This window comes from Notamacropus eugenii, chromosome 4 (assembly GCF_028372415.1).
Source record: "Notamacropus eugenii isolate mMacEug1 chromosome 4, mMacEug1.pri_v2, whole genome shotgun sequence".
Lineage (NCBI taxonomy): Eukaryota > Metazoa > Chordata > Mammalia > Diprotodontia > Macropodidae > Notamacropus > Notamacropus eugenii.
The window spans coordinates 147439661-147583839 of NC_092875.1; the positions used below are offsets into that span (position 1 = coordinate 147439661).

General features: G+C 39.6%; 1 protein-coding gene across 2 annotated transcripts; it reads right to left on the reverse strand.

The window, feature by feature from the left end:
* Positions 1–15290: 15290 nt before the first annotated feature.
* On the reverse strand, positions 15291–110751 carry BAALC (BAALC binder of MAP3K1 and KLF4). Of its 2 annotated transcripts, XM_072603332.1 has the most exons (3): positions 110298–110751; positions 73655–73728; positions 15291–17008 (listed from the first exon to the last, which is right to left on the reverse strand). In XM_072603332.1, exons 1-2 carry the CDS (start codon positions 110500–110502, stop codon positions 73670–73672), a joined length of 264 nt encoding a protein of 87 aa, XP_072459433.1. In that variant the 5' UTR covers positions 110503–110751; the 3' UTR covers positions 15291–17008; positions 73655–73669. The 2 variants fall into 2 exon arrangements, with proteins under 2 accessions (XP_072459433.1, XP_072459432.1); XM_072603331.1 differs by lacking the exon at positions 73655–73728.
* Positions 110752–144179: the final 33428 nt, after the last annotated feature.

Sequence of the window (144179 nt, forward strand, 5' to 3'; positions counted from 1 at the left end):
GTTGGAAAGGATTTAGGAGAGAATGGGTCTTTGCTTTGAGCTTCTAATGGGGAGGGAAGAAGAGGGGGGCAAGTGGAGAGATCAGTGATCAGAAGCAACCCCGGAGTTATCTTTGAAGAGACAGCAAAGCCTTTGCATAGGCTGTCTACTCCTTCCCCACCAGCCCCAACCCTCCCAGCCTGGAATGCTCTCTCTCCTCACTTTGGTCTCACAGAATCTCTAGATTTCTTCAAAGTTCACATCTAATATGATCTCCTCCAAGAAGCCAGTCCTGATTCCCCCTACCACCCAATCTCAGTTGTTAATGCCCTTCCCTCCAGAAATGATCTTGTACTTATTTGAGATTAGCTTTCTGGTTTTTAATTTATCTATTCTCTCCCTCTGAGAGCAAGACTTGGTTTATTTTGTGTGTTTGCATCCCAACACCTAGGATAATGCCTTGCATATAATAAATACTTAATAAGTGATTGCTAAATGAAGAAATGGATGGATGAATTGTGACAGGACAAGGGAGGAAGGATTGCTTTGTGGAGGAAAGAGGTAAGATGAATGAATTGATAAGAGCGTCTTCTGTAATAGACATAGGATATCAATATGCAAATTAGGAGCCTTTCTCTGAAATTGGCCTATTTGCCTAAGCCTGTCTTTCCCACTACAGAAAAGACATTAGGACCATTGAAACCCTTCATTTTTGGCTCCAGCTTCCAGCAGGAGACTCAATTCAGACTTCTTGCTTTCTTAAAGACAAGTTCTCCGCCTCTGAGCTGTCTGTCTCACAAATGGATTCTAATGAGTTTCATTGTCAGGTTTACTGAACTTATCACAATGGCAGGTAACTTCATAGCTGCCTGACAATAGACCCTTCTGAATCATGGCTTTGAATGGCACCAAATGATTTTTCCAGCTTGGCTGGGCAGATGAGGTAATTAACAAGCACACCTATCTACAGTTTCCATTTAAAATCCTTAATGGCCCTGATAAGTTAACAACTAAAAAAGTAGGCTCTTTCTCTTTTTAAAAATATTTAAGTTATTGGATAGGGACCAATGGCTCTCCATATTCAAGGAATCTTTTCTGGAAACTGCCTTGTTGACCAAGGAATCTTTAGGCTGGAAGGGGCTTGGTAGAGTGACCCAGCTGGTCCTCTTTCCTGTAGATAATGTCATACTTTTCATTCTTTCTGTCTGTACTTTACAGATTCCTTTTCACAAGCAATTTGTGTATGTAGAGCAGGTTTAGACACTGAAGAAGAAAAGACTCTTGGCAGAAATGTGAGCTGTCCTGAAAAGGAAAGCATGCCCTCTCAGAAGGGGCTCACTTGGCATGTTTCCATGCCATGTATTAATCACTCATGACAGAAAAAAGGGAATGCTAATAATAGCTAATATTTATATAACACTTTGGGGTTTGCAAGGTACTTTACAGACTGACCACAATTCCAATGAGATAATGATGAAACAAGCTATCCACCTTCAGATAGAAAACTAATGGACTCAGAGTTCAAATTGAAACATTTTTTATTCTTTTTCTTGCCAATTTTTTGGGAGGGGCAGGAGGAACATGTCTAATGCAGGAATTCGTTTTGTATGACTGTACACATTTGAATGAGTAGTGTTTTTCTTGTCATCTCAATGGGTAGGGGAGAAGTGGGATGAGAGAGAATTTGGAACTGAAAATAAAATAAAATTGAATTTTAAATGAGCTTTACGTATACAATCTTCTTTGATTCTCAGAATGTCACTGTGATGCAGGTACATCCCCATTTTGAGGAAAAAGCAGGATGGACTTGCCCAGGGTCATTTAACTAGTGAGTGCCTGAAATAAGATTTGAAGTCAGGGCTTCCTGATTCCACTTTCTAAGAAGTACTGTATTTATTATAACTATGTAGAGGCTGTGGTACACTGGATATAGGCCTGGAGATGAAAAGACCTGAGTTCAAAAGCATCCTCAGATACTAACTATGTGACGCTAAGCAAATCACTTAACCATTCTAGTCTCAGTTCCCTCAGCTATTAAGTGGGATAGAACTGTTTCCTTTTTTGTCTTTGCATTACTAATATTTAGTACAATAACTTATATAGAGTAGATGCTTAATAAATGTTCATTGAGTTGACATGAAAATGGTTAAGAGAGAATTGAAATCAAAGGTAAGTCAAGAGAGCACCTGGATGCTTGCCATCCATCCATCCATCCATCTATCCATCCATCCATCATCACACATTTTATTAAGTGTCAAATTAATTAAGTGGCCAATCATGTGGCCCAGATGGATTTCATCCCAAAATACTATCGAGGGAAACAAGGACTTAATGCCTATACTAGCTGAAAGAATACTCGTTAGATCCCGGACCACTTCCAGTACTGGTGTCAGTGTGTAGATTTAAACTCAGGATATATGATTGAGACCTGTAAGAGACCTTAGCGATAATCTAGGCCAGCACCCTTATTTTACAGATGATAACTGAGGCACAAAGGGATTAAATGAATTTCCTAAAAGCACACAGCTAATAAATGGTAGAACCAGAATTTTAACCCAGGACTTTATTCTTAAAGAAATTTTCAGTTTTAGTTAAGGTATTCATTGAGATTCACAGAGATACCCAAAATTCTTTGGTAGAGGGAGGAAGATAGGGAAACTGTGAGACCAGATTTAATATGAGACATTCAATTGTTCCCTTGAAAAGTACTGGAAAATACTGTACCTAAAATAGAAATATTCTCTGCATTCTGAGAAATGTATGACATTTAAAATGATATTAAGTGAACTAGTAAAGCTAAAACTCCTGCTGTGTTGAATCTATTCCTGGTTATAGAGTAGATGGCAGAAAAATTGACTCATAAAAGGTAATAGATTTCAAAAAACTGGCCCTTTTACTTGGAGGGAAATTTGTAGTGCCTCTCTGGCTGGCTGTGATTATAGATTCATGCTAAGTAATGTTGGTAGGGACATAGGATTCATGGGCAATTTTTGAAAAATTTTTATTTCTTTTATTTTTCATTTTTAACACAGTTCATATCACATAAAACAATTCCAGCTTTTGGTCAGGTGATATTTCTTTTAAAGCGTTTACAATATAGACCACAAACAAATTTTTTTTTAACATTAACCAACTGATAACACAAATAATAACCATGTATGCTAACTTCACAAACCCTTGAGCTTATTGTCTCTACACTATTACTAAGAATTAAAGGACTCTAACTTATTGTTGTTGCTCTGGAGTCCTAAGTCTAATAGCTTAATTTTAGACTTAACTTCTGATGTTCCCCTACCAACAATCTATAATTTAATGAATCTGGTATTAAGCTTACAAACCTTTTGACTCTAGGAAATTGCCACTAAGAGTAGGGACACTGCAGGGAAATAATATCTCCCCAACTTCATGTCAGTTCCAGGCAGGAGTAGATTGTCAACTTGCATGCATTCAGGCTTAAAGTCTACCAGGTGTTAGTGGGAAAATTGAGTCAGGAGAATCCTACCTCAGCCCAGGATGAACAGTCACTCTCCCACCCTTCCCATGAGATCACCTTTTTCAGTTCATACCAGCATCTCACAGGCTTACTGGCATCATGAAATGGAGGCTCAGACTGCCTTTCTTGCTATCCATACCTGGAGTTAGACTCAGAAGAACAGTCAGTTAATAGTTCCATAGCATCGTAAAATAGCAAGTTCCAATAACCAGGTTTCAGATATGACTATAATTTCACATTGGCTAAGGAACATCTTTTGAGGCAAGTCTTAAGTGACTTATATGCCTTTGTATACATGTTCTAGTTCCTGATTAAATAGCAATCATAAAATCAAATTTACCATTAAAACTTTAACTTTTGTATCAGTGCCAAATTTTATCTGAAGTTACCTGCCTCTAGAAAGCTTAGACTAAAATTCTTTCCCCCCAAAATAAGATGTCTCTGATTTAGTCTCAGTAATTAATTCAGTCAATTGTTTTAATACTAATTGCTTTTGCATCACTTTGTAACATGTCTAATTTTTCTCCCCGTCTCTCCCCTCTCCCCACCCCCTAATACCTTGCTTCAGATTACCCCTTCCCTTAATGAGCTCTCCCTTCTATCACACCCCACCCTTCCCTCATCCCTATCTTCTCTCTTGTAGGGCAAGATAAATTTCTATACCCCATTACCTGTGTTTCTTATTTCCCAGTTATATGCAATAATAATTCTCTACATTCATTTCTAATACTTTGAATTCCAACTTCTCTCCCTCCCTCCCTCCCTACCCATCCCCCCTGAGAAGGCAAGCAATTCAATACAGACTAAATATGTATCATTTTGCAAAAGACTTCCATAATAATCATGTTATGTAATACTAACTATATTGCCCTCTATCCTACTCTATTCTCCCTCATTAGACCTTGTTCCTTCCCAAAAGTGTTTATTTCTAGTTAATTCCTTCTCCCATTTGCCCTCCCTTCTCTCATTCCCCTCACTCCACTTGTCGCCTCCTCTCTTACTTTCCTGTAGTGTAAGATAGATTTTCATATCAAATGTAGTGAGCATGCTATTCCTTCCTTAAGCCATATGTGGAGATAGTAGCTTCACTTTTCCCCTCTCCCCTTCTCCCTTTTCTCCTCCATTGAACAAGATTTTTCTTATCTCTTTTATGAGTTATAGCCTGCCTCATTCCATTTCTCCCTTTCTCCTCCCAGTATTTTCCTTTCTTACTCCTTAATTTTTATTTTATTTTATTTTTTGTGGATATCATCTCTTCTGATTCAACACCACCTGTACTCTCTCTATATATAAGTGTGTGTGTGTACAATCCCTCCACCTGCCCAAACACTGAGAAAAGTCTCAAGAGTTACAAATATTTTCTTTCCATGTAGGAATGTAAACAGTTCAGCCTGAGAAAGCCTTTTATGATTTCTCTTTTCTGTTTACCTTTTCATGCTTCTCTTGATTCCTGTGTTTGAAAGTCAAATTTTCTCTTCAGTTATGGTATTTTCATCATAAATGCTTGAAAGTCCTCTATATCATTGAGGTGATTCTTGGTTTTAATCCCAGTTCCTTTGACTTCTGGAATATCCTATTCCAAGTCCTTCAATTCCTTAATGTTAAAGCTGCCAGATCCTGTGTTAACCTGATTGTATTTCCACAATACTCAAATTGTTTCTTTTTAGCTGCTTGTAGTATTTTCTCCTTGACCTGGGAACTCTGAAATTTGGCTAGTCCTAGGAAATAGTCATAGGAGTTTCTCTTTTCAGGTCTCTTTCAGGAGGTGATCTGTGGATTCTTTCAAGATTTATTTGGCTCTCTGGTTCTAAAATATCAAGACAGTTTTCCTTGATAATTTCATGGAAGATAATGTCTAGGCTCTTTTTTTGATCATGGCTTTCAGGTAGTCCCATAATTTTTAAATTGTCTCTCCTGAATCTATTTTCCAGGTCAGTTGTTTTTCCAATTATATATTTCACATTATCTTCTACTTTTTCAAACTACTGTTTTCAAACTTTTCATTTGTTTTCTAACTGCTTGATTTATCTCATAATCAATCATTTCCCTGAACTCAGTTCTCCCTTTCAAAGAACTATTTTGTTCAGTGAGCTTTTGAACCTTCTCTTCCATTTGGTTAATTCTGCTTTTTAAAGCCTCTTTCTCCTCATTGGCTTTTTGGACCTCTTTTTCCAATTGAGTTAGCCTATTTTTAAAGGTGTTATTTTCCTCAGCATTTTTTTGGTTCTCCTTTAGTAAGCTGATAACTTGCTTTTCAAGTTCTTCTATTGCCCGAGCCTAGCTTAAGTTCCCTTTGGAGGCCCTGGAGGCAGGGGCCTTGACTTCTTGTGACAGTATGCCTTGTTCTTCCTCATCTGAAAGGATGGGGGGAGAAACCTGTTCACCAAGAAAGTAACCTTCTATGGTCTTATTTTTTTTTCCTTTTTGGGGGCATTTTCCTAGCCAGTTACTTGACTTATGAATCCTTTGTCAAGAGGATGGTCCTATTGCCCCTCTCCACAGTTTCAGGTTTAAGGCTGAAATTTGACTCAGCTGCTCAATTCCCTGGGGCTTTGGGTATGGGTGGGGCTGTCACTCAGGGCTGAGGTTTAGATAAACTGCTCCCTACCACCAGAGGCTTTAAGCTGAGTTGCCTGGACTACGGACCCAGGTTGCTTCCCAAAGCTACTGTAGCTTCCTGCAGTCTGCTGCTGCTGCTGTTGCCGTTGCCTGGGACTATTGCTGGAGGAACCCCCTTCCCCTCTCACCCAGCTAGAAAAGCCTTCCCACACTGACCTTTGGAAATTTCTTTGTCACTTGTGGGTTGAGGTATCTGGGACCCTCCCTCCTGTGAACTTTGTTTCACAGAGTTCTGTGAAGGTCTGTTCAGATCCTGTTCCTCCCAGGGCCTCATGGCCAGGGCTGGGCTCCGCTCCACTCAGCCCTGTGTGATAGACTTTTCCTGTCAGCCTTCCAGGTTACTTTTGGCTGGAAACCTCTTTTTCTCTATTGTTCTATGGCTTCTGCTGCTCTAGTATTTGTTGAGAGTCATTTTTTTACAGATATTTTGTGAGCTGTGGGAGAAGCACTAGAGTATATGTGTCTTTCTACTCTGCCATCTTGGCTCCACCTCAATCATGGGCAATTTTTTAAAAAATTATTTTTAGAAGAAGAGATGCCCTAAATGCCTTTTTTAAAGAGACATAAAATGAATCTGGAAGTTTCTGAGAACTATACGGAATAAGAAGTATTTTGATGCTCAAGCTAGCTCTTCTTTCTCCCACCAAGCTGTTGAATGCCTACCGATCTTGTCATTGATTCTAAATAAATTCATTAAATATTTGTTATATACCAGGTACCATTCTGGGTGCCAAGAATACAGAAACAAAAAATAATAATAGCATTTGTACAGTGCTTGGGTTTGCAAAGTGCCTTAAAAAAATTTTTTTTAATCCTCACAACAACCCTTGGAGGTAGATGCTATACTTAGTTCCATTTTGCAGATGAAGAAACTGAGTGAGGCAGAAGTCAAGTGACTTACCCAAGGTCACAGAGGTAGTAAATGCCTGAGGGTGAATTTGAACCCAGATTATCCTGATTCCAAATTTAGCATCCTAGTCACTGTGACATCTAACTGCCTAAAGACACTCCCTGCCTTCAAGGGAATAACCTAATAATATGTTACAGTGGAACGAACTCTGGCTCTGAATTCAGAGAATGTTAGTTCAAATCTCAGTTCTGTTACCTGTTACCAGTGTGATCTTGGAGAAGTAACAATTCTGAGCCTCAGTTCCCTTAACTGAAAAATGTGCAGAGTGGACTAAATAGCTTCTGAGATCTCTTCCAGATCTCATGGCATTCTACAGGGTGATATAACACATCCCCTGATAAATTAATACAAGGTAATTTAAGGAAGGAGAAGGAGGAAGAAATACTAATAAGTAGGGGAAATCAGGAAAGGCTTCCCATGGGAAGTGAACTGGGAAGGATGTTAAGACATCTAAGAGGAGTCAAAGAGGGAATGCATTCCAGGTCAGAGGGAACGGACAGTGAGAAAGCACAGAGATGGGAGATGACAAATGCTGAGTTTAGGGAACAGATTGGAGTAGATGCAGGTGTGAAATATGGTTGGAAACGGATGCTAGAGATTGTCTGGAAAGGCATCAAGCCTTGAATGCTAGGCTGAGGATTTCCTGTTTTATCCTAGAAGATGGAAGGAACTATTGAGGATTTGGGGGCAAGAAAATGGCCTGGTCAGATCTGTGTTTTAAGAAAATGATTTTGGCAGTTGTGTGGAGAGGTTGGATTAGAAAATGAAGATTAAAAGTTGAATGGCCAATTAATAACCTTTTGCATGTAGACCAGAGGAGAGGTGGAGGGGGGTTCGATTTAGTCTAGTGGCTTTGGAAGTGAAAAAAAAGGGAGAGAGAGAATTTGGAAGCCTCAAAATCTAATGGGATAGGGGTAGGGAGTGGGAAGGTGCAAACTAGGAAAGAGTCAAGGATCCTTTTGAGCTTGTGAGCCTCTATGACTGGAAGATAGTAACCTGCTTAAGAGAAATAGGAAAGTTTGAAGGACAAAAGGGTTTCTTAATTTTGTTTGTGTCATGCATTCATTCCCTTGGAAGTCTACAAAGCCTATGGACCCCCTTCTCAGAATAGCACTTTTTTTTTGTTTTGAAATTTTATTTTATTTTTCATTCCAAGTTCTCTTCCTCCTACATGCCACCCATTGAGAAGGCAAGAAATATGTTATCTATTATACACATGAAGCCATACAAAACATATTTCTACTGCTTTAGCTATGTTCCGGGGACAAGGAGAGCAAGGAAATAAAGGGAAAATGTGCTTTTTTCTCTCTTCTGAGACCACCAGTTCTCCATCTCAAGATACATAGTATTTTATATCATGAGTCCGTTAGAGTTGTAATGAATCATTGTATTGAACAGAGTTACTAAGTCTTTCACAGCTGACTTTCTTTAAAATATTGCTATTACAGTGTCGATTGTTCATGTGGTTCTTCTCACTTCCCTTTGCATCAGTCCATATAAATTTTCTTAGTTTTTTTAAACCAACTCCTTTATCATTTCTTACAGCACAATAACATTCCATCAGTAAGAAGGCAGATGATATTCAGTTTTAAACTGATAGTAACAATCCAAAATGCTTTTATGATTCCCTGAAAGATATTTATGGACCGAAAACATATGGTGTATCTCAACTACTCATTGCTGGTGGAGCCACATTGATTAGTAACAAGGACATGCTCCTGCAGAGATGGGATGAACACTTCCATAGTGTTCTCAACAGGCTGTCATTAATCAATGCTGAAGTCATTGACTACCTCAGGTTGAAGTCAGTCCCTCTCTCTAGCCAACTTTTCAACTGAAGGAGAGGTTTTGAATGCCATTAGGCTCTTCTCCTGTGTCAAAGCACCCAGTGCTGATTCTGTTCCAAATGAGATATACATGATGTAGTGGTGGGGAGTCCATTGCTCATACAAAAGCTGACTGAAATTTTCCGGGTTACATGGCAAGAAGAGCTTATCCCCCAGTTCAATGGATTGTCCATATCTATAAAGGTAACGGAAATAGATTGTCCTGGGACAATCACAGCGGGTTCACTCAGTCATTACTGGCAAGATTCTTGCCAGAGTCCAGTTAATTCTTCACCTGGAAGGTGGTCATCTACCTGAGAGCCAGTGTGGCTTCAGAAAGGGTAAAAAAACTAGCCACATTGTTTAAATGCCTAATGTATGCTTTCCTAAAAGATTATTTTATACAGAACTCACACAAAGAGGGCATTCACATAGTGGTCAGAAGATGCATTGCAAGGCCATTCTCAATAATTACTTTGATTTCATCTTCATTGTTTGTGCCTTCACCTTTTGCTTTTTTGATATGGCCATTTGATTTTCCTCTTTATTTTTTATATCAATTTAACAAGTATCTTGTCTGTTTTATTGATTTTTTTCATAAAACCAGCTCCTAGTTTTATTCATTGGTTAAATAGTTTTTTAACTTTTAAATTTATCAAATCTCTCCTTTAATTTTCAGAATTTTTATTTTGGTATTTAATTGATGATACTTAATTTTTCTAGTTGTTTTTTAGTTGCATGCCCAGTTCATTGATCTTATCTTTCTCTCTTTTACTGACTTAATTTTCCCCTAAATATTTAGTAATAAACATAAATTTTCCCCTAAGCACTGATTTGGTTATACACTGCAATTTTGTGTATTATCTTCTTGTTGCCATTATCTTTAATTAAATTACTGATTTTTTCTATGATTTGTTTTTTGAGCCACTCATTCTTTAGTATTAGATTATTTTCCAATTACTTTAAAGCTAAGTTTCTAAGACCCCTTATTGAATGTAGATTTTATTGGATTATGGTCTGCAAAGGGTGCATTTAATATTTCTGCTTTTCTGTATTTGTTTGTGAGGTTTTTATGCCCTAATACATACTCAGTTTTTGCAAAGGTATCATATCCAGCTGAGAATATACTCCTTTTCATTCCCATTCAATGTTCTTCAGAGATCTATCATATCTAACTTTTCAAAAATTCTATTTATCTGGGAGAAGCCATGGGACAAGGCAGAACATGGTACAGAAGAAAATGGTCTGTTTCTATCTGCGATCCAGTTCCATGGTTGTTTCTCTGGATATGGAGGGTGTTTTGCCTTGAGAGTCATTGGAGATTTTTTGAGTCCATGCATTGCAGTGGGGTGCTGGGTCTGCCAGAGAAATTCCTCCCACACTGTGATTGTTCTCCTGGTTCTGTTCCTTTCACTCAGCATCAGGTCATATAAGTCTTTCCAGGTGTGCGCATTTTTGTGGCCCTTTGGGCATGGTTCCAAATTGCTCTCCAGAGTGGTTGGATCAGCTCATAGCTCCACCAACAATGAAGTGGTGTTCCAGCTCTCCCACATCTTCTCCACCATTTATTATCTTCCTGTTTTTCAGGTTGGCCAATCTGATAGGTGTGATGTGGTAGAGTTCAGTGACTTTAGAAAAACATGGAAAGACATACATTAAATAATAAAGAGTGAGATGAGCAGAGCCATGAGAACATTGTATATACATACATATATATATGTATAATAACAGTACTATTTTAACAACTACTTTGGGCAAATAAGTTATTTTGTCTATTATAAATACTCAAATTAACTATAAAGGACCTATGAAGAAGGCACAATCAGCATCCAGAGAAAAAACTGATAAATAGAAGTATATATGGAATAATTATACACACACACACACACACACACACACACACACGCCTGTTTATGTCTAATGGTAGCATCGCTAGGGTGGGGGGGAAAGGGAAGAAAAAAGAAATGTACATGGTAATTTCATACCTTTGAGAGGAGTAATTGCAAGTTGTGCCTAGTAGATTTATAATTTCATGTACAATCATCTTTTTTACTTTACTGTGTTATGGAAATGATTGTTCTATGAATTAAAGTAAAATAAAAATAAAAAACAAAAACAAAAATTCTTCTTCTCTCCTTAATTTTTTTCTTCTTTATTTTATACTTAGATTTATTTATGTCTAAGAGGGGCAAATTGAGGTTCCCCACTATGATGGTATAGTTATACTATCTTCTTAATATTACTTTATTGTATATTTCTACCTTTATAATACTGTTTTATGATTTCATCCTGTAACTCATTTAACTTTTCCTTCAAGAGTTTGGGTGCTATGCCATTTGATGCATATATTTAGTCTTGATATTATTTCATTGTCTATTATATCTTTTAGAAAAATGCAGTTTCCCTGATTATCTTTTTAAATTTGATCTATTCTTTGTTTTTGCTTTACCTGAAATCATTGACTACCCCCGTCTTTTTTTTTTACTAGTTAAAGCATGATAAGTTCTTCTCTAGCCTTTATTTTAACTCTGTGCGTATCTTTCTGTTTCAAGCACATCTCTTGTAAACAACATATTGTTAGATTCTGGTTTCTAGTCTATTCTGCTATCTGCTTTCATTTTATGGGTGAGTTCATCACATTCACATTCCCAGTTATGATTACTAACTGTATATTTGCCTTCATCCTATTCTCTTCATTTATCCCTCTTTTTCCACACTGTCCTCCTCCAGTGTTTGTGCTTCTGACCTTTTCTTCTTTAATCTGTCCTCCTTCTTATTATTGTCCCTTCCCCCTTTCTTTTATTCCCTCGCCCTCTACATCCTTTTTGGCTAAGATGAATATGTATGTGTGAGAGTGTGTGTGTGTGTGTGTGTGTGTGTGTGTATTCTTCTCTTTTTGAACTAGTTCAGATGAGAATCAGATTCAAACATTGCCTACTCCCTCCATTTCCCCCTCCACTGTAAAACCTCTTCTTTCTATGCCTCTTTTATTTGGGATAATTTTCCCCATTCTTCCTTTTCATCTGCCTTTCTCCCAGTATAGCTCTCTTTTTCACCCTTCCATTTTTCTTTTGAGATTATCTCAACATAATTGACTCATACCTATGGTCTCTAAGTAGATTCTTTCTAACTGCTCTAATGATGATAAAGTTCTTAGTGGTTAACATGTATCATCTTCTCATTTGGGAATATAAACAGCTTAACCTTATTAAGTTCCTTATGATTTCTCACTCATATTTACCTTTTCATACTTCTCTTGAGTCTGTGTTTGAATGTTAAATTTTCTATCTAGTTCTGATCTTTTCAACAGGAATGCTTCGAAGGCCTCTGTTTAATTGAATGCTCATCCCTTCTCCCCAACGTCAATTAGGACTTGACTTATTTTTGCTAGATAGGCTAACTCTTGGTTATAATCCTAGCTCCTTTGCCTTCCAAAATATCATATTCTAAGCCCCCCTCTCCTTTCTAGTGGTAATTACTAAATCTTGTGTGATACTGAGTATGACTCTACAACATTTGAATGATTTTTATTGCTAATTTCAGTAATTTCTCCTTTACCTCAGAGCTCTGGAATTTGGCCATAACATTCCTGGGAGCTTTCATTTTGGCATCTCTTTCAGAGGATGATTAGTGGGTTCTTTCAATTTCTAAGTTGTTCTCTGGTTCTTAGATACCTGGGCAATTTTCCTGTATAATTTTTTGAAATGTGATTGTGAGACTCTTTTTTTAATCATGGTTTTCAGGTAATCCAATCATTCTTAAATTACCTTTCCTCTATCTGCTTTCCAGGTCAGTTGTTTTTCCTTTAATATATTTCACATTTTCTTCTATTTTTTCAGTCTTTTGACTTTGACTATTTCTTGATGTTTCATGGAGTCATTAGCTTCCACTTAAACAATTCAAATTTTTAAGGAGTTATTTTCTTCAGTGAGGTTTTGTATCTCTTTTACCAATTAATTAATTTTAATTTTAAGGAGTTTTCAGTAATCTTTGCACCTCTTTTAAGATTTGGTGAGTTCTGACTTTTAAGGAGTTATTTTATTCAGTATTTTTGTGCCCCATTTACACTCTTTTTCATCATTTTCTTGCATTATTCTCATTTCTTTTTCCCAATTATTCTCTATGGCTCTTATTTGATTTTAAAAATATTTCCCACTTTTTTATTTCTTTCTTTACATCTTCTAAGACTTCTTGTTGGGCATGTGTCCAATATGCATTTTTTTAAAGCTTACATGTAGATATTTTCAGGTCATGATCTGAGTTTATGTGTTAAGTTTTCTTGTCACCATAGCAGATTTTTATGAACATGTTCTTTGTTGTGGTTTGTTCATTTTTTCAATCTATTTATTGACTTTGGATTTTATATTAGAGTGGGTTTCCATTCATCTCTGGCAGGGAATGACTGGTCTATGCTTGTCTCTTATATATTCTTGTGCAGTTTTCACAGCTATGCATGGAGACCTGTAAGTTTTCAATGTTTCCAAAGTTGTATGTTCTGGGGAGAAGTCCAATTATTGTACTCCTGGTCTGTACTTTAATGCTTACCCATGTATGACCCCTGCACTCTCACAACAATAACTGTTCCTCTGTGCCTTGGAACTACAATCCATACCCAGGTAGGGCTCTTGTTGCTTTGTGACCACAACTGTTCCTTTCCACCCTGGATCTGTAATCCAAAACTGGATAACAGGCTGAGAAACTGCCAAACTGTGTCCATTGCTGGGGTAAAAGATGAATTCTCTTTTGGATGTGTTGAGTTTGAAAAGCCCACAAGATTTCCAATTGGAACTGTCTAACAGAGAGTTGATAATGTCAGACTAGATTGCAGGAGGGAAGAAGTCCATACATGTAGATTTTAGAGTAATTTGTGAAGAGATGATCACTGAATACATAGTTGCTAATGAGGTCACCAAGAAGGAAACTTTAGAGAGAGAAGAGGGTCTAGGACAAAGCATTGGGGGCGTATCCCATTATGGGGCAGGTGATGTATGATAATTCAGTTCAATCCTACAATTATTATTGTGCAGCTAATGTATGTGTAAGGCACTGTGTTAGGGATACAAAAATAAACTGAACAATAGATGCTGACCTCAAGGGTAAAAAAAAGTGAAGGAGACTGAGAAGCATTCAGATTGGTAGGAGAACCAGGAAAACAGTTTCACAGTTGGTGGAAACAGTTTCTTAGAGGCAGTGATATTTTCCAGTGTCAAAAGCTACAGAGAGGTCAATAAAGTTTATTACAAAAAGTTGTCAGAGTTAATAGCTAAGAGATCATTAGCAACCTTGGAGAGTTTTGTCAAGCATTGGAGTTGGAAGACAGGTGGCAAGGGGTTAAAAAGTGACTGAGTGGTGAAGTGAAAAATGAAGACAAGAGAATTACTTGCTTTTTTTAGGAGTTTGTCTGAGAAATAGATACAGTGTCAAGATTGGTAACTGAGCTTCCACATTTTTTAAAGTATAAAAGTCGTGCTGGACATGTTTGTAGGCAGCAAGGAAGGAACCACTAGATAAGGAGAGTGAGAGGGACTGATTGGAAGGGCAAGCTCCTGGAAGAAACTGGCAGGGCACAATTATAGGGGCTGGTCACAGCAGGGAAAAGAGCCACGTTTTTATGACAGACTAAATTAAAGGAGGAGAGTATGGAAGATAAAGAAGAAGGATTTAGGGCAACTAAACCCAAGTACACTACCCTTCAGGAAGCTTTTCCTGAAGGCTTTCGTCTCTCAAATAGCAATGACCTTCAGCTTACTCCATCAGGCATTCATGTAACACTTTTTACCTCCTCTATGTACTTATTATGTGTTTTCTCTATCTGTATGTATGTGTGCATATGTATACATACACATACATATGTGTGTATATGTATATAATGTCTCCTATACCAGACGGGGAGCTTTGGGAGGGAAGAGATATCATCCAATCTAAGGTTGGCATTTCACCCTGCCTATCACAGGAGTCTAAAAACAGTAGGCCCTTAATATAATTAAGATCTGGGTCTGGAGTTTAAGGCACAGATTTAATTAATACAGGAAATTTAGTTACAAGTCCTAGAACCAGTTCATTTTGTGCCATGGGTCAGTGTAGTATGGAATGGTAGAAGGAACCTTGGGTCAGGAATCAGAGGCACTGGGTTCAAATTCTGGATCAAATGACTTACTTGGTGACCTTCAACAAGTTGTTTCACTTTTCTGGGTCTCTGCTTCCTCATCCATAAAGTGAGGGGGCAGGGACTGGACTAACTCATCTAGAAGGTAGGTCCCTCATGAAGTCTTGGGATTTATGTACCTGGAATCGGAATCAGTCTTCTCAGCACTAAGAGCAAAATGAGTTTGTGGCTTCAGTCTGCACCTGGCTTCAGTGGAGGCCTACCAGGGCAATGAATTGACAGGCAAATTGGCTAACAGCATTTTCACCTGCATGGGTTTGTTCTCTGGGTTAGGTTACATAAACACACACCACCAGATTGCCTAGTTCAGCTAAAAATTGAGTTTATTTAAACAGCAGCTGATGAAAGAACCCTTATTCTCCCTTAGGAAGATCCCAGGTGTGTTACACAGCTTAGAGAAGCATGTAATGTTATTGGTGGGGAAAAAATGCTTTCAGCTAAACATATACATTCTCCATCATTTTAGAGGACTGCTAGAAAAAAGTTGTCTACCAAAAGGGTTTTTTTTTTAAACTGTATAAACTTTCTAAGAAGAGTAAATGCATATTATTCTAATAGTTTCTTAGTATGATGACTTCCCAGGTCCCAAGATGACATAATCCTTGGGATCTGCTTTAGGTTATTTACCTAGAAGGCAGTAGGGGGAGGGGGCAGGGGAATCAATTTGTGCCACTGAAATGTTCCTTAGTTTCTTACTTCATGTGAGTGAGAATCACCTTTGATTAGTCATTTTTAATGATGTCATATAATTGTCCTGAGAACCTTTGTTCTCAGGAGACAGAATGCTGGGTGTGGAGAGTTAGGGGACCTGGGTTCCAGTCCAAGCCCTCCCCTTCTTAACCTGTGTGATTATGAGCAAGTCACTCACATCTCTAGGCTTCTATTTCCTTGCCTACAGAGTAAGCAGGCTGGATATAATTGACCAATAAGATCTTTTCCAGCTCTAGATGAACATATGTTCATAGATTTAGAGCTGGAAAGGACCATATATACCATTTCATCCAACTCTCTCATTTACAGATGAGAAAGCCTAAGGCTCAGAGATTACTTGCCCAAGGTCACATAGGTAAAACGTGTTAGAGGTGGAATTTGAAGCAGATCTTCTGGCTCCAAACCCAGTGTTCTTTCTACTCTTCTGACCCTATGAAAAAATACAGACTTAGCAAACAGGAAATATGAGTTCTGTCATACCAAGTCATCCAAGATGGCTCTGCAGACTGACTAGGTGGGCCTCATACTCTGCAGTTACTCCTTGGGGCCAACATAGTACCTCTTGTAGGAGAATGGTGGAAAGCCTACAATTGTCTAGACTTTGTTTGATGTTGGAGTCATGACACTGGAAATGTCTTCCCTCCCCTTACCAAAAGCTGGCTTCCTACTTCTTGGGTTCTCTCTTTGGGGAATTGAAGGAAAGCCAGCTTTGGAGCCAACTGAAATGCTGAAAGTATTGGGACACAGGTATAAAAACACCACTGGTATGATGGACCAGAAACATTCAATGACTCCCCCTCTGAAGCACTGTAAAACTCTTTCCCTGCCATTTTCCTTTTCAAAAAGTGGTCTGTGGCTGCAGCAGTCCACTGCAATTCCAGAATCTCATACCCAGGGAAGAATGCTTGACAGAACATGGAGAGAGGGGGAGAAAACCAAACGGCCCATTAGCAGTTTATTGTCCTGTAGGAGTACTCTGCCATCCCATTAGAAACCCACAGCTCAGTGAATGTCCAAATGTGGATGGCAGCTGCTTCCTGCCAGGTAAGAGATGTAGAGTAACCCAAGGCTCTCAGCAATTTGGCCTGTTCAGTTAGGAGCATCATCCATGTTTCCTTAAGTTCCCTTGAGAGATCAGCAAAGTACTGCCAAATGACATTAGTGTCCATGCTCCCTTTGATTTGGAAGTACGGTTAATTCCCTCAGTTCTTCATAATTCTTCTATATCTGTCCATTTGTTGGATGCTTTGGGTAACACTGATGGTGACTTCTCTTGCTGGCATCTGCTTGTGTTCTTTTTTCACCTGTTAAAAAAAGGTTTACAACATTAAGTTATACCTCTACTGGGTAACAGCCAAAGATCCTTCCTTCTTTAATACTTTGTAGGGGTGCGTGCGTGTGAAACAGATTAAGCCGCAAGCAGCAAGCAATGTTCTCAACCTAGGATTCAGTATCTGGAAGTAATTCCACCTCTGTAACTTCTCAGAAAAAATACATTGACTCAGTCCAGAGTCAGTCAGTTAATGACATGGAGAAAAGAGCATTAGGTTTACCCAAACAACATTTCTTTCCAGACCCTCTCCTCAGCGAGTCTCATTGGACCAGGATAGCTATTAATAGAAAACAAAACAACAAACAACACTCCATGGTACAGGGAAGAGACAAATCAGTTTCTTTAAAATAAGATTGGCTGATGACAACATTCACACAAAATTGTCTAAGCTGGACTGGTTGACTGGTTTTCAGCTGTTAAACTTTCAAAGCTCAGAATCAGCTAATTGCATTCTTGAGAGCACCTGGCGAAATTCCCCTGGAAAGCAAAAATTATACCTATTGAAAACTGGCTCGAGTGATTGGCAGTGTGGCAAAACTCATGTGACTGTATCACTGAAATGTTAGTGCCTAATCTCCAAGCTTGCTTAAAGTTTGCAGTATTTTCTCCTGTTTGTTTTTTTCTGTATTCACTCAAATTGCGATTCAGAGTCAATAAGGAACCAAGAGAAAACTACACAGTCTTGAAGTACCATGAACAGGAAAAAGATTATAATTGCACTGTCCCCATATGTACACAAAATATATCAATTTCAGTTCCTTTCACAAAAATGCTCAGTAAACATATACTTTCTCATTTTATGAAAAATGCATTAAAAGTTCCTGTTAAATATATCCTTCTTAGTGGAGAATTTTTTAAAAGTATAAAATCTTTATCTGAGCTACAGTTTTCTTACTCTAGGAGTTACCAAGAGGCTTTCTGGATTTGTAAACCACTGTGTTTCTTTGTTAAACAAGGAATCTGCTTAAAACCAGAGTCTTCAAGGTAAGAGGGAGATCAGGATCCATTTAGTAAAGTTCATGCCTAAGAATGAGTCCCTGCCTCCCCACCCCCATACATCTTTGAAAAATGGTTTCCTATGTTTTTCTCGTTTTCCTGAGAGGGATGCTACTACATGGCAAGGCAATCCATTCAGCTATGGATTATTTAGAACGGCTAGGAAATTTAGCTTTACACTTAACCCAAATTTGGCTCCTTGTAACTTCCACCAACTCCAAGACTTAAAGATTTAAATTTTCCATCAGTTGATAGTACAACGACAATGAAACCTGCCAAAGAACGTCAGAAACAAGTTCTGCAAATAGCAAATCTGCTTTGGATTGTCTCAGCTGCTACATCTCTCATCTACTTGGATAGGAATGAGGGCAGTACTCAAACATTTTTCTGAGACTGGCCCTGAAATTCTTCATTTCAACAAGCATTGTGGTGCAGGCTCTGGAGATGTGAAGAAAAAAATGTCCCTGCCCTCAAAGAATGTATTGGGGCGGGGCAGGGGGGTGGTAATGAGGGAGAGATATATAGATAAACATTAGACTATAGCTCACATCTAACATTCAGGGTAACCGTGTTACACTGAATACAGGGCAGGCTTTATTTCATAGATTCAGATAGAAACTAGAAAGGACTCATACCTAGGCTTACAAAAGATCAGCTTAACTTTCCTTTCTCTGGCAAACCCCATCTCCCCCAGGCGGTCTTCCAGACAAATAGGACTAGCCCATGGTTGGGATCCTCCGAAAGATTAGGAATAATAAAGAATTAGGAATAATAAAGAATTGACCCCTTCCTCCACTACTGACACAGTGTGTATAATTCACAGGAGTACGTGAAGGCAAAGACTGGTTTTTCTTCTTTATGTCATGGCTTTGTCCCTTGTTTCCCTTTGGCTCTGGTCACAGAGCTCCTCTGTTTGATCAGAAACTTGATGTTGCTCTTTGACTGCCGGCAGCCATTGTCAGTTCTGTGGCCTTATGGCTCCTCTTCTCCTAAGAAGAACTACTAATTCTTCTCTCCTGAGCTCATTTAAGTTCCCCAAAAGAACATGCAACATACAACATACATAGGCTTCTGTTCCAGGGAACTAAGTCTGAATTCTGTAGCCTTTCTACTATTTGTGTATGTACTCTATAGTCTGTCTCTCTGCCTCTTTCTGTCTCTTTCTCTGTCTCTCTCTCTCCCTCTCCTTTACTTTCTCTCTTAATAGTGTGTCTGTTATCCTTTTTAAGGAACGAGGCTAAAGATATAGCTCAAATTTGTGCTTAGTAGATATTTGTTGAATTGAATTAAGCAATGTTACAGAATTGTTATGTGGATTGTAAAAGCATTTAAGAGCTTTCTGTGTGCCAAGCTCTGGGCTAAGCATTAAGGACATAAGTAGAAGAGATTGACCATCCCTGTTGTCAAGGAGTTCACATTCTAAACAGAGGAGACGACATATATAGGAGACTGAGGCTATGGAGCTAGATGGGTTGGCAGTGATTCTTAGAATGCAGCATAGCAGTGCATGCCCAAGTCCATATGAACCTGGAGGGCAAAGCAGCAGGACATTGATGGTAAAGCAGTGTATGTCCTTTCCTTGGTACTTCCATCCTGACTGACTCAAATCTTCACTGCTCCCACAATTATATTGTTATTCAGTCATTTCAATCATGTCCCACTCTATATGACCCCATTTGGGGTTTTCTTGACAAGATACTGGAGTGGTTGGTCTTCTTCGAAAATGAAGGACAAACACAACAACTGGAGTGGTTTACCATTTCTCTCTCCAGCTCCTTTTATGGATGAGGAAACTGAGGCAAACAGTGAAATGACTTGCCCAGGGTCGCACAGCTAGTAAGTGTCTGAGGCTAGATTTTAATGCAGGAAGAAGAGTCTTCCTGACCCAAGCCTGGCACTTTATCCACTCTGCTACCAACATTTACATTATCCCAACAATTATATCATGTTTAATGTTGCAGACCAGACCCTGTAATATCATTAATAAAGGGAACTCTTAAGAAGGAAAAATCTCTCCACTAATGCAGATGATTCATTTTAGAGGCTTGTCCAGGACTACAAGCCACTTACATGTAGAACAAAAGGCAGGATCTGAACATTGCCATGTTCTCCCTAAATTCAACTCTGTGCACTACTCCAAGGTCTCTCCCTCTTAGGGTTGTTTTGAAGCTTGGGAAACTTTTAAGGGGTCTGTAAGGTATTCTTTTCCTATCTTAGCAATCTATAGATGGGTGTAACCCCCAGTCCCAAAGTCCATTGGTATGAGAATCTCTCCTTATTGGAGGAAATCAAGACCCTGGGACTGCCAGAAGGATAGACAGGCCAGATTTAGTGAGCTCTCCACCAGTAAGGAGAAGTCCCATATCAATGGTTTTGGGGACTGGTGGTTACATGGAAGGAAGCTAATTGAGTTGTTTTACTTCAACAGAAATCAATTGTATAATTTCAAGTACAAAGCTGGAGCAGGAGGAAAAGCTGCAGGACCCTAGTGTACATGCAGGTCACTTCTTTAAAAAATGCTTTCAGAGTTCTTGAGGTAATGAAAAGTACCCTGGGCTTCTAAGAGCTAAAGGTTCTGGGTAAATACATAACTTCATCAAGTGCCTAAGGCATTTGAGTCATGCAGGTATTTTCCTTTCTGGTGTGGTTTCCCAGCAGCAGTTGAACCTTCTAATTTAGTGATTTATTTTCTTTAATGAAAGCCAAGGAAAAAGTGTTACTTCATTGAAATTACTGGCTCTTCCTCTGTCTTGTGGCTCCATTGCAGAGATCAGTGAGGCCTCTTCCATACCTTTCTCTCTTTTGAGGTTGTTTTAACTATCCCAAAGTTCCATGATCTTAGTAGAATGCCTCTAGAAGGTCATGGTGCACCATCTTTCTTTGAGTGGCCTTCCTTTTCCTGATGTTTGCCTTATTACTTTTATAGCTTTCCTGCCCCAGGAATCTGCAGTTTCTAGTACTTTTAGTGGAACTTTTTCATTAAAAATGATTCTCCAGTCATTCTTTCACTAGAGAGGCCAAATTGGAAACAATAACTCCCTGGCAGTACCAAATGTATATGGGCTTGTTTCTCCCATGGTTCAGAGGCCAATTGCCCAGCTTATTAAATTCCAGAGAAAATTTTTTCTTAACTGCTTAGTGTAGGCTTGGACTCAGTCAGGGCACTTAGCAGAATATTGAACTGGAAGTCAAGAAAGCTGGTTTTTAGTTTTAGCTCAACAACTGAGTGATCTGATAAGATCAAATGGATGTTACCATCCCTGGAAAGGGCGCACTAGCAAGTCCCCTTTAGTCCACTCACCATCCCAGTGACCTCTCAGTCACTAGACACCTCTCCCTAGACACAATTTGCCCATATATTATCTTCTGTCAGAATGGGCAAACCCCATATTTTCTTTTGTATTTCATCCCCAGCATTCAACATGGTGCCTATATTAGTAAAGGCTTAATACATTTTTTATAACTCATTTATTCTGAGTCTGTTTCCTCCCCATAAAATAAGAGGAGTGCAGTTGTACTAGATGATTTCTCATATGCTTTCAAAATTCTGATTCAGGACTTCAGGCAAAAACCCTTTGGTCTCTTTAATTTTCTCCTCAACAAATGGAAATCCAGATGCTATCAGCCTTATCCAGACTCCACAGATTCCACCACACCCAAATGATGGATTTTGCTACCCCTTGGGTTCTTTGAATGCCAGGTTCAGGACTTTGGAATGTATATTCTAGGCAGTAAGGAGACATTGGAAAAATTTTAGGTGGGGTATGAAGTGATTATAGCAATGTTTTAGTTAAGATTAACTTAATCTGTGAATTTAAGATGTAAGATAGCAAAGGGGTAGGGAATCAAGAATATCTGAAGTTTGATGGTAGAGAGCAGACTTTAGGAAGCTGGCATTTGCATTTCTAGAACTGACCTCACAGACAGAAGGACAGAGACTACATTAATACTTTAGCAGCCTTCTAACTGTAAATCAAATATATAGTATCATATTATGCTAAAGAGTGGAGAAAATCCTGGAAAAAAGTAAAGCCTGCTTTGGATACTCAAGTGTCCTTAATAACAGAGCCTCTAGTTTAGCTCATTGAATAGGTATGGAAGTTAGCTGAGAGTTTATTGCATAGAGCTGGTCCAAAGACTAAGAAAAATAGGAAGTTCTCCTGCATTGCCTTAAAACTCTGTGTGTGTGTGTGTGTGTGTGTGTATCTCCATCTCCCTGTCTCTGTCTGTATCAATCTCAGTCTCTCTTTTTTCTCTCTCTTCATTTCATTCTCCACACAGCTGCCAAGGTGATTTTCCTAAAGCCTATTTGAACCAGATCATGTCATCCCCTTACTTAGTAAGACCAAATGGCTAGACTTCTTGTACTGGAGATAGACCACTCAGAAATCACATATTCACCAGGAACCCTGAGGTTTACACCAGACCAAATAATGATCAATAAATCAATGAGAAACTTCACTGAAATTTTCCACACAAGAACTGCACAAGAGGACAACTGGAGACTCCCAATAGCAAAACCACCTCTAGCACAGTTGTAGTCTCCCAGGGACATTTGTATCCTGTGGTGGTCTGTGTCCAGAGGTAACAAGAATGGAAGATTCACCTGAGAAAACCACAAGATCATCAGAAAGCTCCTTAGCTGCAGAAGTGGAAAAGCAGGCAGAAACCAGCATGGTGGTCCAACCAACATGGTACCACAGCACTCAGACATCAACAGAGCAGGTGCGCTGGCCCTGGGGCCACTAATGTTCACATCCTAGATGCCAATGAGGGCCCTGAAGCACTCTGAACACCAAAGATCCAAAGGGGTAAAAGTTAGTCCAAGAATCCAGGGAACCAGGTTAAGGCCAAGCAGGGCTGGTCATCTCACTCAAAAGTATAGCAGGGGCCAGAACCTGATCCTGGTACTAAACCCTAAATCATGGGAAAAAGCTGAAGACTTGAATAAATCAAAGAAAACATCATCAGATATCAAAAATATTACAAATCTAACTCCATAACAACTGTTAGCAGAGATATAGGAAAAAGATGAATTTCCCACAAGGACTATCCAGAGGAATATCCAGAGGAATACATGAATTCTTACAAGAAATGAAATGAGATTTTTAAAAAGTTAAATAAAATCTCTTGAACAAAGAATTGGAAAGATAATTTTAGTTCAGAATAAAAAGAAAATTTAAAATAAGAAAATCCAGTGTTTCCCTTGTTTCCTCTAGGATCAAAACACAAACTTCCACTTGTCATTCAAAATTCTTCACAACTTGTCATTCAAAATTCTTCACAGCTTGGTCTTTTCCTGTTGTCACAGTCTTTCCAGGCTATCTTCCTGTGACCTTAGCCTACTGCTCATCTAGCTAGGTCCCAGGTGACACAAGTAACTGCACATTTGTCCACTGATTGACTGTCCTATGCACCAAGAAGCTTCTATGTACCTAATATAGGTTTAGTAAGATACATTGAGTCAAGGGATGCAAAGTTCTACTTATCATATTTAGCTTAATAAACCATCATAATCCCTGTATACAAGGTTAGCACACTTTCCTAATCACAACACCCTTGTCAAGGTCAATAAGGGAGAGGAGAGAGTTTGGAGTCCAGATCACCCACTGATTGACTGCCCCTAAGGTGTCCTTCCTACTCATTTCCCTGTGAATCTGCTCAGCAACAAGAATCAGATATAAGAGCAGAGACCTGGGCTCTCCATTGGAGTGTACTCCTGCAATACTGCTGCATCACTGCCTTTCTGCCTGTAGGCCCCTAGGATTGGGGAGCCACACACTTGTAGGCCTGTCAGTAATAAACTACTTGACTTGTGAAACTTTGAGGAGCTGTGTTCCTTCTTGATAACCCACCCATAATCTCCCTCATACTTTTCCAACTGGTCAATGAAAGGTTTGTGGTGGGTCCATAGAGCTGTCCAAAAGTGAAATTAGTTGCCCCCTCAGGAAACGAGTTTCCTATTCCCAAAGGTCTTCAAGTGGAAGTTGGCTGACCAGTCACTAGAGATATGATAAAAGAAATTTCTTTAGAGGCATGGACTTGCCTAAATGATCTCTGAGATTCCTTTAAACTCTGAGTTTTTGTCAGTCTTTTACTCACAGTTCTTAGTTCCTATTGAAAGTGAACCTGAAGATGAGACTTTTTTGAGGAAAAAAAGTTAATTTGCGAATAGTACCTGTTGGCATTGCTCTGTCTAAGTGTCCTAAGAGCTTTGGAGATAGTGTTTCAATTATGTTCAGGATTGACCCATTATCTCAAGCTCCCTGTGAGAAAGGTAGAAGGTATTAGGCTACTTTCAGTCAAGGTCACAAAAGCTAAAGCAATTTGACAAAGCATCTGCCAGAATCACAATGAACCAAGACCAGACCCACAGACTAATCATTAGTTTCCTGCTTGCTATGGGAACCCCGTCTGCCTTTCCCACTGTGCTATCCAAGTTCATGTGAAAGACACAATCCCAGTGCTAATCAGACAGGGTTTTTCTTCTTATTCAAATGACTACAAGGCAAACCTTCAAAAGCTTGTTCATTCAAACTCTACGTCATTTTACCCCATTTTTCTAGTCCCATTCAAGGGAGTCAGACATTTAACAAACCTCAGATTTCTCTTGGGCTCCACTAATCTTTTTGCCACTGTTCCATGGATTTTCAAGGCATTAACCTAGAGTCAACGAGGAATATTTGATCTTAGCAACTCAAACAAGAGTCAGCCTTATTTGCGTCATTAGGCAGTGTGTAGACACTACTAAAGGCCAAGATGGAAAGAATTCTGGGAGCCATCAACAAATCCAGCACAGGAAGCAGACGGCCAAGGGACTGCCTTGATTCAGCACAACTTGGAAATTATCATGCACAAAAATTGTGTAAAGACAGAATAATGAACACTTGGAACTTTAGTCTTAAATATGCAACTGATGATTTTATTCTGGGAGGTCTGTAAGATGGAGATGCCCTGGGATTTACACTCCAAAATATACTTCTGGCTTTACAGGAGTTGGGGGAGGTGGTTTCCTAGTCTAGTTCCATTTATTCAGTATCAGTAACTGATTCCATGTGGAATACTATGCACTGAGGGGGATAAAAAGAAATTGGAGTAAGCTCCTTGAAGGCAAGGACTGTTGCTTGTTTTGTTTTGATTTGTTTTCTTTGCATCCTAGCACGGTGACAAGAACATTAGTTGATGTTTGTTCTGTTAGAAGAAATCTAATTTTAGATGCCTTTGATCTTTCAATCTAGGTTTTTTTTCTGAAGACAAGGCTAATGTGTATGAATCTCACACACACACACACACACACACTCACACACACACACACGCTCCTAGGATGTGGATCCTAAAATCATGGGTTGAGCTGCTAAGTTTCTTCTCTCCATTGCCAACCCTCCCCACTCCCACCCCCCCCACCCCCACCCCCACCCCCACCTCCACCCCTACACACTCAGAGGGAGTTCCAAGTCATTTTCATGTATCTTTACAGCAAAATGCCTTTTCTGAAAAGAAGTTCTCAAATGCAAGTGTTGAGTCCTTTCAGTTGTGTCCAACTCTTAGTGACCCCATTTGGGGTTTCCTTGACGATATTCTAGAGTGGTTTATCATTTTTACAGATGAGGAAACAGATAAACAGAGTTAAGTGACTTGTCCAGGGTCACATAGCTAGTAAGCATCTGAGACTTGATTTGAACTTATGAAGATGAGTCTTCCTACATCCTAGCTCTATCCCCTGTACCACCTAGCTATCCTCAAATTCTCGTATCTCTATGTTAATCGAAGTATACTAACTGTTAATAAGACCAACATTTTGTTCCTTAGTGAGGCTTATTCTTTTGTTTCTTCCTTCTCTTTCTGTTAGCCTCTTCGGAAACCATAGCTGGGTACAATGGGCAGAATACTGAATAAATTGTTTGGTTCATACTTTCAGCTCCATCAGTTATAGCTGGTTGAGATTAATGTGAGCTGAGTGCTGCAAAATTTGATTTAGTATGATTACAAAATGATACCAAGCTGCATTTAAGGTGGGTCAAAATTCTATTAATGTGATGTTTTTTGATCAGGGTTTTAATCTGAATTTGCCTCTCATGAAAGGTGAATATAATGTACTGCAGCATACCACATTACTAACAGTTGCATTGATTTTTAAGAACCTTTAACAAAATGGCCAAAAGAAAAAATACTTGATGTGGAAGCATGGAAGAAGAAAAAGATGAAGATGAGGGAAAAGAGGGAGAAGGAGAAGGAGGAGGAGGAGAACAAGAGGTTTTTCAGAATACTAGAACAAAAATTTAGTGTATGGTATAAATGTGGTCATAGTAACTCAAAAGAACAAGTTATCTGAAGGCTGAATCCATGACCCATAATATTGTAAGATACACAGGAGAAATAAGAGAAAAAGGCAAAAGTGTATCAGCTTTTTGTGATTTACAAACAATTACAAGCAATAGAAGTGTTACAATGGTAGAGATGGAGTGTCTTTTAGCTATAAGGATTAAAGATTGTAATGAAAACCACATTCCCCTTAGCAGAGCTGCCATTAGACAGAAGCTTCAAATCTATTTAGGACAGTGAAAGGAACTGGAAATGAAATGGATGGTGAAGAAACTTGCACTGCAAATGCTGGTTGACTCCAATACTTTAAAAATTGAGTTCAATATCATAATGTTAAAATTACCACAGAACTAACCAGTGCAGATGAGGATGTGGCAGCTAAACATTCTGATGTTTTGAAGAAAATAATCGAATAAGAAGATAAATGCATTGATCAATAAATTTTAAACATAGATAAAATAGACTATTCTGGAAAGAGATGCTTTCCAGAATTTATATTTCTAAGAAATAAATAAAAAAAACTCATCCTGAATTGAAAGTATCTAGGGATTGGCTAACACTTTTATTGGGAGATAATACAAAAGGGGTTTTTTAATTAAAACCAATATTTGTTTATTGGTCCCAAAATTCTTGAGCTCTGAATGGCTCTGAAACCATTGATCTCTTTCATTTCTTTGGCAATCAAGTGAGAAAGCTTGAGTGTCTAAAGTTGTTTTTGAAGACTAATTTTCAAGTTATTCAGCCCAGATGTTGAAAAATATTGCAACAAAAATATTATCACATTTAAAGCATTAGTGATTTTAGATAGAGCCTTATATCATCCAATGGTACTTGGCTTATAGTGTAAGAACATGAGCAAGCGAATTCACTGAGATGAGGATAAAAGCTTTTCATCTATTAGCATATGTATAGAGATTTAGAAAAAGGAAAGGGGTTTTCACCATATCAAAAAGTGTAGGCTTATCTTTAGGTATGTATTTTGTAGTTTTTAAAAATTTTGCTTTCTATAACTACTCTCTCACTTTGTAAGAAAATTGATTCAGAAATACATTTTTCTTATATCCTCTGCTGTTATGTTAATAAACAACTTATTTTAAAGTTTTTTCTTTGCATACTTCTATTGGGCTGGAACCAATTACCATATTTAACATATAATTATAGCTTCATGTAGTTAAAATTTGAATAATGAAATGAATACATAATGAAAATTTGAATGATTTGTCATTTGAATAATAATCCCACTTCATGGAATTCATTATTTGCACTGATCGGGATCTAGCTGTACTGTCTCTGTGCCCTTGGGGAAATCATTTAACCTTTCTGGCTTCAGTATGCTCATTTGTTAAATTAGGTCGTTGAAATTAGATGACTGACTCTTTTTTTATTTAAAGTTTACTTTCAATTAGTAACCATTAAGTTTTCTTCCTTCCCACTTCCTCAAACTCATTGAAGAGAAAGAAAAAGAAAAAAGAATCCCTGTTTCTCATAAGCACAAATATGTAAAACAAATTTTCACATTGTTCATGTCCAAAAATGCATTTCTTACTCTGTATCCATTATGTCCTATCATGAGGCAGGCTGCATTCTTCTTTACCAACCTCTAGAATCATAGTCACAATCATCTAGTTAATCAGGGTTCTTAAATATTCCAGATTTTTCATTTTTTATAATACTGATTTAAACATGGTATACACACTGTTCTCTGGTTCTGCTCAGTTCACTCTGCGTCAGTTGTTGCAAGTGTCCCATGCCACTTTGAAACCGTCTGCTTCTTCATATCGCATGGCACAATAGCACATTCAGAATACAACAGTTTGTTCAGACATTCCTCAATTAGCAGACATGCCTTGAGTTTCCAGTTTTTGTCACCACAAAAAGAGCTGCTATAAATATTGTATACATATAATTGTACATAGAGCTAGAAAAATAATGACAAAATATATGTGGAGACATAAAAGGTCTTTCGAATATACAGCAATAGTATAGCTGGGTCAAAGAGCAGGCAATGTTTAGTAGCTTTTTGTGCATGGTCCTAAATTGCTTTCTAGAATGGTTGTACCTACTCACAAACCCAAATCAATGGACCTGTTTTCCGGCATACCCTCCAGCATACGTCATTTTCTCTTTTTTTCTTCATCTTTGCCAGCCTGATATATGAGGTAGAACCTCAGAATTGCTTTAAATTGTATTTCTCTATTTGTTAATAATATGAATCATTTTTCACATAAGAATGGTTAGTTTGTATTTGTTACTTGGAAAATGACCTTTTAATATCTTTGGATTTTATATCTGTTGGAGAATGGCTCTTATAGAATTTGAACAGGATTCCCCACACACACACCATAATTGTTTCCCTTCGAATCTTAGCTGTATTGGATGTGTTTGTGCAAAACTTTTTAAAATTTGATGCACTCAAAATTATTCATTTTATCTTTTGCAATTCTTTCTATCTCTTGTCTGATCATGAACTCCCCTCACACACACACACACACACACACACACACACACACACATCTGATAGGTAATTTCTTTCTTGTTTCTCTAATTTGTGATCTGTTATATCCTTTTGGAACTTCTCTTGGTATGAGTTGTGAGGGGTTGGTCTAAACCTATTTTCCATACCGATATGCAAAATTCCGAGCAGCAGTAACATAGGGTGAGGAGTCAAAAAGTGACTCCTTAACCTATTAGCTGAGGTCTTTTGTGTTTATTGAAAATTGAATTCCTAGGTTTCTTTGCTTCTTTATTTGTCCCCAATTTGTTCTATTGCTCTAGCTCTATTTTTAGCCAGTACTATACTGTTGTGAGAATGACTGTTTTGTAGTATGGTTTGAAATCTGGTACTTTGAAACCCCCTTCATTCTTACTCCTTTTTCATTATTTCCCTTGTGACTGTTGACCTTTTATGTCTCCAGATATATTTTGTTATTATTTTTCTAGCTCTATAAAGTAATCATAGTTAGATTAAATAATTAGATTAGCATGGCATTAAATAAATGATTTTAGCTATAAATGTCATTTTATTATAGTTCTGCCTATCCACAAGCAATTAATATTTCTCCAATCATTTAAGTAAGTTTTTATTTCTTCAAAGAATGTTTTATAGCTGTATTTATATAGTTCTTATGTATATCTTTGGAGGTAGTCTAACAAGCATTCTATATATTCTGTAGTTATTTTAAATGGAATTTCTCTTTCTATCTCTCCAGCTGGGTTTCTTGGCATTATATGAAAATGCCAGTGATTTGTGGGGATTTAATTTATATCCTGCAACTTTTCTGCAGTTATTCCTTGCTAAGGTCCTTTCCAACTGGAGAGCTATGATTGTGTGACTGAATTCCTTTCATTTTGTCTCTCTCCCTCCCCTTTTTGCTTTCACCCTTTCTTCACTCCCATTCTAAGTTTACTTGCTACTCTTTAGCAAATGCAGCTATGCAACTTTTCTCTCTACTTTCTCAGGGACTCTCTTGTCTCAACTTGCCCATCTCTTCTCATCGATAGTTTCTTCTGTGACTATGAAGCTCAGTTTATGAAAGCCCACTTAAATCATCAACATTCTTCCTATCAATTAGCACTCTTGTCATCTAGCAGTGAGCAGGAATAGGATATAGGGAGGAAAGGTTTGATAAGGTAAGAGACGGAGAAAAAACAGGCACACGGGGATCTTGCCCATGACCTTTAATATAGTGTATAAATATATGATTCATATCCTCAAATAAGAATATTGTAGTATGGGATTTGAGTTCTTGCTATATGGAGGTAAATAGAATCTGGGTGGCCTGGTGATGTCAGGGGTGAACAGAATCATGGACTTCTAAAGGACTCTTTGGATAATAGTTGGACTGGATTATTCTATGATTCTAAAGAAAAATAGCTTAGCTAGGAAAAAGAGAAAACAGTCACCAGCTAAGGAAGCAGCATGACGCAATGGTGAAAAGCCCAGATTTGGAATCAGAGGACTTGGTTCCAAATCCTTACTCTTCCACTAACTCTGCTTTCTTTATGGCCTTGAGGGAGTAATTTAATCTTTCTAGACCCCACTTTCCTTATCTGTAAAATGAAGGAGTTAATCTTAAGTCCTTTCTACCTTTAAATCTATGATACTAAGATTGTCTTGGAGGTTTAAACCTATAGTTCTGGGGGGCTAGAGAATAGTCTGGGTTCAGGAGGGAAAAAGAGAATGAAGAGAAGGCGTGATTCTAAGGGCCTCAGATGGGAGGACACCAGTTGAGTGATTGACAAAGATGGCTACTATTGATCCCAGAACAGAAGTCTGAAAGATGTACCTGAGGAAATGACCAGAGCCTCAAAAACAGGTGAATGGCATTAGCTCAAACTGCAACTAGAAGATGGCAAAAGGATTCAAAAGAACAATGACAGGACTGAGCAGAGTAGATCCATCTTGAATGGATTGTTTACTGCTTTTAACCTGCTCAATCTGAGTCTTAAATAAGACTGTATTTGTCTTTCAATCAGTCAATCAACAAGCATTTCAAAGTGCCAGGCATTGTGTTAATGTGTCAGGGATACAAAGAAAGGTTAAAACCAGCTGAAATTTATTTCAACTGTCTACAATTTATTTGCTGAAATCCCTTGACAATTCACTACTTGAAATGTGTATTGTATAAGCGATACTGCCTCTAGAGAAGGATTATAGCATCACAAAGGCAGCCAGCTGGTGCAGTTGAAAGAATGCTGGATCTGAAGTCAGAAAAACCTGAGTTCAAATGTTGCCTCAGACACTTACTAGCTGTGTGGCTCTGGATAAGTTACTTAAGCTTTTCTGTGCCTCGGTTTCCTCATATGTAAGATGAAGATAATAATATCACCTACCTCCTGGGGCTGTTTTGGGGATCAAATGAAATGACATTTGTAAAGGACTTTGTCTACCTCAAAATGCTATATAAATGCTAGCAATCATTACCTTCTAGAGCTGCAAGGGACCCTGAAGTTTTCCTATTTTGGTTATTGTCTATAATGTTCCTAGGAGTTTCTCTTTTTGGATCTCTTTCAGGAGGTGATCGGTGGATCCTTTCAATATTTATTTTGCCCTCTGTTTCTAGAATCTCAGGGCAGTTTTCCTTGATAATTTCATGAAAGATGATGTCTAGGCTCTTTTTTTTGATCATGGCTTTCAGGTACTCCCATAACTTTTACACTGTCTCTCCTGGATCTATTCTCCAGGACAGTTGTTTTTCCAATGAGATATTTCACATTATCTTCTGTTTTTTCATTCTTTTGGTTTTGTTTTGTGATTTCTTGGTTTCTCATAAAGTCATTGGCCTCCATCTGTTCCATTCTAATTTTCAAAGAACTGTTTTCTTCAGCGAGCTTTTGAACTTTTCTATTTGGCTAATTCTGCTGTTTAAAGCATTCTTCCCCTCATTGGCTTTTTGGACCTCTTTTGCCAATTGAGTTAGCCTATTTGTAAAGGTGTTATTTTCTTCAGCATTTTTTGGGGGGTTTCCTTTAACAAGTTGTTGACCTGCTTTTCATGATTTTTTTGCATCTCTCTCATTTCTCTTTCCAATTTTTCCTCCACCTCTCTTACTTGATTTTCAAAATCCTTTTTGAGCTCTTCCATGGCCTGAGACTGTTGAATATTTATTTTGGATGTTTGGGATACTGAAGCCTTGACTTTTATGTCTTTCCCTGATGGTAAGCATTGTTCTTCCTCATCCAAAAGGATAGGAGACGATATCTGTTCACCAAGAAAGTAACCTTCTATAGTCTTATTTTTTTCCCTTTTTTGGGCGTTTTCCCAACCAGTTACTTGACTTTTGGATCCTTTGTCAAGAGTAGGGTATACTCGGGATCTGTAAGATCTCAGTTCCTCCAAGGTGGCATGATCAAGCATGTACACTGGTCTGGGAGCAAGCAGAGATTTTTGTGTCCAGAATCTTAGTAGAGTTTCTTACTCACAACCACCTCGCCTCTAGTTCCACCAAGCCAGCACTAGGGGCTGAGATTCAGATAAGCTGCAGGGGCAGGGCCACCATTCAGTGTGAGATAAAGATCAGCTGCTGCAGGGCCTCTACACAAGGCTGAGGTAAGAATCAGCTGCTCAGTACCCTCAGGGGCTTTACGATCCAACAATGGATGTGGGCTGCTGTAGGGGCTGCTGTGGGAACTGCTGCTGCCTTCCGGATGTGGCCTCTGCCTGAGGCCAGAGGTATGGAAAAGCCCTTCTCCCTTCCTGGTCAGCTGAAAAAACCCTGTCACTGACCTTTCGCGCCTGTGGGTTGAGGGATCTGTGAACTGCTGCTACTAGGACTGGGGATTCCACCCCCAATGTCTGCTCGTGTCCTCCTCCCAGAGCCTTACTGCAAGGCCAATGCTGGGCTGGGCTCTGCTCCACGTCCGGTGCGACAGACGTTTCCCATCGGCCTTTCAGGTCACCCTGGGCTGGAAATCTCCTCCACTCTGTTGTTCTCCACTTCTGCTGCTCCAAAATTTGTTGAGAGTCTTTCTTTACAGGTATTTTATGGGCTGTGTGGGAAGAGCTAGTATATGTACATCTTTCTACTCCACCACCTTGGCTCCACCCTCCTAATTTGGTGATTGCTATGGTTGTTCAGTCATTTCAGTATCCCACTGGGGGTTTCTTGGCAGAGATACTGGAGTGGTTTGCCATTTCCTTCTCCAGCTCATTTGACAGATGAGAAACTGAAGCAAACAGGGTTAAGTGGCTTGTCCAGGGAGACACAGGTAGTAAGTGTGAGGCCAGATTTAACCTCAGGAAGATTAGTCTTCCTGATTCTAGGCCCAGTTGTCTATGCCTGGCACTCCCTAACTTCTTTATTTTGCTGAGGCACAAGAAAGTTAAGTGACTTGCACAAGTTCACAGGTAACAGGTATCACAGGGGAGAGTCAGACCTCTGTCATCTGATTTCCCTAGCTAGTACATTTCCCTGAATCCCAGCATCTCAGTATCTCAGAGTTGTAAAGAATCATAGAGTTCATGTAATCCAAACCCTCCCTAAGGAGTAATAGAATAGAATCCTTGACAATATCCACTCAATAGAATCCCTGACAAATGACCATTAAGCTTCTGCTTAAAAACATCTACACCCTCCTAAAGCTTCCAGTTTTGGATGGCTATAATCTAAGAAGTTTTGTCCTTACATCAAGCCAAAATTTGCCTTTTGACAACTTCCACCCACTTTTCCTAATTCTGCCCTGTGGGGCCAAGCAGAACAAGTTTCTCTCTTCCACATGACTCTCTTCAAATATATGAAGAAAGGAACTTGGGCAAGCATATGTACCATAGGGAGAAGTGGGGAAGTGGAGAGTGGGAGAAATGCCAATGGGTACAGCAAGACACAGAATGAAAAGTTCAGAGAATCACCTTTATCTGCTTCATTATTCTGCTGAGAGCCTCATAAAGAGAAAGAAAGTTGTGTGTCACTTAGTGATCCTTCCCCCTTTCAGAGTTTAGAAAAGGCAGGTGTTGACAGAGGAGCTGCTCTTTGTACCAAAGTGACCTCATCTAGCACTATTGCAGATTCCTGTGACAGCCCTGGAATCACCGAAATAACATCCTTACAGGTACCCACTACACCCTTCACTCTCAGTCCTTCTAAATCTATCCCTTAAACCACTGTCTGCTTTATCTTCTTCATAGTATAGACCTGGCCATATCATTCCACTGCTCCAAATTCTTCAGTAACTTTCTATTTTAGGGTTGAGAATGCTGATAGAAAGCAAATAGCAATACAAGACAGGTGTAACACTCAAGCCCCTGCACACAAATATTATTGCTGGAATTTTTTATTTGGCATGGTAGTACAAGATCCAGCCTTAGGATGTGGTTGGGACGGAGGTTGGCCAGGAGTTGGTTTGAGCAATTATATGGAAGTGGAGCTTTAATTTCTCTTACATTGTTTGACACATATTTGATATACCTATCATATGAATTATTTTACAATTTGGTTATCTGCATGTGGGCTGTACTCACTTAATAGACTACAATCTTCATAAAGGCAGAGGCTTCTATCAAAATGTTGTGTCTCTCCCAGTACTCAAACAGTGCTCTGTATATTATCAGCTCTTAATAGATAGTTAGAGAAGTAGATGAGTGGATGGATGAATGGATAAATGGATGAATGGATGGGTGGATGGATGGATGGATGGATGGATGGATGGATGGATGGATGGATAGATAGTACACTTACTATATGCTAAGCACTGTGTAAGGCACTGGGAATACAAATATAAGCAAAAAACCCAAAACACCCTGCCCTCAAGAACTTACCTTCTAATGTGTGAAGACAACACATATAAGGAGTTGAGGAGTAAGAGACAGGAGGAAGAGGAAGCAAGTAATCTTGAGCTAATCTAGGTTTGAAATGAGTATCACTGGTGTGGGCACTATTTAATCCATAAAATGTTTGTTAAATTGAATCAAATTAGAGTTAGATCCAGATTAGTTTGGAATCAGATCCAAAAGACCAGAATCCATGCCCTTCCAAATGGGTAACTATGTCACTGTAGGCAATTGTCTCTGAGTCACATTTTCCTCATATACATGTTACATGAGTATGATAACTCTTGCGTTCCCTACCTCATCCAGTGGGAAGAAAATACTTTGTAAACTATAAGCTAAGAGGTAAATGTGTTATTGCTATCATGCGCTGAAGCTACATCAGGCAACTAGGTGGTGCAGTAGATAGAGAGTCAGGCTTGGAATCAATGAAGACTCATCTTCCTGAGCTCAAATCCAGCCTCAGATATGTATTAGCTGTGTGACCCTGGATAAATCACTTAATGTTGTTTGCCTCAGTTTCCTCATCTGTAAAATAAACGAAAGAAGGAGATGACAAGCCACTCCATTATCTTTGCCAAGAAAACCCCAAATGGGTCATGAAAAGTTGGAGACAACTGAAAACAGCCGAACAACAATGAGGCTATGTCACTTTCTTTGGGATATGGAATCCTAGGAAATAAGTTGACTGGTTGAGGCTTTCACATGCATGATTGGCTTGATGTAAAGCTGGGAAACAGAAAGTGTTTAGCTTTGATGTTCTGGGATGCAGTGTCAGCAATAGAGTTGTCTTTTTTTATCCCCAGAAACTATCTAATCCAATCCCTTCATTTTACAGATGAAGGAATGGAAGCTCATGGAGGTTAAATGACTTAGCCAAAGTCTCACACAGATAGTGTCAAAGGCAGGATTTTAACCCAGATTCTCTGACTCCAGAGGCTGTGGAACTCTTTCCACTATATAAAGCTACCTCCTGAATAGTGGCTTGTTCAGCAAGAAAGATATTGCTTTGTGTTCTGAATTCACATAAATCATTCCCTCACTTCATTGTTATCCATTTGGGGTAAGTTATTTTTGTTTCTTGGTTTTTCTTGTAATGGTAGCTCTGGGAGAAAACGAACTAAAACATATACAGCACAGTCTGGTCTATTGGCATGGTATGCCTGACAAAGGCTTTCCTGTTGGCCTTATGGGGAAGATGGAGAGATATGGGATAGATGACAGTAGAGTTAGACATATTTAGGACTGGTAGAATGACTGTACCCAAAGTATGGTGAATGATGAGTTAATATCAACCTGATGCAATGTTTGGGGCAGTGGAATCATTCAGGGATTTTATTCTGGCCCAAGAACATTGAACTGAATCTAGTAAGATGGAGTTTCATGGGGATAAAGTCTTGCACCTTGGTTCAAAAACATTGACATCATACACATGGATGAAGGTGACACAGTCAGACGGTAGTTTGTATGAAAAAGATTTGGAGGGTTTTGGAAGACAGTAAGGTCAATGCAAGTCAATATTTTCATATGGCAGCCAAAAGAGCTATTGTGAGCTTGGGCTACATTTTTTTGTTGTTGTTTAGCCATTTTTCAGTCACATCTGACCCTCCATGACCCCATTTGGGGTTTTCTTGGCAAACACGCTGGGAGTGGTTTGCTATTTCCTTCTGCAGATGAAGAAACTGAGGCAAATAGGATGAAATGATTTTCCCAAGGCCACTATAATAATAATAAGCTAATAAGCATCTGAGGCCAGATTGAACTCAGGAAGTCCTCCTGACTCCAGGCCTGGTACTGTACCATCTAGCTGCCCAATGCAGCCACCTGGGCTGCATTAAGAGACATAGATTCCAGAATCAAGGAGGTAAAAGTCCACTATATTCTGCCATGATCAGTTCACATCTAGGCACCACAGTTTAGGAAGGATATTGATAAGCTGAAGAATGTCCAAAGGATGGCAAACAGTGATGGTCAGTTTAAGGCAAAGGAATGTTTAACCTGGAGGTTAGAGGGTGTGGAGTGTGCGACAAGAGGTCTTTTTTTAAGTATTTAAAGAGTGTTGTCTAGTGGAGGAAGAAATTAGACTTGTTCTTTTCAGCCTGAGGGGGAAGAACTAGACACAATGCATAGAACTTGTAGCAGTGCATATCCAGAATTCTGGGAAAACCCCTAACAGCTAGAGTTATCCAAAAGTGGATTAGGCTGCCTCAAGGAGGCCATGGGTTCCTCCTTATTGGAAGTCTTCAAACAAAATTGTCAATCAGGATTACAATTTCTCAAGTGTTCGTTGTAGTGAGGATTCCTTTTTCAGCATGAATTGGGCTAGCTAGCCAATGAGGGCTGTCAAACTCTCGAATTCTGTGCTTTGGCACAGATGTCTGATAAGTACACACACACACACAGACATGTTTATTCTCCTCAAGAGATTCTTGAATTCTTTCTATTAACACTTTGTTTTCTGTGTGCAAAAGTTCTGGGTGTTTTTTTCACATTATTTCATGTATCATGATGTTCAGAGTTTCTTATTTCTTATGTGTTTCTGGGAAACCTATAATCTTTAAATTGCCTTTACGCATTTTGTTTTGGTGATTTACTTGACTTTTATGGAGATCACGTTTAAATACATGCATACATACACATATTTATACACATACATATGTGTGTGTGTGTGTGTGTGTGTGTATGATGGAGGCATAGGTAGCATTCTTGTGAAATTTGCAAATGACAGGAATTTGGAAGGGATAGCTAACATTTCATATGACAGAATCCGGATCCAAAAAAGAGCTTAACAGGCTAGAATAATGGGGACTGCACAAATAAAGGGTAGATGAGACAATAATTTGTCTGGGAAAATATCCACAGGCGTTAGGGCACTGCAAACTCAAAATAAGTGGTGTGATATGGTAGTCCTATAATGGGGTTTTTCCGTACACACTCAAGTTGTATAAGATGGAAACAGCCATGTGGGAGACAGCAGGGATCTGTTTCTGGGAGCAGACATCTAGTGTTCCCCTACCATCTGAATAGAAACAGTCTCTTTCTATTGGCTGCATATCCAAAACAGACTATGTCTTTTAAAATGGCAGACTGCGTCACTATGGGGCAGGCTTATTCTCACTTTCCAGCAGCATCCAGGCGGTGGAAGATTTGTTTACCCACAGGTTAACTAAGATGGATGGGAGGAAGGGCTACCTCTCACCTCCCTGATTAGACCCTGTGACCACAAAAAAATGGTCTTAGGGTTTTGATCTAGTTTGTTTGCCCTTTTCATTCTAGCAGCATGAGGTGGAGTCCTGAGACCCGGGAACTCAAGCCATGGCAACCTCAGAGGCAAGACTCTGGGCTAGAGACATCAGCCCAGGTTGCTGAGACAACAGCCCAGAGGAGCTTTGGACTTAGAACTTGATGAGACTACAAGAATAGGGTTAAGCTGTGAACTTCTCCCTCTGCTTTCCAGGGACTAAGATAGTGAGTGTAGGAGAGGATTATGCCCCCTACCTGTCTAGGTGATGTTTATATATTACTTCTTATAACATTAAAAGTTAATAATAATTAATATTTTGATGTAGATATTCCTTTATAAAAGCTAATCTGACTGTTAAGCGGTTAAATGGAATGGGGTATAGGACACCCTTAAAATTGAGGGAACACTGTTAAGAGAAAGTAGAGCCAATGGCAGAGAGACTAGATACTTCCAAACCCTCTTTAGGGTACCAGAGAACCCTAGACAGTGGTGAATTATAACATGTGTGGTTCTCAGGCCCAGAGTAGTCAGTATTGTACTGCCTTGTATTTAAATAATGAATGAATGAAAAAAGCACCATTAAGTTTTTAGTGTATACTAAGTACATACTAAACATGGGCACTACAAGAAGAAAAGTAAAATATCCCCTGCTCTCAAGATACTTGCCTGCCTATTGGAGGGAATAAGGCATGAGAAGATATCACCCGAAACTCAGGTCCCTTACCCCTACTTAAGCCATGGACATGTTCAGTCCTGGGAAATAGTGTAACAAAATGGATAAAAGTGGGACTTGGAGTCAGGAAGACCTGAGTTCAAGTTCTGCCCTTTGCAGCTACCAAATAAGAGACTAGGCTCAAGCCACTTAATCCCTTAAATGTCCTAGGCAATACTGTAAAATGATCTACTAACTGTGTGACTATGGGCAAGATATTCAACTCCTCCACGCTTTGGGCAACTCTTTAAGATCATTGGGAGGCTGCATGGTACAATGGAAAGGACCCTAGATTTGGAGCTGAATGGCCTTCATTCCAGCCCGGGGTCTCCTTTACATTTACTGCCTGTTTGATGTTGGGCAAGTCATTTCAATTCTGTGTGACTGTTTCTCATCTTTAAAGTAAGGGGATTGGACTACATAGCATCTAAAGTATTTTTTAGCTTTAAATCTATGATCTTAAATTATAAACAAGTTGTCAATCTATATCAAGGGAAGGAGTTTCCATTTTGGGAGTCCTTTATGCTGATAGCATTACAGGTTTAAAAATGACCAACACTAGTTTATGGTAAATGAAATATTTTCTAAGGTTCTCCAGGTCATTTTAATTCAAAAAGTCTACCAAGTAGCACATCACCCTTTTGCCTGAAATTCCCTTCTCAGGCTCATAGGTATGATACTCACCTTCCTTCCCCTTCAATATTATACTTACTACAAAATTGAAATGCTGACCAACAGTGAAAGATGTAGCTACTCTGATCAAAAAATTCCAAAGGACTCATGATGAAAAATGCTATACACCTGCACAGAGAAAATTAATGAACTCTGAGTGGAGATTGAAGCATGTTATTTTTCACTCTTTCTTTCTCACCTTTTTTTTACAACATGGTAATATAGAAATAGGTTTTACATGACTTCACATGTATAATGGATGTTATATTGCTTGCCTTCTCAATGACTTAAGGAGAAAATGGAAGGAGAAGGAGAATTGGGAACACAACATTTTTTAAAATAAATGTTAAAAATAAATACAAAGGGAAAAGCATGTATATTTGATTTGTTCCTGAATGGCATTTTTATGAACTTTGTTCCTGAAAATAACCTTGTTAGGAAAACCTTGCTGGTTCAATAGGTCCAGCTCTTCAACCTGGGCTAGATCAAGTCAAAGGTCAAATCTTGTGAGGTGGCCTAGTTATCCATAAATAGAGTCTTCAAACTTCAAGCTTCTATGCCAGCCTTGGAACATCTGATAGGATTGCCAGTGGTATCATAGGGAGATTCAGCAAAATGGAAGAGAGCAAGCCAGTGCCTCCTTTCATTTACTTGAGTCTATTTAACTACCATTATCAGGAACAGGGGATAATTTTGACCCCTTTTCTGCTTCCTCTTGTTTGTTGCTTCCTCCATTAGATTACAAGTTCCTTGACAGCAGGAATTATCTTTTTTTATATTTTTAGCCCCAACATTTGACACAGCATCAGCCACATAGTAGCCACTTCATGTTCATTGATCACTAATTGAAAGAGTAATTTTTTGTTAACCTATCTGTATGAAGTTAGATTCTGTGTAACAGGGACTTTTACCTTTCTTTGCATCCCTAACACTTAGCACAGGGACTTAACCCATAGTAGCTAAATACTTATCTATTGACTGACTATTTTTTCTTCTTGGTGACTACTCTTTACAACAAAGATTTTTAATTTGGGGTCCACAAGAGGTTTGTGGAGAGATTTCAGAGGATTCAAAAACTTAGATGGGAAAAAATTACATCTTCATTTCAATATAATTGGTTTCTTTTTTAATCTTCTGTATTTTGTTTTACATTTAATAGTCTGAGAAAGAGTTCATAAGTTTCCCCAGACTGCTGAAAGGGTCCACAATACACAAAAAGGTCAGAAACTCCTGTTTGTAGTATCTGACTTGAAGGACGTGTAGAAAGTCTTCTTCCTCCCTTGTCCTTTTTAATTTAATGCTCTTTTGAGTAGACTGGCAAGATACCTGACATATACATTCTTATAATCCCTTGTTAAGTATTTTCTATCTCTGGCCAGGTATCTGTCAATCATATACTGTAACTAGTGGTCCAGAAATCCAAAGTCTATTCTCACAAATGGCAGTGCACAACACAACCTATTCATGCCTAGTCAAAAGGTATGACTTTCGTCTTTGTCCTTTCACATGTCTGCCACAAAGTGAACACCAACATGTTATAGAGGATTTCCTTTATTTCTCCTGATATCAAAAGAGCACCACTGAAGCACTCCAGCTGTCTCTCTGCCATCCCGTATTTACAAAAGCCCATATTTTCTCCTAGCATATATTTCCTCAATGTTACCTTTTGTACCTGTTCTTCTTTGAAGTTTCTCATTGGTTACATGTTGTAACCTGCTCAAATCTACCATAAATATTTTTTTACTGTCCTCAGAATGACATATATTTTTTAATAATCATGAGTCCAGACCAAAAAGGCTGGAAAGAAACATTATTTTGGTTCATATTTGTATGTATATCCCTTCCCGCTATGGGCTACTTCCCCAACTTGTACTTATACTAGCATTTGGGACCCAGAGGAGGGCTACTAACTCAGGTTCTAAGGGTATCCTGTGGGTACCCACTCCTTTTGGGAGTCCAGAGACCTAGTGATAACTCTGCTACTAACTTCATGACCTTGGGAAAATTACTCGATCTTTCCAGGTCTTAATTTCCTCATCTGTAAAAGTGAGTTTCCTTCCAGCATTAATGATCTATGACTCCTAGGAGAGGAAAGGTTTTGAATAGGAAAGAGGATGGCACTGAAAGCCAAGTCTGTTGAATTCTTGAGCTTTTGACCAGAGGAATGAGCATAAAAAGACCTATATGTCTCAAAATAAACTGCAATATAAAATAAGGGAAAGATTTAGAAGAATGAACTGGGTATAGTGCCTGATATTCCACATGAAAGAGAAAGAAGGTAGCACTGACCATAGCTTTAGTTGCCCAGAGCTGGGAAGTCATATAATAGTAACCAACCTGTCCTAGAAGCACAGAGACTAGACTAAGCACTCATGTAGAGCTCCTCCATTCCCTTCAGGATTCAAGAAATGCTATAGTGAAATAATACGGCTACCTCTGTAGGATCATCAATTTAGAAATACAAGGTATCTCTAAGATCATCCTAGTACAAACCCCTCATTTGATGGATGAAGGAACTGAGGCACAGAGAAATTAAGTGACTTGCCCAAAATGACACAGCTAATAAGTGGATTTTAACCTAGGGCTTATGGCTAAAATCAAAGTTCTTTGCATTCAACCTCCTTCATGTTCATCGAAAATATTTCTTCTTTCTCCATTCTCCCCTCCTTCATTCTCCCCTCATCATTTTCACCACCTTGACCCACAAACACCAGGACCAAGTTACGGCCTGAATTTGATTGTTCCTCATGAAAAGTACAGAATTCCTGAGGTTGAAAGTTGCAGCAGAAAATACACCTCTTAAAAAACACTAGAATTCAATCAGAGTCCATTATCCTTTAAAATGAAGACCCAACTTCATTGATTCAAAACAAACGAGTACTCTTGGAAGAAGTCTTTTTTTTTCTGGACACTAAACAAAGCATAATTTTCTCTGATAAGTGGCACTCAAATTCTTACATGGTGAGATGCTTTATTTCAGTAACCATAAATAATTATAACTGATATGTATATATATGTGTGTATATGTGTATATATATATGTGTGTGTGTATATATGTATATAAAATATCATTTGGACTTCACAACAATTCTATGAGGTAGATACAATAGTGATCCAAAATAGTGATCAGATTATTATCCCTACTTTACAATCAGGGAAATTGAGGCTCAGGGAATTTAGGTGACTGGTCCCTGGTTGCATGATTAGCAAGGGCAGAGGTAGAATGTGAACTTTGTCTCCAGGTCCAATGCTCTTTCCGCTGCACCATTTCAGGTATGGCCAGCAGTAATTTTCCTGGCCTTGAATTTAGTCATGATGTCACATTCCTACCTCTGCAGTCTGAATACCATTCCGTTTCTGGCTGAAAGTACCAGCACTGTGATCTGGGGTGAGGGGTGGTGGTACACTGAGTGCCATAAGTGGTAGATTTCTCAGGGTTGGTGATTCCACTTGCTGATGAAGATGGGGGAGACAGGTCTGAGTTGATAGTCCATCTTCCAACACATGTCTACAGAGAGGGTAGCAAAGCATGGAATCGTAGAATCAAACATGACATCATTCACTGCCAACAGGCCTCAAGCCTTGTGTTCTCCCTCAATTTGTTTGTAAAATAACTGAAGAAAAACAAACAGATTCCTTTCCCAGGGTGTTGGGAAATCCTTGTGGTTAGTAAAGAGTTATGGAGGCATCAGATAAGAGGTGCTATGTAAAAGAAAGTGTTAAGATTATTGTACAAGACTTATTTACTGTGAAGTAAGAAGCCAGAAAAGCAAAGTATCAGATACTCTGCAAGATTCCTTAGCAGGTACTTTGATTAAGCAAACCTTACTAAACAAGTAATCACAATGCTCCTTCTTGGGCCAAAGAAACATGGTTAGGAAGGCAGTTGAAGGTGGAGATGTCACAAGTTAAAATGCAACACACATTTCTAAACCTCTGGTAAACTCTTGACAATGATTATTGTTAGAAATGGTATCACCTAATCTAAAAACTGGAAAGGACTTTAGAGATCATTTAATCTAATCATTTTATTTTACATTAGAGAAAACCAAGATACAGGACACTTAACTGAACTGCCTATGTTGCACAATAAGTCCGAGGCACAGCTGGGACAAGATCTCAGGACTCCTGTAGTGTGGTTTATCTCATACCATGTTGTCTTCCAAAGAGTTCTGCTAACTCAGATTATAAAGATACCCTGTGGATCAGGATGGTATTTTTAATCATGTCCAACTCTTTGGGGTTTTCTTGGCAAAGATACTGATGTGGATTGCCATATCCTTCTCCAGACCATTTTACAGATTATGAATTGAGGTAAACATTCACTCCTTAAAATTTTGGTTCACAAGCTGGCACCAGTGTGCTTTTCCTTAATAGTCAGCCACTAGATATAATTAGCTCTTGGCAAAGTCATTTCTAAGATGGCATAATTTTTAAAAAGTAGTTATAGAATGTTGTCTCCATAAGCCTGGGGTACAGTGTCCCACAAATATACTTAATGTCCATGAGAGGAGTGGGGAGATACAAGCTTACAGTACAGTGGTAGCTTACTACATGTCTGAGGAGCACATATGACCTCCATTACTGTTGGACTTTGAAATACTTCCTCTCTCTTATGGAGTCTTTTCCACAAAGCCATCCATTGCTCATGGCATCTCTTCTGGAAGGACTCAGATGGATTTTAAGGTCTGTTCTCCTCCATAGCTTGACTTTTGATTGCTGGGGCTACCTCTCAGTTGAGTCCAGAGTTGGCCTTCTTTTTCACTGCCAGAGGACCCATTCCTCAATATTGCATCCTCCCTCTAGTGACTAATTTTCTGTCTCTGCAAAGTATAGCTCTGCTTCCTCACCTTGAATTATGCCTTGAATGATACTTCAGGGTTAGCAAGGTGGCGCAGTAGGTAGAGTCAGCAGAACCTGAGTTCAAATGTGTCCTTAGACACTTGATACTTAATAGCTTTGTGATCCTGGGCAAGTCACTTAACCCTGACTGCCTTGCCAAAAAAAAAAAAAATACTTCCCCTACTGCACAGGTTGTCTCTTTTTAAGTAAGCTAGTCAGCTCCTAGATACTAAGGCTAATCTCACTACTGAGGAGAGAAAATCATCTCATCTCCCCAAGAGGTAAAGCTCTGGGTTCTTCCTTGGGTTCTCTCGTTAACTCTCTTGAGCTACAGACTATATCCAAATTTTAGTTACGTAAAGCCCTTCAGGGGTATGGCCAATTTTTGCTTTTTCAGTTATATTGCTCCCCTTTAACTCAATCAGGGAGGTGTTTTTATTAATATATAAATAACATGCATTCATAAGATCACAGGTTTAGAGCTGAAATAGACCTTATAGGCCAGCCAGGTCAACTCCCTTATTTTACAGATGAGAAAATTGAATCCCAGAAGAGTTAAGTCAATTACCCAGGATGACCCAGCTACTAAATGTCAGAGACAGGATCTGAACCTAGGTCTTCGTGACTCCAAGCCTATCATTTTATGTTAGCACCTTGTTAACACATCAAAATCTTAATATCTAGAGTTATATTAAATGAACTAGTGGAGGGGTAGAAACTAAATCTCCTCCATTATGGAAACAAATTGCTTCCCCCAGTAGAATTTAAGCTCTTTGGGGTAGGGGGACAGTTTCAGGTTTATCTTGATCTTCCAGCACCTAGTACAGGACTAAAAATATAATAGGTGCTGAAATAATGCTAATTGATTTTCTTTTAACTGAAAGAAATCATTAAAAAGGAAAGAAAAGGGACCCAAATTTCTATTTCAATAGCTTGGTTTTCTACCCTGTTCACTGACAGTGCAGACTAGCAATATAAGAAAGAAGAAAATAATGATGTGATGTCATACTTCCGGTTCTAGCAGGGGTACATGACTATAAGTACTCAGATAGATGCAGAGTGGCTTTCATTTGACAACAACTGTCCATGTGCATTTATTGTTGCTTTAGATGTGCAGGTAAATCAACCAAGTTCCCAGCCAGCAATCTTTGAAATTCTTCTTCTTGTTCAGTTGTTTCAGGAGAGAGGGGGAGAGAGAGACAGAGAGACAGAGAGACAGAGAGACAGAGACAGAGACAGAGACAGAGAGAGAGAGAGAGAATTGTAGGATTTCAAAGATGAAAAAATCTTCCACTCTAAGAGATCTTCTAGCATATATGCATGTATGTGTGTATACACATGCACACATATGTCTATATGCATATATATTATATATTTGGTTCAGATTGGTGATTTCAATGAAAATATTCATATTAAATATTGATAATATGCAACTTGCAGAAACACGGTAGCATAAAATGAAGTCATATTTGTACAGGTTTGTAAAAATGTAGATTGCATAGCACCCTGGTACACCTTTCATGGAAAAGGCTCTGGATGTCTGGTGTGCTAGCAATTAGGCATTTAGAAGGAGTAAGAAGGACATTAATAAACTGTAGAGAGTCCTGAAGAAGGCAACCAGGATGGGGAGGGGCTTTGAGTTCATGTTACATGACAATCTTAGCCTGGAGAAGAGACTAGAGACAGAGGGAGGACAGGATATGTCAGATGTCTTCAAGTATTTGAAGGGCTGTCATGTGAAGGACAGATTAGATTTGTTCTTTTTGGCCCCAGAGGGCAGAACCAGATTGATAGAAAGAAGTTACAGAGGTCAGTTAAGACTTGATAACAGGAAGAACTTCCTAACAATTTGAGCTACTTTGGAATGGGAAGTGGGGGTCCTCAGGCAGAAGTTAGATATGGATAACCATTTCTTGGAAATGTCCAGTGGGAATTTCTTTCATGTATGGATTGAGCTAGATGGCCTCTGAGGGAGGGTCCCTTCCTATTCTCAAATTATCTGATCCTGGGATTTTGCATTTGTAGCAATCAGAAAAGATGGTTCTCTCTGGACTGAAATGGCCCAAGGGAGTCAGATTGTAATCCTCACTCTGTAATCAGGAGATTGGTCCAAAGCCCAGGGCAACAGAAGGAGGACCTAGAGTCCCACAGTTGGAGGCTGTGGGCATCCTGGAGGCATGGGCAGAGGAAAGGACCTAGAGGCAGATGACAGGGCTCCCAAAGTTAGTTAACAGCTGGCTAACAGGAAACACAGACACAATTTGGGAGAACCACTGTGAGGGGAAGAGAGATTGCAGCAAAGACTTATTTCCTTGATTTCACAGTTCTACCTCTAGATGGATAGCCTTGACCCAAAGAATAGTTAGAATGACTTCAACCCAGGTCCCTATCTTCTAGGAAAATCTTGGTAGATCTTTTAGGTTCCATTAAGAGGGTCAGAACCTCTGTTGAGAGAAGGTATAGAGCATCTCTGGAGGTTTAGAGGAGGAGGCATGGCAAGAACCAATGACCCCATGCAAATTTCTTGGAATTGAAGAAAACATCGTGCTATTTTCCCCACAGTGAACATCACAATGAAAAATCACAAGCCATTTTGCTTGTCCTTGGGCAAGCACTTTTCAGCATTCTCATCTCATATACTAGACAAGCCAAATCACAGACTTAGCCGAAAGAAAGAGAACAGATGCATACTATACTTGCTAATGAATTTAAACAAGTGACTTCTTTCCCAAAAGCAGAGACTTCTAACTATTGAGGAAGCTGTCTGGTCCTCAGACCTCACTCTCTGTCCTGCAAGAGAACCACAGAAAACCAAAACAACAGCTGGGAGACATGTGGCAGACAGACACAAGGGTCATGCCATCTTCACCCCAGCACCTGGTTTCAGTAAGTGATGAAGATAGTTGATCATCTGTCCAAAGTCATCAGGAATTTGCATGGCTATGATTCCATTAGATAGACAGAAAACTGAACAGTCTGTAATGTAAAATATTAACTATTTATTTGGGGAATATACTCTAGGCTCTAAAAGAATAAGAATTAGACTCATCACACTTTGTTTGTCCCTCTGGACTGTTCAGACTTGGACTAGGACATATGGTGAGGGTAATGTAATGGGAATAATGTTCTGTAATAATACTCTGCTGTCACACTGCCACCTACTGAAACTGTGACTCTTCATCCTGCAGAATTAATTACATAGGACAGAAAAATCTCTCCTTGCTGCTGGCATTTTTTCTGTCTTACTGTCTTCACAAAAAAATTTGGCAAGCTGTCAACTGAAATGTGGCAGACCCTCATAGGAAACCATTACACAAAATCAGAAGGGGCCTGCAGGGTGTAAAGAGACAAAACTGACTAGATTCCAAAGATTTCAAGGACAACTCTGGCTACCATAGAACAACATCTAAGATCCACATGCTTTGATCTACAGGGCATCTGGCAAAAAAATGGCACAAATGTTCCCAAAGACAAATTTAATTAAGGAAAAGCATCCTATTTTTGAATCATGGGCATTAGTAGTTAAAAAACAACAACAAAAACAATAACTATGACGAAAGCATCCACCATGTGGTACATAGACTCTCTGCTGACCTCCAGTCTCACAGACATCTTGAACTGGATGTCCAGTAGAGATCTTCAATTCAATATGTCCAAAACAGAATCCATTATCTTTCCCCTAAACCCTTCCCTACATTTTATCTTCCCTATTACTGTAGAGGCAACAAGATCCTCCCAGTCTGCCAGGCTCACAACCAAGAGTCATCTTGGATTTCTTACTGTCCTCCTCCACATCCAATTTGCTGCCACGGCCTGCCAATTTCATCTTTGCAATATTTTTCAAATAAGACCCCTTCTCACCTCTGATGTTGCCCCATTTTAATACAGACCATCATCATCTCACAACTGGAATATTGCTGTAGCCTGCTGGTCTCTCCTGCCTCCAGTCTTTCTCCGCTCCAGTCCATCCTTCATTCAACCACTAAAGTGGTTTTTTTCTAAAGTGCATTTCTGATCATGTCACCTTTGCTACTCAATAAACTCTAATGGCTCTCTATTATTCCCCAAGATCAAACACAAATCCTTTGTTTGATATTCAAGGTCTTTCATACCCTAGCCCCCTCCTACCTTTCCAGCCTCCAACCTTACTTGCTAGCAGATACTTTCTGATCCAGCCACACTAGTCTCCTGGCTATACCATGAACAAGGCATTACATCTCTTAGCTTTTGGTATTTTCTATAGCTATCTCCCATGCCTGGAATACTCTCCCTCCTCCACTCCACCTGCTGACTTCCCTGGCTTCCTTCAAATCCCAACTAAAATCCTATCTTTTACTGGAAGCCTTCCTCAATCCTTCTTAATTCCAATGTATTCCCCATTAATTATTTCCTATTTACTCTCTCTATAGCTCATTTTGTATCTATTTGTTTGTATGTTGTCTCCCCCATTAGATTGTGAGTTCCTTGAGGTCAGGGACTATCTTTTGCCTCTTTCTGTATCCTCAGCACTTAGCACAGTACCTAACACACAATAGGCATTTCATAAACATTTATTGATTGATTATTGACTAATTCTTTGTATCTCTAACACTTAGCTGCAGTGCCTAGCACAGAGTGGGTGCTTTAAAATGTTAACTGACTAAATAACTACTGAAAATTTAGTGTACTCATTCAATAAACCTTTAAATGCCTACTTCATGTGAATCACTATATTAGATACTATGAATAAAAGATGTACTTCTTTTTCATCTACTCACATAGTTTCCTAATTAGCCTTTACTGAGTACTTTTCCTTACTTGCCTCAGATCATATCTGTAAAAACCATGCTCCTTCAAAGCTTTCACCAATGATCCAGGTTCACTCTCCTGTCAGTTTTGCTTGGCAATAACATTCTTATCTTTGTGCTAATTATTCTAAATTGCATAATAATTTATCAGTTGGGCTCTATCTAAGCACATTTAGTGGGAATAGGATTAGGCTGGGCATCAGGATACCTGGGTTCTAGCATTCCTTGTGCTTACTGTGTAGCCTTGGGCAAGTAATGATCAGAAGGATCACATGTCCTCATACTTTTACACTTTTCCTCTTACACTTTTCTCCTCTTCTTTCCAACTCTTTTTCACTGTCTAACTCCTCCTGTTCATTTTTTTTGTTCATCTTTCTCATCTGCCATCTTTTCCTTCTTCATCTGCCTGTCTGCTCTTATACTATTACCTTACCACTTACACTTAGCACTATCTCTATCTTTTTTCTCTTCCTCTTCTATCCTCCTTGTCCTTCTCCTCCTCCTCCTCCTTCTCTTTCTTCTCCTTCTCCTCCTCTTTCTCCCCCTCTTCCTCCTTTTTTCTCCTTCTTCTCTTCCTTCTTCTCCTTCTTCTTCTCCTTCTTCCTCTTCTTCTTCTCCTCCTCCTTCTTCTACTGATGCTGCTGCTGCTACTATTACTTCTCCTTCTCCTCCTTCTTCTTTTTCTCCTCCTCCTTCTTGCCCCTCTTCTGTTTCTTCTACTTCCTTTTCTCCTTCTTTCTTTGCCATCAATTCTTTTCCCTAGCCTGGCTTATTTTCTCTCTACACTCAAGCATATCTAACTGTGTGAACCAACCAATTTCTATAGTTACTTTATATCTTCTTGCTCCCTTACAGCATTCTTGTCTTTGAGGCCATTCCAGCTTAGTTTGGGCTATAAGCATCATAAGAATTCATATGTTTATATGGCATTTTGCAGAGAACTTCCTTCACAACAAGCTGTGAGTCATGTGTATGATATATTTATTCCCATTTTACTACAATGCTCTAAAACAAGAGTCCTTAAGCCTTTTGTGTCATGGATCCCTTTGGCAGTCTGATGGAATATAGGTATCCCTTCTTAGATTAATGTTTGTAAGTCCATAAAATAAAAATACATAGCATAAAAATGAAAGGAAAACCATTCTGGAGAACAATTTGGAACTATGTCCAAAGGACTATAAAACTGTGCATACCCGTTGACTCAACAATCCCAATAGGTATTACTAAGTAGTATCCCAAAAGATATCAAAGAAAAAGGAAATGGTCCTATATGTACCAAAATATTTATAGCAGCTCTTTTCATGATGGCAAAAAAAAATAGAAAATGAAATGATACCCATCAATTGGGGAACGGCTGAACAAGTTTGGTATAGATTGTCGTAGAATACTATTTTGATATAAGAAATGATGAAGGGGATGGTTTCAGAAAAAATATGGGAAGACTTACATAAACTGATGCAAAATGAAGTGAACAGAACCAGGAGAACATTGTACACAGTAACAGCAATATTATTGTGATGATCAACTGTAAAAGACTTAACTACTGTAATCAATAGAATGATCCAATACAATTCTAAAGGACTGTCAAAGAAAAAATATGTCCACATCCAAAGAGAGATGTTGAATTGTGAATGCAGACAGAAGCATACTTTTTAATCTTACTTTACATTTCTTGCTTTTTATTTTTTGAAATATGAACTAATATGGAAATTTTGAAATATGACTAATATGGAATTGTTTTACATGATTTCACATGTGTAATTGATATCATATTGTTTGCCTTCTGAACAGGTGGGGGAGGAGCTAGAGGGAAGGAATTAGGAATTCAAAATTTTTCAAATGAATATTAAAATAAACAAAGAATAATTACTTTTAAAAGGAAAGGAAAAGCAATTATATTTAAATACAGTGATCAAAATAGTTTTTTTAAAAAAACTGTCAAGTTTATGAACTCCAGGTTAAGGATCCCTCTTAAAGATCTATGATTTCATTGATGTTGTTTTAAGTCAGATCTTATATCCATGCTCTTCTTCCTCCCTGCCCCATAACATCAGCTATTTGGGTCAATTTAGTTCTAATATACAAATCTCAAGGGGAACAAATATCATCTTCCCTTACAGAGATGTAAACAACTTGCCCATATTGAATAACAAGCTTTTTTCTCCTGTTTACCTTTTTATGCCTCTCTTGAGATTTGTATTTGAAGATCAAATTTTCTATCAAATTTCCTTTTCATCAGGAAGGTCTGGAAATTCCTTATTTCATTAAATGGCCATCTCTTTGCCTGAAATATTATGCTCAATTTTGCAGGGTAATTGATCATTGGTTGTAGTCCAAGCTCCTTTGCCTTATGGAATATCATATTCCAATACCACTGATCTTTTAATGTAGAAGCAGCAAGATCCTGTGTGATCCTGATTGTAGTTCCTTGATACTTGAATTATTTCTTTCTGCCTGCTTGCAGTATTTTCTCCTTAACTTGACAGTTCTGGAATTTGGCAACAAAATTTCTTGGTGTTTTCAGTTTGAGAAAACTTTCAAGAGGTGATCAGTGGATTCTTTCAATGACTTTTTTGCCCTCTGGATCTAGGACCTCAGGGCAGTTTTCCTTGAAGATTTCTTGGAAGATATTGTCCAGGGTCTTTTTTTCATCATGGTTTTCTGGTAGACCAATAATTCTTAGATTTTCTCTCCTGGATCTCTTTTCTAGGTCAGTTGTTTTTCCAATTAGATATTTTATATTTTCTTCTATTTTTTCATTCTTTAGATTCTATTTGACTGATTCTTGATGTCTCATAGAGTCATTAGCTTCTACTTGCACAATTCTAATTTTTAATAAATTGTCTTCTTCATTTAATGCTTTCATCTCCTTTTCCATTTGCCCATTTGTTCCTGTTAAGGACTTATTTTCTCCAGTTTGGTTTTGTACTTCCTTTTCCATTTGTCCAATTTTCCTTTTAAATTCTTTCATGATTTCTCTTTTCATATTTTTAAAATCATTGGCCAATTTTTCTTCTACCTCTCTAATTTGGTTTTTAAAATCCTTCTTGAGCTCTTTCAGGTATGATCTTTGGGCTTGAGATCAGCTCATAATCCCTTCTGAGGTTTCAGATGGGAGTACAGTCTCAATGCTGACCTCTTCAGTATTCGTGTTTTGGTCCTTGTCCCCAAAGTAAGATTCTATGGTGTTTTCTTTTCTGGTTTGCTTCCTGCTCATAATGATTGCCTTTTCCCTGGCTTTTAAAGTGAATCTCTGCTTCTGGGGCACAGGGGGCTCTGTCCCATGGTTCTTGTGCTAAGAATTTGATGCTTTGTGTATGTGGCCTCTGGTTCTTTCACTTAGAAGTTAGAATGCTGCAGTTTACCTGGTACTGAGCTGGCTAGTGTGCCAAAACAGAGGCCAGGTGAAGACTTTCTGGGTTTTCCCCCCTGGAGCTAGCTGGGTTAGGTGTGCAGGAGGGGTGCTATGGCCACAGGAGGTCTCTCCTGAGCTAGAACACAGGCAGGCTCAGCAGTTGGTGAGCCCCATCTATACTAGAGTCTTCCTGATTCCTTCACCTGTGCTAAGGCATGCTTGGGGTCCTGGTGTTGGTGCTTACGGGCTCCACCTCCCTGGGGCTCAGGATCTTTTCCTGGTTTGCTGAGGTGGAGTTGTCTGGGATAGTCCTGATCCTGCACTGGTCCCCTTCAGCCACAGCAAGAGGGACCCCCCTCTTTGTGATTTTCCTAGCCTCTCCAGCTAAGACACTATTTACCCCTTCAACTGATCATTCCACTATTCCAGGACCTTCCCTGGGGAAATATTCTCTGGGTTTTTCAAGGTCAATAAGGGCAGGAGAGAGCACTTACAGATCACTCTGCCATCTTGGCTCCTGGAAGTTCAAGTCAGGCCAATTTAGTTCTAAACAACTGATATTGAATAGATTATAATCAGTGAAAAAAGATGGCTATAATTTAAGCATTCTTCTCCATTCATTTATTCCTTGAGTAATGGATTGAGTGTTGGACATGGAGTCAGGAAGACCTGAATTCAAATCCTCCCTCTATTACTTATTAGGTGTGTAATTCCAGATAAGTTTTCTTCTTCATTCTTACTTGTACTCTCTCTTAAAAGTACCTTGCATTCATTGTGCACATATTCTGCATGTCTTTATGAATATGCTACATATGCTTTCTACCTTATTAGAGTGGTGTGTGTTCGTCCTTCGTTGCTGAAGAAGATCATACCATTAGAGAAGTAATGACATGACTTGCACTTGACTTTGTTTTGAGTGAGGGAGGTCTGTGCAGGTCATCAACCTCACTTCTCCTCCAGAGCCATCTGAATCCAGTGACCAGATATTCATCAGGAGGACTGGAGATGACCCAGGATGAAGCAATTGGGGTTAAGCAACTTGCCCAAAGTCACACAGCTGGTGAGTGTCATTTGTCTTTTTATTTCCTATGCTTAGTTAGCATGGTGCTTGGCATGAAGTAGACTATTAAGAAATACTTGTTGATTGATTATCATTATTATTATGAAGGGCTATAGCAATAAAGGCTGTTATTATTAGCAGCCTACTATGCACTCAGAGTTCTGACTCACCTCACTGAAGAGTAACTTTGTATTAATGATATCTATGGTCTAGATGACTTTTCCATCCTGGATACCTTGAGTTTCCAAAATTGTACGGATAGATTTTTTTTCCCCCAAAGCTAGTTCTCAGGCATACTGTGGCTTACTATTCTTGGGAAAACCTGCCCCTCTCCCCAACTCTAACTGTTAGGATGTGTTGAGACTTGGCAACTTAGTAAATAGGGTGACCTGCCAAAATGAGAAGAACCCTGGAGATAGTGCAACAGCTCTCAGCAGGCAGGCAGAGTTAGTGGGAGATTTATTTCTGGGTAGGTGTTTTTCTCCCTTTAAGTACAAACTGCTAAAATATCCAAGGAAGCAAGTGCAAACATGAAAAATTCCTTCTGCTGAGATTTCTCTTTGAGATGTCCTGGGAAATGAGAGCTGCTTACATAAATGGGGACCATGAGGGGAGGCAATTGATTTTGGAAATCTGTAGAAGCTGCTTCTGCTCAAATGGTGTTTTCCCAATGTCTTCTGCTGTTCCTAAGGGGATATCAAACTATAACATCTTTCCAGGATGTTGTGCTTAATTACAAGACTGTCAGTTTGCCCTGCAATCCTCTTAATATCTTGAGAATTCTTGGTCTCTCTTTGCTCTGTTTCTGTTCCCTTCTGTTTTCCCCTCCAGGCAGCAGGAACTGCCAGCCAACAGACGTCAGAGCTCCCTATATAAAGCAGTTCTTAAACAACCCTTGCTTCATAAAGGTCACACTATACTAGGCTATAGCTGGAAAAGTCTGTTCAGTGCCATGATTTACTGGGATCAGGAAGAGCACTCTACAAAATGTTAACAACATCAATGGCAACTTCAAAGTGAGGGCCAGATCAAGGGACAAGGAGACAGGACTGGGCAATGCAGGAGACCGGTCTGGGAATATGCTTGAAAGAGGTTATTTTGATTGGGATTTCTCCCTTACCCCACCCAATGGTTGTTTCAATGCAGAAAACAAGTGATGAGGAGCTCATTTATTTCCCTTTCTAACCAAAGTAGAAAAATTGTAGTGTCCATAAAACTAGATTAGGCAGCTATCTGTGGATTGCAATCAAGAATGAATGAATGAATGAATGAATGAATGAATGAATGAAGTAATTTAAGTTCTTGCTATGTGCCAGTCTAGAGCTATATCTATTTGTTCCCCTAAATATTTTTAGTCTACAGGAAATAATTTTTAGGTTCAAGTGTTGCTCCTGATTGCTATACCCCAAGATATATATCTTGAATCCCTTCCCACCAAATGCCAGTTCTGCAATGAATAAAAATGAATAACAAATATCCAGGTCAAGCATGGCAAAAATCAGAGAAGATATACATATAAGAATATTTCAGAAAATTCAAAGTGAGACAACTCAATCCAACCAAGAGAGAGTCTCAGATCTCACCCAAGAGGAAATACCCTGAAGTCTCTAGAATAATAAGCCTAGGATAGGGACATGATCAAGGTGCCATCTCCTCTACATGTTGGTTTCTTCCCAGAATCTTTGTTTCCTTTCAGTTGAAGACTTGAAAAAAACCTGGTATTGTGTCTTTTCTCTCAAATCTAAAAGCCATAAGACTAGGCTCTTCTTCCAACTTCTTACCAATTCTGCCCTTCCCACAGGTGCAGAAATTGAGTAATCTCCACCAGTGAGGAAAGTCTTATGCAAATGGACTTTGAGTCTTGGATTACACACAAACAACATGCACATATGTATTATATGCATGTATATATACATACAATATATACACATTCATACAAGACATATGCAAAGCAGATGTGACGTAACTTTGGACAAAGGTATAATTAGCCAAGAAGAACCAGAAAAGACTGGAGTTGAGTCTTGAAGGAAGCCAGAGATTCCAAGAGTTGGAGGAAAGGAGGAAGTGTACTCCAGGAATAGGGACAGACCATGCAAAGGCAGCGATGCTGGATAGAAAAGCAGAAAAAAAGACGTGTTAGGTCAGTAAACTCTAGTAAGACTTGGAGCAATCCAGAAGTTGAAAAGAACTTACTGGATGTTGAATGACCACTTGTCAGGAATGTTGTAAAGAGATTCAGATTTCAAGGAGGAATTGGTCTAGATGCTTTATGTGAGGTCTGTTGCAGCTCTGCATGCACAGGGCTGCAGGAGTAGCCCCAGGCCTGCTCTGTGGAGATTATGCTGGTCCAGTGAGAGTTATTAGCAACCTCTTCTCAGAGAACTTACTATCCTTTTATATAGCATAGTCACTAAGGATAAGCCCTCTAAATTTGCAGAAGACGCCTACTAGAAATTTAACCAGCACATTAAATTAACATGCAGTTCTTTTGGTCTGCAGAAAGTTTAAAAATTCTTCTCTTTCCTTAACCATGAATGTAAACATCACCCAAAAGACTATAAATGGGGAGTGGACTTGAGAAGTTGATCTTTTTAAACATTTTTATGTATACCTTGTGTTTTTACATCATATAATTATCAGATATCCCACGCCCCTCTACCATGAGCCTTCCTCCCCTAGCCAGGAAAAAGTGAAATAAAATCGAGAGACCCTATGACCACATCCGACAGTGTATATAACATTCAGCTCTGTTAAAGTGTGATCCCCTTGAAGGCAGAGACTGTGTTTTTGTCTTTCTTGTATTCCCAGAACATATGTCTGACACGTAGCAAGTGCTTAATAAATGCTTGATGACTGACAATTGACAAAGGATACACAGATCTTGGGGAATTCTTGTTTGGGGATTCAAAAAATTTACCTATTTTCCTATATGTCACTACACCCCAAAATACTTTGCTGTTGTAGGGTTTTGTTGAAGTAAGCATTTTGTTAAAAAATCTTATTTCTCATTTGTAGGACTTGCAACGTAGGAGACTGGAAGCTCAATTAACGATTAAGAAGAAATTCTCAGAAGGGGAAGGAAAGGATTTCCACACAATTCAAGCATGATTTTCCTTTATTTCTTGTATCTCTATAGTTGTTTTGTTAAGTTTTGGGGGGTCTAAATGTGCATTTAAGTCAATATGTTACCTTTCCCAAGGTATTTACATTTTAAATGCCTGATCTCTCTTTTGAGCTACAGATCAGCATTCCCAACTGACTATAGGACATCTCTATTTAGATGTCCCACCAATATCTCAAACCTGACCTGTCTAAAACAAAGCTTTTATGTCCCCTCTAAATCTACTTCTCCTTCTGTCAGTGATTCAGCCATTCCCCTAGTCTTGCTTAAAACTTTTATTTCAAATCTTTGATTCTTTTATTTTATCTAATCTGCAATTTCTTCCCCCATGCAACATTTCTCTTTTATCTTCTCCTCTCAACTCCCAATGCCATAATCAATTCTCTCATTACCATCTTCTTTGAACATTACTATAGGGTCCTGATGTATATTCCTACCTCTGCTCGCTCCTCCTTCAAATCCATCCTGCATGCCCTTACCAGAATAGTCATTATTTTGTCATGCATGAAACTGATCATGCAACTCTTATGCTCATAGATCTTCAGTGGCTCTCTATTGCCTAAAACTCAAGTTTAAACTCCTTTGCCTAACATTCAAGGATGAATGCAGGATCACCCTGCCTTTCCAACCATCATACATTCCAACCTCCAACTGAACTGTGCAACACTCTCATCCTCCCAGAAAACTCCATCTTTGCTTGTGGAGATTCTTATGCTTAAAATGTCCTTCTCTGACCATCCTGCTTTTTGAATTCCTGCCTATCTTTTAAAGCCCAACACCAGCATCATACTATAGAATATATGCTCCTTAAAGGCAGGGATAACATTTTTGTCTTTTGATCTCCACAGCCCACCACAATACCTGATACATAGCAGGCTTCAAAAGTAATCACCCCTAGGAAGTGTTCTTTGATTCTTTCTGATGAGAATAATCCTACAAGATATTTTGTTTTCTATCTTTTAAATATACAAATAATATGCTACTACAGTTAATAGTAGATTAACTCTTGGTTAAGTTGATAGTATAACTTCTATTGGGTTTTTTTGAGGGCAGGGACCATGTCTTATTTAAGCTTTATTTCTCCCTTACTCCTAGCATAATTTTCTGCATATAGAAGGCATTTATTAAGTGTGTACTGAATTGAATTAAACTGAATTGTTGAATTTAGGCTTGTCTGGTTTTTTTTCTGCAGTACAATGTTTGAGGTGTAGAGAGGTAAGGAGAGTTGGATAAGTTGCTACTTTATGGCAAGAGGAAAGAATTACATAGAGATTGGTTGAATTCAGTTCTTTGGCTCCACCTCCATCATCACTCTTTTTTATAGAAAATAATTATTTCATAAACGGGGACCAAAGAAAACATTTCTTCTAAGAATTAGAGACAATTAGTTGTAACCAGATCTACAAGTACTCTTACACTGGAGGCTGTAAGAACCATGGCTTTATACAAAATGCTTCTTTGTAATAACATTTGTTGAGATGAGATTTTACCAGCAATTGTGCGTGTGTGCACAGTTACCCCTCAGAATTTGAAGAATAATTTTAAAAACTTCTTGATACAGATGTGGGACCTCAGGGTCCTTTTGCTAGGTGGAGAGAGCTCCCCTTACCAGAACCTTTGGAAGGATTGCCTCGTAGGGCAAAATGACTAGCTGAACAAACTCCTTGCCAATGGGGAATGATGACTTGCTCATAATTCATTTGCACCTAGCAAGTAGACAAGATAAGTAATCTTTACAGGTGTCATTTCTTATCTTTCTCATACTGAGAGCAGACAAAATTCAGCTCAGGCACCACCTTTTACACGAGGCTTTTTCTATCATCTCTACCTGTTAATGCCCTCTCCACCAAACTATCTTGAATTGATTCTGCATGTGTTTTGTCCCTTAGTGAAATGTAAGTTCCATGAGCATAGCTACTATTTCTTTTTTGTCTGGCACATAGTAACTATTTGCTAATTGATGGATTGAACATAGCCAAGTGTGAAACCTGGGCCCTTTTTGGAAACCTTAATTCCCTTTATGACGGTCATATTTTATTCATTGGCATTGAGAATTTCATTTGGGCAAAGCCACCTCAGAACCTCTCGATGAATACAGCCGGAATTCCTTTCTACACCTCCCCCCCTCTGGCAAATGTAACATATTTCCTTTAAGTACAATAAAGGGAACGTAAATGTATTAGAATTTGCAACAGAGAAAGAGAAGGAAAGGTGCAGTGGATGAAAGAGGACATAAGGTCCTAAATATCTGGATTTTTCCACCATTTCTGCTGTTGACCAGGTACAGGACTTTGGGCAATTCATTTAATCTTTCTAGTTTTCAGTTTCCTAATAGGGAAAAATGAGAATAATAGTGATCCTCCTACAATTTAGTTCATTGGATTACTGGGAGGATTAAATTAAATATTTATGTAAAAGATATTGCCCATTAATACTACTGTATTAGCTCCCCATAGCTAACAAAGGTTTCTGTAATCAACATCTGGTGCATAGTAGGCACATAATAAATGTTTATTGATTGATGAACCACTTCAAGAAAAGATAAGATGGAAATAATTAAACTTGGGAACCTATTTACTACATGAAACAATGTTCAGTGCTCATAATGTATACAGTATCTCTTATCCTTTCTTTTTAACCATATTAAGTTATTGCAAATATAAAGTCAATTCTCCTTCTGGAGTACTTTTAATTTCACATTTTTAGAGAGCAATATCTGGCCCCTGGAGCCCTGGTCTTGTCTCGGCAGCTTTCCCTGAATGTCATTAGAAGCCAGTTTAATCATCTCATTTTGTTTTTCAGACAAATCAAGTTAAAGGCTTTCCCCCTCCCCTCTTGACAAGTGCTAACAAGACTTAGGGCCCCAGGAGTAGAGACTGCTGGCTTTGACTTAAACCAAACCACACCTCTCCATATTTACAGAATGAGGCGTCCTTCCCAATGGAAGGATTTAGAAGGCATCATTATTGCAGGCAATAACCTGTTCACAAAACTGTGGGCCATTTCTTTACTCTGGGATTCTATTTTCCTCTGTGTGATAAACCCATAGAAATAGAAGGGTTTAAAAAGTCAGTATCTTTCTCATAGGTCTTAAGTGGCATGTTTTCTATTTTTTTCCATCGGTTTTATTTTCTTTGGCATAAAATAATTTTGTTGTTCTATTGTATCTGACTCTTCACAACCCCATGTGAGGTTTTCTTAGCAAAGATACTGGACCGGTTTGACAATTCCTTCTCCAGGGGATTAAGGCAAACAGAGGTTAAGTGACTAGCCCAGGGTCACACAGTTAGTGAATATCTGAGGTCAGATTTGAATTTAGACCTTCCTGATTCTAAGCCCAGCATTCTATCCACTGAGCCTCTTACTGAAGTGTTTACTCTAAGGTTTCCTATTCCACATGTGGAATGAGACCTGAAGGACATAACAGTTAATTTAAGGGAGTAGTCACTATGAAATTCTACCAACTGAATCCTTGAGAGTTTCTAATTCAGATGGAGAAAATAGGTCCCTTTTTGTTTTAAACTTTCAGTCTCAGTCTGAGGCAACTAGGAGATTCAGTGGGTAGTGCTGGACCTGGAGGCAGGAAGAATTAAATTCAAATCCAGTCTCAAACATGTACTAGCGGTGTGCCCTAGGACAAGTCACAACTTCTATTTGCCTCAGCTTCCTCATCTTTAAAATGGAGATAATATCATCTAACTCCCAGGGTCGTAGTGAGGATAAAATAAGATAATATTGGTAAAGTGTTTTGCAAACTTCAAGGGACCATATAAATTCTATTCACTATTACAGAATGTGTCAAGCAAGGAATTTTTTTGTTCTATGAAGTATGGATTCAGTCAAAGGGCCACACTTGAGGAACTAGAGGGCCACATGTTTCCCCACCCCTGGACCAAGCAGTCATTTAGCATTAACAGTAAGGACTTGGACGTACAAAGAAAGACAAAAAGTAGAGCCTGCTCTCAAGAAGTTCACAGTCTAATGGAGGAGATAACGTGAAAACAATTGTGTACGAATAAGATATATTTAGGATAAATTAGACATAGTCTCAGAGGGCGGGCACTAAGATTAAAGAGGGTTGGGAAGGGCTTCTTATAAGAGATGAGACTTAAGCTGAAACATGAAGGAAACCAGGGAAATCAGTAGATATGAAGAAAAGGAGAGGCAGTTTCAGGATGGGGGATAGATAGTGAAAATCCTCAGAGCTGGGAAATGAAGTATCCTGTGTGAGGAGGAGAAAGATAGGCAGTCACTAGATCTCAGAGTATGTAGAGGGGAATAAGGTGAAAGGGGACTTTAAGTAGGAAGGGGCCAGATTACAGAGGGCTTTAAAAGGCTGAGGATTTTGTATTTGATCATGGAGGTAACTGGGAGTCTTTGGACTTCGGTGAATGCACAAGAATGGGGCATGGTCATACCTGTGCTTTAGAAAAATTAATGTGACAGCTGAGTGGAGGATGGACTGGAGTAGGCAGAGACTTGGGTCAGGGGGAGCAACCAGAAGGTTAAGGCAATAGTCAAGACATGAGGCTATGAGGGTCTGCATCAGGACGGTTGCAGTGTCAGAGGAAAGAAGGAAGAAATAGTGGGAGAAGATATCTGATATAAGATAAGGAACAGGGGAGAAAAAGGAGAGCTCTGAATGGTTTCAATTTTTCTGTGAAATACGAGGCAAACTCCTCAGTCGAAAGGTTTGAAGAGGGATAAAAACTGGCTTGTTTATGCTTTCACCCCATTCATCTATGTCTTTATGGCTTCTGTTCAAGAAAACTATTATAAATAGGCCTTACTTTGTCAGATATAGCTCAGATTTATTTTCCTGTGATGATCCTCTCTCTCTCTCTCTCTCTCTCTATATATATATATATATATATATATATGAATATATATATATATATATATATATTCATATATATGCATATATATATCACACACACACACACACACACACACTCATACACTCACACACTCACTAACTCCTGTTGAGAACTCATCAATTCTCAAGGTTTCAGCTATCATTATGTGTTGATGAGTGCTACACACACACACACACACACACACACACACATACACACACACATACACACACACACACACACACACACACTCCTGCTGAGAGTTCATCCATTCTCAAGGTTTCAGTTATGTGTTGATGACTGCCAAGTTTCTATCATAAATCCTGACCTCTCACTTATGTTTCAGCCTTGTACATCCAAATGATCTAATAGACATCTCTAATTCTATGTCCCACCATCACCTCCAACTCAGCCCTGAATACTCCCCTTTCCAACTATCCGATTTCTATTTGTCATTCTTCCAGTATGCCAGACTGAAAACTTGAGAGTCATGTTTAACGATTTCTTCTTCTCATTGCTTATATCTAAACTCGTCAAATTCTGTCGTTTGCTCAGGTATCACAATCATGGAAGTAGGAAAAGTGAATCACAGGGGCAGGAAGACAGCATCTACTGTCAGTAGCCTTTATAAGGGCATTAGCCACTCTTCTAGTCTGAAGATGCCTCTAGGGTTCTGGGCTGGTGTTCTTAAAGTGGCCCTTATATCTGAGCTATAAAGTTGACTGTGTACCCAAATCTGTACAGGAGGGAGATTTAAGAGTCTGGTAAAGCTTTAACATGGCAGAACAATGCAGCTCGTGTATCTGGTTACATGAGTGACTTTCCCCTATGTATTTGCTCGAATTTTTCTTTGTTTTGTGTACCCTTGAGTAAGTACTCTGAATGGATTTGTGAGACCTCAAACTCAGAGCACACCAAAGGGCTAGGATATGATTATTTTAGCATTACAACACAAGTAACAGCTGTGTCCTTGACAACACATCAGAACCCTTCCCTAATCTTTTGGGCATGTCCATGAAAGGGGCTATGAGACCCTTGCAAGTAAAGCAAATAATAATGAAACCCCAATATCTTCATTGAAAACGTGTCTAGGATCTACCTTTTTCCTTTTCCCCCTTCTATCACAGATCAAGACTGGTATCTCAACACTTTGTATTATATTATCAAACAGTTACTTAGCTGCTATTTCTGAATCTCATTATTGCCTAACTCCCTATTGCTTGCTTCATCATGGACACACTTCTCTGTCTGGCCTTTTTTTCCCTTGACTCTACATTTTGATCCAACTTTATTCCATACTACTCATCAACATGTACCCTTTCTTTCAGCCATCTTGACCTCCCCACTATTCAACTATACTACACATTTTCCTTGATTCCTTTACACATGACATTCCTCAATCTAAAATGCCCTTCTCCACTCTTCCCCTTCTTCTTCTCTCCAACTAGACTGTAACCTCCCTGAGAACAATGACTATACTTGATCATTATTTTCTGTTCACAACAATACCTAGCATCGTGCTGGACATAAATATTTGTCAACTGATGCAAGTGACTCTTTATCTTTCCTAACTTTTCCTAAGAAATATACTTCAGTTTAGCTAACCTAAAATATCACTGAATCACAGAATCTCAGAGATGAAAGGAATTAGCGACTGTCTACTCCAACTGTACCTGAACAAGATTATCATCTACAAGGTAGTCAACAAGTTACCACCCAAACTTTGCCTAAAAGCCTCCATTAAGAGGAAACTGGCCATGTTCTAAGGTAAATCATTCCCTTTGGAATAGCCCAAATTGTTGGGAAGTATTGCCTTACATTGACCTAAAATCTGCCTCTTTACAATTTCCATTCATTGATCCTAGTTCTGACTGTCCTCTATGGACAAACAAGACAAGTATAATCCCTCCTTCACGTGACATCCCTTCAAATATATCCATCAAAGTTTGGCATCCCACTGGTCCTCACTGAACATCACAGTCTTCCTACCATCAGTACTATCCTCTTCTACATGTTCTTCAACCTGACAATATCTTTCCCAAAGTAGGATTCCTAGAACACAATATCTAAATAAGGCAGAATATAATGCAACTATCATGTCCTCTACTCCTCTACACTCTCCCTGTCTAAAACTGAACTAACTCTTGGCTGCTGGGCCATACTTCTGACTCACACTGAGCATATGGTACATTAATCCCCCCAGATCTTTTTCACAAGAACTTCCTAGCCATGCTTCTCCAATCCTGTAGTTGTAAAGCTAATTTATTTGGCATTATGTAGAACTTTACATTTATCTCTATTATTATCTTATGAGATTTAGCCTGTCATTCAGTTCAGACCTTTTTGAGCCCTAGCCATCATCCAACAGATGTCATCTGTGCATTCTTATAAATTCATATAAATCATTGACAAAAATATTGAACAGCCTAGGACCAAGGAGAAATCCCTGGGGCACCCTAATAGGGACCATCCTCCAAGCAGTCATTGACCCTTTAATGAATCTAGACTTTGTGTTTGATAATTTTGCCAATCCTCTGTCCACCTGACTGTTTATTGTCTAAAATATTTCTTCAGCTTGTCTCAAAAAGAACATGAGAAATTTTGTCAAATGCTTGGCTAAAATCTAAGTAAATTAAATTTGCACTGTTCCCCTGAATAACCCGTTTTGTGACCCTGTCATAAAAGGAAAGAGTTCGTCTGCTATGACCTATTTGCAATGAAGCCATGTCAGCTTTTCACAATCTTTGGTTCCTTTTTAAAGTGGTCACAAGCAATTCCTCTGACATATATTGGAATTTTGTCTAGAAGCACTATAAACAGTGGCAAAAGCACTGGCTTGGGACTCTGAGGATCTGAATCCAAATTCTGTCTCTGTCTTTTACTGTTCATGTGACCCTGAGTAAGCCATTTAACTTTCTTGTGCATCAGTTTCCTCAACAGTAAAATTAAGAGATTGGACCAAATGTCTTATGAAGTTTCTTCCAGCTTGAAATCTATGATCCTATGAGGTTAACCATCTCATGCAGCATTAAATAAAGTCTCACAGACATTTTAATGTTACCTTTCTACTTTTCATCTCTTCATAATAAACTACCCCCCAAACAGTAAAGTTATGAACTACCTTTCCAATTGTTGAATTGTCATATTCAAAAATCACAACCTCCATGATAAAAATGAAAATGTGCTTCAGTCTGAGTAATGATGATTATTCATACTGAATCATACTACACTCAGAGAGAAAATATTATACTAAGCCTGTGCTGACTTCAAAAAAACAGTGGAAACATTTGAAAGCAGCTGATACATTCAAGTGGGATATTTTTCTCTACAGGGAGCTAGAATATGGTTCTAATCCTAATGCTTAAGAGTATATAGTAAAATGCAAATTGTTAAAAGAAAAGTTCTGAAAGAGGCAATTATAAAATAGTATTTGGAAATGTCAAAAAAAATTGTACACACCTAAGTTCAATGGAACTGAAAGATCCCAATCTGGCATAATGAAAAGAACTCTGGCTGTAGAGTCAGAAGATATGAGTCCAAACCCTACCTCGGAATTTTCCTCTCTTTGTTACCCATGGGGAGTCAGTCTGCCTTATGCATCACCAAGCAGAAGTTCCCACCAATCCTATTTTCCACAGGCTCTGAATTTGGCTCTTCTTTGGCACTCAATCTTACTCTAACCTAAGGCTACCCACCCCAATTTGGATGTTGCCGCTACTATATGGGCATTAGGAAATTTTGTTTGTACCTCTTCTGCAGTACTTATCACAATAAATATAAACTTGGACAGATTTTGAGAGACAGAAGGGACTGGTATGCTATGGTGGGGTCACAAAGAGTTGGACATGACAACAACTGCTACTTGTTTTTATCTCCAATCCAACCCAATTCAGTCCAACAAGTGTTTATTTATGTCCAAGGTACAATTCTAAGTAATGGAGGCACAAACAGGGACGGAATTGCTGAGTTAGTAGAACCAAGAACCCTGAGATCATTAAGTAGGTCCAAGTGCATCCACCAGATGGAGTGGCTGACTTAAGAATGAATTGCCAAATTGACCCAGCGTCTGGAAGAAGATTGGACATGAGTCTTGAGGTCAAGAGCATCTCTGAGAGGATCTCATTTTTAGAGCAGCAAGGGACCTTAAATGTCATCTGATCTAACCCCCCACATTTTAGAGATGAGTAACTGAGACCTAAAGAGATTAAGCAACTTGCCCATAGTCACACAGAGCCAAAGTCAAAACTTAGGTCCTTTGACTCCAAAGCCAGAGTACTTTCTGCTGCACCATATTGCCTCATTTCAATTGTGTCCAACTCTTTGTAACCCTGTTTGAGGTTTTCTTGGCAAAGACAATGGAGTGGTTTGCCATTTCCTTTTCCAGCTCATTTTGCAGATGAGAAAACTGAGGCAAACATGGTTAAGTGACTTGCCCAGGGTCATGCAGCTAATAAGTGTCTAAGGCTACATTTAAACTCAGCAAGATTAGTCTCCTGACTCCAGCCCAACGCTTCATCCACTGTGCCACTTAGGTGCTCTCCCAGTAACTGTACTATTAGTATCCACTTATTGAGCTAACACACAATGACCTCAAAACTCCTATGAATTCAATGATACTTTTAAGTGAATTTGTATTTAATAACCACAGTAGCATCTATAAACATTTGAAAATACCAATACATATTTTTCTGAGACATTTATTCAACAGAAGGTGTGTGTCTCCTCATTTACAAATTCTCATGTGAGTTTCTAGACTCCTTGGAATAACTCACAGTCCACCAAAAATCTACTATCCTCAGGTAGGGACCCATTAGACTAGAACAGCAAAGCTTGGTGACAACACGGTATTGTGCTTTGAAGTCTTGGAAAGTGGGACTCAGAATGAAGGAGACAGATTCACTCACTTGTGTTCATTTAGTCATTCATTCAGTAAGGAACTCATATCTGGGAGATATAAATAAAATATGGCACAGTTCCTAACATCTAGATGTTTTAGTTGAAGAAATTGAGGCAGGGAGAAGTTAGGTAATTTGCCTAAGGTCACACAGTTGATAAATATCTGACACCAGATTAGCACTCAGGTCTGACACTAGACCAACAAGCAACTTGATAAAGAAATAGTATAGAGTGACTGATGGACGGCCAGTCTTGGAGCCCATAAGACTTAGGTTCATTCTGCTTTGGACACATACTGGCTTTAGGACTTAATCCCTCAGTGCTCCAACAACTCTCTAAGACTACTGTTGTTTGTCCTTTACTTCAAAGGAACCAGATATCATGGGGTGATGTCTTCACTTACTCATGAATAGGATTTAAGTGAGGCAGAGCTACACAAAGTCATCAGCCCCACTCTCTCTTCCAGAGTCATTTAAGTTCAGTAACAAGACAAAGTCAGGACAATTGGCAATGGCCCAGGCTAGAGTAAATGATCTTGGGGTCTTTAATGTGTGACCAAACTCTAAGCACTCCACAGCACCTGCTTCAGCTGCCTTCATGGTCGTTGGAATTAATTGTCCTCATCTGTCCATCTGCCAGGAGAAATCTTCACATGCTTGCAGTGATCACTCCAAGCTCACCAATGGGTTTGTGGCCTATCAGTTACCCTCAAACTGGGTTAGCCCATCTGCTGAAATGGTTTTACTGAGGTGTGGCTACTGTGCTGCAGCTTCTTGAAGCCACAGGTGAAAGTTGGGTAAATCAACTGGACACCAAAGGTAGATGAACAGCTCTGAAAAAGACTTGGCAAGCCTTTACAGTAAAGGTGCTAGAGCTTCTTGAGCACCACATACATCCCCTGTAAGATATTGTAGATGAATCAACATGAGTAGAAGTATCTACATTTAAAGTTTCCACATCATAGGTTTGAAATTCTCTCCCCACCAGTTTAACAACCTCCACTGAAGTTGCCTTCTGGTTTCACATTGTGGTTTGGAAGGGATCCTAAGTTCTTGAAAGATATTTGTAGGTATTAGCAACACTAAGAGTTCTAACTAATACTATGAGCCTGGTGATGTCCATTATCTGAGGACCTGCTTAGCTGGGAATGATGTGAAAGGATTATTTATTCCTAGAAGGCCAGCCCCAAAGTATTCAATTTTAGAGGTTACAGAAATTCTCAAAGATCATTTCCTAAAGTCCTCCAAAGCAGTGAACTAGAAGGTAAAAAATTTTGGTTTTAGATCCAGTTCTGCTACACCTGCTTTGTGAGCTTGAACAAGTCACTTGACCTCTGTATGTCTCTGTTTTTATCTGCTGCTTTTTATCTGCAAAACAAGATGAGGGTGTACCAGGAAATCTCTGACCCCCATTCAGCTGTGATGATTTCTGGTTCTAAATGAGGTTCTTGATGTATCATCACTTATTCTAGTCCCCCAGTTGTTGTATATACACTAGACTTATTAATTTACCCACATTCCACCTGGCTTTTCTCTTTATCCAAGAGCATGTTCCTTTCAATGAAATGTGCTTTTACTCAAGTCAGTCATCAAGAGTAATTGTTCTAGACAGAAAACACAACTTCCTTTCAGACTAGCCTTGCCTGACTAATAAAACACAGTCTCCTTTATTCTGCAAGGCTGGTCAGGTCAAAATGGTGGAACAGAAAGAAAGGTCATGAGTACAGGGGGTGAGGCTAGTGCATAAGAAATTCAATGACCACTAGAAACAAGGAGTCATTTAAGGAAAACTCTTGTCTTTAGTATTCTGTGGCTGTTCCAGTGAACATGCAGGGCTAGAATGATTTTATAAATGGAGGTTCTGATATCATTTTCGTTGAACAGGAAGGTATTGAGGGATTAATGTGGCCTTATTAATATTCATGAGGCTTAGGTGAAATACTATTCTGTTAGTCACTCAAAACTTAGACTAATCAGCTAGAATATTTGGACCAAATGTCTAAATCTTGCTGCTTTCCTTTGATATGTCATATTTCAATCAACAGACTGAAAATCCCCCAAAACCATGCAAATACTGAGGTAGAATCAGCTAGTCCATTTTTTGGTAGCCCTTTGTCTGAACTTCTTAGCTTGGTCTCCACTGCTCTCTACAAACTGGCTCCAGCCTACATTCCTTGTCTTATTTCAAATTATTCTCTTTCATGGACTCCTTACTTCAGCCAAATTGTCCTAGTTATCATTTCCAAGGATCTTCCCTGTATTCCAGCCTTTTCTCATACTGTTCCCTCTCCCTCAAATGTCTTACAAAATCATAGAGGTTAAGAATTATAAAGGACCTCAGAGGCCATATAGTCTGACCCATTCCTGGACGAAAATCCATCTTTTCAACATACCTGGCATCCATTTTTTATTTCAGTGCTTCCAGTGACAGAGAACTCACTTTCTCCCAAGGTAATACATTCCACTTCTGGTTGACTCCATTAGGAAGGTTTTCCTTACCTCAAGTCTAAGTTTGCCTGTTTGAAACTTTTACTCATTGCTCCTAATTCTGTCCTCTGGAACCATGAAGAACAAATTGAATTATTCCATGATAGCCCTTCCAACGCTTGAAGAGAGCTATCAAGTCTTTCTTCTCTCTCCAACCCATAGTTTTTTCTTTGCCATGGTTGGCATCCTTATTTCTTTCAACTGGTCCTTTTATAAGCAATAATCTTAAGCCCTTTACCAGGCTGGTTGGCCTCTTTTAGTACCCTCCAGCTTATCAGAGTTCTTTGTAAAAGATGGCATCCCAGAACTGAACATGCTACAGATGTGGCTCAAACAGAGAGTGTACTGACCTAGTCCCAGACACTATTCCTTTTTTGAAAGAGCCTAAGATTGAATTAGGTTTATTGGGTGTCACATTATGCTATCAATTCACATTGACTCTGAAACCAAATAAAACCCCAAGATTTTTACTAACTGCTGTAGAACTATTTCTCCTCCTTCTTGTACTTATGGAGCTAATTTTTTTAACCCAAATCTAAGACATCTATCCCTTTTAAACATCAGCTTACTAGATTAAACTCAGCATGTTGAGATCTATCTCAAGGTACAAGGTCTGACTCAAATGTTACTTCCCCATATATCCTTACCCATCAACTTCATTCAGAAAGTGGACCCTTCCTCTTTTGAAAACACTTTGAATCTTTTCTATACATGTTTACTTATACTTCATATAATAATAATTCATATAATTATAAATTATGTTGATTGCTTAACAGACTAAAGGTTACTTTATGGTGTTCATGCAATTTTCTGGCCCTTCACTGGTCCCCATATAGTTGTCATGTTTGTAGCAGGCTTCTGCATCTGAATCGGTAGGAGAAGATTCCAGAAGGCAGCTCTCATGTATGTGTTTGTATGTGTATGTGTTTGTGTGTTTGCATATGTGTGTTTGTACTCTACTTTCTTATTGGAGGAGCAGCCAGCTGCCACAGTGGGTAGTGTGTGAGGCTTGGAAAACTAACATTTAGTCCCTGCCTTAGACATTTACTAGCTGTTTGACCCTCAACCTCTCTTAGCCTCAGTTTCCCCTTCTATGAAATGGAGATATCTCAGAAGATTGTTGAAAGGATCAAATATGTTACTATATCTAAAGCACCTTAAGACACTATATAAAAGTTATTTGTTGTGGTAGTGGTTGTTGTTACCCAGTCCCAGGAGGAAAGATATTGATTTCTGATATCGCAATGCATGGTAGCGTCTGAAAACACATTGTTGAAATAATAATGTAGAGCAGGACTGGTCAAAACAAGGACTCACCAAAGGCATTTATCTGGAAAAACATGCTTTGACTTCACCCTCCTATTCTTTTCTGGTTCCAGTCTCTCCTTTTCCTTCCCTATGTCTTTCCTTTTCCACCTTGTTTCTCCTGTCTCCCTTACCTGGTTCTGTCCCTACTCCCAGGAATGGGCTTTAAACAGAATGTTTTCTCCTTAGCCTTTTTGTCAGTGCTGTAGGGAAAAGAGCATCAGCTTTGGAATCAAAAGACAGGGATCCTGATCCTGCCTGCTTCTTCAACTTACTGTCTATCATCTTAAGCAAGTTTCTTCCTCTCTTTTGCCTCAGTTTCCTGTCTGTACGATAAAAGGATTGGATTAGATGATTTCTACAGGTCTCTTCCAGGCTTCTTTCCCCTCACTCCCTTTCACACACTATTCCAAATCAAACTGGTCTACCCGCTGTTCTCCGAATCTGACTTTCCATGTCCCATTGCTCTGCCTATGCACAGGCTGATCCCCCCTGCCTTAATGCACTCTTTCCTCCCTCTGCTACAGAGAATCTTTAACTTCTCAGGTCTCAGCTGAAGAGCCTCCTCCTACAAAAAGCTTTTTCTCACCATCACCACCCCTGCCAGTTATTTATACTCTCTCCTGCTTCACATCACCTTGCATGTATTTATCTACATGTAGTGTGTAAGCTCCCTGAGGCCAGGGACTATTTTTTTAAATGTTGCCAGAACCTCAAATTGTGCCTTGCACAGAGTAGGTGCTTAACGTGTTTATTGAATTGAATTGAAAGCTGAACCTGAAAGAACGATGGGGAGATTTTTTTTCAGCCATGAGCCCTAGTGCTGTATATAAAGTCAGGAAGACGGTTTCAGATCCTCTCTCTGATACTTACTGTGTGTTTCTAGACAGGTTATTTAACCTCTCTGAGCCTCAGTTTCCTCATCTATAAAATGTGAAGAGGAGCTCTTCACCCAGATGTTCTATTGGCATCTCAAACTCGGCATGCCCATATCAGAACCTGTGATTGAAACTTCATAGCCCATCCCTCCTCTAAATTTCCCCATTTCTGCCAAGGGTACTCCCAGTCTTTCAGTCTCTCACATTCTCAACCTAGGAATCATCCTTGAATCTTCACATTTTACCTCCATTATCCAATTCATTGCCAAGTTTTGTCAAATTCCATTTCCTCAATGTCTTTCACATTTGTCTGTTCTCTGTGCTTAAACTACTCTCATTTAGGCCTTCATCTCACTTGGACTCACCTGGACAATTACAGTAGCCTCCTAATTAGTGGGACTAGAGAAAGAAAGACTAATTGATATTCTTTTTACATGGTATTATATCTTTCCAATTATATGCGGAAAACAAATTTTATCATTCATTTTTTTGAAATTTGAGTTCTAAAATTTTTCCCTCCCTCTCCCTCTCTCTTCCTCCCTAAGACAATAAGCACTTTGATATAGGTTTCATACACACACACACACACACACACGTATATATATATATATATATATATATATATATATATATATATATATATATATATATATATATATATATATATATATATATATATATATATATATATATATATATATATATGTGAGGCAGCTAGGTGGTAGAGTAGATAGAGCACCAGTGCAGGAGTCAGGAGGATCTGAATTCAAATCTCACCTCAGACACTTGACACTCACTAGCTGTGTGACCTTGGGCAAGTCACGTAACACCAATTGCCTCATCCTGGGTCATCTCCAGTCATCCTGATGAATATCTGGTCACTGGATTCAGATGGCTCTGGAGGAGAAGTGAGGCTGGTGACCTGCACAGCCCTCCCTCACTCAAAACAAAGTCAAGTGCAAGTCATGTCATCATTTCTCTGATGGCATGGTCTTCTTTGGCAACGAAGGACAAACACACATACATAAATGTATATACATATATATACACACATGTATGTATATGTATACATGTATATACATACATATATATGCAATCATGTAAAACTTATTTCCATATTAGTCATGTTGTGAAAGAAGAAACAGACTAAAAGAAAAAAGAAAGAAAGTGGAGATAGTATGCTTTGATCTGCCTTCAGATTCTACCAGTTCTTTCTCTGGAGGTGGACAGCATTTTTCATTATGAGTCCTTTGGAATGGTCATGGATTGTTGTATAACTGAGAAAAGCGAAGTCACTCATCATACAATGTTACTGTTACTGTGTACAATGTTCTGGTTCTGCTCACTTCACTCAGAAGCAATTCATGTAAGTCTTCACATGTTTTTCTGAAATCTGCCTACTCAACATTTCTAGCACAATGGGATTCCATTACATTCACATTCCACAACTTGTTCAGCCATTCCTCAATGGATGGACATATCCTCAATTTCCAATCTTAGCCACCACAAAAAGAGCTTCTATAAATATATTTGTATAATTTTGTACAATTTTCCTCTCCTCTACACTCCATCCATACTTCCCTGATTTGTGCTCCTCATACATGCCTTTCTCTCTTGCTTCCATGCCTTTTCACAGCCTGTATCCTATCCCTGGAATTTACTCCCTTCTCACCTCTGGTTCTTAGAACCCCTAAGTTCCCTAATAAAGCTCAGTTTAAAGGCCAGGTACTTCAAAAGACCTCTCCTGATTCCCACAGTTGTTAATCCCTCCTACCCCCTTCTCAATCTTCGTTGTTGAATCATCATCCTTCTCCCCTCTATTAAGCATGAGTGTCTTTGTAAAGAATACATTAGCCTCACAATTGCTAACAAAAAAGACTGGAAGGTGTTCAAAATCCAGAGTCTACCTGTCAAAGTAAAGTCTGCAGCAGCAGTCTAAATCGCTTTTCCCAGAGGAGTTTGAATATTAACCAATTGTTAATTACCCAGGAATCCCCAATTAGCAAAAATCAGTACCAGTACTCAGGTCCAGGGTCTTCATTCCCTTTTCCCAATCCCAGTTAGTCCTGCTAGAACCAAATAAGAACCTAAAGAGATCTAACAGATTTTATTGATTTGGGAATAGTGTGCCATACTCTCTCTGGGCACCAAAAGAATGTTCACTTCCATCCAGGGGCCCAGAAAACTTCATCTGTTTCCATCATTCTCTTTGACTGACCTTCATTTTGTGAGTATCTCCCCTCAATGAAGCTGGCTTACTGTACTGTCTTGGTGTGAGCTCCATATTTCCTTGCATGAGACTCTGGTATTCCAAACCTTCCTAAATCTATATTAAAACATTTTAATCTTTGTATGTACCTCAAGACCTAGCACAGAACCTGGGACAAACGGGGTATTTAATAAAAATCTATTGATTCAAATTGCACACAGTAGGTACTTTGTGGAGGAAGAAATACCCATGATTTCATCACAGAGAGAAACTCTTTCCCTCTACCAGTGCAGATGGCACTTGCTCTGTAACATAGAGTCTACTTTTAATATGCCAAAACTTTATTTAAAAATGTAAAAGCCATTCTTAGCATACTGTGCCTTAAAGAACTGTTTAGACCTTGTAGAGGTTACTTGCCTTGTTGGGTATCCCACAAACAATATATAGCTGAGCCAGAACTAAATTTCAGGACTTCCTTATGGAAGCCAGTACTCTGCCTCCATGCTGAGATCTGCCTCTAAGCCTGATGACTGAGTGTCTCAGGAGGTGCAGTCCATCCCTGGGATCTCACAGAAATATCTATCCTAGTTGGATACAGAATCCAAATACTTACTGGTAAGCATGCCCGTCAAAGACCCATATTCAACTTCAGCATTGGTCTTTCTGTCTTTGTTGTTGTTATCATTGCTGTTTTGGGAAGAAATCAGAGGTAAGTGGCTTGTTCAAGGTCACACAGCTAGTAAGTATCTGAGGCCAGACCACATTGGAACTCAGGTCCGCCTGACTCCAGGACTCTACCTCCCAGGGTTGAAGATCAAATGAGATAGTATTTATACAGCACTTCACATAGTGTCTCACACACAGTAGGCTTTGATAAATGCTTTTTTTTCTTCCTTCCTTTTCCCTCTTTACTTTCTAGGGGGAATATGATCTGTCTGATATGGTTTATGTTTCTCTATCTATGAACAAGTACCCATAAGTCTTTCAAATCTATGGTGAAAAAAATAAACATCTGTACTATACCTGGTACCCGTATTGTACATTGAACATCTTTATGGGAGGGGATTCTGAAACTTGCTGTTGAGATCCTAGACATACGTTAGTTTTGTTGTTAGAGATTTTCCTAGAAATATTCTTGTAAAGCAGCACAAGAGAGCCAAATCTGACCACTTCAGAACCCTAAAACTTAATGCAGGTCCATGTGAGTACAGAGCCCTTCGCCTTTGGGTTCTCTGGGGCCACAGTGTATCATTATAACCACAGCACTTATATCACTGAATTGGGGTAAATATGTGTAAAGTGACTTGCCAACCTCAAAGTACTATTTAATGATCAGTTAGTATTTGTAACTTTTCTATGTAGTTGCCACATTCTACTTTGTATTAGAGTTATTTGAGAGGCAACTTGGCAAAATGACTAGAGATCTGGCCTTGAAGCTAAAATGACCTTTAATCAAATACCTCAGGAGAGGGGGAGGGAACACAGAGGAAGGAGGGCCAGAGCCAAAATGGCAGAGAAAAGACAGGCACTCACCTAAGCACTCCCAAATTCTCCTCCAAATATCTTTAAATAATGCCTCAAAATGAATTTTGGAGTGACAGAATCCATAAAAGGACAAAACAGAATGATTTTACAACCCAAAACAGCTTAGAAGGTTAGCAGGAAAAGTCTTTTGCACCAGGATTAGAGTGGAATGCAGTCCAAGGCAGGCTATGCCAGTGTAGGCTGGACTCTAGCAAACCAGCTACGGGACTTAGGGGCATGAATCAGCAGTGGTAGTGGTAGCTTCTGGAGCTCTCAGCTCACAAATGGTAAGGGGGTGAGACAACTAGTCAGAAGGAGATGACAGGGGTCCCTTTGCTTGTACCAGATGCAGGATTCTGTTGCATTGCCCACATTTGGATCCTGGGGGCAGCCCTAAGTCACAGTCCCGGGGCAAAGGTGAAGTATTAGGACATCAGAGTTTGAAGCTACAGGGGAGTCAGTAATAGTTCCAGGGTGGAAAAGGGTACTTGTGGTCACTCACTGACCAGAGTCCAGGCCATAGGAGCAGTGACCATACCTCTCTTTAGGTCATACCACCTTGGAATAACTAAAAATTTACAAAACCCCGGAACTAGCTCTGAGAGCGGCAGCAAGAAAGGTCTGAAGCTTGGGACAGGGCTCACTCTACCCAAGGAGCAGAGCACCACTTCAACATCGAGTTAAAAGTCAATCAATAGGCTAGAAAATGAGAAAACAACAAAAAAAATAACTTGATCATAGAAAGTTTCTGTGGTGACAGGGAAGATCAAAACACAAACTCAAAAGAAGATAACAAAGTTAAAACTACTACATCCAAAGCCTCAAAGAAAAGTGTGAATTGGTCTCAGGTGCCAAAAGAATTCCTGAAAGAGTTCAGAAAGGATTTTAAAAATCAAATAAGAAAAGTAGAGGAAAAATTGGGAAAAGAAATGAGAATGATGTAAGAAAATCATGAAAAAATTAGCAGCTTGGTAAAGGAGGCACAAGAAAAAATACTGATGAAAATTACACCAATTCCTACCTCTGGCACAGTATGACCATTAACCTCTAGGTACCCTGGATGACTCTCTAAAACTGTAAATTGCAGAGAAGGTTCAGATCTACATTGGGAGAAGAAGTTTCTTCATCTTGAAGTTCCCTATATGAAAGAAACCACAGGTCCAGTCCCTGTCCCCTCTTCTAGCTATTTGAGACCTTATTTTATCTCCCTTACTAGATTATAAACTCTTCAGTGGCAAGAGCTATGTCTTTTTCATCTGTATATCTTTCTTAGTGGGGACAGCTGTTTGGTATAGTGAATAGAGTACCAGGTCTGGAATCAGGAAGACCTGAGTTTAAATACAACCTCAGATACTTACTACCTACATGACCTGTTTGCCTCGGTTTCCTCAACTGTAAATCAAGATGGAGAAGGAGATAGTAAAACCACTCCAGTATCGTTGCCAAGAAAATCCTAAATGGGATTACAAAAAGTTAGACACAACTGAAATGCCTGAACTGAATCTTCCTCAGTGGTTAGTATACTATGTTGCATATAGTAGGTCCTCAATAAATGTTTGTTGGATTAAAGTATAGATTGTGGTGCTTGATAGGGGTTGGAAAAGAGCTCTGAAAAGGGGCAGGGACTATCTTTTGCCTTTTATCGTATTATCAGTGGTTTGTACAGTACCTGACACACAGTAGGAGCTTAATAAATGCTTAGTGGCTGATTGACCTAGTTTCATATTTCAGCTATTAGTTACTATCTGCATGTCCTTGGGCAAATTACTGTCTTTGTATCTCTGGTTTTTTTCATCTATAAAATGAGGGGACTGGACTAGGTACCAACTCTGAATCAATGAGCCCATGATCCCTAAGCAACTTGTGTTACCATTCTGTTCAGTTTACATGAAAAGATATATATAAAAACAGCAAATTCTCCCCAGGTACTTAGTGAATTTCCCATTATAACTAAGTGCCTTCCCTGCAGTAGGTGCTTAATGAATATTTGTTGAATCGTTTGCAAATCACTAACTACTTAGCAGGCAAGTGTAGGAGCTTAAAGCCAAAATGTTAGGAGTCATTGCCAAATGAAGGGTGATCAGAATGGAAAACAAAGTATCTCTGCAATTATACTGAAAGTCAATGAGGAAAAAAAAGGCTTCATTTTGCAAATGCTCCATTTGCAGAGTTTTTCTGGATACATTGATTATGGAGGAAAAAATCAGCTGCACCTGCACTCAATTCTATTGAATTGTCATGGAAACTGGTGTTTGTGAGCAAGCAATTTGTTTGCCACTGATAGACAGTTGTGTTTCTGCAGCCCACCAAACCAGGGTGAAAATACAGGAGAGACTGATTAGAAGGCAATTGTCAGAGAATCTGAGAAAAACTAGGAGGGAAGAAAACAAAGCAAATTCCATGGGCTGAATAGAATCTGAAATGGGCTTTCTGATTCCTGAAAACAAATTTTGAAAATGTATTTATAAGGCAAAGCTGGATGGGAGCTTGGCTGAATTTTTAGCATTTCATTTACAGCCCTTTCTTTGGCTCTGATTGCAAGCCTCACCAGGAAGTAGAGCTTGACAAAACACATACCTTGTCTTCCTGCCTTCCTAAGTTCTGCCATTCAAGCACCATCCTTTCAAAGACTGTTGATGGAAGAATTCAGCTCCTCCAATAATCTTCTGATTCTGAGCGAGACCCATCTAGGAGCTCTTGGGAACCTTTCCTATGCAATGTACGTACTTCAGCATGACACTCCTTTTCTTTTTCTTCCCCTGTTCAATTCAACAAATATTTCAGAAGGTATGCTAGGGAGAGAAAAGACAGACTGGGCCTGTAATTTTTATCAATATAGAGAATTTCCAGGTGAGGAAATTCCCATTGCTGATACAGGCAGCGCCTCCTCTGCAATTTATGTCTTAATTCTTAGGGTCACTGAGAGCTTGAATAAATTGTACAGCAATGTGCAGCTGTCATATGTCAGAATCTGCACTTGAACCCAAGTCTTTTTTGGCTTTGGGTCCAGTTTTCTAATCGCTATACAACACTACCTCTTTCACAGGATAACCCAATTACAATTCCACAATGTTAGAATTGGAAGAAATACCTTAGATGTCAAGTAAATCTTAGGTGGCAAATATGAGACCTGAAGGCTATATGTGATCCTCAAAACTGTGAAGTGCCCAGAACTAGATTAAAATTTGATTGGAAAATATTTAATAAAATAAATAAAAGCACAAAAAATAGATAAAATACTCCCAAAAGATGATATTATCATGTGGTTTCCTAAGTCAATATGTTGACCACATGGGCAGCTAGGGGGTGCAGTAGATAGAGCACTGGACCTGGAGTCAGGAATACTCATCTTCCTGAGTTCACATCTGGCTTCAGACACTTACTAGCTGTGTGACCCTGGGCAAGTCACTTAATTCTATTTGCCTCAATTTCCTAATCTGTAAAGAATATGAGAAAGAAATGGCAAACCACTCTAGTATCTTTGTCAAGAAAACCCCAAATGGGCTCATGAAGAATTGGACATGACTGAAACAACTAAACAATATAGGAATCCTATATATATTGTTTAGTGGCCCCCTTACAAGTTTGACAACATCAATCCAATCCCTTTATACTTTAGATGAGGAACTACAACCAAGAGAGCTGAAGTGACCTGCCCAAGGTCATACACCAAGTAAACTGCAAAAATGGGACCCAAATTTAGGGCTTTAAGCTTGCTGTTCTCTCCACTGCCAGGCAGCACACCCCATTAGAATGAGTATTAGCTTTGCTGTCAAAGGGCCTAGATTCAAAAATTCCATCCCTGTCATTTTTATGTCAGAGGACTTGGGTTTGAATCCTTCCTGCATGACCTTGGGCAGGTCACTGTTAATTGGGCTTCAGATCCCCCTCTGTAAAATGAAAGAATTGGACCTCATGCACTCTAATTCCAGGTCTAATTCAATGATCTTATATTTCTTCTCTGCCTAAGATGTTGACAACACGGTTCCACAGCTTCAGAAATCACAAAGCAAACCCAGGAAATGCTTTCAGATTTAAACACAGCAGATTCCCAGTCATGACTCAATCAGCTGCTTGGTCATAATGGAGTAGATAGTTCACAAGAACCAGGAAATGTTCCCCTGCTCTATGGGTCTAGCATTTGCAGTCAGGTAGCCTTTAGTGTAACTGCTATAAGAACTACCTTGCAGGCTCTTCTAGCCAAGCAGCACAAATGACTTTCTCCTTTATTCCCAGAACACAGTGGGGCTACTTTCTTTGGTAAGAAGGTAGGGTAGAATTTCCATAGCTTGATTGGTCCCCTTTACAACTAAAGGAGGATTGGCAGGCTCCTAGCTAGGGTCTGATGTCACAGCCAAATGTCACTTCCTTGGGGGGGGGAGGGGGGAGGCTGCTCAGCAGCACTGTGCCAAGAGATCCTAGAGGAGCCAACTGGCCTCCAATACTCAGGCTTTCATTCTTATTTAATGAGGACTTGATTATCCATTCTCTGGATGATTCACAGATCTAGGCCACTGGTTTTCTCAATGGTGATGATATTGCCTGCTCATTTGGGAAATGTTTGTCTTTTTTTTAACTTTGTCTTTTTATGATGGTTTTAAGAATTAATCTTTACAGTCCCTTCTGGTTTCTATGTAAATTGTTAGCCCATGGAACAGGGAGGTTGACTAATCTTACATTCTATACAGCAATTCACTCATTATTTGGCATCATTTTTACTAATGACAGTGTTCCAACTTCAAGCTTCCTTCAAGTTTAAAAGGGGAGAATTTTATGGGGGTTTTATTACTATTTCTTCTTTTTTCTCTTCTTTAAGCATTAAATACAAGTCAAAATCCAGCTCTGACGCTTATTAGTCATTTGAATTTGGTCAGGACTCAGTCAACTTGGTCCAGTGGGGGATAAGACCCCCTAAGAACTGTGAAGTGCTCCCCTCACTCCAGGTTTGGAACAAAGGGCTGTAGCCAGAGAATCAGGGGTGGGAAACTTGTGGCATCAAGGAAAGCCCCAAACTGAAGCTTAGAGCAGTTAAATCACATTAGTTATCATATAGGGCCTGGGGTGGGTAACTGTGGCCTCAAGGAAGGCCCCACATGGCCTTCTAGTTCCTCAAGTGTGGCCCTTTAACTGAATCCAGACTTCACAAAACAAGTCTAGGTCCTCAAGTGCGGCCCTTTGACTGACTATTCAAAGGGCCGCACTTGAGGACATAAAAAGTCACATGGGGCCAGTCCTGAGGCTGCAGGTTCCTTACTCCTGGCCCTAGATGGTAACTAAGGTGATTTAACTGCTCTAAGCTTCAGTTTCTCATCTTATAAAATGGTAGTCATCTCTGTAGGGCAGGGGGAGGGAGGAGGGAAGAAAGGAAAGGGAAAAAAAGAAGTTTATATAACTTTATTATATATTTAAAATGAATAGCAAGTTGCACATAATAGATTTGCAGTTTCATGTGCAATCATCTTTTTTTAAAAAATTATACTATGTTATGAAAACATTTGTTTTTTCCCATAAATTAAAAGCAAAATAGATAACAAATTTAAAATAAAACCAAATAAAATGGGCACAGCCATATATATATATATATATATATATATATCACTTCCCTCATGGGGTGCTTGTGAGGAAAATGTTTTACAAAGCTTAAAATGGTCTCTGAATGAGAGTTTTTATGATATTGATGATTATTATTCTTTAATGTTTTAGATAAAATTTTTAATATCTTACAAATCTCACATGGGGACAACTTGGTCTTTCTGATGTTTGAAAGAAAACAGCTTCAATGGATGAGATGCTTTTGGTTTGGCAGTTACATGCTTGTGAAAGTCCTGAACTTTGAGACGTAACCTGACTGGGCAATATTCTCTCTGATGAAGAGCTTTCCCCTTATCCATTTTCCATAGAATTTTAGAATTGGAAACAACCAAAAGTCATTAAGTGCACATTCCCACTTAATGTAGATAGCTCTACTAAAGCATTCCTGAGGGTCACAGTTATATGACCTCTGCTTCTATACTTACTGCCTCGTAAGGAAGCCCATTCCAGTTTTGGTCAGCTGTAATTATGAAGAGTTCATTTTTAGAGTAAATCAAATACCTCTCAGTAATTTTATAATAAATTAAATACATCTCTGCTTCTCTGTAACTTCTGCCCTGGATCCTAGTTCTCGTATGTGGAGCCAAACAGAATATGCCTAATCCCTCTTCTTCAAGATAGCTCTTCAAATACTTGAAGGTAATTTATTATATCAGTCAACAAGCATTTATTAGGTGCCAACGTGCCAGGCAATGTGCTAAGCACTAGGGATACAAAGAAAGACAAAAAAGTCCCTCTTCTCAGAGAACTCACACTCCAATGCAGGAGACAACATAAAATCAACTGTATACAAACAAGATATAGACGGGATAAATTGAGGGTAATCTTGGAGGAAAGACATTAAGATGAAGGAAGACAGAAAAGTTTCTTGATGAAAGTGAGATTATAACTGAGAATTAAAGAAAATCTGGGAACTGAGGAGGCAGGGACAGAGAGGGCAAGTATTCCAGGAATGGAAGACAAGCCAGAGAAAATGCTCCAAGTTGGGAGATGGAGTGTTGTGTTTAAGAAAAAGCAAAGAGGCTAGCATTATTGGATCAAAATTATGTGGGGAGTGAGTAAAGGATAAGAAGGTTGGAAAGTTAGGAAGGAACCAGGTTTTAAAGTACTTTAAAATGTCCACACTGTGTGTTAAACATCTTTAATTCCTTCAGCCACTTGACATCATAGACATATAGGACCATCACCATACACCATCACAGGCACTAATACCAGGGACTAAATCCCCATTCTATCTATGTGGCCTTGGGCAAGTCTAAGCCACTATGGGCCTTAGTTTTCTCATCTGTTAAATGATGGTACTGTACTATATGGCCTCTAAGGTCCCTTCTTGCTCTGGATCTACAATCTTATGATACTTTGAATTTAAAAGAGGTAATTGTTACTGGAAAGGATGTGTCAGTCTACTGCCTAAGGTCCCACTCACCATTATTGTAACTTTCTGAACCACAATGCACTTCGTTGGTTACAAGGGAAGTATTGACTTCCCTTATTAGAATATGAGCTTTGTGAAAGCCAGCACTTTCTGGCATGCTTTCATTTGTATCCTTAGCATTTATCAAAGTGCCTGGTATATAATGAATACTTAATAAATGCTCTATCTATCTATTTACATATCTATCTGAAGCAAAGGAGGAGTACTAAATAAGGGGGTGGTCAATAAGGTCAAAAGTGGCAGAGAGGTCAAGGGGGATGAGAACTTTATAACTTGATGTCACATAATTTGAAGGTCAGCAGGCACCTTTGAAATAATAGTTTCTGTCTACTACTGGGGGGCAAAAGCCCACCTAAACCAAAGAGCTAAGGAGCTAGCAGCTACCAAGGAAGAGGAATGATCCACCATGACCAAGTTTTTCAAAAAGCTAAACAGTGAAGAGTCGAGAAATATGACAATATCCGAACAGACTAGATATATCAAAGGCAGGCATTTTTTTAGTATTGGGTAGGTGAAAATGTTTGTAGACTGATAGGGAAGAGCCAATGAAAAAGGGAAAGGTTAAAGATGCATGAGAGGAATGGGACAAATCCTAGAGCAAAGTCTTGGAAAGGGCAGGAGAGAAGGGAACCAAGGACCTAGGAAGAAGTATTAGCTATGGTGAGGACTAGGGATATGATGCTATATGACTAGAGGGAAGGAAAAGGGACATGATGCTAAGACTGAGAAATCTCAAATAATTTAAGAGAAGGCTGAGAAAGCTCCTGTTAGAAGGCCTCAATTTTCTCAGTGAAGGCTGGTCCATCAATATAAGTGTGAGGAGAGAGATTTGGGGGAAGACAAGAGACTATACAGAGAAAAGATGAGATTTGAAAAGGACACTGTGAGGATGAGACTGGAAGTCAATAAAGGTGAAATCCAAAAACTGTTACCAGAGGTAAGAATCCAGCTGCAGAGATGTAGCATAAATTTGTAGGGGATGAAGTCAACTCAGGTTCTCCATCAATGCTCCATCAATCAACCCTTGATAAGCAGCTGAGAAATTAGATGGTGGATATTATTCAAGAATGAGGTCAGGAAAGATGGGATATAAGGGATAAGGAAGTAGCTAGTGAGACATGAACAGAGAATGGGCTCAAGCCTGGGCATAGAAGAAAATTAAACCAGAGTGGGAGAGGGGGACTGGGAGAAAAGGGAGAGATTGAGTGTATCCAGAGCACAATAAAGGAAGAGAATAGATTAAAAATTAATCAGACAGTGAGAGAGCTGGAAGGATATGAGGTAATGATTGGAGGGTCAAATTTCAAAGTTCTAGGTGCTATAGAACAGCAGTGTCTAATGTTTGACCATGCCAGTGTGCCATGGGATCATAGAGGAAGAGCTTGAACGGACCTTGGAAGTTATTGTTGATTTTATATGTAGTTCAGCTTGCCAGTATAGAGAACACTGTTGTTCACTCAGGGACTTAAGAGGCCAGAAGTAACCATGGCAACCAAACAGACATTTTACCCAGAGTTCACTGCCAGAGTGGGATGTAGGATGTGGGATGTGAGATGTGCTCATGGTACAACCTTCAGAATACACTTTACAAGCTCCTGACTCTTATAGAAATAATCTAGGAAGATTATTTTATCTTACTGGAAGACCTTACAAACCATCTCAAAGAATGTTGGCAATGGCATCATCAGAGAGTCCAGTAGCCCATATAGATCACGTATTATGTAGGATGGAAGATACAAATATGCACAGGCTACAAAGAATCAAAATGGATGAGTAAACCATGCCAAGGAGCCAATTTGCTCTAGATCATCTATTAGGTAGCCAGCCAATGGTTCTCCGTTTTAGATTTACTCAGATGAATATTATCAGATTTCTATATCATAGAGAGACAAGGAAGACTACTTCTATCTACTCGGTAGTATTTTACCAGTTTATCATATGTCCCAAGCCATATTGGAGGCACTATCCACCTTGCAACAGCCAATGAAAAGTAGTTGACAACATAAATCATATGGAAGTGTTAGAATAACTACAAGACCTCATTGTGTTTTGAAGAACATGAAGATTTAAGGACTGTGGAATTGTTAAAAGTACTGAATTAACTACAGTAAGTTTGTATAGAGCTACCAATTGACAAGCATAGATTCTTCAGAATGTGTCAAGTATGTAGGTTCCACAGAATCTGCAGTTGATGGGCATCCCCTCAATTTCCAGTTCTTAGCCACCACACAAGGAGGTGCTATAAATATTTTTTTTTACAAATAAGTCTTTTTCCTTTTTTGATCTCTTTGAAATACAGACCTAGTAGTGGCATTGCTGGATCAAAGGGAATGCCCAATTTGAATGCCCTTTGAGCATAGTTCTACATTGATCTCCAGAATGACTGGATCCGTACAAATCTCCACCAACAGTGCATTAGTGTCCCAATTTTCCCACATCCCCTCCAATATTTATCATTTTCATTTTGTGTCATATTAGCTAATCTGATAGGAGCCAGGTGGTACCTGAGTTGTTTTAATTTGCATGTCTCTAATGAAAAGTGATTCAGAACTTAAAAAAAAAATTCCCAATGGTTTTCTAAGGCAAAATGCCTTCCACTCTCAGAGAAAGAGCTATAGAATTCATTCTCAGAGTGTAGCAGATCACGTGTGTGTGTGTGTGTGTGTGTGTGTGTGTGTGTTATGTTTTGATTTGTTATATGATTTCTTCCATTTATTTTAGTTCGTCTACACAGCATGACTATAGTGAAAACATATTCAATAGGAAAGTATATATAGATCCTATGTAGAATTGTATGCCATCTTCGGGAGGGGGGGGTGTGGGGAGCAGGTGGGGGGAATAAAAATATGAGTTTTATGGGAGTGATTGTAGAACATTAAAATAAATAAATAGATAGATAAATAAATGATTTTTAAAAAGTGATTAGATCATTTTTTTATATGACTATAGATACCTTTAATTTTTTCATCTGAAAACTGCCTGTTCATATCCTTTGACCTTTTATCAATTGGGGAATGACTTGTATTCTAATAGATTCTAAAATTGACTCAGTTCTCTATATATTTGAGAAATGAGGCCTTTATCAGAAACACTTGCTATAAAATCTGTTTCCCAGACTTCTGCTTTCTTTCTAATCTTGGTTAAATTGGTTTTGTTTGTGCAAAACCCTTTTTAATTTAATATAATCAAAATTATCTATTTCACATCTCATAACCCTCTCCATCTCTTGTTTGGCCATAGGGTCTTCTGTTTTCTGCCATAGTTATTTCTAACATCTTGAGTCCTCCTGACAACTCTTGTTAAACTAAAGCTAGTAAGGAACTAATCATGCTGGCCCAAGATGGCAATAGATGCCACTAAGAAGTGTGCATGTTGTGCTCAGTGTGTGAAAAGAAAAGATTACTAATTCATGCTGAGCATTTAGAGAGAGAGCAGAAGTGAATCTTTTTTAACTTGTCTGAATTGACTTTTTTTTTTGCTTCTGGTAAAGATAACAATAACATAAGTCATGTCTTAGTAATAGCTGATGATTTCATCAGCTCTCAGTAAGTATTCCCAACAAGGAATTGTAAATTTCCTATGGTTGACAAAGCATTGTGGGTGAAGTTGGTTTTGCTTTGTTTTGGGATTTTGTTCTTGTTTCTGTTTTTGTTTTTTAGCAGGGAGGAGACTGAGTTTCTCTATCCTACCCTGGCTGGAAGGGCAGGAGCCATTCATGGACTTCATCCCAATGCAGATTAATACAGAAACTTCAATCTGCTCCATTTTTCTGATCTGAGCTGTTTTACCCTTCTTTGTGCAACCTGGTAGTCCTTTACTCTTAGAAGTTCACCATATTGGTGATGGATTTAGTCTGGTAAATTATCAGCTTTAACCCTACTACAGCTCAGAACTCCTGAACTCAAGAAATCCCTTCCCAGTGGAAGGGATTATAAACATATGTCACCATGCCTGACTGGAGCATTTCTCATTTTACAGATTCCCTGCCAGGATACATTCTGATGAAGGTGGAGACTTGGAGAACAATCTAACAAAAGAAATTCTAGCACTGATGTGCAGAAATTTAGAACTATACCTTACTACCCTAAACATTCCAATCAAACATACCAATACGTTAGGAACACTAAATTGGGGGGAGGGACACACAATCTCATTGGAGACATTGTGTGACGTAACTTTACCAGGAATATGGACCACAAACTTTATACCATAAACTTTATGATGTTTGCATTTTGATTTGTGCTTTGGCTACTCAGAATGAATGAATAAATGAATGAGTAAAACAGCATTTATTAACCACTTCCTATGTGCCATGTCCTGTGCTAAGTAATATAAATAAAATTACAAAAGGAAGACAAACGTCACAAACACAACCAATACATCTTTTATCTGAGAGTGAGGGTGAAGGAAGCTTTATCAACTATCTGTAACTTCACTTTGGAGGAGTTCATATAAAGACAATGGATAGTAGGAGGTCCAAGTTTGTTGTCAGGACCTTTAAGAAGGAGAAAGTTTTAATGAGAAACTTTTGGTGTTAATAGACAGATGACAACTGAACAGATTTCTACCCAGAGTTCACAGGACTGGTGATGTTTGAGTTTTGGGTACTGATTAAAGACATTGGGAAGGGATATACAGAGAACCCATCTTTTGAGCCCTCAGCTCTTGTTGAAGAAGGGAAGACTGATCTGGGTATCAGAATAATGTGTCTTTTCCCCAGACATCCTGTCTCCTGCTGACATATACTCTTATAGACTGCTGTCACAGATGGTAATGACAGGGATGTGCAGCCAATGCTAATATATGTGTGTGTGCATTTGTCCATCAGAGAAATGATGACATGGCTTGCACTTGACTTTGTTTTGAGTGAGGGAGGGCTGTGCAGGTCACCATCTTCACTTCTCCTCCAGAGCCATATGAATCCAGTGGTCAGATATTCATCAGGATGAGGCAAGTGGGGTTAAGTGACTTGCCCAAGGTCACACAGCTAGTGAGTGTCAAGTGTCTGAGGTGATATTTGAACTCAGGTCCTCCTGACTCCTGCACTTATGCTCTATCCACTGCATCACCTAGCTACCCCTGACAATAGATGTAGCCAATCATGGAATGGGCTTCTGAGACACATGCAGCATCCTTCACATCTTTCTTTTCTCTTCCTCCATCCCTGATGAACCACTAGATCTCCACTAACTTTCCTGGTTAGCCTCCCTCCCAGAAAGGGGAGAGAGAAAACATATCAATTATCACCATGCCATAGACCTACCAAGAGAAATGTGAGAGGTAAACATGAGCTGTGGAAGGAAAACCTTCACATGAGATGGAAGCTGAACAAATGGTATTTCAAGTACTAATTGGCACTGAAGATACTTGGCTTTAGGTTGCTGTACAGCTGGTCAGCTAGTTAGAAGGACTGCTAACACCAAACCCAGCTGACCATTGAACCTCTTGATTGAGGATACGTAGCTATCCATCTGTCCATATGATAATAATAATAATAACTTTAAAGTTTGCAAGGCATTTTATAAATATTGTCTTATTTTATTCTAACAACTCTTAGAGGTAGGTGTTTTATTATCTGCATTTTATGGATTCTGAATCACAGAAGGGTTAAATGATGTATCCAGTTATATAACGAGTAAGTATCTGAGGCTGGATTCAAACTCGGGTCTTCCTAACCTCAGTGCTCTAACAACCGTGTCACCCAGCTGCCCTCAGTCTACCTATTGATCTATCGATCTAACTGTCTTTCATGTTAGGTTCTGTTACCTATCTGTTATCTATCTGTGAAGCTCTGTCACTTCACTTTGCATCTGCTGCTCTGCCTGGCTTCAACTCCACTCCAAGGGTAAGCTCATCACCTCTAACCTCATCAACCATGCTGTTGACTCAAGGTCTGATTGACACCACCTCCCTCAGGCTCCTCTCCTCTCTTCCTAGAAGGCTAGAGAGTGGAGTACCAAGTCTGTCCCAGTGTCTTCCTTTATGGAGGGCAGAAACTGAACTCTCAGCTAGTTCCACTTTGTATCTGTTACTCTGCCTGGTTTCAATTCCACTGAATGAGATGCCCCTATGCCAGGTACACCTGTCTTGCCAGGTACACCTGTCTTGCCTGGTGTCCTGTCTTGTTTCCTTCCCACAGTTTCCCACCTCCTTTTATGTATTGTCTCCCTCGTTACATTGTAAGCTTCTTGAAAGCAGAGATATCTTTCTTATTAATTGTGTCACCAGTCCTTAGCTTAGTGCCTAGCATATAGTAGGCACTAAATGGTTATTGATGCTAGATACTCTTAAAAGAGATGTAGCATCCAGAACAATAATAGGCACACTGCCTAGTCATTACATCTTGAATGTTGTACTCACTTCCAAGTGTCATATATTAGTAAAGACACTATCAAGATGGATATTTATTATTATCAATATAATTATTATAGATATCAGAATTATTAGACAAGAATCTTATCATGTCAGAGTTCTTTAAATACAGCAGCGGAAACTTTATTGTGAGGAGGTCATGACTTGCCCAGTGTCAAAGGTAGGATTTGAATCCAAGCCCTCTGACTCAAGAACCAATGCTCTTTCTACTGTATCATTCTCCTTATTACACACACATACACACACACACGCACACACACATAATTTCTGGAGTTCAAAAGATTAAGGAAATGAGAGGACAAGATAGAGTATTGAGATAGGAAACATTAGTATGTATTAAAGTCCTTGAACCATGGTAAGAAATGGGTTAGTGAAAAAAACCTTGAGCCAAATACTGAGGTCACCAAGGAAGTGAGCAAAGTGGTCCAGTAATTGGTAGGTGATAGCAACAGGAATGAAGAGAGGGTAGTTGTGTGGACCTCAAAAAAATCAATTGGTCTATCAATAAACATTTATTAAATACCCACTATGTACCAGGAACTGTGTTAAGTGCTGAGGGAAAGAAGAGGAAAGGTCACTATAAAATATAGGCAGAGGAATGATCTGGAAACAGCAATAAGGAGTAAAGTATATGATCACCCCTTCTCCTAGATTCCTGGATTGGGTAGAGGAGAAGGCATGGCTTCCAGTAGGAAGAATTGCAAAGGATATGATATCCTCAAGGTAAGATTTTGGATAAAGCTAGGGAGTGGAAGGAATGTTGACCTCCATTTGGGGGAGCTCCTGACTGAGCTACTAATGCTCCAGACTGTGGCATCATTCTTCTCCAATGAATGTGTCCCCCTCCCTTTTCAACTCCCTTTTTTGTGCTATCTTTCCTCCTTAAAAGGTAAGTTCTTTGAGGGTAGGGACTGTCTCTTTTTCCTTGCATTTATATCCCAAGTATTTGGCTCAGTTCCTGGCTCATAAAAAGCAGTCCTTAAATTCATGTTACCTGTTTATCTACCTACTTACTGATAATGCTTGCCATCAAGGCAGAATGAGTGGCACTAGGTAGAAGCTAAAGAAGGGCAAAGTTAGGCTTCATATAAGTAATATTTTTCTAATATGTAGAGCTATCCAAAAGTGCAATGAAGTCCAGAGGAAGGGAGATTGTTTTCCATTCCTGGAGATCTTCAAGTGAATGATGACCAGTGAGTCAATAAATATTTATTAAGTACCTACTATGTGCCAGGCATTGTGCTATGCCCCAGGGATCCAAAAGGAGGCAAAGGACAGTCCTTGCCCTCAAGGAACTCACAGTCTAATAGAGCACACAATATGCAAATAAAGATGTACAAACAAGCTATATATGGGATTAAACAGGGAGTAGCTAACAGAGGGAAATCACTAGAATGAAGTAGAATTGGAAAAGGCTTCTTGTTTAAGTTGGGACTATAACAAGAAATTAAAGAATACCAGGGAATTCAGTAGGTAGAAATAAGGAGGAAGAACATTCCAAGAATGGGGAACAAACAGAGAAAATTCTGGGAGTCCATAGATGGAGTGTCATGTTAATGGAACAGCCAGTGTCACTGGATTGAAGTAATGTGTAAGAATGGGAGGACAGGACGAGATCATGAGGGCTTTGAATCCTGGAGACAATAGGGAGCCACTGGAGTTTATTGAGGAGGGGGATAACATGGTTGGAAGCTGCACTTTAGGAAAATCATTTTGATGGCTGAATGGAAAATAGATTGGAGTGAAGAGATACGTTAGGCAACCAGACCCACCAACAGCCTATTGCAATGTTCTATTGCAATGAGTGATGAGGGCCAACATCAGGCTGGTAGCATTGTCAGAGGTGTGAACAGGTGTATTGGAAGGAGTTGAGGATCACACCTAGGTTGTGAGCCTGGGGAACTGGGAGGATGGTGTTGCCCTCTACAAGAATAAGGAAAGTAGAACCAAGTTAGAATACTTATCTGGCATGTTGTAGAGGAGTGTTCTGTTTAGGGAAGCATTTGACTAGATGACCTTGCCTTCCAATTCTGAGATTTTGTGTTCTGAGTTGGTGTCATGAGGCATCAGTTCTGATTTGGGAACAGTTTAGGGACTGAGGCTTTTGAAGACCAATACCAGGAAGACCTTGGAAACCTCAGGGTCAGGCAGATTTGGCATGGATTTCATAGCAGTGATTTGGAGGGATTCAAGAAATTTAGGAATAACAACTGTGATTCTAAGGAATATTGGTAGAATTCTAGAGGAAGCTGGAATGTGAGCAATGGAGACCTGGCGATTTATATAGGTCATTGTTGCCTTTAGGATTCTTTGCAAGCAGATTGTGTTCTCATTGTCTTTAATGTTCACTGAATTATGCTTGTTTTGTGTTCAAATTGGTTCAAATTGAATGAAACCATTTTCTCCTCATTTGCTTTTTCACTGATTTGGCTTTCCTAAACTGCAGCTGGCTCTGTTTGGCACTGTTTCTTCCTTTCTGAGTAGACATGAAAGGTCATCCAACAGAAGGAAAGGATGCGCAGATGCCTTCTTCACCTGAAATTCATTATCTAATTACAGGCTGTCTGAAAATTCCACATTACGCTGAAGAACCTAGATAGATTCAATGATGCCTTAATAAATGGATACTAAACTGATAAGACTTGAGGATTGGCATGGTTATCACTCTCCCTTGTCTCTGGACAATTTATCTCCTTAGAGGCTGACCTTCATGGTTCCCATCTGGCTTATTCATATTCTTAATTTAGACTGATTTTTGTTTCTCTTATTTGGCTTTGCTATTTCCCCTAGGTATCTGTCCATGCCAATGTCTTTGGGATAGTTCAGTAAAAATGTGAAGGATAGTGAGAGGACTCAGGCGTTGCTACTTATTTAACCTCCCCAGGCCTCAGTTTCTTCAACCATTAGACAAGCTGACCTCTAAGGTTCCTTCCAGATCTAAATCCATGATGTCATTATTCTGAAGCCTCAATTCCTGCTGCTTATTTTTCTCCCATGTGTAGCCAGACCTCCTGGTAAATGATAAAAGCCAGTAAACTTGATTCCTACAGGGTTTTGGCCCAAACATTAGCAACCTTGCATTGTTTCATTCACTCTAGGCCCAACTAACCTCTTTCAGTCTTTGTTATGGTTTAAACTGGCCCATTTAAAACTTAGTTCTTGCCTCCCTCCATCCAATCTCTGACAGCACCTTATATTCAGACGCTGTCTTCTATAAACCTGGAAAGATCTCTAGGAACTGATGTAAATAGAAGTGAACAGAACCAGAACGATTGATGTTGTACTAACAACACTGTAAAAATAAACAGCTTTGAAAGACTTAAGAATGCTGATCAATACAATGACCAACTGCTACCCCAGAGGACTGATGATTAAGTGTGTCACTCAACTCCTGAAAGGCAATTCAGGGTACAGAATGAGACACATATTTTTTGGCCATGACCCAGTGTGGGAATTTGTCTTGCCTAATTATGCATATGTTACGTAAGGGTTGGTTTGAGTTTTTTTTGCTCTTGCCCCCACTTGGGAGGGGGTAAGGTGTAGGAAGCAGAGGTGGAAGAGAAAGGGGACCTAGTGATAAGGTTACCAAAAGAAAATGTCATTGAAGCCCTTTTTTAAAATGCACAGAACAGAAGGAAGGCCAGAAGGAAATATAGATAAGCAGAAGAGCTTTGGAAGTTATAGGCTGAATTTATTATATACATAAAAGGAAAAGCAAGCCATACATAATAAATAAAGATTCAGTTTCATGTACAATTCTCTATTTCTCTTCTACTTTGTTTATTTAAAAAAAAGCTCATTTGGCGTTTGTTTAGAATAATCTTTTGAAAATTTAAACCTTCTCTAGATCATATTATCTTGGAGAGTTATGTCGTATGTTTTATATATGTACACATATATAAAACATATGACATGTGTGTATATTTATACAACTTCCTTTTCTCAGCTAAACCCTGAAAATAGTCATCTGTAGTCTGACCTATCCAAGTCCTCCCTCCCCCTCCCAACTTTCTTATAATTGTCACGGGCACCACCATCTTCCCAGTTCCCCAGGCTCACAATGTGGTATCCTCCTTAACTCCTCCACATTCTCTCACACTCCACATCCAATCTGCTGCCAATGCCCATTGATTTCATATTTGTGACCTTTCTCCAATACACCTCCTTCTTTCCTCTGATACTGTCACCACCATGCTGCTGGCCCTCATCTCCTCAAGCCTGGACTTTTTGCAAAAGTTTGCTGATTGGTCTGACTGCCACAAATCTCTCTCCACTCCTGTCCATCCTCCATTCAGATGTCAAAATTATTTTCCTAAAGCACAGATATGACCATGTCACCCACCCACCCACCCTCTTAAAAAAACTCCAGTGGTCCCCTATCATAACGAAGATCAAATACAAAATCCTCTGTCATTTGAAGTCTTTCATAAACCAACCTTCTTACCTTTCCAGTTTTCTTACACCCCTCTCCACCTACTCTGCAATCCAGTGACACCAGCCTCCATGAACAAGATACTCCATCTCTCAGCTCCAGGTATTTCCTCTGGCTGTCCCCTATGCCTGGAATGCTCTCCCTCCTCATTTCTGTCACCCAGACTCCTTTGTTTCTTCCACATCTCTGCTAAAATACCACCTTCTTCAGGAAGCCTTTCCGAATCTGTCTTATTTCCCAATCTGCCTCTTTATCTCGTATATAGCTTGTTTGCACACTTTTGTCCAACGATTTTCTTCCCCGCCATACTATGAGCCCCTAAAGAGCAGAAACTGTCTTGTCATTCTTTGTATCCCCAGCACTTAGCATGATGCCTGGCACATAATAGACATTTAATAAATGTTCCCATCTTTTCTCCTCTCTCTCTTTTAAACCCTCACCAGTCTGGCTTCAATCTTCACCATTCAACTGAAATTGTTTCCAGTCGTCTCTTAATTGCCAAATCTCACAGTCCTTTTTCAATCCTCATCTTTGTTGATCTCTCTGCAGCATTTGAGACTTGATTACCTTGCCCTAGATATTTTTACCACTCTGGGTTTTTAATGCCATAGCTCTCACCTGGTTCTCCTCCTCCTACCTGATTTCTCTTTCTCAGTCTCCTTCACTAGATCTTCGGCCATATCGTACCTTCTAACTATGCGTGTCCCCCAGTAGTCTGTCCTGGGTCCTTCCTTCTCTCTATATTATCCTATTTGGTGATCTTATTCACTCCTTTGGGTTCAATTATCACCTCTGTGCAGAGAAGAGCATCCCATAGAAGATCGCACTTGAGCTGTGCCTTAAGTAAGCTCAGGATTCGACGATGTGGAATGAGAAAGAGGTTTATGTTCCATGAATAGAGTATGAAACTGGACCCACTTTCCTAAATCTGTCTTTCTATACCAGCCAAGCCAAAGTACTAGAAATGAAATACTGAGAGATTTAGGCCATGCCTAAATGGTTGCAAAACATCTGCTCAGAATAGGAAATGCAATCAGTCTAATGACTAGTTTGACTGTTTTTCCCCTATTGGATTTAATGAATTTTGAATTCTGTTCAACAAATATTGATTGAGTTAATTACATTTTTTTTTACCATAATGTAGACAGCCTCAATCCCAACACTGAGTCAATTCCTACGAAAATAAGTAACAGAATTAGTAATAATGACTGTTCAGCTTATATACAGGTAAATATGGTGAGCTGTGTTGAACTATGTTAAAGTCGGAGGATTGTATTTGATTTGAATTTCTTTCTTTATAGTAGTTTGATTTCATGGTTGTCCAATTAGCCAGACATTTGAACTCAACTAGAAGGTACGTATTTTTAAGTATATTTCTTAATTGGAAATATTCCCATGTGCCTTATGGGGTGCAGGGGGAGTTTTGTGATTCATGCAACATGTGATTCATGTTATGAATAGAAGAAAAAAACAAGTTTAATGCTTCAAATATTTACAATTTTGCATAAAGAAGTAGATTAAATGGTCACAATTTTCTTTTGAGATAGTAATGTTATTTTTACCAAGACCCAAGCCCTCAATAATGGTTACTTCTTTATAGAGTCTGGACAAATCTAGAGATGTAATGATGCATTCAAGTGAATCCATCTGCATAACTCCTCTGAGTCTATTTTTCCTAAAACAGGGTCTTTCATGATAACAATAAAGTAGAATCCTAGAATATCAAAGTTGGAAGGGACCTCATGGAACACCTAGTTCTTAAACATGAATCCATTACACACCAAATCCAACCTTTATTTGAAGATTTCTAATGAAAAGATGAAATGATGATGATTTCTAATGAAAAGAAAAGAAAAAATGAATTTTGAAAGACCTCATCCCACCTTGGGCTAGCTCAAATTATTAGGGAATTGGACCTTTTTTCTGATAGCAAACTTAATTCTTCTTCTTCCCTGAAACTTTTGCCCAGTATTACTTGATATGCCTTCTGGGGCCAAGTAGAACAAGACTTAAAGATAGCCATCATATCTGCTCTGGAATTTCTCTGCTCTGTGGTAAATGTTACAGTTGGGGGGCAAGGGCTTGATGAGTCAATCAATTAAATAATTCCAATTATTTAAGGTAACTGTTGTACCTGGCACCTTAACTAGATGAGAAATCATCTCCATTGGGAAAAAAAATCATTCAAAAGCATGTGAAAAGCCTTTGATCAATATAGATAGTTCTGATGAGCCACTGGATAAACTGGAAGTGACATTGCAAAAAGAAAGGGCATTTGGATTGGGTAAGGAAACTTTATCATACCCTAGGAATCAGCTATAAAATATTAATCCAATTAGAACCCAAGAGATTTCAAGTCCAGCAAGCTTATGGCAACGGAGAGGAAAGAAAACTGTTTTTGAGAATAAATCCTTGGAGGAGGGTAGAGCATCAGGGCTTTAGCTTCCCTCCCCTCCCCCTGCCCCTGCTACAATTGTTCAGAGGAGGATTTTGTGGATTTTAGAGGTCCAGAGGACTTCCTACCTTCCCAATAGCATCTTAGCAGTATAATAGGAAAATCTCTCTCTCTCTCTCTCTCTCCCTCCCTCCCCCTCCCTCCCTCTCCCTCCCCCATACGCACACATACACACAATCTACTACATCTCCACACTACATCTCTATACATACATATATTGAGAGAGAAATATCTATACACAGAATTATATGTTTTCTGTCATTAGAATATAAACTCCTTGAGGGCAATGTTTATTTTTTGCCCTTTGCATCATCATTGCTTATCACAGTGCCTGGCACATAGTAAGTTCTTAATATATATTTGCTGATTGGTTAATTGATATGGTACCCCCTCTTTACCACACTCTCTATTTTATCAACATTTTTCATACATATTTGTTACAAGGGTTTTGTTTTGATTTTAAATTGGGGAGGAGGAGGGAGAGAAAAATAAATGCTTGTCAATTGAAATATAAAATATTTAAAAGCAAGTGAGCCACTTCACCATTCTGGGACCCAGTTTCTTCATCTGTTAAAATCCCTTACAGCTCTGAAGCTATGTGGCACAATGGAAAGTAGGCTGGCTTTGGAATCAGAGCAGCTGGGATCAAATCCTACCTCTACTACTTGCTAACTCTCTGAACTTAGACAAAACCCCCTCTTTCTGGGCTCCAGTTTCCTCACCAGTCATGTTATGGGATTGGACTAGATTGTCCCTAAGGTCCCTTTCAGTTTTAAATTTGTCATGTCTAAAATGATAATCTATCATCTATAAAATGTGGTACCCATACTAAATGATAACTCAATTTCAATTGAATTTATAAAGGCAATTTTAAAAAATGGAAGGAGACAGAAATAAAGCACCTCCTGGGAGGTCATCCAAATGCACTCTGCTAGATTCTCTTCCCAGTCTTTGATCCAAGGTGGAACCCAGGCCATGCAGCCAGGCTCTACTGCCTTGAGAGCCTGGATGACAGGAAATGACCATCACTTCAAGGGCCCATGCAGACAAATTAGTCTGAGCCCATGTACCACCCATGATGCACCACCACAAGGCGAACTGACCTCAACCTACTGCAATCAGCTCCGTCTCCTGGGAACTCATTCTTCCAGATAATGACTGATTCAGGTCTTACTTGGAAGCTGTGCTGCTTGTTTGCTTTGCTGCTCAGTGGATCCCAGGGTTGGAAAAGCGGACGATTGCTGCGGTCCTAACATCACTCCCTGTTGTTATGGCAACCCATTTTCTAAACAGTCCTGCTGTTTTCTCCCAGGCCTTTTGGTTTCTCATCCTCTGAAGTCCATGAACACATTGGACAAGGGCATGATGATTTCCCAAATTTCCACGAGGAACATTGCCAAGACTTTCAATTAGCCAATTGTCCACTGTCTTCTGATTCCCCCCTAAGCTTTCAGCCTTCCTGTCTGCCAGTGACCCCCTGCTGTGAACCCTTTTCCCCCTGTTGTCACTAATGAGAAATTTGTGCCACAGAATGTTAGTGAGCACATTATTCTCTGGTGGGCCTTGGACTCCCACAAAGTTGAAGGAGAAAACAAAGATGGGTCTACAAAACATTTGATGTTTGCAGAACAGATAGCTTTCTCCAAGTCTTCCCTTTCCTCATTACATTTTTCTGTGACCCATAAATAATTTTGAGGTCTCATTCTAAAATTTCTACATTGGAAACATTACACACTTCTGAGTAAAAATTAAGGGGCTAAGGGCTAATAAAATCATTTATTTTATAATTACTTAGAATATCTGTTATATATGTGTGTATATATATGCATATATGTAAACACATCCATATCATACTTTCTTGATGTTGTGGGTGTTTGGGGAGGGAAGGGAAGGAGAAATTGGTAATCTCTGTATTCAAGCCAAAGACAATGTGTTACTAAGTTTTCCCCAAAAATGGAGTTTGACTTCCTCAGTAAGGAAACCAAGGCCACAAGGGAACATTGCCACAGATCCCAGTTAAAAGTTCTCTCTTTCCCAGTCACATTTTTCTGTGACCCATAATTAAGGGTCTTGGCCTAAAATGTCTACCCTGGGCTCTTTCCACAATTCTGCTAGTGACCTTCTATCATCCAGGAGTAGAGAAACTATGGCATGATTCTATTCAGTGCCCCATAAAGGAATCTACCTTGGACCAAGCTGGAAAAGGAAAGCAGTAGGGACAATGAAAAGAGCACCGGATTTCAGAAGATCTGGATTCAAATATCTTTGGTGCCTCCTGCAAGCCTCTTCCCTTCTCAGGGTCTCAGTTTCTTGCATAAGAGAATGTTGATGAAATAACAAACATACTGGAATAATTGAGTATTTTCAAGGGGGACACTGAAACCCAGAGAAAAGTGATGCCCAACAGGATACATCTAGCAAGTGCCAGGATTCAGATCAAGGAGTACTGACTCCAAAGCTTTTAGCCCCAGCACATTTTGCATCTGAACAGTAAGCCTTGCCATGGACTGGGCAATGCCATTCATGACTTCACACAGCCCCCTGCTGGCTCATTCCAGATACTTCATGAAGCAACCAATGTACCCTTTAAGAATGACATGACCCCAAACCATCAGTCAATGGAACAGATGGTTTCATCAAGGATGTTGCTCAATGGTGGGATTCAATTCAAACAATGCAGCTAATACTTCCATAGCCCCTATAATGCTATACAAAGGCCGCCTGGCCAATGACCTCAGATTTCCAGATGGGGAGAGGGACTGCATCCATTATTTCATGACACAGTCAGCCAGCCAGTCAACAAGCATTTATTAAGTGCTTGCTGTATACAACACATTGTGCTAGTAAGCATTGGAGATGCAAATAAAGATTAAAAACCTACTACCTGCCCTCAAGGAACTGAAATAACTAAGAACATATAAGATATTGTGTAAATGGACACTAGGTGAATGGCCTTATAGATATAGTGCTGGACTTGAAGACAGGAAGACTTGAGAAACTCACTACCGGTGTGACCTTAGGCAAGTCATTTAACCTCTTTCAGTCTCAGTTCTCTGGTCTGTAAAATGGGCATAATAATAGCACCTACTTCACAGGGTCATTGTGAGCATCAAATGACATATGTATAAAACACTTCAAATGTTAAAGTACTACTTAGACATTCATTATCGTTATTATGATCATTTGATCGTGGCTAGAATTAGAAGAGAACTTAGAGAGTTCGCCTTATCCCATCTCCTTACTTCACAAATGAGGAAACTGAATCCTAAAGAAATACTGACTTGTCCAGCATCACACTGGCACTAGCATCAGAGGTGCTTATTATGTAATTCAGTAATTCAGAAGGATAATTCTAAAGTAGGCGATCTAATTTCAAATCTAGCATTTTTCTCTTGTATGTCCCTGTCTCCCCAAATCAGAGGCTGCCTATCCAGTAAAGATGATGGTCGCCAACTCTAGGTACTCACCATCTACACACTCATCTCCCTCAAGCTGACCCAAGTCAAGTCCAAACCAAGTTAGGAAGGGTTCAGATATTATATAGATACTGCTGTAACTTAGCTCCATGACTTTCAAAGCTCTGCCAGTAAGACTGGGGAAGAATCAAGAACTCTGACTCTGGACCTCAGGAAAGGTCCCTTTTTCCCTGTGGTGCTCAGAGTTTGGCAGTGGGGGCTTCAGGAACCACATTATCACTAGACACAGGGGGGAGTGATGAGTTCTGTCCTTGGCAGATGCTAGTCCCCCTGCCCTACTACCAGAGCCCAGGCCAGAATTCCTGAGCCAGTTACCAGATCTTGGCAAATGTATTCTGCCTATAGGAAACTGAAATCCTCCCTCCACGTTAATGTTTCAGTTGTGTGGTAGGCTTAAGGCTAGCGTTTCTAATCCTAGCAGGTGCCTTGATAAGGCTTTCAGGAGTCCCTGGAGAATAACCTGTAATAGACCAGTTGAGCTAATGCTCAAATTGTCCTGCCAGACTTCTTCACCATTTGTAAAAATGTAACAAAACAAATGGATAATCCGGAATTAGCAAATATCATGTCCTGAATGGGATTGTCATTCAGAAGAGCTACACTTTGGCACTAATTCTTGACCCACTGGAACAGCTAGAGAAGGTACAGCATGAATAACGATGACACTGTAATACTGAGAAGCATACATACAGCACCTTAAGTTTTGAAAAGCATCTCATGTATATATCTCATTTTACTTCTTTTCACTAAATGAAAAGGAAGGGGCACCTAAAACATTTTTTCATATATAAGTTATTTTTTGTTGTTGTTTAGTCATATCTGGCTCTTCATGACCGCATCTGGCACTTTCTTGGAAAAAATACTAGAAGGATTTGCCATTTCCTTCACCAGTTCATTTACAGATGACGAAATTGAGGCAAATAGGGTTAAGTGACTTGCCCAGGGTCACTACAGCTAGTAAATTTCTGAGGCTGGATTTGAATCCAAGAAAATGAATCTTCCTTATTCCAAATTCATGAAGTTACCCAAATACCTGTAGGGTGACAAAAATAGGTGACAACATATAGTTATCTACAAAGCCCCTCTAGTCCAATTCAGATCTTCAAACCCTTGGGGAAAAGCTCATAGTCTCTTACCCAGGATAGTAAACCCTTCCTTCAATGAGAACAAGCCCTGTATTATTTCTTCCCATACTTCACTGGTATGAAACATTCATGAGAATCTACATCTACTTCAACTACTACATCTCTGGTGCCAGCAGGTGTTCAGGAGAAGCTTGTGGCTAGCGATAGATTGACTTCCCAACAGAGTCACAGTCTTCTTAATACTAGGCTACTTGTTCAACTAGGAGACCTATAGACTAGAAGACATCCCAATGGAGACATTGCAGAAACTCCCCACACCAAAACTGGCTCAACCTTCCACAAGAGACTTCTGTCAGTCTGGTCTCCAAGCAACAGGGAGGCTCATCTGGGAAGGGAGTTATGTCAGCACCCCCATGGCAGAGCTGGTAAAGCTCCCCACAGAGTGGAGCTGAGAGACACAGGCAGTGGAGGGGCAAAGCACTGAGTGAGCTGAGCCCTGGCTAAACCCTCCCCATCCTAAGAGCTTCCCTCTGAATACTTGACTTAGCCTGGTTTGTGAACCTTGATTTCAGATTGTCCCCTTTAGGTCTTGCCATCATTGAAGCAGTATCTTTGCACTTTGAAACTGGATTTCTGTGAATGGTGCTAGATTAGCAGTTCTCAAAGTGTAGTCCAGGGAATTCTGGGTGTCCTAAGACCCTTTCAGATAGGTCATGAGGTCAAAACAATAATAAGACATTTTAATTTCTAATACAAGTGAAAGATGAAAGAGGGAGAGAGACAGAGATATATACAGAGAGAGAGAACCCATCTAAACAAAATCTCTATGGGGATAGAACTCTCAATAATGGAGAGATAGAAGTAGGTAGATAGATGATAGATAGATAGATAGATAGATAGATAGATAGATAGATAGATAGATAGATAGATAGATAGACAGACAGACAGACAGACAGACAGACAGACAGATAGATAGATAGATAGATAGATAGATAGATAGATAGATAGATAGATAGATAGATAGATAGATGATAGATTGAATACATATAAACAGAAGTCCTTTGTGGGGGAACCTCAATAATTTTTAGGAATGTAAAAGAGTCCTGAGACCAAAAAATTTTAGAACCACTGCTCTAGATTATGACTCTTTCCCCTTCCTTCCTAATTCCCTTCTCTCATGCCTGTCCTTCCATTCTTTCCTTCCCTTTCCTTTCTTGCCCTATATTAGAAGCCTGCTAGAGAAGTCCAATGACTCCCAGAGGCACTCCTGGCAGTTCTCAGGGATAAAGAGGTTAGTGAGCCCTAATTGTTGGAGTAAGGATGAGGAAGAAAAGATGAGTGTTTATTTTTAAAGGTATCATTAAATTAAATAGAATCATTGTGGAAAGTTTTGTATGCCAAGCCTCAGACTATTTTTTGAAGAGGTGCTCATCAAAATTATTTAGTACTGGTTTTTTAAGCATCAGATAATCAAGAAACAAGCAAGAAAAAAGAGTAGCCCAGAGTCTGATAGACCCAAGGTTCGTTACTGAAATACTTATCTTTTGGATAAGTATTTGGGGAATCAGCTAGGTGGCACAGTGGATAGAGTGCCCGGCCTAGAATCAGGAAGACTCAATCCTCCTGAGTTCAAATCTGGCCTCAGACATTGACTAGCTATGTGACCCTGGGCAAGTCACTTGACTTCATTTGGCTCAGTTTCTTCATCTGTGAAAATAAGCCAGAGAAGGAAATGGCATACCACTCCAGTATCTTTGGCAGGAAAACCCCAAATGAGGTCATGAAGAGTGAGACTCAATTGAAACAAATGAACAATTGATTGGGAAATGGTAGGGAGAAATGGCATATTAATATACTACAATATTATTGTACAGTAAGAAATGACAAATTTGAGAAATTCAGAAAAATTGAAGGCTTATACAAACTGATGCAAAGCAAAATAAGCAGAACTAAGAGAAAAAATACATAATAACAATATAAGTGAAAAGATCCCTAAAAGGAAGCTAAACTGAGTAATATAAAAGCCAATGAAGGTCCTGAAGAATTGAGATAATGAGACATACCTCTTTCGTAATGGGTGAGATAGGGGTACTTGAACAAAATAGTGTCTACATCTTCAGACATAGGTTTTATATCAGATTTTTTTACTTAGATAATATTCTATTTAAATATTTTTATTTTAAGAACATTGATGTGGGTTTGCAAGTTAATGGGCTATTTCACTGTCACCCTGCAGTGATATCCTGAATTTAGGATGGTAGCTATTAAAAACAGAGACTAACATGGGAACCAGTACTACTTAGTAACTGATTAGATGTTAGGGCTAAGGAAAAGGGAGGAGCTGGAGATCTTCCAACAAGGCTACTGGAATGTTGGTATGACAGGAAATGAGCAAATGAAGAGCTAGCTATGGAAGGAAGATGGTAAGTCCAATTAGACATGTTGAGTGTGAGGTCCCAGCATCCCTTTCAGGTAAAGGAGGAAATGTCTACTGAAGAGTTAGGAATCATGGTACTAGAGCCTGGGAAAGAGTTCGTGGCTATAAATTATCTATTTGGGTGTATTATCCAGTATTTGAGGCAGTAGGAATGGAAAATAACTCCTAGGAACTATAAAGAAAAAGAAAAGGGACAGGTTCAAATTTACCCATCTCTGATTATTCAAATGGGCATAAATGATACAGCTAAAAGGAATCTAGAAAGCATCACTAAATATTGCAAACTGAAGACTAGAGGGGGTAGAGTGTTTCCCCTGTTGCTGAGCACAGACAAGGCTTTAAAGAAAGAAAGGCAGATTCCGGAAGTGAAAACTTTAAGAAGATAGTGCTTGATTATAGAGGGCTTCAGTTTTTGAACCATGTCTTAAAAGGTAGGGATGATAACCAATAATGACCCACCAAAGGATCTTGAAAAGGAACAGGCAGACAGATAGAAGATCCAAGACAGAAGAATAGAGAGAAGAGAAACACAAAGGAGAGAAAGTACCCAGAACAGTGTCAGGTGCTTCAGAGATCAAGAAGGATGAGCACTGAGAAAAGGGTATTTGATTTGATTCAGCAGATTCCTGGTAACTTTGGAGTAAGCATTGTGAAATTGAAAATTGATATCCCACTATTTTGTATTATGTATTCATTGCTATTTGAGAATTGTATCTAATCACTGGAATCAACAATTATGGATCAGATTTAGAATTGATTATATAGCCCTCAGTGGTAGAGTTTGTAAGGTTTAACTTCCTTATTCCTATAGGCTGCATTCTGACCACAAAGATTCAAAATCTGTGAGCTTTTGCTGACCATTGTCAGTCTACCCAATTATAGTAGGTTTGCCCACCATGACCCTTTCTAGAGGATATTAGCCAGCTGTATTTTTCCCATTGCCATGGGCTCTGGAAATGCCCTCTCTGAGTCAAACCAAATGTAAGCCCACCCCCTATCTTTGTGTTAGGCCAATCACCATCTTAGTTTAGTTTGCATCACTGGATCTAAAGAGTTGCTCTGCCTGTCAGAGGGTCCTGGGTTACTAAGGAGTCTTGGATCCCATTTATTGGTAATTGCTAGCCTTGCTAATACATTGATCATGCTTGGAATATTGTGCCTCAGTTTCTATTTATTGCAGATTTTTATTATGATAGCATTTCAGATGATTCATAAAATTAGAAGCATTATGGCAAAGGGCCTAGATGTGAGAGAGAAGAAAGGAAGTAGAGGGTTTGGCTATGAAAAGGAGCAGAGAAATATAGCATGGCAATTTGAGGAGATTGTGCAGTTAAGGGAAGATTTTGTTCTAGCTGGGTGAGAACTGGGCATGTATGTAGGCTACAGGAAAGAAACCAATAGACAGGAAGAAATTAAAGAGGGGGGAGGAGGTAGAGTGGCTGGGGGAATAGATGGTTGTAGGAATAATCTCTCAAGTAGACAGGAAGGAATCAAGGGTACAAGAAAAAGACCAACTTTGGTGTGAAGGGCCAAGACTTCATCCAAGACTGGAATAAGGGAGAAGAGAATGTGGAATAATGTCAAGGATTTCAAGATGTAGCGGGGAGGGGTAGAAATAATGGGAGCCAAAACAAATATCCTCTATTTTCTCATTAAAGTATAAGATGGAGATGGAGGGGGTGGGAGGTAATATGGGATAAGAGGAAGGGAAAAAAGTTTGGAACTCTTTGGGAAGAGTAAAGAGATTGCCTTGCTGAGGGGAGGCCCTAGTTGAGGTTCGATAACATAAATTTGTAGCAGATCCATACAGTATAGTGGCATGACTTACATTAGCACTGTTGAGCAGAGTAGGAGCCAGAGACTCTGAGGATGGGAGTAAACAAAGGCTGGGGTTTGGCAAGGTATTAATGACAATAGGGCAAGAGGGTAAGGGGTTCTAAAACAGAGAACAGTGTAAAGTTGGTTTAGGAGGCATGAGGCACAGAGAGAGATGGAATGATAGGAGGTTATGGTCATATGCAGTAATTTCGGAATTCTGGATCATAGAAGTAGAACATTTGTGGGGGATGGTGAGATCAAGAGAATGACATCTCTATCAAAAGTTAAAGAAAGGTTAGATAGAAATGTGATGCCACCTGACAATGCTGCCAGCCTTTAGATGTTTTTAAAAGTGTTTTTGCAAGTATATAACCAGTATATAGATGAAAACTACAGGTAGTACTGTTTACTGTATTTTAATTGCTTAAATAAATTGTTGTGTTAGGAGCCACAAGTACTGTAGCTTTTACTTTTGTTAGGTATCATAAGCATAATTCCCAGAGTTGTTACAATCATTTACAACTATAAAGTGGAATGAGTTTTTGTAAAGTTTGAAAAAAATTCACTTTTTAGGAAAAAAGTCATGTCTCTAAAGTGGGAGCATTTGGAAGTGTAGTTACAAAAGAAAGGAAGGAAAAAAGGAAGGAAGGATAAGAAGGAAGGAAGGAAGGAAGGAAGGAAGGAAGGAAGGAAGGAAGGAAGGAAGGAAGGAAGGAAGGAAGGAAGGAAGGAAGGAAGGAAGACCTCCTTGCAATAATCTAGTCCATTATGTATCTAACAAAAACTCCCCTCTACAAAACACCCAACAAATGGTGGTGCATTTTTTTTTGCCTCAAGACATCATGCAGGGAAGGAGAAATCATTACCTTTTCCAAGACCACACAGTTAGAGGCAAAGTCAAGTCTATAACCAGTCATTGCCAAGGGTCAGAAGAAGGTCAAATCCCAAGGTTAATTGAAAAGTAACTAAAGTATCTTATGGGTAGCAAGGTGCACAGTGCTTATAGAGTGCTTGGTCTGGAGTCAGGGAAACTCATCTCTCTAAATTCAGATCTGGCCTCAGACAAATTACTAGCTGTGTGACCCAGAGCAAGTCACTTAACCTTGTTTGCCTCTATTCCTCACCTGTAAAATGAGCTCAGAAAGGAAATGGCAAAGCATTCCAGTATCTTTGCCACAAAAAAAAAAACCAAAACCCCACCAAAAAAACCAAAACTAAAACAAACAAACAAAAATGAGGTCACAAAGAATTGGATATGAACGAAATGACTAAACAACAAAGTGTTTTTTACGGACATTTTTTTCTTCATGGTTCTAGTTGCAAAAACACTGCCTCTTTCTGTGAAGTTATGATAGATTCAGAGTATTCCACCTGACTGCTGATTGCCAAGGCTAGGAGAATTACACTTGAATTAAAATTCACATGTGTACAATGGCATAAAGTTTTTTTTTTCTAGACATGCTCATTGTGTACCTAGGTTATTTGAAATTTAATTAGAAAAATAATTACAAAATTAAGTAAATGATAACCCAAAGGGCAATGGAAAGATGACTGGTGGGTATTAGCATATTTATAGCATGTTACTGCTATAAGAGTGAAGAGTGGTGAGAAAAGCATTCTCAAAGACATATATGAAAAATGATGGAGGTGGGCTCATTGCAGATGAAAAATGAGAGGCAAAAAGGCAAACAGAAAGCAGAACAGTTCAAGTTGTACATTGGTCACTACTGAGATGAGAAAAAAACTATAGGAAGACACTCAATGAGTTGGGTAGATTCCCTAAAGGAAAATTTAAAGAAACACATGAAAAATTGATCCAGATGGGAAGGCATGGAGGGTTGGTGCTCTACACACTGGTAAAGATGAAAGGGAAGTTAAGAAGACTTTGTAGCGAAACTCTTGTTTTAGAGCAGGAGTTAAGACCATCTTGGATGAGAAGATTAAGAATGGAGCATATGAGCAATGAGAAAGGAGCCAAGAGGAAGAGAGTCCTATTAATAATGTTATCATTATTAGAAAAATAATAGTAATAATGTATTGAAGTTATTATCAAGAAAGTCTCAAGATTTATTTCATCTTGATACTCAGGTTGAAAAGTAGTCTCTGACTACTTTTACATGAGAGCTTCTTCTGAAACTAAATCAACATGAAGTATCAGTTACTATTATTATGACTATCATTATTTAGACCATTCTCAAATATATATATATTCTTTTCCTGGTCCCCTCCTCCCTTCCAAGCTACTAGCTAATGCCTTCCTCCCTGGGATTACCTTCTCTATATATCGTGTGTGTGTTGTCTCCTCCATTAGAATACAAGCCCTTTAAGAGCACTAGATGCTTTGTCCTTTCTTTCATTCCTAGTGCCCAATCATAGAGTCACAAAGAAAGTACTTAATAAATGCTTATTGACTGACTGCCCCCCCACTCCCCTGCCCTCCAAAGAGTTCGTGTATAGATTTCAAATGATCTGTGAACTTAGATGGGGAAAAATTACATCTTTATTTCAATTTAATTGGTTTTCTCTGTAATAATATGTATTTTATTTTATGCAGTTAAAGGCATTATTCTGTAAAGATCAGCATCACCAAACTGACAGAGGGGACCATCACACACACACACACACACACACACACACACACACACACACACACAAAGGTTAGGAACTTCTGTTTTATAGAGACATAAATACACAATTTTAATTTGGTTCAATTCAGCATTTACTAAGCATCTATTATGTGCAAGGCATTTTGCCCCCAGTTAGGGACATTAAGATATTCATGACTTTAACCCAACTTCCAAGCACTTCATAATTTATAATTAAGGGGAAAGACAAGTGTATAAATATATGTGACATAAGAGAGAGTATGATAAGAGCAAAGGGTCAGGCAGGGCAGAGTTCCAGGAAACTCATAAGAAGAGGCAACTTTCACCTGGGAAGGCTTCCTAGATAGAGGTAGTGTCACCTGAACTTGGCCTTGAAGGAAGAGAGAGACTTTATGAGGTAGAAAGGGGAGAGGGGAATCCGTTCCTGTCGTGGGAAACAGTATGAGTCAAGGCATGGAGATGGACATATATACTGGTATGACTACCCAGTAAAAAAAAAGGGTGGGGGGAGGTGCGTAAAACAATTTGATTGTCCAGTAGTGTCCATGAAGGAAGTAAACTGAAACATGCCTAGAGGGCTGGAGGCTTCAAATATGGGGATCAGAAGTTTACACCTTACTAGATAGCTAATGGGAGCCCCTGAAGACTTTTGATTAGAAAGACATTCAGAACTGTGCATATGGAGAAGGACTTGGTCAGCAATGTTAATGCTGGATTGGAGAGCAGACAAGAACGAGAGACAGAAAGACCACTTAGGAGACTATTACAATAAAGGTGAGATCTAGGAGTCTCAACTACGGTGGTTGCAATGGAAGTGAAGAGGAAGAGACAGATTTGAGAGATAGTGAAGAATGAGAACTAGACTGATTGAATAACTGAGTCAGGGTCAGAGTACTTTTTCCCCGAAGTTTAATACACAAAGCTAAAAGTTTGAGAGGGCTAAAAGGTTGAGAGATTTTATTTTAATTTAGGAAAGGTGAGAATGGAAGGTGTTTGTAAGTAGATTGAAAGGTCATAGAAAATGATAGAGTAGGGATGGAGGGATGGCATCCAGGACACAGATGATGAGGATAACTTTGGCAGAAAGGGGAATTATCCTCTAGGGTAAGACAGAATGACAGCATGAATCTAAAAAGAAAGGTTTGAGAAATGACAGAGGAGATGAAAGAACTTTTAGGTTGAATGGCCTCATCACCCACACATAAGGATGTTCCTCCATCCCATCTGATCTTCCCAGTCATTAACTGCTGTTTGGGCTTCATTTCCCTCCCTTTAAAGTCCTGCTATTTCATATAAATACTCTCTTCAGTGGTACACATCCTAACTCCTCCACACCTTAATTAGATGCATTTATGAGTTATGTGTGAATTCCTCCAAAAAAAGAAAAAAAATAGTACTCGATGGTTGTGACCAGTCTTTTGGTCTCTCCAAATTTAAGTAGGCTAGTCTTTGGATAACAAGCACATTGGGCCAATACTTGGTATTGGCAGCTTGGTAGGATCTCAGGGATTTTGATCTGCTGGTGTTGCCTTTAGAACCCAGAGTCACTTCCACAAAATGGTGAGACATTCATTGGAAGGAGATTTCATGGTGGCTCTCCAACTCACTCTTATAAATGTAAGGTAAATTTGCATATTATTTGGCTGATCTTTTACATTTATTTTTATTTTTCACAAAAGAACTAAAAAGAAACAGTGTGAAGCAGGCAGGGAAAGTTGTGGTTTTGACATGATTGCCTTTGGGTTAGACTTCTATTGCTGCTAGTTTAATTCCTGTGTGATCACCTGCTTTCTTATCTGCAAAATAAGAGGAGATGACTAGAGAATTTATAAGCTTCCCTAGATATATGATCTTATGAACTCACAGATGCAGGAACAACACAGTGAGTTGAATAGAATTCAAGTAATTAACCATGCAGGCTACCAAACAAGGAAATTGTTATCCAAGATTTGATTTGGTTTAAACTGATTTAGAAAGAAGGTAGCTCCTTTGTAATAAACAGCTAAATGTTTCCTCTTTCTCTTCTTCTACGAAATAATTTTTGAAATTTGTGGGTGAAATGTCACAGCATGATACCAGTTCATAAAGGAGATTAGGTTGATGAGGGGACTCAAAATAATTTCCTGTGAGGAATGATTGAAGGAATTGTGGATGTTTAGCCCAGAAAGGAAAAAAATGGTAAGAAGATATATCATCAGATCAGAGGACTTAGGTTTGAGTCTCAGCTCCAAGTAAATGCCATTTCTTACCTGTGTGGTCTTGGGTAAATCACTTAACCTTTCTAGACCTCAGCTTTCCTGTGTGTAACTAAATGATTTCTAAGGTTCCTTCCATCTCTGAGTCCATATTCCTAAATATTTGAAGAGCCCTCCTGTGTAAGAAGGATTAGATTTGTTCTGCATAGTTCTTAAAGGGGGGAACTTGGACAAATGAGTAGAAGCTAAAGAGAAATGTTTTGTGGCTTAAGGCAAAGCAGATCTTAAAATTAGAGCTGTCTGTACATGGAATGAGCAACTTAATGAAATAGTGAGTTCACTCTCAGGAGATGTGTTCAACTAGATGCTACAGAAGCAGATTCTTGAATATCTTCCTGATGACTTTTTTTTTTTTTTGAGGCAATGGGGGTTAAGTGACTGGCCCTGGGTCACACAGCTAGTAAGGATTTGAGGCTAATCCTCCTCTAGCTCTCCTGATCCCAGGTCCTGCTCTAACCACTTCAGATGACTCCTCAAGTCACTTCAACTCTAATATTCTTTAGATAAGATGGGTAGAGATAGAGATTAGACTCATGATTTCATTGACAGAGGGAATTCATATATGAAGAAACTCCCTCCACCTATTCAAGTCAGAACCTCCTCTTCTTAAAGTTAACTAGAGCACTGAAAAGTTAAGTGACATCCGGGGCCACCCAGCCAGTCTGTCAGAGGTAAGAACACCTATGAGTAAAATGATTCTATATCACTTCTCACTGTTATCAGCCTGTTTTCTTTCCAAATCCTAATTTTATGGTTGGACATATAAGTTATTTGCCTATTTTAAAGAATCTCATTATAAAATCATGGGAACTACACCTGGAAGGGCCCTTTGTGATTATCTAGTCTCTCCTCCTTGTACACTAGAGAAGCAGGGTACTGGGACGTTATTTACACTGTAGCAGCCAAGAAGCATGAGTTTCTAGTTGCATTCCAGCCTTCAAAGAAAACAATAAACCACCACCCAGGAAAATATTTTTCAAAACTGAATGCTTTTCAAGGAAACCCAAAAGCAGGAACACTGGGCAAACATGAAATTCTCTTGCTTGGTATTCTGAGAGTCCATAAAATGTATAAAGTAAGTTCGAATTTTGCTTTCTGGAAGAGGTAGCGAGCTGCTTTCTAAGAGTACCAAAAGGAGTGCTCCGAGAAATAATGCTCTCCAGTATCTGCTGAGATACAGCATTTAAACATCTGATCCAAGTCCAAGCAGAGCCAGACCAGATGACTAGGTAGATGAGGAAATTAGCTGGGTGGAGAGGTGATGAGATGGCTAGAGAGAAAGATGGAGAGAAACATGGATGCAGAGGTAGAATGGGGGTATGGGGGTGCGTGGGGATGGGGAGGGGATAAGGGGATACGCCATTGTGATAACAGCAGGATGTCTTCCCACCCTATCTTCTTGTAGATGAACAAGCATAACGAAATACAGAGGAAGAGAAGTGGATTTCGCCCAGAAACTGGAGATGTAATTGCGAAGGAAGCCAGCCTTTGGTAATAAGTCTCCCAGTAAAGGGAGTTGCTGGGTGAGGGTGCCACCCTGGAGACATGTGTCGCTCCGCCTGCTGTGGGTCCCTCGACCTCCCCCTCCCCCGCGATCCTAATTCTCTGTCCCCTTCTCCCCAAAGACCCGGCTGGACTGTGGGCTGGAGCCCAGGGGAAGTGCTGCCCTGGCTCCCTCGCTCAGCCGCTGCCCCTGGAGGGTTAGAGGGAGAGAGTCAGGGCCAGGGCATGGGGAAAACCCTAGCCCCGGTGGGCACTGGCTCACTCACCCGCATACAGGGAGCCCTGGTCCCGCAGGCCGCCTGCCTCTGGGCCGCTGTCAGGTTCCCCGGAGCTGAGCCCCGCGGCTGTAGCGCTAGCAGAGAGCTGCAGGTCTGTGTCCGTGTTAGTCAGCCAGGTGGATTCGGTCTCTCGGGTCCAGCTCTCGTAGTAGCGGGGCTCGATGGCATCGGCGCGGCTCCCCCCGCAGCCCATCCTCCTCCACCTCCTCCTCCTTTCTCTCTCTCCTCCAACTCCAGTCCTGCTTCGGACTCCCTTGGCCGTTGGGCTTGGCTAGACTGAGCCTTCACCCACAGCAGTGGAGCCCGGGGTAGGCAGGCAGCAGGAGCATCGCCCGCCGCTGCCAGCACCGCCGCGGTCCCTGCGCCCAGCTCGCTGGCAGACCCAGCCCCGGAGCTCTCCGTTCTCCGCGCCCCGCGCTGCGCTCTCCCCCCGCGCCTCTCTCTCTTCTCCTCCCTCTTCTCCAGAGCCCGCCCGCTGCCGGCCCCCCTTCTTTCTCCATCAGTCTCTCGCCCCCTCGAGGGCCCCTCCCCTTAGCTGCTTCTCCTTCACTAGAAAAGTGTCTCCACAATCCCCTTGAGCTCTGTTTGCCCTCCTCATTCCTGCGCTCTTCACATGGTCAGCCAGGGGTGGAGCTGAGGGGAGCCCCACTGTCAGTCCAGCTCCTGGGCTCAGATCCCCCCCGCTGGCTCCAGTTACCTTCCCAAGCCTTCTCCCTACCTTCAGATGCCCTGGAGCCCCGGGAGCAGGAGGCTTCCACCCCACCTCACTCCCTCCCCTCAACCCTGACCCGCGGGCTCCTACTTTATTGGGGACATTTGTTTTGCCACGGATCGTTGGTTGATCAAGTGCTGTAGTGGAAACCGCCAGTACTGGGGGAAATGCCTGAAGGGAAACAAGGAGACTACTAAAACAGAAGTAAGGAGCTGTGAGAATGATCTGCACGTGCCCATCCTTAGCGGCGAAGGAAGAGTTGTTTTCATGCATTAAGCCTGGAAGAGCTAGATTCTCAGGCAAGGAAACTCCAGCTCCCAGTTAGAGCTGTTTTCTCTCTGGATCTGAGCTACAAAAGGTGGGAGGGCCTAAAGAGCGGGTCCCTGACCATCTGAGGAAGAGTGTATCCTCTCCGTTGTCAACTATCCACTGCAGGGAATGTAGCCAGGGACTCCTTCCTAGAGTGCCTTTCCCTAGAAATAATTGGGTGCGCCTAATGAAAGACCCTTTCTGACAAATGATCTAGTTCAATTCAACAAATATTCTTGTAACACCTACCATGTGCCAAGAACTGTGCCGAGAAGCTAGACCGAGAACCGAAAGTAAGAGAATGAACACCTTGAAGGGGGCTTAGGGAAAGACGTGGGAAGCTGAAGAAGAAAGACTGTCCAATACAAATTCTCTATGGAAGTGAGATCCAACCATTTTGGAGAGCAATTTGAAACTATGGCCAAAGGGCTATAAAATGTGCATATCCTTTGATCCAGCAATACCACTTCTAGGGCTGTATCCCAAAGACATCATACAAATGGGAAAAGGACCCATGTACAAAAATATTTATAGCAGCTCTTTTTGTGGTGACAAAGAATTGGAAATTGAGGGGATGGCCATCAATTGGGGAATGGCTAAACAAGTTGTGGTATATGACTGTAATGGAATACTAGTGTACTATAAGAAATAATGAGCAAGTGGATTCCAGAAAAACCTGGAAAGACTTACATGAACTCAAGCTGAGTGAGGGGAGCAGAACCAGGAGAACACTGTACACAGTTACAGCCACATTGTGTAATTTTCTCAACAATGCAAGCTTCTAAGACAACTCCAAAAGATTCATGATGGAAAATGCTATCCGCATCCAGAGAAAGAATTACAGAGTTGGGATGCAGATCAAAGCAGAATATTTGCTCGCTCTCTCTCTTTTGTTTTGTTCTGTTTCTTCTTTCTCGTGGTTCATTTCACTGTATAATTCTTTACAACATGACTAATGTGAAAATATGTTTAATATGAATTTATATGTAGAACCTATATCTCATTGAGTGTTGTGTTGGGGAGAGGGGAGAAGAGGGAGGGGGAGAAATTTTAAAACTCAAAAGCTTGTGAAGGTGAATGTTGTAAACTAAAAATAAATAAATATTGTTTTAAAAATTCTTTATGGAAGTTCACTTAAATTTAAGTGGTGATGCTGGTGCTGGGTTAAGTACAGATTTTGATTGCTGGCAGGGAGTAGGACAACTTTGCCAGCTTTTGCACTACCACTAGTTTCTTTTCAATAATGCTCCTGTGTCTTTATGAATAGCAACTAGGACATGATGCAGTTAAAAGGATACCCTCACCCAAGCTCCACTCAGGTCTTTTGAAGGTTTGCTAAGTAAATTCCCTAGGAAGATATGGAGAAAATCCAGGCTAGCAGTCCAGGGCATATAAGACAAGAGAACATTTCACTCTGGTAAAAGTTTGAAAGAGAGGGTCAGAGTGGTATCAGGAGTATTCTGTGTTCATCCTTTGTTGCTGAAGAAGACCATGCCATCAGAGAAATGATGACATGACTTGCACTTGACTTTGTTTTGAGTGAGGGAGGGCTGTGCAGGTCACCAGCCTCACTTCTCCTCCAGAGCCATCTGAATCGAGTGACCAGATATTCATCAGGATGACTGGAGATGACCCAGGATGAGGCAGTTGGGATTAAGTGACTTGCCCAAGGTCACACAGCTAGTGAGTATCAAGTGGCTGAGGTAAGATTTGAACTCAAGTCCTCCTGACTCCTGCACTGGTGCTCTGTCCACTGCACCACCTAGCTACCCCTGTATCAGGAGAATAAAAAAAATTCAAATACTTAAGTTCTCTGTCTAGCTGTCCGAGTGTGAGAGGATGTCGTCTGAAACCACAAGAGTTATTAACTAAAGTAAACAAAAGAACCCTATAGCAAAAATCCTGTAGCAGCAACGGATCAGAAGATGGCAGCAGAGAGTAGGAGAGAGGAGCACAGTGGGGATGTCAGCTCAGAGATGCACAGCAGAGGGGGACCAGAAGACCCCGGGTCTTGAATGAAGCCCGTCTAGTGCTATCACCATAGTAAATGAGCAGCTCTGCAGGACATCAAGCAGAGGCAGAGGCATGAGCTGCCCCAGCAACATGTGTTTTCTGTTACATGTATTGCCAGTGTGTACGTTTTTGGCTTGTGTTCCCTCCCTCAGGGTTAGTAAGTATGTTTCTGTGAAAGAATATATAGGTCCTCAGTTGGCAAATCTTGTCAGTTCTTGTCCCTTACCATTCACATGACTAATACCCTTGTTTAGGTCCTTATTGCCTCTTGCTGAGAACACTCTAGTAGCCTCCTAATTGGTGATCTTGCCTTCAGTGTCTCTCTCCTCCAATTTATCTTCCACCTAACTGCCAAATTGATATTCAAAAAGCACATTGTCACTCCCACGTTCAGGAAGTCTCGGTAACTCCCAGCTATCTCTAGGTTAAACTATAAACTCATCTGTTTGGAATTTAAAACCCATCACAATGTAGCTTAAAACAATTGATTTCCTAGTCTGATTTCCTCAATTCTCTCTTCCTTGTGAACTCAGCATTTCAGCCAAACAGGTCTGTTTGCTCTTACCACAACACAGCATTCCATCTCCTACACCCTATCTTTGCCTGGATTGTCCCCTCCTCACATCATTCCTGGGAGACCTTCCTTCCTGGAATCCCTAGTTCCCTTCAAGACTACCCTTAAGTACCACTTTCTGCAAGTGGCCTTTCCTAATCTCTCTAAGTGTTAGTCCTCATTCTCCCTTCCACTATACATGTACTTCATATTTCCTTTGTATGTAGAGGCATCATGGTATAGCATATAGACTTCTAGCTAAATATCAGGAAGACCTTGGATCAAGTCCAACCTTTGCCATGTATTAAATGTTAGTCTGAGGGCAAGCCGTTTAAACTGACTGTGGCCCAGACAACCCTCTAAGATTACCAGTTGCTATTGATTAGGTAGAATTTCTTCACCAGGCCTAGACTACACGGTCCTTGAGGGCAGGAACTCATTTAATTTTTGTGTTTGTATTTTTAGGGCCTATCACAGTTTAGCATACAATAGACTGCTTGATATGACAATGACTCAAGGCCCCCCATCATCCTGGTTGCCTTCTTCTGGCTGCTTTCTTGTCCTTCAGAAATTGTGGCACCTGGAACACACTCCAACTGTGAGCCTGTCAGAGTACAAAGGGTTCTTCACCTTTTTATTCTTTAAAGCTATGTTTCTCTTAACAAAGCCCAAGATTGAATAAGCTTTTTGGTTACTTGTTGATGTCTCTCTCACATAACATTCCAGCTCCTGTCTGTGCCTTTGTACCAGCTGCTCCTATGCCTGAAGTACTCTCCCTCCTCATCTCTGCCTCAGTTTCCCTGACTTCCTTCAAGATTTAGCTCAAATCCCATTCTCTGCAGTTTTTCCAAGTACCCCAACTGTGAGTGATTTCCTTATTCAGACTTGTTGTTAAGTTGTTTCAGTCTGTCTGACTCTTTGTGACCCCATTTGGGATTTTCTTGGGGAAGATACTGGAGTGGTTCGTCATTTCCTTCTCCAGCTCATTTGACAGATGAGGAACTGAGGCAAACAGGGTTAAGTGACTTGCCCAAGTTCAGGAAGCTAGTAAGTATTGGAGGTCATACTCAGGAAGAGGAGTTTTCCTGACTCAGGCCTGGCTTTCTGTCCACTGTACCATCTGGTAGTTGCCCTGGTGTTGTAATGTTAACAGAATTTGAAAATCTTCCTTGCCCATTAATAGACACAGAGATCTGGCCCAGAGCTAATCAAGGAGTTTCCAATTAAGTGCTGAGGCACAAGGATTTTCAAGCTTCTCGGCACTCAGCCAATCAGATGCTGAGTCTTTGTCATATATATTCTGGGAGGTTAGTGTTTTGCTTTGGGGGTTTGCTCATGAGAAGGATCTTTTGATTTCCTGGTCAAGACTCTGAGTAGCTGTATGTTCAAAGGCCCCCTTCATTCCCCTCCCCCCCACTGCTTAGATATCTGTGCTTCCTCAATCCAGTGATGTATGCTATGTCAAACAGCTGGAGCCCTTTGTGATCTTTGTGCTAATTTCTCTGCTTGTATTTTCTCCCCGTTCAAGGTGCTGACCTTTCCCCTGAACTAGTGCATGACTTACATGTTTAATTAAAGAAGAATTGTTAACCTCTTTGAAGCTGTCTTTTCTTAATAAAGCAGATCAAAGAGCCTGTGCTAGCAGGTCCTCCTGGGTGTGCTAGAGTGTTTGCAAGTGTCCAGATAACCTTTCATTTACTCTGTATATACAGTTTGTTGCAGGTTTTCTCCTCCATTACAGTGTGAGCCCCTCAAGGGCAGGGATTGTGTTTCTGCCTGTCTTTGTGTCCCTGACACTTAATACAGTTCCTGGCACATAGAAGGCACTTAACCAGTGTTGACTAACTGAATGATTGGCTGCCACATCTCATTGCTGATTCACATTGAGTGTGCAGGAGCTACCATGGCCAAAATAAATTCATTACTTGGTGGTCAGCTCTCTCCTTATGGAATTCTCTGAACTCAACCAAGCTGGTCTTCAGGTAATAATAAGCATACAGTTTGTTGCCAGAAGAGTATCCAAAGTCTTTCCCAAGGCATCTTCACACTCCCAATGTAACATGTAAACTGGCTTAGGGAAGGACTAGGGAATTAAGGGAAAATATGAAGTAAATCCCAGGGGCACAGAATTTTCTGGTTTACAAAGGCACAGAGACATGTTTATCTAACTCTGCTGGAGATTTCTATTTGCTTTGTGGAGTTTTTCCAAGTGAAAAAAGAATAGTGGTAATAATATAAATCAATCAATTAATACAACAGCAATTATTTATTACGCACTTTCTATGTACCAGGCACTATGCAAAACATTGAGGATACAAAGGAAAAAAAGTCATGAGCCTCTTCTGGTCCATGGGCAGTCCCAGTCCCAGTAGCAAGTTACTGGATAGGAAATTAGTGGTTTTAAGCCTTCCGATACGTTTCTCCTTCTCATCTTTTACAGAATGTTACAACTGGTAGGGTCTCTTCTTCCCATCCTTGCCCCAAAAGCACAGTGGAGTTTTCTTGTTGCTACAGAAGGTTCATAAATTAGAAGCCTTTATCTGCAGAACCTCTTTTGGGAACATTTTAAAGTAATTTCAACCACTCTTTGCTAGTTGAGACATCATTATTGGCTTACAGAAAGAGAGACTGAGGTGAGTTCCCCCAAAGCACAAAATCAGATTTCCTATCCCATAGTCTGAAAAAGGATAAGCTAGAAATTGGAATTTAAAGTGAACCCGTTCAGTAAAGTATTTTGAAGCATTCCTAGCTCCCACAGGGAACTGAAAAGAGTGTTCTCAGGTTAATGGAGGCCTGGTAGTTAGGATTCTAAAGGCAGTTATTGGAGGTGGGGGAGGAGAGAAGACATGATGGAAAGGGGGAGTATGAACAAAGGAAGAGATGCTGGAATGTAAAATTAGCATGAATACTAAGTTCTGCGGGTTGATGGGGGGTAGGGGGGTTGAGTGGAAATGCTGAGAGGACGTCTGCAAAGCAGTCAAGATAACTGGAGACTTCCTTAGAGACCACTCTACATAGGAAGTGAGTTCAAGTCTAACTTTGCTCAATTACAAATCAAACCATTCGTTCCACCAAAGGAAAGTAGGGCTTTCTATTGTTACTGTTTTGCTTATTTGTTTTCATTCCAAAGACATGCTGTAAAAATAAGTACAAAATGCGATCTATAATTGGCCTTCAAGCACTCTGACGTTGAAATACATGGATACAGTGTAGGTTCTAGTGTCTTCGGATTACATTTTCGAGATTTCCTTGTAGTGAGAGATATGAGGTATTATGCCAGCTCATTTCTAATGTCAGTGAATGACCATTCTGGTCTCTCAAAGGGAAAATATTCCTAACTCTACCATAAATGACCTGAAGAGAAGAAAATCTAAACAGATGAGGTAGCCAAGGTGACCAAAGGGCAGGGATTGGAGGAGAGAAACAGAACAGCCTTGAATTAGAGATCATTAGCTCTAGAAGAAATAGGGACCAAATTAGAGGCTATGGCAAGTTTAGAAAGGCACAATTTCAAGTAGAGTTTGAAAAATAGGAGTCGTCATTTTCAACTGATAAAGGCTTGAATTAAACACCTAGCTACCATTTCATTTTTGTAAGATACCTTACACTCCTGATCTGTTCCCCCCAACAGTTCAACAAGATAAGTTAATAGAATGGTCCCCTTTTATGATTCTTTCACTAGCAGCAAAGAAAGATTTAAGAAAATTTTCAAAGGTCATGGAAAATGTTAAAAAACCAATCAAGAAACAGCTTTCTCAGTCCATAAATTTCAGGTCTTTGAGCTCCTTAGAACAAAGAAAAGGTGGGGCTGTGATCTCATATCTTTGGAGAAGGAGAATTCTCTGTGAATTAGATTCCTTAAGTTTTCAGAGATATACTAGTCACATGTCCACAAACTCTCTTCCTCTGCCTCTGACAAGTTTGACAGAATTTCAGTGGGCGACAGGAGGGTCCCAGGGGGAATCAGCAGGCATCTGTAGGAACAAAATCTATCTAAGGGAGAGGAACTGAAATAGGCAAAAAGGGTTTAGGAGATGCTTTTTGCCAGAACACAAGGGCCGTTGTACTGTATGAAAAGCTCAGATCAACTAGGAACTTGAACACTCTCAGGTAAAACTACCAAAGCTGACACATAATGCATTCTTGGTCTCTCTTTGGATGCTGAGCACATAAGCACACTAAGTTTTACAGAGATCTTGGAATTTTCCTGAAATTATTAGAGCCTGAAATAAGACAAATTACTTAGATTCCTGCTTTGAAAGAAAATAAAGGATTTCCAGGAAGAGTTTTGTTTTACACCTTGCAGGTCAATTATAGTGCTACTCACCTAGATCAATCAATAAGCATTTGTTAAACACCTACTATGTGTCACGCATTTAGTAATACAAAGATAAAATCAAAATGATCTCTGGTCTCTGGTGTCAAGAAGTTTACAATCTAAGGCAGAGACCTTGTATATATATGTATATATATGTATGTATGTATGCATACATATATACATACACATACACATACACACACATATATATATGAGACATAAAAAGTAAGTGCTTTACACAGATACATAGATGTCAAAAGACATCATCCATATCATTTTACCATTTTTACATCTATCAAAGTCCTGTAGTGACAGGCAAGTGACAAAGCATCAGGTGGGGATACACTGGGAGCGGTATTCACAACCCTGCACACAGCTGACCTAGGCCATAGCGTCTGTCTTTTCACCAGAAGCAGCAATGGGATTTGGCAGCCCCTTGGGTGTCTGAGCACCCTTTTAAGGATCACACTGCTTACCTCCTGGTGTGAGGAAGGGGCTAGAAAAGGTGCCCTAAAAATTGTCTGCTTTCCCCAACCCAGACCTGTTTACCACAGCAGACAAGGATCCCACCCTACAGTCAAAACACAAAAAAAAAATGTACAAAAGTCACTCAACATCAGTACATGGAATGTACCCATACTCATGGACAATATAAAATCCAGTAGACTTGAAAGAGGGACAATTGCTGCAAGACAGCTCAGCAGGTATCACATCCAAACAGCAGCCCTGAGTGAAACCAGGCTGGCAACTGAAGACCAGCTTACTGAAGTTGGAGCTGGATACACATTTTTCTGGAGAGACCACAGTGTATGGGAGGACTCATGCAGCTGACAGCTGACATAGGTTTTGCAATCAAAACTAATCTAGTCATAAAGCTTGTATGCCTATCAAAAGGAGTGAATGACAGGCTCATGACAATGCAATTGCCACTTTAAGGAAGGCTCCATGCCGCCATCATCAGCGCCGATGCTCTCACCATGATGAACTTTGATGAAGTTAAAGAAAAATTTTATGAAGACCTGGAGACCTTCATCATCAGTGTGCCAAAAGAAAATGTGCTTATAATTCTGGTAGACTTTAATGCCAGCTCAGACTACCAGACATGGCAGGGAGTCCTTGGGACGAATGGAGATGGAAACAGCAACAGCAGTGGTCACTAACTGCCGGACTCCTCATCACCAATGCTGTCTTCTGTTTACCTAAACTCAATATAACTTCATGGATGCACCCTTGCTGTAAACATTGGCGTGTAATAAACTATGTCATTTTAAGGAGAAGAAACAGACAGGATACTCAGAGGACATGGCTTTAATAACTGGGAAACCATGAAAGGATTCTTGCAAAAAAAAATTGTACTTAAGCTGAGTCTTGAAAAAAATAGGGATTCCAAAATGTAGGAGTGAAGATGGAGAGCATTCCAGGTATTAGACTGTGTCAGTGGAAAGGCAAGAAGACTAGGGGATGGAACATTGAGTGTGAGGAATAGTAAGTTGGATAGTGTGGTTGAAGACATGGAGAGCAGAGAAGACAGTAATATGGAAGAAGCCTGGGAAGGATGGAAGAGCTTTAAAAACCAAGAAGACACATTTATACTGGGCCTCCCCAAAGTCTTAGTTCACTTTTAAGCTATTAAAACCTTAAAAAACTACTAAAGCTGTGTTTGGCACAAGAGATAATAAAGGAGTTAATGAGTAGGGCAGTGATATGGTCAGACCTATACTTTAGGAACATCACTGGTGGCTATGTGAAGAATGGATTACAGCATGCAGAGGATTCATGCAAGGAGATTAGTTAGGAGGCTAGTACAGAGGTCCCACAGAAAGGTCATGAGGGCCTGAACTAGAGCAGTGGCCTCTTGAGTAGAGAGAAGAAGATGTATATGAGAGCTGTGATGAATATATGTCACACAGAGGTGATGAAATATGATATTGTTTATATATGCACATAACATGAGTGAGAATAGATGGGCCAGAAAAAATGGGGGTTTTTTTTCAGATTTTAGTATGCAGTTGGATGTACAGGTCATAGAGCTTATCTACTAGGACCTAAATCTTGGACAGATGCTGCAGAAGGACAGTGAAACCACGCCTAGAAATGAATAGGAGATAAGCAGGCTGAACTGCATTTGGAAAATTGTGCGATTTCATTAGTGGGACTAAACTTTTCCATGAAACAACAGCCCATTTAAAAAATTTATTTGTATTTTATTTTTCCTAATTATATATAAAAACAATTTTTAGCATTCATTTTTATAAGATATTGAGTTCCAAATTTTTTTCTTTTTTCTTTTTAGTTTTTAACATTCACTTTTACAAGATTCTGAGTTCCAAATTTTTCCCCTCCCCAAGATGGCAAGCAATCTGATATAGTTCATGCATGTACAATCATATTAAACATATTTCCACATTATTCATGTTGTGAAAGAAGAATCAGAACAAAAGGAAAAAACCATGAGAAAGAGAAAAAAAGAGAAAGCACAGTGCCTCAATCTGCATTCATACTCCATAGTTCCTTCTCTGGATGTGGATAGCATTTTCCATCATGATTTTTTTGGAATTATCTTAGACCATTGTATTGCTGCTGCTGTTGCTGTGTCCAGTGTTCTCCTGGTTCTGGTCATTTCACTGAGTATCAGTTCTTTTAAGTCTTTCCAGGTTTTTCTGAAATGTACCTGTTTGTCATTTCTTATAGAACAAAAGTATGCTATTTCATTCATATACCACAACTTGTTCAGCCATTCCCCAACTGGTAGGCATCTCCTCAATTTCCAATTCTTTGCCATCATAAAAAGAGCTGCTATAAATATTTTTTGTACATGTAGGTCCTTTTCCCTTTTTTATGACCTCTTTGGTTATAAAACCTAGTAGTTGTATTGCTGGATCAAAAAGTATGCACAGTTTTACAGACCTTTGGGTATAGTTCCAAATTGCTCTCCAGAATAGTTGGATCAGTTCACAACTCCACCAACGTGTTACGATTAGTGTTACGATTGTCCCACATCTTCTTCAACATTTATCATTTTCCTTTTTTGTCATAACAACAGCCCATTTTTTAAAATGCCAGTATTCTTCTAGTGACTATTCTTCCACCTTGTAGAATCCTAGCCTCCATCAAAGCTCAATTTAAATTCCACCTCTTACATAAATCCATTCCTAATCCTCATCCTCCAGCTGTTGCTAGCACCACCCCCTCCAAGTTACCTTTCATTTGTTTTGCACATATTGTGGGGGGAAAGCATGTTTTTCCTCCACCCTACTATAAGATTTGTTCCTTAAGGGTAGAGCTTTTTTTTTTTGGTCTATGATTTTCCAGTACTTAGCACAGTGTCAAAACAGAAGAGATTCCTAATAAATGCTTGTTGGATAATTGCTTGATTGATTGATGGCTCTAGAGCATGAGATACCACAGCAACCAAACGATTAAAGTTGCAGGTTGCCTAAACGGCAATACAGAGATTCGTGGGAGACATGAGTACAATTCTGCATATTACCAATGAAGAAGTAGAACAGTGGTATGAAATAGATCACAGAAGTACAGGTCTGGACAAGTAGGAGTTGGGTAGGTAATGAGAGAGAGAGAGAGATGACCATGGAATAGCCTGGGCTAGGGGTGGGAAACCTGCAGCCTCGAGAACACATGTGGTCTTCTAGGTCCTCAAGTGCAGCCCTTTTGGGTACTCTACTGGGAGTTATATACAAGAGAATTAAAGGCAAGTCCCTTTGTGGGAGGTTTTTAGGTTGACATGAGCAAGAGTCATACAGGATAAGAAGGCATGGATGAGTTAAAATAAGAAGGCAATATATTTGACTCTCTCTTCTTTTCTCTTCCTCCCCCTACCCCCCTCTCTTCTTTCTCTTCTCCTCCCTCCTTCTCCTTCTCTCTCTCTCTCTCTCTCTCTCTCTCTCTCTCTCTCTCTCTCTCTCTCTCTCTCACACACACACACACATCAAGTGACTTGCCTAAGGTTACACAAGTAATAAGTGGCATTTTATCTTCTGCCTTCAAATTCAACTTTTCAACTGATATCACAGATATATGGTTATATAGAAGTTTATTGCAATAAAGTAGATGCTTTCTGTTGTGAGCCATGATATTGTTTGTTCTTTGGTTTCAAAGAGGACCAATGACATCACAGGGTGATATTTTGACTCATTTGTGAATTGTATTTGAAGTGAGGCAGAGTTGCTCGTAGTTGTCAGCCTCATCCTCTCTTCCAGAGTCATCAAAATCCAATGGTAAGATAAAAGTCCAGACAACTGGCAATGGCCTAGGATGCGGTAGATGACCTTGGCATCTTAGATGTCTGACAAAACTCTAAGCCTTCCACAGTGCCTGCTTCTGCAACAAATTGTTCTCATCTACCCATCCACTAAGGGAAGTCTTCACATGCTTGGGGTAGACACCTCTCCTAATTCACTGATGGGTTTGTGGTCCATCAATTACCTTCAGCCTGACATAGTCCATTTACCAGAGTGTGGCTGTTGCACAAGCTACAGCTTCTTAGAGTCACGGGTGAGAGTGGAGTGCCAAGTGAACAGCAAAGGTTGATGAGCCATGATACTAGTGAAACTGAGGGGTTTTGATTTAACCCCCACCCTCAGGGGTGTGCTGGAGGCACCTCCAACTGACTAAAAGAGTCAATTGTTAAATTTTCAATGTGAGCATTAAATGTTATTCCTCAGGGCTTGGTTTATTGTTTTGTTGATTGTATAGATTTAAGAAAGTGATGAGAAAGTGTTAATAATACAAATTAAACTTAAAATTGTGTCCTGTGTACTTTCAGGGGGCTGGGTGTGTGTGTCAGAGGATAGACTTAAACATTTATCAGCACACTACCTGATAAGAAATCAAATAGGACTTGTGCATAAAGACACCTTGCAGCAGACCTAGAGCCATTTAAATTAATTTCGCCCACAAGTGGACTTGTGGACAAGTAGCCAAAGCTATCGAGGGTCCAACATGTTTTATTCATCATTTCACTGAAAATTAAACAAGGGGAATCTTAGAGACTGGAAAGGGAGGAGCTTTAAGATCATTTAACACAACCCAATCTTTTTATATATAATCTCTTTACATACAAAATAAGTCCAAAAAAAGTTAAATGACAATCCAATGCTCTTTCCACTTTATGAGGCATCACAGTACTTTATTCTTTTCATATCATTTTCTTTTGTTACCATCATGTTACCATGATTCCTATTTAGGTCAAGAAAGCTATCCATAGATTCATAAGTCCAGAGCAAGAAGGGAACTTAGAACTCAGCTATCTGTTACAGATAAGAAAACTGAGTCCCAGGAAGACTGTGACTCACCCAGGGTCACACAGGTAGCAAGCATCAAAAATGGCATTTCACCCCAGCTCTCTAATCCAAGTCTATAATCTTTCCACTATACCTTTCTGCCTCCCCACATGAGAGAGATGACAGACACTGGGAAGTCACATGAATTCCACATGCTGAAAAATAATGTAGAAATATGATTCAGTTTGCTCCCCTGAGCTTCTAATAAATAGGACTACTAGTGCCCTGTCCCAAATAGAAAATATACTTGCTGTGAGAGTATAGTACTCTGATGATGGAAAATGAAAAAGGAAGTATATGGCAAAATGAAATCACACAGGGAAACACTATTTCCTTAATATGGGTGTCAATACTAGATAGAGTTATGAGCAAGGACCCACGTCTATTGACTGACATTTTAAAAAGTAAGGTGACTGATCTACACAGCCTCATTGACCCAGCCCTTTCAGATGGAGAAATGTGGTTTTGTCTGAGGTTCAGGCATGGTTCAGACAAGGAAGAAATGACTTGTAAACTTAGATGTAGTATAGTTATGTGTGAAGCAACTGGGTAGATCACTGGATAGAGCACTGGTCTTGGAGACAAGAAAACCTGAGTTCAAATTCTGCCTCAGACATTTACCAGCTCTGGGATCCTGGGCAAGTCAGTCAGGAAGCATTTAATAAGCACCTACTATGTGCCAGGGAAACAAAGAATGGCAAAAAAAAACACACAAAAAAAAACAGTTTCTGTTCTTAAGAAACACAGGCAAATGGGAGAGAAAACATGCAAACAACTATATACAAACAGGATATAGGAAGGATGAGTTGGGACTGATTTATAAGAGAGAAGTCACTAAGATTCAAGAGGACTGGGAAAGACTTCTTGCAGAAGGGGGAACTTTAGCTGAAACTAAAAGGATAACTGGGTAACCAGGGGGTAGATATAGGGAAGGAGAGAGTTCTGGGACAGCCAATAAAAATGCTTGGAATAGGGAGATTGAGTACCTTGTGAAAGGAAGAGCAAGGAATTGCAGAATACGTGGAAGGGGAGAAGATTATAAAGAGCTATTCCCTCATCACTGTCAGCCTCAGTTTCCTCATCTGTAAAATGGGAATAATGAGAGCACCTATGTTGTTGTGAGAATCAAATGAGAAAACATGACAAGCAACTTGAAAGCCTTAAAGTGCTCTATAAATGTTAGCTGCTGCTGCTGCTGCTGCTGCTGCTGTGTGTACCTAGGAAAGCTGGGGAGGGAGCAGGAAATAGCAAACAAGAGGCAGACATTCCTGTTTTCCTTTTCTCTCCTTCATTTGCCCTGGAATAAGGGAAATAGAAGTGATTCCAAGGGTCATTTAGAGTTGTTAGGCCATTTCTATGTTATTTTCAAAAGCTATTGTGAAAACCAACTAGGATAGCTCCTTATTAACAATTACTGAAGATGTAATAATCTCTGACAATGAACCAGATCACAGCCATTTTTGGTACAGGGTCTTCTCAGCCTGTACAACCTGTGATAATTTCATGGATAACTGATAACTGAATACTTGCATCTTCACCCCCACTGCTTTTACGATACCAGACAGGCACCTGGTCCCTTCCCCTCAAACTAGACAAGGATGCACTTCCCCAGTCCTTCCTTCCTGAATTGACCCCCGCATACCAATCCCCTACCAAAGGAGCCTTTGGCAGGGTGTTGGGGGGTGTGGGTGTAGGGAGAATCAGGAGAGAGGGGTAGGTGAAGGAAGAAAGCAATATTTATATAAATGAACTTCAATGAAATCATATATATTAAAGCTGAAGCGACCATAGAGATCTTAGGACCATAGACCTAGAGTCTGGTAAGACCTTAATTCCTTTTTACAGATGAGGAAACTGAGGCTGAGTGAAGTGATTTACCTAATGGACAGAAGGCAAGTCAATGGCAGATGGCAATGGTTTTCAGGGTTCTGACCCTCAGAATGATAGCATGTCACAGACCAAACCTGAAACCCTGTAAAATCTTTTCCGTGTTTAAACCCTTGGTTTGTCTTACAGTGCATGTGAGAAGAAATGAAGATATTTCATTCCAGTAGAGTATAAGCTCCTTGAGGGCAGAGACTATTCTGTTTTTCTCTCTGTATTATCAGCATCTAGCATAGTGCCTAGCACATAGTAGGGGCTTAATAGATGCTTGATAAATGAAATTTAATTGAATACATGTAGGAATTGTTTCTTGTTTCAAATAGGATCTATGTCTGCTATAAGTAGTCCTACTCAAGTGAACAGATTCTTAAAAGGGAATAGTACACAAAAATATTGCTACAATTTAGATCTACCTGGCAAGCAGCCATAAGATCAGAAGCAAGGGCAAGATGGGACTGTAAAGAACATTGATATAATTAAATCTCTTCTCCATGTCCTAGCAGCTGTGTATACCATGGATAAGGAAGAGTAAGTTAGTCAAAACATGTATAGACTTGCAAAATGTTAGAATTATCTACATAGCTGATCAGAATCACAGAATTTGAAAGTTTGAAGAGACCTTACCAGACATACAGTAAACCCATGCCTGAAAGGAATCCCCATATACCTGGCAAATGGTCATCCTCCTCTTCTTGAAAACCTTTGAAGAAGGTGTACCTACCACTGCTTGGGGCAACAAATTTCACTCTTGGACTGACATTAATCATTAGAAGCTTTTCCTAAGAATTCAGATAAATGCATTGAATAATCAAGACTCCAAAGGATGGACACTGAAGCATTCTGTCCACCTCCTGACAGAGGGGTGATGGATTCACGGTGCAGAATGAGTCATAATTTTTTTACATGTAAAAACATATGCATTATTTTTCTTGACTATGCTTATTTGTTACAAGTATAACCTCAGTCCCAAAGCCCACTGGTATAGGATTCTTTCTTATTGAGGGAGATCAATGTCCCACTCCCGTGGGCTAGGGTAGAATTGGTGAGATGGAGAGAGCTTGAGTCTTTTCAGTCTTCTTTAGGTTCTCTTTGTCCTCAAGTAACTCTTCCATCTTCTCCCTTGAAGCTGGAAGCCAAAAGCACCCAAAGCAATTTGAAAAAGACTCAAGGTTTGATGAGAACTTGAAGACTCTGAGAAGACTCCAGAGTCTGAAGCTCTCTCATTTCCCTGATGTGAACATGGGATATTGATCTCCACCAATAAGGAGAGAGTTCCATGCCAGTGGGTTTTGGGACTGGAGTTACACAAGGATTGCATTTTTCTCCCCGCCTTCCCCCTTTGGGGAAGAAGAAGAAGAAGATAACAGAAACAGAGATGGAAGAGGAAAGGAAGAAGGAAGGAAGGAAGGAAGACTCCAACCTCACAGGAGAACCAATTACATAGCCTTGTGTGGAGATGTAGCAGACTGACACTGGGATAATGAGCCCAGGACAAACTCACTAACAAGTCTATTATATATGATCTGACATCTTGATATCTTTTTCCATTAGCATGACTTAATTGATGATCTGGTCCATATGCAGTGAGTTCTAGGTTCTAGTGAAACATGTTTGTAATGGGTAGATAGCAGGGGACTGCTATTGTCATAGAGGTCAAGCAGCAGGCAGTTTCTCATCTCATTGCTACTCCAGATAAGAACACCAGAATCTAAAGAAAACACACCTTTTTGCCTATTAAATGGATACTACCAAAAAAAAAAAACCCGCTTCAGAAAAGGTTAAATAACATATAACCCTACCAGAAAACCTGAAGTAAATATGTTCAGTGTAGAACATTCAGGTCAGCTGAGTTATTTCAGTTATTCAGTTGCCTTCTAGGTGGAATAGTTGATAGGAAGACTGGAGGAAAATTAGTCTTCCTGAATTCAAATTTAGCCTCAGATCAATAGCTGTAACCCTTGGCAAATCAGTTTACCCTGTTTGCCTCAGTTTCCTCATCCATAAAATGAACTGGAAAAGAAATCACTCCAGTTTCTTTGCCAAGAAAACCCCAGATGGGATCACAAAGATTGGGACATGACCGAAACAACTCAACAACAAACAAAACAAACAAAAAAACCTCTTCAGAGAAGTTTAAATAAACATGTAGCCCTATCAGAAAACCTGAAACAAATGTGTTTACTATATAGCATGAGTCAGCTGAGTTATTTCAGTGAGTAGGTAAGTCAGACTTATAGGATATCCAGTTATGAAAGTGTTTTCAAATATCAACAGACTATTTTCATTCCTAACATATGTTATTATGATGTATTTTGTTGATTAATAGAGAATGTATTATTCTGATGTATTAAGATTGAGTTAATTAGAATAATAAGTGACATGAAGTAGCTTGAGGAGTGTTGTACTGAGGCAGAGGGCCATCTCCAATCGTCCTGCCACTGGACTCAGATGACCCTGGAGGAGAGAGTGAGGCTGATGACTGCACAGCCCTGCCTCACTTAAATCCAATTCACTTGCAAGTCAAGACATCACCCTCCTCAAGTCATTGGTCCTCTTTGAGAACGAAGGATGAACTGCAATAACAATTCAGGAAGACATGAATTTGAATTTGGTCCTGACATTTAGTAGCTGTGTAGCCTTGGCTAAACATGACTTGTTTGAAGCTCAGTTTCTTCATCTGCAATAATGCCCTTAGCCCCTACTTCATTTAGTCCCTGAGGCTCAAGTGGAATAATGTATATAAAGCATATTTTTAGATTTTATGATACCATCTACGTGTTGGCTGATAGTAAATGTTTTAGAATGGCGTACATGTTACCCTTTCATCCCCCCTGTAATTTTTTCTCCTTACTCCCATCTCTCATTTCACTTTGTACTCCTCCTTATAGATGTTTCTTATGTGTGTACATGTATCTCCCCTACCACTCAACCAGCTTGCCAGCTACTTGAGGGCCCAGATGGCATCTCATCCAAATCAATTCCACAAGCATTTATTAAGAGCCTACTATATTCTAAACACCTGGCATACAAATACAACAAAGGAAACATCCATTTGGAATTGGGGATGGGGTAGGAACTAGTCAGGGAGAGGAGTATGTAACTCTGTAAATCTGGTGCCCAGCACAGAACCTTGAGCATAGTAGTCTCTTAATACATGTTAGTTGAATGATTCCCAAAACTTTCAAAATGACTTATAAAAAAGGATGGTGTAGCCTCACTTTAAGTCTTAGGAAAAGATAGGAATAGAAAATAAATGGTTTCTGCCACCTCCTTGAAAGCTATAATCTAAAAGGAATGAAAAGGGTTCTGATAAGTGTTCTTGTTGTTAGGGATTCCTCCTGATACCCATACAGAGTTCCTCAAGTAGAGAAAGTGGGGGAGTGAATTCCATGAGGTCGTTTTCCTTCTTGACTGTCACATTTCTGTATGTTGTCATTGACCACAGCGCAACTAGTTAATCTTATCAAGCCATCAACCAACAAGAATTTAACTAGGTGCCAGGCACTGGAACACAAATACAAGCAAAAACAAACAAACAACACACAGTGCCTGCCCCCAAGGAGCTTATATGAGAATGAAAAAGGCGACACATAAAGTGAAGCTGAAAAGGGGTTGGAGAGAGAAGGTAACTAGGGTGAGTGTTTGCAGGGAGGGGAAAAGGTGGAAAAGTCTAGAAAAGTGCAGCCTGGAGGGAAAGGAAGATGTGGGTAATCCCAGTATCCTTCTTAATTGGTATTTCTATTACAATACAGTAGAAGTTCGGTTTACGAATTTAATTCATTCTGAGATTCTGTTCGTCATGCAATTTGTTTATATTGCAAAGTGAATTTTCCCATAAGAAATAATGTAAAGTCAGATGATCGGTACCACATCCCCAAAAATATTCATATAAAAATAATTATCTATTATTTTAAGTAAGTTTTTTGTCCCTAATGCACCTGAAATACAATACCAATGATTAGTACACAATATAAATTGAAAATAAAATAAATTAACCTGCACTTCACCTTTGAGGAGAGTTGTGGCTGGCATGACAGAGGGAGGAGGAGAAGGAAGGATTATTGCTTGAAACACTGAGGATTTGTATGAGTGTTCTCTCTTATTCTACGTTCACTAAAAGTAAGACTAACACTATTGCCTTCACTTGTTTTTCATTTTTTAGAACCACTTTCATATTTTGACTCACTGATTTTTTTTCTTCACATTAGCTTCTGACTAGGGATCTATCTAATGACACTTGTTTTTGAAGATTTTTTTTAATTAATTTACTTTCAGTTTTCAACAATCACTTCCATAAATTTAAAATTTTCTCCCCCTCCCTCTCCTCTCCCTCTCCAAGACAGCATACAGTCTTACATGGGTTTGTGTGGATTACAAGACCCTTACCCAAAATTTTAGGAAAATAAAGAGGCTTCTCAAGGTAAGAACAGAAAGTGTTTTATTCAGTTCTCTCGAGAAAGGGGCATCCCTTCACCAGGACAGGACTAGTGGAAGGAGGCGGCTTACAGAGAACAAAGCACCATCACATAGCCTAATGAAGAGAATCCCCTCCCCCCACTATCCCACCTCTCCATTGGCTGGGAGGCAGGCTTACAGTCTAAGTGCGGAAAAACTAGACAAGACCCAGAAATCAGGTAACCAGGATCCACCTATCCAAACACACTTTCTTATCTAATACCTATCAAATACCTAACTAACTGCTGATGTGGCTATTCTACAACTAAAGTAAAAAGGAAGGGAGGGGGAGAGAAGAGGGAGAGAAGAGGGAGCTATCAAACAAAGAGAGATTTGATTAACTTCCAGGTTTCAACTACAATCCATTATGACCTTATTTGGTAAAAATGCCAGTGCTCAGGTAGCACTCTCACAGAGAGAAGGGAGGGGAAAGGTCCTAACTGCCCACAAGCCCTGGATTCCTGGAAAGCAGGCATCCAGAGAGAGAGGTCTTATGGGCAAGAAATTTTATTTAGAAAATACAATATTCCCCATATTTTATTATGAGAAGTCTTCACAATGTCTTTATTTCACTCAGGTTCAAAAAACCCAAACATTGATCTAATTGAGTGTCATCTCTTCTGTTCAAGTCCAAACATGATGTTTGCACTGTGAATTTTTGTTCATCCTGCAAAACAAATTTTGCAAAAAATTTTTCCTAGTCCAGGGAAGCATATGTAAACCAGGTTACTCATAATTCAAGGTTCTACTGTAAGTATAGCTCTTCAAATTAATAAATAAGAAAAGGATAGGTCATTTAATGGCATAAGTTGTTTACTACATCAACAGAAAAAGAAATAACATGGGATCACAGGATTTAGTCCTAGAAGTGATCTTAGATCTAGTCCAATTCATTCATTTGATAAATAGGGGAATTGAGGTAAGGAGAGGGTGAAATGAAAATGACTTCTTGTCCAGCTCACCCTATCTATTAGTGGTAATATGGAGGCTAAAGCCTGGAATCTCTTGATTTCCAGTGCAACAAGTTTCCCTTCCCTCCACTTTTTTGGTGGATATTGCCTAGGTTTTTCCTAGAGGTATTTAACTGAATATGAGAAAAACTGACTACTCAGCATTCTCTGCACCTAGTACAATGCTGAGCAGATAAGAGTAGGCTCTGGATTCAGTGTTCTAGAGATTATTTCTAGAGATAAATCTAGAGATGATGGGCCCTGGATATCACTGCTACCCTGGAATGTATGCGTATTTGAATGCTACTTCCCCTAAAAGGATGTTGACAAAAGAAGAAAGGTATTTGAAATACTGAGCATGGATTCTCCTTTTGTCTCTTAGAAGAAGCATCCAGGATGCTTCTGGTTGAAGAGGGTAGGTTGAGGAAACTCACAACAGAAGGCAATGCTGCCAGATTAATGAATTAGGCCTTCTAAGGACATAGGAGTTTTGTGTATGTTTGCAAAGCAAAAAGGGTCTGGAATTGTGAGAGCTCTACTAGGATTTGTGGACCTCTCTTCATTTATTTTTAATTTCAATTAACTTAATTTCTATTCATTGTGCAATGGAAAGAACATAAGATTTGTCATCATGGGATCTGTGTTTAAGTCTCAGCTCTCCTATACTATCGGAGTGACTGAACAAATCATTTAACCTCTCTAGGACTCAGTTCCCTTATCTGTAACATGTAGAGATTGACCTAGATGACCTCTAAGTACTCTTTTAGCTCTAAATCTATTATCTACCATGTCCTAGGCACTAGGATGCAAAAAAAAAAAAATTCAAAACAATCCTTGTCCTTAAAGAGTTTATTTTCAACTAGAGCAGTCAGGTGGGAACAAGAATATACACAGATAAATACAAAAAATGAAAAGTAATTTCAATGAGAGAGCATTGACAAGGATGGGAACTGCGAAAGACCTCTTGTTAGAAGGTGGCATGTGAGCTATGTCTTGAAGAAAAGTGGAGATTCCAAGGAGGAGAGGTGAGGAGGGTATAGATTACAGAAATAAGTTACCATTTGTACAAAAACACAATAGTGGGAAGTGCATTGCATATGGAACTCTTAGTACGTAACTTGACTGGGATGGAGAGTACAGGACAGGGAGTATTATGAAATGAAACTGGAAAGGCAGCTGGTAGCTAGATTATAGAGTCAACAACCAACCATAAGCTTTTGTAAATTATCCTGGAGGCAGAAGTGAGCCATTGAATATTTTTTAGTATGAAGGTCACATGGTGATTCTTGTTTTAGGCATGTCACTTCAATTAAGGAGGCTATTAGAGTAGGCTAGCCAAGAATGGGATGATGGTGTGAACTAGAATAAAGGTTGTGTGAGTGGAGAAAATGGGATGGAGGTGAGAGATGTAGTAGAAAACCCAAGTAAACTTTGCCACCCTACTCATTTCCCATTAAGAGGTTTGACAGAATTTGTAGAGTTGGTTGAATGATAGGAACTTCTTGGCTCTCTTTTACAAACTTCCCACCCCCAGCTCCCATCCAATCAAATGCCAGCTCTTGTCAGTTCTAACTCCATGGCACATCTCACATTTATCTCCATTCCCCTCACATGGCCACACTCTAGTCCGAGTTCTCATCTCTAAGTTATTGTTATCATGTTTTAATTGATCTCCCTGCCTTGCCTCTCCCCTCTCCAGTCCATCCTCCAAAAAACTGTCAAAGAATCTGACCACATCATTTTTCTGATAGAAGATTACCAGAGGCTTTCTATTACCTCTAGGGATCAATTAAAAATTCTTGTTGGGCATTGAAAGTCATTCACAACCTGACTTTTTCAGATTTCTTGCATATTATCCCCTACTCCATGTACTCTGCACTCTAAACAAGTTGACTCACTTGCTGTTACTCACATCCAACACTCCATTGCCTGTCTTCTTACCTTTGCCTAATGGTTGTGGGGGGTGTTCAAAGAAGATTGGTACCTCTGATGTGAATGGTGATGCTCACAAGGCAAGCCCTCACACGGAGGTCAGAGGAAACAATACTAGGACACTCTCAAGGTCTCTCTGAAAAGCTTTGGAATTGTGAGACATGGGAGACATTGGCAAAGGACTACCAGCATGGTGTGCCCACTTCAAAGAAGGTACTATGCTCTATGAGCAAAGTAGAAGTGCAACAGCTAAAAAAAATGTGAGATGTGCTAATGTAGAGACACCTCCACTCCAAACGTTCATATGGACTCTTTGTGCCCAACCTGTGGAAGAACCTTCCAAACTTGCATTTGAGTTGGGTCCAGCCCTAGCTCTGGCCCCAGGGTGGTGGCAGCCACTGCTACAGCAGGTTCATTTTTGGAGCCCTCCTCCTAAAGACCCTGGGGGAACTGAATGAAGGATCTGAGTCTTAGTCCTGAGTGGCAGTCTTGGGGTGAGGAGGAACACTGGCGTGGTGGAGCTGGTGGAGGCTCTGGAGAGGGAATCCTACTCACAGACCAGAATGTAGGCCAGGAGAGGAATAAATTCTTCTCCCTTGATTGTGCCACCTTGGAGGAACTGAGAACTTACAGGTCCCTGGAATATACCCTCCACTTGACAAAGGACTCAAAAGTCAAGCAACTGTCTGGGAAAATGCCCAAAAAAGGAAAAAAAATAAGACTATGGAAGGTTACTTTCTTGGTGAAAAGATATTTTCTTCCATTCTTTCAGATGAAGAAGAACAAAGCATACCATCAGAGAAAGACATAAAAGTGAAGGCTTCTACATCCAAAGCTTCCAAAAAAAAATATGCAATGGTCTCAGGTCATGGAAGAGTTCAAAAAGGATTTTGAAAATCAAGTAAGAGAGGGGGAGGAAAAATTGGGAAGAGAAATGAGAGTGATGCAAGAAAATCATGAAAAGTGAGTCAATAGTTTGCTAAAGGAGACCCAAAAAATGCTGAAGAAAATAACACCTTTAAAAATAGACTAACCCAAATGGCAAAGCAGGTCCAAAAAGCCAATGAGGGGAAGAATGCTTTAAAAAGCAGAATTAGCCAAATAGAAAAGGAGATTCAAAAGTTCACTGAAGAAAATAGTTCTTTAAAAATTAGAATGGAACAGATGGAAGCTAATGACTTTATGAGAAACCAAGAAATTACAAAACAAAACCAAAAGAATGAAAAAATGAAAGATAATGTGAAACATCTCATTGGAAAAACAACTGACCTGGAAAACAGATCCAGGAAAGACAATTTAAAAATTATGGGACTACCTGAAAGCCATGATCAAAAAAAGAGCCTAGACATCATCTTTCATGAAATCATCAAGGAAAACTGCCCTCATATTCTAGAACCAGAGGGTAAAATAAATATTGAAAGAATCCACTGATCACCTCCTGAAAGAGATCCAAAAAGTAAAACTCCTAGGAATGTTGTAGCCAAATTCCAGAGTTCATAGGTCAAGGAAACTATTGCAAGAAGTCAGAAAGAAACAATTTGAGTATTGTGGAAATACAATCAGGATAACACAAGTTCTAGCAGCTTCTACATTAAGGGATCCAAGGGCTTGCAATATGATATTCCAGAAGTCAAAGGAACTAGGATTAAAACCAAGAATCACCTACTCCGCAAAACTGAATATAATACTTCAGGGGGGAAAATGGTCATTCAATGAAATAGAGGACTTTCAAATATTCTTGATGAAAAGACCAGAGTTGAATAGAAAATTTGACTTTCAAACACAAGAATCAAGAAAAGCATGAAAAGGTAATCAGGAAAGAGAAATCATAAGGCACTTACTAAAGTTGAACTGTTTACATTTCTACATGGAAAAGTAATATTTGTAACTCGAGACTTTTCTCAGTATTTGGGCAGGTGGAAGGATTATATACATATAGACAGATGGCACAGGGTGAGTTGAATAGGAAGGCATGATATCTAAAAAAATAAAATTAAGGGGTGAGAGAGGAATATATTGGGAGGAGAAAGGGAGAAATGGAATGGGGCAAATTATCTCTCATAAAATAAGCAACAAAAATCATTTTCAATGGAGGGAAAAAGAGTGGAGGTGAGAGGGAAAAAGTGAAGCTTTCTCTCATCACATTTAGCTTAAAGAGTGAATAACATGCACACTCAATTTGGTGTGAAAATCTATCTTACACAACAGGAAAGTAAGGGAGATAGGGATAAGTGGGGTGTAGGGGATATGATAGAAGAGAGGGCAAATGGGAGGAGGGAGTAATTAGAAGTAAACACTTTTGGGGAGGGACAAGGTCAGAATAAAGAATAGAATAAATGGGGGGCAGGATAGGATGGAGAGAAATATAGTTAGTCTTTCACAACATGACTATTATGGAAGTCTTTTGCATAACCACACATGTATAGCCTATATTGAAGTGCTTGCCTTCTCAGTGGGGATGAGTGGGGAGGGAGGAAGGGAGAGAAGTTGGAACTCAAAGTTTTAAAAATGAATGTTAAAATTGTTTTTTCATGCAACTGGGAAATAAGAAATACAGGTAATGGGGTATATCTTGCCCTACAAGAAAAGAGAGAAGATGGGGATAAGGGAAGGGAGGGGTGTGATAGAAGGGAGGGCAGATTGGGGGAAGGGGTAATCAAAATGCATGGTGTCTTGGGATGGGGAAGGGGGAGAGATGGGGAGAAAATTTGGAACTCAAAATCTTGTGGAAATGAATGTTGAAAACTAAAAATAAATAAATAAGTTTTAAAAAAAAGAATTTAAACTTCTGTTTGATTCCCCCCAAAAAGAAAAAACTTGTATTCATCTGATCAGTCACAGTAAGACACACTGTATACTGACCCCAAAATAGTGATGCCACTTTGGTCTTCTTCAAGTATGAAGGAAAACAACGAACCAATCTTTGCATAAGCTGCCTACCTACTATGCCTAGAATGCATCCACTCTTCACTTCTGCCTTTCAGAATTAATAGTTCCCTTCAAAGCTCAGCTCAAGCACCACCTCCTACAGGGAGCCTTTCTGGATTCCCATTCCTATCTCCTTGTAAATGTTTTATAAATACCTATTTATGTACATATCTCCTCCAATAAAATGCAAGCTCTTTGGAAGCAGGAAATGTTTCATTTTTGTCTGTGTATACTCAGAAATACTCATTTACAGTATACTCAGACACTCATATATAGTGCCTGACAGAGTAATCAGTTAATAAGTTCTTGTTGATTGATTTCTCCTCTTTCATCTTCGGTTTCTCCCCATCTACTGTTCTGTCATTTGTTTGTTTGTTTATTTTGCTCCTTGCCTGCAAACATGCTCTGAGCTAGCCTATGCTTCTGACCTGCCAATAAACATGTGGTAGTCTCCTTTTCTTCTTTAATAGTAAGTGACCTTATTTCTCTAATGATCTCCTAAATGGTATGACTGACTTAAAAAACTGGACTAAATAAAATGGAGAGAAACACACTCTTCACCCAAACTTCCCTATTTTGTTGATGGTACCACCATCATCTTCCTAGTGCCCCAGGTATCATACCTTTGGTGTCATCTTAGACCCTTTCCCCTAACCCCATGTCTGACTGTTAAAAAAGGCCAAGGTCTCCCACTGCCTCTAGGGCCATTGCTATATCCTAATCTATGTCTTTCCACTGGACTCTGATTACTCTGGAGGAGATAGTGCGGCTGATGACTTTGTACAGCTCTGCCTCACTTAAATCCAATTCACCTGCAAGTCAAGACATCATCATCCTGTTGTCATTGGTCCTCTTTGAGAATGAAAGATGAACAACCATGTGACTCTGTCTCTCTCTCCCATATTAAATCAGTTGCTGTATCATAGGATCATAGATTTAGAACTGGAAGGAACTTCAAAGGTAATCTAATCCAAACCCACTCATTTTACAGCTGATAAAACTGAAGCCCAAAGTGGGTATGTGACTTACCCAAGATCACACAAGTAGTAAGTGATAGAGCCAGAATTTGAACCCAAATCCTTTTACTCCAAACCCAGGAGCATTCTTTTCACTAAAGGATGCTGCCTCCTGTTAATCAAAGCACTGCGAGAAAAGTTCTTCATGAGTTTTAAAGTGCTATACAAATATGAGCTATCATTTATAATAATGATTCATAAAATAAGAATTCAGAAATAAGCTCAGGAAATAATCTTATCAGCCTGGCAGTTTTTTGACTGAGTCTTTTTTAATAACAGTAAAGCATTTTGTGAGCAGCTGTGCCCAATTATTCAATAGCATTAGGACCCTGCTTCTTAAAGTAGCAATCTGAGAATTAATGCTGGGATCATTAGACTAGCCCAAGTAGCCCACCTAATTCTAGGGAAGACAGAATGACTAAATGATACCACAGTAGAGAACCTAACACTTATAAAACTCAGTTTTATAGAATGCTCAGTTATAGATTCAGGCAGGGATGATCTAGGGCAGGGATGGGGAACCTGAAGCCTCAAGGCTACATGTGGTCCTCTAAGTCCTCAAGTGCAGCCCTTTGACCAAATCCAAACTTCACAGAACAAATCCCCTTAATAAAACATGGATTCAGTCAAAAGGCCACACTCAAGGACTTAGAAGGCCACATGTAGCCTCAAGGCTACAAGTTCCCCAACCCAGGTCTAGGGATTCTATTATATTCCATTTTGTATGTGAGTTATCATAAAATCCTGGAATTTTCTTCAGTGACCATGACATTGGTCCTATATATTTGTGTTTGGGGAAAGTGAGACCTCAAGATAGGAGTCTGTTGTGTCTCACCTGCCTATGGCTTATGTAAGTGATCTTTGGGGTATGATGGGGCCTCCTCAGGCCACAGTGAGAACCAGTCTCCTATCCAAATATGGCCCTAGACTCTGCTAACTAGTGCATGTTGGAGATGTGTCCTTCGAGGGCTTTCTCTGCAGTCATCATAAAGCAATCTAGGAAGGCAGTTTTTGATAATGACAATAATAACTCACATTTATGCAATAACTTAAGGTTTGCAAAGGACTTTCCTTGAAGCAACCCTGTGAAGTGGTTGGCAATAATCATGGCTGTATCTTACAGGTGAAGTTTAGAGCTCATAAAAGCTAGGAACTGTCAAAGCTAGGATTCAATCCAAGGTCTTTGAAGTTAGCACCATGCCTGGCACATAGTGGGTACTCAATAAATACTGATTGATTATGTTCTTTTCCCTGTACCACAGTCTATAAGTTTTGATTCCCCCACCTAGGTGATAAATTATCTGTTGGTTGATTGCTTGTCATAAAATTACCTTGCTCACAAGTCCAAGGACATCTCATTTACTGAGCTTACTCTGTTCTGAGTTTATTGCAGGGAAGGGGGCAGCTGTCTCTCCTATCACCTCCAATTCAACAACCATTTATTAATCTCCTAATATGTGCAAGGTACTGAATTAGGGTAGATATAATGGTACACAAATAACCATAATGCAAAAGGAAATATTATCTATAAATGAATAGAAGAGGCACAAGTGAAGGCCTGTGAAACAGTGGTGCCAAATGCAAATAGAAACAATGACCACTAAACCATAATAAGGATCCCGATCTTGCCTTAGAAAACCACATATTAACATTGTCTATGTCCAGTTGTATTTTTATTTGCTTTGTTAAATACCGTCCAATTCTATTTTAATGAGAACACAGGGAATATTGTGACTGGACACCTCTGCTATAAAAGATCTGAGCAAAAGTTTACTTACAGCTGGGGCTAAGAGGAGGTGCACTATCCTAACCCTCTTCTCCTCCCCCATGTAAGTCCACCTAGTTTTTCCTTAAAAAGTTCAGAGACCATCCTAAAGACTGGGTTGTCTTGGGGGCTAAAGGTTCAGACTCCCTTCCTCATTCCCTGAGTATAAAGCAGCAAAGAGGGTATCTTTAATGTGCTCTTTAGCACCTGGCTGGTACATCAGGATGGGTGACTGAGATAACTCGAGGTGTCCTCACTGACTGTTCTTGTTGAATATCTATCTCCCGCTGTAGTTAAGTTAAATTAGCTTTTGAATAACCTACAAGTCTCTCATTTTATTCCACTATTTTACTTTATTTTACCGAGGTCTTTCTTGCTATTGCTCAATTGTGTCCAACTCTCCATGGGGTTTTCCTGGCAAAGATACTAGAGTGTTTGCCATTTCCTTCTCCAGATCATTTTACAGATGAGGAAACTGAGGCAAATAGGGTTAAGTGATTGCCGAGGATCACTCAGCTAGGAAGTGTGTGAGGCCAGATTGGAACTCAGAAATATGAGTCTTCCTGACTCCAGGCCTGACTCTCTCTCCACTTGGGTTAGCTAGAGTCAAGTCAAGCTGAGAAGAGGGGAGAATTAGGAAATGCTTCATGAAAATAAAGGCACGGGTGCTGGATTTGGCTCCTTTTAAATGGAAGGTGAATCTAAGGTGATTTTTAAAAAACCATTAAAAATGGTAATAGCAGTTACAGATTTTGGGGACCCTTAAGTCGATCAGCAAACATTTGTTAAGTGCTTACTGAATTTTGGGGAATACAAAGAAAGGAGAGATAAAACAGTCCCTTCCCTCAAGGATCTTACGTTGAAGTAGAGGAGACAATGTGTATATAAATTGGCATACACAAGACAAATGCAAAGTAGAAGAGTAGAGAGAAGATTATTTTAGGGGAAGACTCCATTGGGTTGGATGGGGAGACTAGCAAAGACAGTAAAGACCCCCTTCAAAAGGTGGCACTTGAGGTGTTCCTGTGCCCTATGAGTTCTCAAGAGGTCATCTAGTCTGCCCTTCTGCCTTTAAGAAGGACCATATGCCAAATAGAAGATAAAGTGACCCATTTTCAAAGACCTTCCAACGTCTTTTTATATTTACTCAGACTTTTAATAGTCATCACCATGATAAGCCCGGGCAGCTAGATGGTGCAGTGGAGAGATCACTGGGCATGGAGTCTGAAAGACTCATTTTTTTTTAGTTCAAATCTGGCCTCAGACACTTCCTAGCTGTGTGACCCTGGACAAGTCACTTAACCCTGTTTCCCTCAGTTTCCTCATCTGTCAAATGAGCTGGAGAAAAAATGGCAAACCACTGCAGTATCTTTGTCAAGAAAACCCTAAAATGGGATCACAGAGAGTCAAACACAACTGAAAAATGACTGAACAACAACAATATGTCTGTTCTCATCCATCATGTTACAATTTAACCTCATTTCCTCTTCCTTGATCCTTGAGACAAAGAACAGAGAGGTCACTATCCTTGGTGGAGGTTATTCCAGAGGAAGATGTCTCTTGACCTTTCCTGGGTTGATAGGATTGCAGCTTATGTAACAAATGTAGACTCAGGTTCTTTCTACACTCAGCAGACACTAAAAATTGCTAACACCCTGTTCTGATCATGGATTTAATTTAATTCAGTACATAATCGGATGCTTACTCACTGAATCAGTGGGAAGGAGAAAGAATGACTTTTTTTTTTTAAGAAATTAAATATCTGAAGACAATGAGGATGTCTATTCTTTCTCCTTAAGAATGGAGCCCTTAATATTTCCATCAGCCTTGACACATGTGAATCACAACCCTCTCATCTCCACAGAAGAATCATGATTCAGAATGAGCACCTTTCATCAGTGGGCTGGCTATACATCCCCCTTCCACAGCGTAGGCTTCCCCATGAATAACTCTGGGAACACACCACACCCAAGCTGCTTCATCATCTTTATGTTTACTGTGAAAAACTCTGTTTACATTTTTTCCAGGGACTGGAAATTGGGATCACTTTAGCATGAGCTCTGAGTTTATAATCATACCTGGGGGTGGAAGGGACTCAGCAAATGGTTCTGCTTTCCTTATCTGAGACTGCCAGAATGCCAAAGGGAAGAAACACAGGCAAATTGCATTTTTTTAAAAAATCATAAAAAGCAATGACATAGATATTAATTGTCTTAGCCAATGAATGATTAACATTTTACATCAGCACCAAAAATTATTTGAAAAGTAGAAAATAGTACACCAAAGTAAAATAGACAATATGTCCCTCTCAGTATCAAGACTTCAGAATTTTGCCATGGAAGGGACATTTCTCCCACTAGAATGTAAGATCCCTGAAGGCAAAAACTAATTTCATTATTGTCTTTATATCCTGAGGACCTACAACGATATCTGGCACATCACAGGGCTGTGTACTTTTCATCTACTTTGTAGCTATCTTGCATCTACCCACTTATTTACACATGGTTATTCTCATTAGAATGGGAGCTCTGTGAGAGGAGATGCTCTTTTCCTTTCTTTATATCTCCAGCCCTTAATAGTGCCTGAAACATAGTAAGTGCTCAATAAATACTTGAATGATTGATTGAGTCGATATTCAGTAGATATTGATTGATTGATTAGTTGACTTTAGTGGCAGTCTAGTCAAACACCTTCATTTTACAGATGAGGAAACTGAGGCTGTGAAGTGTTTTGCCCAAAGTAAACCCTGGCAAATAACAGAGCTAGAATTCAAACCTATATCCCATTACAATGAAGTACAGTTCTCCCTTCTTTGTCTCAACTTTCTCCATTACGGTTTTTGTAAATTTGATAAATCACAGGTTAGCATAAGAAATTAAATGGGAATTTTGAGGGAGTTTTATGGAACTGCAGATAACAGAAAAAATTAGAAACTCATAAATGCATAAAACATTTGTATGGTATTATATGACCAATATATTTATCTTTTAATACCATAATAATTCAGATTTCTTCTCTCGTGTGAAGGGAGAGTCAAAAAAATTTATAAGGATTTTCCAAATCAAGGGGAGCCATACCCTAACCCCCTCAATGTAGAAGAGATAACTGTAGTTCCTTCCTCTGCTAAATTGTGTAAGCTTGAACTACTTACCCTTTGGATACCACAGTTTCTAAATTTATAAAATGGGGCTATTCATACCTGTTCCCTGCTACTTCTTATTTCACATAAGTTTAAGAGAATAATGTATGTGAAAATGCTTGAGAGCTTAAGAAGGCATGGATGCTTAAGGCACAGTGATTCAATTCAGTTCAATAAGCATTTATTGGATACCTATATGAGTAGAAATTACTGTCACTAAATAATGATGCTAAGTTATTCTTGCATACCAGTTCCTAATCTTGTGCATAGGCCATAGGAGCAACAAAAGTGAGGTGGATGGAAAGATTTCTTCACCCTGATGCTGCCTTTGGCTGATATGCTTTCTCTACTTTGAGTGCTCCCCCCACTCCCACCACCTTTGTTTGTAAGTACGCCGTACTTATCCCTAGGGACCAACTGTCCTCTTTCCTCCCAACTGCTGGGACATCAGGGTACACTTGGGCTACACACAGCTTCTGATCACACAGCTAGCAGGTGACTCAGTCCAGACTTGAACACAGGGTTGTCCTGACTCCAAAGCTGAGCACTCAGTCCATGACATCACATTTCCTCTCAAAGGTTTATTGAGCCCCTACCATGGACCCTCTTGCTGTTCCTCATACATAATACCTCATCTTCTAGCAAATTACCTTTGCAAAGTTGCCTCCAGAACCTGGAATGCATTCCTTTCTCACCTCTGCCTTGGGGAGTCCTAGTTAACTTCAATGCTCAGCTCAAGGGCCTGTCTTACTTTAAGGATACCTCTCCTGATCCCCCTAGGGTCAGTGTTTCTTCCCCAAATTTACTTTGCATTCATTTTTGAATATCCTTAATATACCTGTATATCTTATACAATGTCTCCCTGAGCTTAACTATAAAGTCCTTGAAGGTTGGTACTGTTTCATTTTTGTCTCTGTATTTGTCTCTGTATGTGCTTGGCACATAATAGGTGCTTTATTAAATAAATGCTTGTTTACTGATTGATAGATTGCCAGGCATTGTTGGAGGAACTGATGATATGAAAAATGAAGACTTCCATAGCTTCTTAACTCAAGGAATTGAGAGTGGCCCAAGTACAGAGCTTACTATGTGCCAGCACTCTGCTAAGCACTTTACAATGATTACATCTGATCCTCACAACAACCCTGGGAGGTAGGTGCTATTATTATCCCCACTTTACAAATGAGGAAACTAAGGCAAACAGAGGTTAAGTGACTTGCCTAGGGTCACACAGCTAGTCTAAGGCTGGATTTGAACTCAGGTCTTCCTGACTTGAGGCCCAGCACTCTATTCACTATAATATCTGGCTGCCTACAGTTGGACAAACAACTGAGTGATGGAAGTGAGAGTGAGGCTGAGGAGTCAAAGGTGATTTGGAAGTTTAAGGCCTGAGTGTTTGGGATGATAGTGGTATCATTCAGAGAAGTACAGACATGGAGGCATGGGGAGGGGGTGGTTTTAGAAATATTGAGTTTGAGGCACCAGTAGGAAACAGAAGTGAGGGATTGGTACTCAGGAAACAAAGCAGAATTGGCCATAGAGATTTGGTAATCATCTCCTTAGAGAGCTATGGGAGCAGATGAGGATGCAGCTTGGTGGCTCAGCAGATAGAGCACTGGGCCTGGAGTCAAGAAGACCTGAGTTCAAATCCAGCTTGAGACACTTATTAGCTGTGTGACCCTGAGCAAGTCACTTAATCTCTTTTTTGCTTTAATCCACTGGAGAAGGAAATAGCAAATCCATCCACTATCTTTGCCAAAAAAAGTCCCATGACCGATGTGGTCCAAGGGGTCATGAAGAGTCAGACACGACTATATTGCTGAACAAAAAGGGAGCAGATGAGATCATTAAATGAGAGAGTATGCTTAGAGAGAAGAGAACCAAGGACAGAAACACTTTAGATTCCAACTGTTAGGGGGTGGGAGGAGGAGAATGATGAATCATTGAAGGCAATGGAAGAGAACTCCAGAAAGTGGGAGGAGAAATAGAAAAGAGCTGGGCACAGAAACTAAGAGAGAAGAATATATAAAGGCGGGGGTGACCAAAAGTGTCAAATACAGTCGAAAGTCAAGTAGGAAGACTCTGATTCAGACATTGAAAGGTTGCTGTTGACCTTAAAAACTGTACATGTTGTATTTTGTAGACATGATTTCATTTGATCCTTAGGACAACCTCATTTTATAGATAAGGAAACAGAGTTGCACAGAGGTTGAGACTTGTCCATGGATATACAACTGAGAGGTTCTAGATGCAAGATTTGAACCTAGGTGTCCCCTTACTTCAATATCAATCCTCCTTCCACTATACCACAGTGCCTCACAATACTTCTGTTTCCTTAAGATCAGTAGGGAAGGAAGCCAGATTGTAGGGACTTGAGAAGTGAATAGGTGGTGAAGGAGTGGAGTCATCGAGATATAGGATGATGTAGTAGAAGGAGCACTGGACTTGGGGAGTCAGGAGAGATAAGGATTTGAATCCTGGCCCTTATTAGCCAAGTGACTGTGGGCAAGTAACTTAACCATTCTGCAATTCACATTCCTAAAGTATGGATAATAATATCTGTTATGCCCATCTCATAGGTTTTTTGGGGGATCGG

What these genes read in the sequence shown, in the direction of transcription:
- BAALC (XM_072603331.1), bottom strand. Translation starts at nt 110,502, where the DNA reads ATGGGCTGCGGGGGGAGCCGCGCCGATGCCATCGAGCCCCGCTACTAC. An exon ending in CCAGGGCTCCCTGTATGCGG is followed by an intron (nt 17,009 to 110,297) that starts GTGAGTGAGCCA and finishes TTTTTTTAACAG; the next exon opens with GTGAAAAAAGAACACAAGCA.